This window comes from Lepisma saccharinum, chromosome 17 (assembly GCF_977018435.1).
Source record: "Lepisma saccharinum chromosome 17, izLepSacc3.1, whole genome shotgun sequence".
Lineage (NCBI taxonomy): Eukaryota > Metazoa > Arthropoda > Insecta > Zygentoma > Lepismatidae > Lepisma > Lepisma saccharinum.
In genome coordinates this window covers 34,256,561-34,400,739 of record NC_139245.1, presented here as the reverse complement: position 1 = coordinate 34,400,739, position 144,179 = coordinate 34,256,561, and the positions used below count along the sequence as shown (strand labels likewise).

Below are 144,179 nucleotides of genomic sequence, written 5' to 3'. Positions count from 1 at the left end.
GTATTTAGTCGTGGAAGGTAAACAGAATTCAAAGGTAGAAAATATTCACCCAAGAAATCTACTACTGGTTCTTCGAGTACATGCATGGATTCGTCGGCTTCAGAAGTAGCAAGAAAATAGTTTAACCGTGTTTTGTGATTGAAAACAGCAGTTATACCACTACGTACTCTTTTGTATGTGTCATCATAAAATTGAATTGCAGACAGCCTGGGATTCATTTTAATTAAATATGTGTCAGACGAGAAATGTACGAGTAGCACCGGGCAGTGGCTTGGGTCACACACTATCACCAAACCAGCTTCTGCCAATTGCTACAATGTTGATCTCAGGACCATACTATAATGAGGACTATGGAAACTGTAATAAGAATACCACACCACATGTAAATTTGGAAAGGAAAGACCAAACCTTACTTCGCGGAAAAGGTTTCGATTTTGGAAACAGGAAGTTCATGGTGGAGACTAAATATGGTTCCGTAAGATGTACAAATTTACTTCTTTTAACACTCACCCGAAATCTGTTAATCGCCAGGTCTAGACGGGGATGTTTGAAGTCATCCTCAAAAGGTTTTCTGTTTTATACTCTCCTATATCTTTACAATTTAATTGTGTAGTTCATGAAATGAGCTAATATCTTGTGATACTTCCAGTCAAATATTTCGAAAAAAATCCCATGTTTTGATTCATAAATATAAAATTGCGACTTAAACCCGGATATATTGACATTAGGTTTATAAATGTATCATGGAATAATTTTTCTCTCCTTTCTACAAAATCTAATATATTATCGTGTAGTATTTGTTGTGTTTGTATAACGTTAAGGAATGAATTGTCAGTGCTCACTTAACACATGTAATTTGTTATATTTCCATCAGTTCTTCTCAAGTAAGCTATTGTAAGCGCAGTCAGAACCCTCTTGTGCCAAAGTGCTTTCAATAAATCACTTGAAGTGAATAACGATTCATAATTTACTCCAAGCAGAATTGTGAAGTTGGTTTTTACATTGAATTGAATTTGTTCGATCACAATTTCAAGTGTGTTATTCATAGAGACATCCTTAGAAACACTCATAATACAAGTTGTTTCCTTTTTAAGGTCATGGATGAATTTCGTGAACTTCGTGTCACAAGTGGTACATCATACTCATTGAAGAAAAATGTTAATGGTAGTTATTGCTGCTACAACAATTTCTCGTCGTCTTCTTCTTCTAAGAGAACCAAACCCAGCACGCCTAACCTAACCACCACAGATTATTACTACCCTACAAAACCAACAACCAATGGCAATGCTTAAAACAGTTGTAGCAGCAATCACTACCAATGTTAATAACGACCAAGACATTTCTGTGTTGTATAAATCTGAGAATAGAACTAAGTGCCTGTTGTCTTTGTCGACATATCTGATCCATGGATCCATTGCATTTCGTTCATTGTCTTTCTAACATTACCCCGTTTGTGTATGTGTGTGTGTGTGTGTAATAAGTAAAGCTAATATATAGTTTAAAAAAATTATATGTCGTTGTACTACATACGACTCTGTGCAAGAACTTCTATTCTGCACATACAGCATGCCATGAAGGCGCATATAGGAGAATGTTGAAGTAGTGTTCAGCACATTCTCAATCTCGGCCATAGCCGTCCCCCGTGGCGCAGTGGATAGCGCTACGGCGCCAGGGGGTCCCGGGTTCGAATCCTGGCCTGGGCATGGATGTTTGTGAGTGTCCATTCATCAATTTCATCAGAACATCACTCATGTCAATCTTCGCAAATTAGCCAAAAGTGCCACAAAAAGCGTAGTAGAATAAAGCAAATCAGTCAATCAATCAACCCCGGCCATTTTTGGAGGTAATGTTATCAGCACCACCTCCGACTGCCTTTATCATTTATGTGAGGCTGGATAAACTCCACAGCTGCTTTAGGCAAGAATAAGGCTGCAAAATTCCTACTTTAGATCACCCGCTCCGGGAATTGAACCTGAGTCTCGAGCGTGGCAGTCAGAAGCCCCACCCACTAGACCGTCGTTGTCTATACATCAATTATTCTTACCTGAAATTCATAGAATGCGACTTTAACAAGAAATCAATGAGAATGTATAAGACGTCAATTGTTAGGCGAGCTGTTACAAAACTCTGTGGCGGCGATTAGGAGGGGCGAGGGGGCAGTTGCCCCCAGTTTTCGCCAATTTTGCACTATGCTAAATCTTATCTACGAAGGGAAATGCACTGTCTCCCCCCCAGTTTGGGCACCTTCCCCTCCCGGTCGTGGAACCCAATCGCCGCCACTGTCACAGAAAAGACTGTGGAGATGCCTGGTCTTTTAAGCTGTACCAACACTTGGAACTAAAACCGCTGAGGAAATTGTTGTGTAAAAGGCAATATTCCGTGTTATTACTCTTTTAACTTTCGTATCGGATAACCCCTCTACGCCTTTTCTGCATCAAATGTATGAATATTAATATCTTTGTTTTGAAAGAATTTCGAATTAGAAGAACTTCCATGCCCAGGCCTGGTTTCGAATCCGGGACTCCTGACGCCGTAGCGCAGTGTGCTAACCACTCCTTCGCGGAGATCGGCAAAATTGCTTGTGACTTGTTTTCGTTCGATTACACCACTTGCCGTGAAATATCTTACATGTATTTGTAAGGCACATGGGCATATCTGTGTGACGGGCCTCCGTGATGGTATTGTTGTCAATGTAATCAAGGAGTCCCGGGTTCGATATTCGGCAGATGCACTTAAAATTGTAGAACCAGTCCCGATTAGCCTATCTGTACAGAAAGTGGATTTAAAACAAACTTTGATATCTGTCAGGACGGTAGAGTATTCCTATGAAACTTTCCGTTTAACTGTTTCGTTCGGGGTCCCGGGTTCGATACCCGATGGAGGCACGTAGTGGTTCTGATCCTACTTTAAATTGTAGGTCCCGTCCCGATTAGCCTTACTGTTTATACAGTGGACTTAAAAACACCAACTCAATGGACACATTCCTGTATTTTATGGTCGCTGTTGGTAATATGAAAGATTATACAGTCAACAAAGGTTTTTAAATTGAAATGAAAAGAATTTTCTACAAATTATCTTCACAGTAACATAATTTATTCGTTCAGTTTAGAATATTCATATTACACGAAAGAGAGCTTGAATGTTAGAGATTTTGACTAGTGACGTAAATCTCTGACAAAGATATAAAATTATGGAAACTATATTATCAGGTGTTTCTTCTTCTTTAACAGAAACGAATCTATTCTGCTGCTGGATATAGAGTGCTGACTACACTGTTCTAACATATGGGCTGGTAATATACGGGTTGTACAAGCCGTTAAAAGAGGAGTAAGGTAAATGGTTGCCCCAGTAAGGGTAGCCGGTGTTGTGGTTATAGAGAACGTATCCACGAAGGCCTCTGGTTGCACGATCCACTTCTTCAACCGGAAGTTCAGGAATCATGGGTAGCCCTTTGTCATCAGTCATAACTTCCGTCTTGTCTGGTTTAATTTCTTCCAGTTCCTTCTCAGCAGCCACTGCCACGATGACAACCAGGAAAAGGGCCTGTAACGAAGAAATACTCTAATAAACATGCAGTTATATAAAAAAGCGAAACTGCATTGTAACTACTGGGGTGTTACGATTCATTTTCATAAAATCCCGCAATGTCAACCTCACTTAACGTAGTACGCCCTGGACTGCTCTTTGCAGACCAACTAAGCTCTGACGTCTGGGCTAATCTAGTATAATCCTCTGTGAGGTAAACAGAAATCAGTTTTACAACAGCATTACTTATGAACATTTTTTTGTACGTTGGTGATAAAAGACGAATATGAACTGAATGTACTTATCTACTTGATTTGAGATGTTGAACTGATTAGGAAGTCTATGGAACAATGAAGGTTCAACGAGTGAGAGCCTGGGAGTTGTGGAAAGTTTCCTTGCTCCGTGTTTTATGTCCAGGCACTCTGAGGAAGAGTTCATGGAGCGGGATGCTAAATCTTAAGTTCCCATTATTGATATTGTATAGTAATTTCACATCTACAATGTATCTACGTGATTCTTGTTTATTAATGTGCAGATTTACAAGCAGATCTTTCTTAGGTAGGTGTCTCAGGGCCGGAACTCTATATCGAACGATGGAGAGGAAAAAACTGAGAACACTCGATCTTAGAGGTATGAGAATGGGCAGCCACGTTCCAGATGAGTGAACAGGATTCTAAAATGGCGGACACATTCATGAAGCACATGCAAAGTTCTTTCGGGTTATTGATTTCGGTAAATTTGTAAGCATAGCATACACATTGCCTTTTTTGTGACGGTTGGAATGTGATTTTCGAAAGTGAGTTTTGAATCTATGAGGATACCAAGATCTCTAGTTAAAGGTGGCAGAAGAACGAAGTAAAACAAAACAAATCAACAGCTACTGAAATCTAAATTCATATGCAGGGTGATTCAGAAGTCCCATAGAACAACTCCATTATTACTACACGTAGCGAAAAATGGAGGGTGTTGCTGGAAATATCTGGGCTTCAATCTAAAGTGCTTTAATTTTCAACAATGAGGCTGTACACTGGCACGAGTCTCAATGGTAGCCGAAAATGCCATGTTGCAACATGCTTCGTCCACTTTCGGCTACGGTAGAAGCCCGTTGGAAACGATAGCACCATCTACATACACTGATTGCATTACTGCATTGGAATTCTACGGCGGTTATGAGTTCGTGTCTTGACAAGTGTGTACTATTGTGTATGCCTTTTCGTCTTTTTCATCTAATGATAGTCGCTATTAACACATAGATATTTGGGCCTCCTCGATGGTGCAGTGGCACCGTCGTCGCCTTGTAATCAAGGGTTCCCGGGTTCGATACCCGGTGGAGGCACATAGTGGTTTGAATTCCATTTTAAACTGTAGGTCCAGTCCCGATTAGCCTTTCTGTGCATAAAGTGGACTTAAAGCAACAAATCAATCAATCACATGGATATTTAAAAAGCATTGAATATCCGCACAAATTCAATTAGAATCGTATTGAAGAAGGTTCTGGGTTCGAGTCGCAGTATAGAGTACTTCGATCCCAAGTCAAAAGAGTACGTTCTGTCCCAACTAACTTATCTATGAATGAAGAGACCTTAAAGATTTGTCTTTTCCATAAGAGTCCCTGGTCTCCCCGATGGCGTAGTGGTAACGTCGTCGCCTTGTAATCAAGGGGTCTCTGGTTCGATACCAGGTGGAGGCACATGGTGGTTCGGATCCCACTTTAAAACTGTAGGTCCAGTCCTAATTAGTCTTACTGTGCATAAAGTGGACTTAAGACACGAACTCAATCAATCAACTCAAACCATAACAGTCCTACATATATGATAACTCGCCGTTCGTCAAAAGGTCAATAGAATTTGTAATTTTTTATCATTGGTATAGGTGTTGGGACCGCATTTTAACTTCAGGCCCAGTTACAAAAATAACAAGTTCCCCAAATAATCATATAAAGTATGGAGGTCCCGTGTTCGAATCCCGACCTGAGAATGCGTGTTCTTGTGAGTGTTCCTTCTTCAATTTCATTATATCATCTCTCATCTTCATCTTCGCGATTATACAGAATGGCATGAAAAGGATAATAAATTAGCGTATAGAAAACTTACCAGGAACTTCATTTTTCTGTAGATCGTTAAGACTGTTGTCTTCAGGAGTGAAGCCAAACTGATGACGCTTCTCTTCATTCAAACCATATTTATACTCAATTCAGCCGAACAACAAACATAATGACATGCACTCACAGCACCCATTACAACCACAAACGAATATCTGCAGGCAATATGGCAACACAGATGTAACCACGAACTAACAAAAACAAATAGACTTTACGCGTGCTCTTTTTGTCAATATTATTGTTTTTTAAATTACATTAACATTGACCACTTTAACAAAAGTAGCTGTTTTTTAACGATAACAGATTGCACTATCGATAGTAACTGACTGCGTCGTTGGAAGTGTGTTAGTATAATGCGCTAAGCTTTCTTCTTTTTTAATGCTCTGTCCTGTATTTTGCCATCCCCTCTTAAATATGACATTTTTAAAGCAAAGGAAATCATAACCCCAACAGCCACCGAACTTTGATCCTTGAGGTCTTGAAAAATAGTAGTTAAGAATAATCAAACTGTAGGCTTCTGTGGGTAAGTGGTTAGTGTAAAGCCTTTCCAAGTCGAAATATCCTAGGTTCGAATCCTGGGAAAGGCCTGGGTATCATTATCCCATTATCATTCATCTTCATAGTCGCTATTTACCGAAGAGGTGTTAAAGCTACATTAAGAACAGTACAGTTAGGAAGAATCAATCGTAAAAGAGGTGTATCTCTCTTTAAATGTACAATCCCGATATTAAATCACAGAATATAATATCAATAAATACTACTCTAACTTAGTATTAAATGTGTGAAAACAATATCCCATATGGATGAGGGTTAATCGTGGAATGGATGACACAACGAAAGCAACAGGTTTGCAGTTCGTACAGTGAGATCCATGAGTATTACCGTGCAAATTGTCCATGACTATTTTCATCAATTTTTCTCTTACATCCTATGTGTTTTTAAGGGATGGATTTTTATGCATGCTGGTGCAGAAATTGTCAACACTTTGTTTTGAGCTTTCTTTAATTCTTGAAGCTCTTACTGGGTCAAATAAAGTGCACGAATATGGTGATGGACAATTTGCATGGTAATACTCAAGGATCCCACGGTACAATGAGACACTGTGGCTGGTGAATAAAGGTCATTTTATTTCTTTAGTACTACAGCCGCATGAAATACAGGGCAAACGGTAAATCCGTGGCATAGTTTATGAAGGGGTAGTTGATGAACTGTACGTATCTTGTCTTGCTTTTCTTTCCCACCCCCACCCCCCCTTTCTCATGTCGGCTTTCTTGTTTCATCTATCTACTGTTTCACCTTTCTTTCTTAGCTTTAGATTCTATTTCTATTGGTCATCCCTATGGCGTAGTGGTAACGTCGTCACGTTCCGGGTTCGATACCCGCAGGAGGTACGTACATAGTAGTTCGGATCCCCCTTAAAAATGTAGGCCCAATCCCAATTAGCCTTATTGTGCATAAAGTGGACTTCACACACAAACTCTATGTCTATTTTCTTATTCTCTCTCTCCAGGGTATATTTTATATTTCACATGAATACCCTCTTCTCTTTTTTCTTTCCCTGTCTAACTCGCCCTTCTCCCTCTCTCTTTCTTTCTCTGTCTTTCTCTCTCTCTTTCTCTGTCTTTCTCTCTCTCTCTTTTTCTCTGTGTCTCTCCTTTTCTCTCTCTCTATTTCTCTGTCTCTCTCCTTTTCTCTCTCTCTCTCTCTCTCTCTCTGTCTGTCTGTCTGTGTGTCTGTGTGTGTGTGTGTGTTTATGCTTGCATGTCTGTATTTCTTTCAATTCCTACCACCATCCCTATCCCTGTATATCTCTCACTATCGTTCCTTCATTTGTTTTCTCTTTCCTTTAAAGCCGCCTCCGTCGCCGAGTGGTTAGCACACCCTCTACGACGCCTGGGGTCCTGGATTCTTTGTGAGTGTCCCTTCATCATATCATCACCCATTCCCATCTTCGCGATTAGCCAAAAGTGGAAGAGAATCGAAGTAAAACAAACAAGTCAATAAATCAATCAATCTTTCCCTTAAAATATTTCTTGAGGTGGGATTTTTTTCCAGTCTGAACTTTCTCTGGAGCAAGGCCGCGCTTAGCGACAGGGAAGGTGTGGATCGAGTGTGCAGAGCGAAGTAGTAACTGCAGTCGCTCCCCCACCACGCAATCCCGTTCCTCTCACGTGTTCATTTGTGGAGTAGTCTTGCGTCACTACTTGGACAAAGACTTGTTTTGATTCGCCTACTGCAGAGATAGCAGGTAGTTTTTCATTGCTTTCCTATTAAATATATTGAACGTAAACAAATAATTTTACCCTTGATTGCTTCAAAAAAGCTAATTCCATTATGATCCGTTAAAGAGAAGGAAGCAACCTGCGAGATTTCACAGTACATGAGTAGACGTACAGGTCGACGTTGCAGCGCCGAAGCAACGGCCTGATCTCTACAGCGAGGAGTATTGGGGGCGAGGATCAACGCCCTTCTTCCTATCCTCGCGCCTAAGCCGACTCCTCGTTGCAGAGACTGTGCAACAACCCAAGGTCACCCACCAGGCGTAGACGGGGAAGAAGACTTCACGACGGACAGGCAGGAAACACTGGGACCATGGTTATTTTTTTGCGCCGTTAGAGAGCAGCAGCGTGCGGGCAGTAGGCAAGGTCTTACTTTCCCGTGTCGCAGAGCAAGAGACAAAATGTCCACGTTAGGCAAAGATAAATATTTATTTTCTTTTGGGGAGAATTTTAACCTAATTTAGTACTAACCTTACCACCAATCACCAATCCAAATTCACTTTAAAATATAACTTATCGTATACAAGTGGAGTGCTAGTAAATGTTCGTGCAGTTAAATGTTCGTGCAGAACTAAAAAAATCTAAGTAGCCCTAGATGGGCTTGCCAAATAAGGTATCTACTTGCGGTGAGAAAAACTTATGATGCTCTTTTGAAATATCTGAGGAAACTATCAGATTCAGCAGATAAATGTACAGCCCTAGGCCTTTATGAATTTTTGAGAAAATTCTCAACCATGACGTCTCTGTTTATTTTCATTGAGCTTCTGTCCTTAACAGAAATTCTCAATAACAAGTTGCAGTCACCTAGCCTCGATATTGCGGAGGCAATTTCAGGTGTTAATGCAGTGCTTGACACTTTACGCGGTATGCGAAATGAAGAATATTTTAACTCTGTATACAAAGAGGCAGAGTCATTTGCGAAACAGAAGGTAACTTCTCAATGAAAGAAGTGTTGAATATTATTCAAAAGTTCACAAACGTGTTCACACATTACCATCATCACTGAAAGATCACGTTGTAAATGAAACCCTGGGGCACAAAACTGATACCGATAAACCTGCATTCTGCGGACTTTTTTACACTATCGTTGATCGAATGAGCTGGAAAGTCGTTTCAAAGATAAAGCAACTTCCAGTGTTCTGGTTGGAATTCAGCATATGTCACCTTCTTTACTTACAACAAATTTTGACTTGTTTTTGAACCCTCAATTCTTGAGTGGTTTTTGTGACTATTTTCAATTACAAGTGCCGATCGCTGAAATCATGGTTGCAAAAAATTACCTAAAGAACTTGACGTATACCATCACGTCCATAGTACATTTCATGAACGCCATTCCAAAAGACATGTTTCCGAACTTATGCAGAATGTTGCAATTGCAGTGACAATTCCTGTGACATCAGCATCGTGTGAGAGGAGTTTTAGCTGTTTGAAGAGAATCAAGACATTTTTGCGTAATAGTATGGGCCAAGGCAGACTTTCCTCACTTGACATACTGGCCACAGAAAAGGAAGAGTGTCATGAATTGTGTGTGGATTGTGTTATTGATAATTTTGCAAGAAATTCGAACCGCAGAGTACAGCAGATACATAAAGACATAGTTCACCAGCATTAGAGAAACAGGATAAGAATATCCATCTCTTTCCATAAAAAATAATGCAGTAAGTCTATGTTAGTTTTAATTCCTTATGATTGTTATATATTATTGTCTTATTAATCACTTTGCTATTTTCGAACATTAAAAATATTTACAATAGTAGTAAGTCATGTATCTGGTTGCAGCCCCCCCAAAGCAGATGGCCTAGAGACGCCACTGGACGGCAAGAAAAGCTGTACTCGGATTCATACGTCCCAAGCCGGTTTGCTGCTTTAAGTATTCATTTCATTGGTTAACACGTACCACGTGACCATACACTACACTGCACCAGTGTTGCCACATGAAGGGAAATTTCCCTTGTGCAGGGAAATTCGGACCGAAATTTTAACCAAAAGGGAAAAGGGAATTTCGATGAAAAATGCCACAAGTTCAGGGAAATTTTATGACACCTGACTACATTATTACAGTTAATGTTAAGTTCCACTTTCATATTCACATTTTCATGTTTTCTGTTCATTTTTCTGCTCCCTTGAATATAGCCTGTATCTATTTATATTTCTGTTAAGTACATCGCTTTTTTGCACCTTCGGATAATAGTAACGATGAAGATTAACGATTAAATGGATTCCTTACTAGGATCCAAACCTGGGACATTTGATCAGGAAGCGATGAAAGTGACATGTATGTGAAAAATGTAATATTATTTTATTCACACGGACATGGACCAACGGAAATACTACTACTGCTTCCACCACCACTAATAACATTAATAATTACAGCTACTGCTACTACCACTAATAATACTTATTATTATTATTATATGATTTGCTTCGGTGATGGGAAAAATTGGTTCAAAAAGGGAAATTTTGCCCCTTGGAAAGGGAAACCAGAAATTGTGGCAACACTACACTGTACACCGCTCCAGAACGTAGTGCAAACGGTGCAGACACCAAATACACTAAACCCCGTACCAGCTAACTGTAGACCAGGTAAACGAGAACAAGTCTCTGCGCAAGTAGTGACGCGATACGGCTCCACCAATGAACAGTGAGAGAAACGGGATTGCGTAATGGACGACTGGAGTTACCCGCTTTTCTTCCTTCGTTCTGCAGCGTTGCAAACTTTTGAAAACGATAATACCGTACCCACATGGCAAAAGGACCGTAGTTTTGTCTCCAGCTCCGTACGTATTGTTTAAGAATTTGTTAGGGAAACATTAGCGATAAAACAGCAAGAAAAAATGTTGACAAGCCTTATACTGACAAAGGTTTGGACCGTATGTCCGTACATGTACGATCAGGGCCCTACGGTTGGCAACGCTGCGCTTTCACCACTTGATTCCCCTCCTCCTTCTCTGACGCTATGCGCGGGCCTGCTCCAACGTCAGCTGGTACCATGGGCGTCTGGAAGGGGGGGGGGCAAGGGGGGCCGTGGCTAACCCCTGGAAAATGAAAGTCAACCAAAAATTATATATTTCACACATATAATTTCATCCCAGCCACAATAATATCTGTTAATTATTGTATTTATGATAAATTCAAATTTAAGCAATGTTTTTTGAGGCAACAACACAATTATTGGGGAAAATGTGCCTTGTTTCCCCCTGGAAAAAAATACCTTCCTTGCCCCTCCCTGGAAAAAATCCTGCGGACGTCCATGGCTGGTACAGGGTATATGTGACACCAAATCAAAGCTCGGTGTTGCACTGTGTAACCAACTAGATGGGTGAGTGAAAAAACGGCGTCGGCTTGTAATCAAGGGGTTCAGGGTTCGATACCCGGTGGAGGAACATAGTGGATCGGATCCCAGCGTAAACTGCATGTCCAGTCTAAGTGTGCATAAAATGGACTTAAAAATTAAAAAAATTAGCTGTACAAAATCTCAAACGATAACAAGCTGCTGATAATTGCTCATAACCAGGGTTCAATTGGGTCCCGCTCCAGGACCGGAACCTGTTTTCTCGCGCAATTTAAATTCGGTCCAAGTTACGAAAAGTTTCATTGCAAAAAGGTTCCTGGACCGTATTTAAAATAAGCCGGAAAAAAAGGTTCCTGGACCGAATTGAAATACTTTACAGATAAAAATGTTTTTTACGGTCCAGAACCCATTTACGCTTGCTGATTCTCTCTCCTGGACCGGAATCGAATTTATTTAAAATTCCTGGACCTCTAACAACCCTGTTCATAACACATAATGGTCTAATATAATATCTCAACCGGCGAGAACTGTCCCTCTGCTATCAGTAACAACAAAGACAGAAAAATCTCGATTGTGATATGGGACTATTTGACCGAAAACAATGCTTGAAGGTGATGATACACGGTCTTCCAAGCATTATCACATATCACAATTTCCTGTTTCGACTTGTTTTCCATGCCATTAAAGCAAATATATAATCTCGTTAGATGATCACCTCAAAGCTGGGAGCAACGGAATTTCCTTATGAAGTGGTCATTGACCCAGCATCAGGCACTCGCCTAGAGGCTACCACTTTGTGCCACAAAACACCATTTGTTGATAGCATTCCTTTCTTATCCTTCTTGTTATTAATACTCCATCATTGACTCAACGTCACCACCCCGAACAATACCCTTACACCGCTCAGAATTTTCTTTTGACGCCTCACTTAAATTGTGCAAAGGCATAATTTATTATTATTTTGTTACTATAGCCGCACCTTTACTACACATTTATCAGCAAATCAGGTTTCATTTTATTTCGGTTATTTTCCGTGTCTTTTTTGCATTTTGGGTTAATCGCGACAATGAGGATGAATGATGACCATGGGGTAGGCAATACGAATTCATTCATGCTGTAAGCATTAGCGTACGCAGGAGTTGTTTCTTTTCAGGAGGGCGCTCTACAAAATCTTAAACGGTAACAAATTGCTGACAATGGCTTATAACATTTTTTATTTTTTTTTTACTGGAATTGTAAACGTTGATAGTAGTATATAGCTCCGTTGTCTTTTGTAATTACAATTTTAAACTACTTTTTAAAGTTAATCAAAGACAGAAGTGGTAATTAGGGATAATATTAAGGAGAGTTTGTATTTCCCACTATTGTTTCTCGCGCGTTTTTTACTGCTTTAATGTGAAAATAGCCGACCTTCATGATGGAGTGGTTAGCACAGCACGGTACGACGCCAGAAATCTCCCTGATTATAATCTCGGCCTAGGCATGTTCTTTGTAAGTGTCCCTTCATCAATTTCATTGTATCTTCACTCATCCTCATCTTCTCGATTAGCGACAAGTGGCAGAAAAGAAAAGTAAATTGAACCAAATCAATGAATCACATGAAAATACAGCGTGACAATTAATGAACTATATGAAATAAAACCGTCATAATTTTTGAACGGTTCGCGTGATGACGTCCAAACTTCGTGGCTGGCCACAGGGTATGATGGGAATTCGTATGCGTATGCGCACGCAACGTGCTGATGTCGGCCATTTGCAAGTGAAAATGTCCTGGAGGAGTATTTTGAGGACCGCATTCTGGCTCTGTTGTACCCAGAGGCCACTGGAAGGGGGCTATGTTAAGGACAAGGTGTACAGAAATAACCCCAAAACCATTGGCGAGCTGGAAACTGCCATTCAGGAGGTCATCGATGTTTCGACACTTCAGCGGGTCATGCAGAATTTTGCTGTTCGTCTGCCCCACATCATCGCCAGAGATGGCAGACATATCGAACATGTCGTAACCTAAATCCGAATGTCTGTAGTGCCGTTTACATGTGCAATACAGTTTGTGTACTACTTGGTTTGTCACTAATTTCCGTTTTATTTCATATAGTTCATTAATTGTCACCCTGTATTAATTTCCTCAAAATTTCTGGTGAGGTTGTAGCTTCATTAGTTGTCTACGACAGTGGCTGTAAACAAATTCAAGTTTTTGCAGAAATAAAAGCTAAAACATAATTTCACATGTAACCCACTTTATCTTCTGACTGTACAACTTATAAAAATGAATATCGACAGTTAAGAAAAATTGAAATTTCTAAATTGAAACAAAGGAAGACTTTTCTCTATTTGCGACTGATGCAATTATTCCTAAGTGGAGACATACAAAAATATATATGAATATTCAAGTAACAAAAATTTTAAATAAATTGTTTTTCAAAGAAAAGAAAATACTTTTACGGCTTGAAGTTACCTCGCAATCAATTGCGTTAAGTTGAAAAATGAAGATTACTTCTCGAGTAGGCGTGGTTCTTTGAGTTGAAAATCAATTTGACTAACGGAAATGATTTAGAGGAAACGCCATAATGATTACTGAATTCACGTTATTACGACAAATATAAACAATCAGTAGGGATCGATGTACTCGTGGAATGCATGCAAACAAATTTGTATTTTTTAATAGAAATTCAGCACGTGGTAAGTGTAAGTGCACTTAGAAAATGCACAGACAACCTTTACCAGCAGATTAGGTTGAAGCGTCTCAGTGGTAAGCCAATGTTACTTTCTTCAGCTTTCATGAAAATAGATTGCAACAGTTATTCAATTTCTTGTATTATTTAGTTCTTAGCGTAACAAGAAATCTTAACGTAACTTAAAGGATGATTTACTTACTAACTGGAAATCAAATAGATTCATTGCTTTGGAAATACCTTTGAAATGTCACTAAATTATCAGTGGCAAACTATTTCTCAAGTTATTAAAGTTCAGACAAATTAGAATCATTTTAAGGTGAATCTATATTCATACTGTCTAACATCGTTACAGTTTTCCAAACGAACTGTATTGGGAATTTATCACTCTTCGTTACATAAGCTAGTTTAGTGTTTCAAAAATATCACACAATGTCAGGAAACTATTACTTATAAATACAAATTAAGAATTTTATCCAGATAAAATAGCTTTTGTAATGTGCGTTGTGCTCTAATATAAATTCCTATTGTGTTCCATGCAAGTCATATTAATGAATTTTTTACCATAGCAAATGGAAACAAGAAAAAAACAATTGAAATAATTAAACTCTTTTTATCACTAAACGTATTATGCTAGTTAAATTGTACAAACGGTTCAATAACATTAAAAAGAATTTATTAGTCGTGCATCTAGAAAATGGTCTATAAAGTTTACTCTTTTCACGTGCACTGTTTCAAATATAACCATCAGCATTGAAGAACTTCATGGAAATACTAGAAACAATTGTGTGAAGTCCAGGAAGTACTTATTTTAGTTATTTTAGAATATAGGAGCCTAGGTAAATCACAGTACATACTACATGAAATCTAATCTAAGATCGGAAACCTGCCAGCAATATGCCTGCATGAAGCAGCTCTGCGGTTCCCCTAGCATCTAAAAAATTAGTCTGGGGGAAGTGGGTTGAAGCGTGGTGCTCATCACATCACCTCCACAAATAGCCGAAATTATGAAAATCTGTAGGGCCTTAACTCCACCCTCCTCCATATGCCTTCAAAGCATGTTGTAAAGTAAAGGAGTAACTTTAACTTTACCATAATTGCTATGTGAACCTTGTTCTGACTGCACTCAAAACTTCTTCATAGACAATATATGGTTTCTTCCTGTGATGATTGCTACATTATTGTCACAACATTATTGTTCTGGCATTTTGTGGACAATTAATCGAAGTACGTTTAGTGAATCGAATATTTTCCTCTTCTCTCATTTCAGCTAAAATGAAAGTTATGAAAGCTGCTGCTACAACTTTTGTATGCGTCGCTATCATATCCACAAATGGAACACATACATCCCTCCTACCATGTTCATCATATAATGTAATGGACGCCATGTTCTCATGCGCCGTAAGCTTAGGATCAGATATATTGGGCAGTAATGAAGTATTTGGCGTGTATTTGAAACCAACCAAAGCAAACCCAACCATGTGCCAACACCATCAAGGAAAATACCGCACCTTTTACATGTTTTATTCAAGATATAAACCCATGGAAACTTCCATTGACATATGTTTCAAGATCAGCATGTTCATATTTCTAGTTGAAGACTACGAATTGGTGAATATGTCAGCAACTGTGGCTAGATCATACCCTTACTGGAACCCCAGAGCAAAAGTTATCATCATAATAGCACAACCGGTTGAGTATGTGGCGCTGAATAAGTTATCCAAGGTTTTATGGAATCATAGAATACTTAACTTCATTATAATACACACGGAAAGTGAAATCGAAGAGGATTCTAGTGTTATGACGTTAAACGTGACGACATATAATCCTTTCAACAGAAAGATAGAGTCGTATGAGTTGGAATGCAATCAAAATGCCCTTGCACAGAAATTACCAAAATATGTACAACTGTTTCCAGATAAACTAAAAAACATGCACGCTCATGACGTTCTTCTCTCTGGAGAAATAGAAAGCCCATATTTTGATTGGTCAGAAGATCGCTCCTCCTTTGATGGACTTGATTGGAGTTTCATAAAATCGCTGTCTGAACGTATGAACTTCTCAGCCATAGTTTGGAGAGTTCACACCGAAGGCAGCTACACACTATCTAATGGAACTCACACGAACATTAGGGGTGATATAATATATGGGAAGGTCGACTTGGGAATAAATCGTGTTCGACTTGCTGCAAACAGACTCCAACTCATGGATCTCACGGAACCTGCCATGGTGTCTTCGATGAGGTTCGTGGTGCCAAAGTCAGCAATCATTCCCCATTGGGTGTCCTTGGTGTCACCGTTTAAGATCCAGGTTTGGATCTGCCTGTTACTTGCAGTACTGAGCATGATTGCAACGTGGCACTTACTGACAGGCTTTCTGCGAAATCCTGAACAAGATCTTCAATCAAGAAGCGCAACATTCTATATTTTGTCAATAGCTTTTTCCGTGAGCGTTTACCAGAAACCTTCTACCACTACAGTACGGTTCATGTTCTTTAATATCGTTTGCTTTTTCCTGGTAATGGACACTGTATATTTGGGTTCTGTCGTTGGTTTCCTGACTCAACCTCGTTACTACCCCGAGATCAACACACTTGAAGAACTGGCAAATTCCAATTTGTTAGCTGCATGCTTCACTAGCCATTGCAAGATTATGTCTGATTCCACAAACCCAGACTTGAAAAGATTATCAACGCACGTGCAGGTATACAAGACATCCAACTTCACAGAGCTGTTGGATGAAATTGCATACGAACGCAACAAGGCATTCATGTACCACAAAATGGTTCTCGACTATGTATTTGCAACCAAGTTCAGGACATCTAATGGCAATAGTTTGCTTCATATTGTACCAGAACCGATAATTCTTTATTTTGGAAGCTATGGAACCCCAAAACATTCTCCGTATGTTGGAAAGTTCAGCGCGTGGAACATTAGAATGTTAGAATCTGGATTACCAGATAAATGGTACGAAGACTTAACATTTTCGTTGACAATCAGAAGAATATTTAGTTTTAAGGACTTGCAGACAGAAACCTTCCTGTCTTTGAAGCATTTGAATGTTGTGTTTTCTGTATGGCTCTTAGGACTAACATTAAGTTTATTTTGCTTTGGTGTTGAAAATGTAAAGAAATTCAGAAAGAAAACTGCATGTTACTCTTCAGACGTAACGATAAAGGAAACTTGTCTATTTTAACTAATTTTCAGAAACATGGTCACAGAGGTTTAAGGTTTAATGTATCAGAGTACGTGAATATAAAATAAATTTTAATCTCTTGTTTACTACAACAATTTATTCCATCCTCTTTTAGCTCAAACAATTTTAAAACATAAATTTCAATCATTGCAAATTTTGCTATTTAGACTACAGGTTCCCTAAATCGCACTACAAGGAACGAAAACTGCATATCCCCTTGAAGTAATATTTAGGCTACATGTGCATTTAAAAAGCATCCTACAAGAATGAGAATGTGCAGTTACCAGGAATATTTATTATTGTTGTTGTTATTATTGTCTTAATAGGTTAACAATTAAGCCATACAAGGTTTCATTTAAAACATTATTAATACATAATATATCTTGATGGCTGTCTTCACGGCTATAAACGAACTTCAATAGCAAGTCCTAAATACATGCCGACATCCGTGGTGGTGTGGTTAGCACAGTGCCCTACGACGTCAAAGGTCACTGGTTCGTATCCGAGCCTGAGCATAGATGTTCTTTGTGAGTGTCCCTTCATCAATTTCATCATATCATCACTCATCCTCATCGTCGCGATTAGCCAAAAGTGGCAGAAAACCAAAGGAAAATAACCGAAACCAATCAATCAATCCCCAATTGAAAGTTCAACAATCGCCGTAGAAACACATATCGCCATGTTGTGAAGCTGGTATTTCAGGATCTAAGTGTCTCACTTTTATTGCTCCTGACTGTACAAATTGACAATTATTTTTAAAGTGAACATATTATTGTCAACATGTAAAGTATTATTCCCCTACAATCGTTTTGCACCATACAGGATAATTTATCAAATTACCCGTATGGAATTTTTGTCAATGCAAATAAACATGTCTTTCAATATAGTTTATGTTTAGCATACGCAAGGTGGATTTTAAGTATGCAGCTGGATTGAAAAGAAAAGTTCGCTTCACACAAAAATTGAATAGATGTAATTACACAAGTTGAATTAGCTTTCAATTACTACACCTAATTTCATATTACCTATAGATGTCAATTGTACGATTTATCAGACATTCTTCCGTTATGTCTAGACGGTAAAACATTGTATTTAAGTTCTCTGTGTTTACTTTTCATCTCATATGGTCTATATAATGATTAATAATTAAGAGTTGTTTTTCTAGAAGCTGCTCGTTAATGATAACCTTTCCCCGTTGTTATACTAAAGCTTCAGAAGACTCACGTTCGAAAACAACAGGATAGGAAGTACTATCAGCAATCGTAAGACTCAAACCTGTCAAGTAATCATATCAGAAATGCGCAGAATTATTATTAGTTTCCCGCCAGACATAAATAAGTAGTTATGACCGTGCTTTAATGTTGATATCATGAATGCAATCTTCTGCAGACTCTAGCGCTCCAAGAATTACTCCCTCTGTCCCATAATTATAGTCCGGTATGCCAAAATGGTAGTACAGGAATGACAGACGAAGAGGCAGATGGAAAGCTCAATTTGTACTGATCCTTGAGTAGTAAAGTTGTATGACTCATTCCCTTCTTTCATGTTCTTCTGTATACACCAATGTCACAGTTTGAATATCGGGCAATTATTATGAGGCAACAAACAAAGGTGTACCGGACAATAATTATGGGACAGAGGGAGTATTTATTATTCATCAAGAAGGCTATAGATCATACTGTCCCCTCATAATTTGTCCTTGCCTTTTTTATTCTTATGTAACGTGTCTGTGTCTCTCTCTCTCTCTCTCTCTCTATCTCTCTCTCTCTCTCTCTCTCTCTCTCTCTCTCTCTCTGCAAGACAAACAACAGTAGTTCGTTCGTGAGAGGTATACATGTATAGGTCTGATGAAGGTACAAATTTGTTGCATCATTTTTTGGTTAAGTAGGTACCCTAGTTTATAAAACAATTATGTTCCTTCTTTTTTCTTGGGTGAGTGGTTTACAATTTATCTAGATTTGTCCAAATTCTGATTTTCAGATGAATCATGGGCCTACCCTAATAAAGTAAGGATTAAAATGTTGGAAATAAGCCAACGATAATTACAGAGAAAAAAAATGATAAAAATAAGAACAAAGATTGGGTCACGAGTTGTCTCTGAATTCTAAAATCCATCCATGTTTAATTTTCTTAATTTTTCTTTCAATATATTTTGTGGTGTGGCTCCTTTTGTACGTTTCAATGTTTCATGTCGAGTTTGCTTCATTTTTCTAATTATTTACTACTGCATCTTTTTGTTAATAAGTCATGGAGAGATTGTTTGATTTGGTTTATTTTACTTCGCTTTTTGTGCCACTTTTATCTAATTTGCGAAGATGGGGGTGAGTGATGATATGATGAAATTGATGAATGGACACTCACAAATATCCATGGCCAGGCCAGGATTCGAACCCGGGACCCCTGAAGTCGTAGTGCGATGCATGAGTGATGATATGATGAAATTAATGAAGAGACACTAACGAAGAACACCAATGCCCGGGCCAGGAGTCAAGAAATTACAAGTCAAGATTTTAAGCTACGAAAAATATCAGCCAATCATAAATTGTCTACAAATTATAATTTCTGTTTAATTCTCAAGCTAACGTAAATACCATTAATTGAACACAATCCCAAAGTGGAGTAAAGCCTTGTGCTTGTAATTTGATCGCCTCCCCGATGGCGCAGTGGTAGCATCGTCGCCTTGTAATCAAGGTAACCCGCGTTCGATACCCGGTGGAGGTACATAGTGGTTTGGATTCCACTTAAAACTGTAGGTCCAGTTCCGATTAGCCTTAATGTGCATAAAGTAGACTTAAAACACCAAATCGATCAAAACCATTTTTTTTTCTTTTCGGATGAAGGGTCGAAACATCTGTTGCAGTATTTTCACACAAGACGAGCACAACCTCTTATTTGCATTCACTATTATCAGACGACACTGCCGTCAGTACACTGGTCCATCCGGGGCCTCCGATATACGTATACTTCGTAAAAGGTATACGTATACGGTCCGCAACCTGATGACGTCAAAATATTAGTCGTGTGTTTGGCGAAATACATGTATTTGAATGAGCGATTTGTACGATAAAGAGTTCCTGTAAATCTATTCATTTCAGAGTAAGGACAATAATTGTTATCGCAAACTAAACATAGTTGTCTCCTGAACAGTTACAAGTAAATGTATGCGTTTGTATGTAGTACAAAATTTAACTATATGTTAGTAAAACAAAGTCTGTGTTCAATCAGTGCGAAGTATACGACATTTAAGAATTTGTGAACAGAGCTGAATGGTAGAGGAGAAAATCTAAATATGGGCGAAGGTTTAAATATGGTTTTGGAGTTATCAGCGATACCGGGTGCTGCAGGCTGGCAGAGGCTAAGGGAACTGGTTATCTGTCAAGGGCAAAGGTTGCGGCGCCAATTCGCAAGAGAAAGTGGTGGTTAGTTTGAGCTTTGGACGCTGTTATAGAATTGCGACCTCCGAAAACTTTTTGCAGGTATGTTTTAACTCAGCGTTTTCTGAATTCTCATTTGCTTTGTATAGGGTATGATATTAGCGATATATAAAACAAACGTGGGCTTTTATAATACCATGATTTGTTTGTGAATTATATACCACAGAGAGCGAAAATAAATTGAAGAAGAAAAATAGCGTGATGGTCTAAATATAGGCTATGACATGAGGTCCAATGTTTAGATCACATTTTCAACAAATATTTGGATATTTTTCTTAATTTCTATTTTTCCCATTCCGCGTGATTTTCAAAACAACAGATTATTCATAAATATGAATTTTATAATGGTTTAGCGATAAATGACTGTTTTTTTTAAATTGTTAATTGCTTTTTGTGAAATTGCCACTAGTAGCCCATATTTTGACCACAATTTTGAAATACATCATTTTATCATTTTTTGGAAATTGCTTTTTTTTTAAAAAAATGGAGACCTTCTACTTTAGCATGTTATTACATTTAAGTAATTACATAGATATGCATTTTATAGGCAGGTGCTTGATATATTAATTTCTTCCCTCCGAAAATGACATTAAAATGGGGGCCCATATTTAGACCATTTTTTCTAATATTTATTACATGGATGCCGACCTTGTAACTATAATATTCCTTTAACACGAAAAAATGTTGAATGTTATTTATATGTCCGTATTATTGCTCATACGTTGTCTGAAATTGTGCAGTTAAAAGATCAAGAGTCACGTCTTTTACACATTTTACTTTCTAGTCAGAGTAGAGGATATTCACTTACTTCTTCATGCTATGTTCCAATTTACAAGAATTATGTGCTTCATGATGTACATGAGGTGAAAGAAATATAATATACTCTATGTGGTCAGAAGTATCCGGACACCCACCTGAAAATAAAGTACAAGTTTGGGCAACCCTCCATCGGTAACACTGGCAGTCAATACAGTGTTGGCCCACCCTTAGCCTTCATGGCAGGGTTCACTCTCACAGGCATACTTTCAATCAGGTGCCGGAAGGTTTCCTGAGGAATGGCAGCCCATTCCTCGCAGAGCGCCAAAATGAGAAGAGGTATTGATGTGGATCGGTGTGGTCTAGCACGAAGTCGGCATTCCAAAACATCCCAGAGATGTTCTATAGGATTCAAATCAGGACTCTGCGCAGGTCAGTCCATTAGTGGGACGTTGATATCGTCAAACCACTCCCCCACAAGCCCTGCAGTATGGACGGGTGCTCGGTTGTGTTGAAAGACACAATGGTCATCCCCGAACTGGTCTTCGACGGTAGGCAGCATGAAAGCTGTTAAAATGTCAACGTAAGCTTGTGCCGTGATATTGCCATGTAAAGCAACAAGGGGGCCAAGCCCCCTCCAGGAGAAACATGACCACACTGTAACTCCGCCACCTCCGAATTTCACTGTCGGCACTATACAGGCTGGTAGATGTCGTTCACCAGGCATTCGCCACACCCACACCCTACCATCGGATCGCCACATTGTGTACTGTGATTCATCACTCCACACAACGGTTTTCCAGTGTTCTATGGTCCAGTTTCGATGCTCCTTGTACCACACGAGGCGGTGTTTGGCATTTGTCTGTGTGATGTTTGACTTATGGGCAGCTGCTCGGCCATGGAAACCAAGTTGCCGCACCTTGCACCAAACAGTAATGGTGCTTGGAGTAGACCCTGATGCAGTTCGGAATTCCTGTGTGATGGTGGCGATGGATGATTGACGATAATGCTGTACGACCCTCTTCAACACTCGATGGTCTCTGGAGGTCAACATGAGAGGTTGGCCTGCACGCTTTTGGGTTGTACACATCCCTTCACTATCACATCGGAAACAGTGGACAGAGGGATGTTTAGGAGGGTGGAGATCTCACACACAGACTTCCTACACAAGTGGCACCCAACCAACTGACCATGTTGAAAGTCTGTGAGTTCCTCAGACCATCCCATACTGCTGTCTCACACTGTTTGCAGACTACTGAGTTCGCTGACTATGTGTTCCACGCGGTAGATGGCAGTACTGTGTCGCCCTCTATGATAAACACACGTTTAGCGGTGTGTACGGATACTTTTGATCACATAGAGTACATCAATATAATTTTACGACTTTGTTCAATTTTATAAGCCTATTTCACAAATACAACGTGGATAATTTTGTACCTTTTTACTGAGTAATCGATGTTATATTTTCCCTTTGTCGATTATTTCTATCAAAAAACGGGAAGATCGTTTTGATTATTTCGATGTAGTTAGCGAACTATATAAAAACGTTCACTTGTGTCACCAACATTTCAGATTTTTGGAAATATAGACAAGTTGTAGAGAAGTTGTTAAAGTGAAAATTCATTATGTAAAGAATGACGATTAGTACATTTGCATAGTCAGGCATTGTTATTTCACGTAACACATTTGCTTTATTTACATTTATGCTCTGTGGAAAAGTAGGAGAGCGAGATATTATCTCAACCTGTTCTAAATATCACAAGTACAAGGGGAAAATATAATTATCAACTTATATGTCAGCGAATATTGCATGACACGATTGCAGTACATGTTTAAGTACAGTTAGAAGTAAATTGTCGATGTTAGGGATGAATGAAACACACGCTGATATATATTTAAACTTACACCTGAAAAATAACTTGTCTATCTTGTCTCTTAGATTTTACCATTATCTAGCTTTTTACCCAAAATGGATATAATTATAAGGACTTTAGATACAATATTCTGTTAAAAATCCTTAACAATAATCTCCTGATAGAGCATGAGGTTTATTGTGTCCTGTTGCTTTTTGCTTTGGACTTCTTAATGAAAGTAAGTTGTTTGCAAGTTGCAATAATATTCTCAACGAGTTTTATTTCCCGTGTGATCGCAAATCCCTTTGTGTGATCGCAAATCCCTTTTCATAGGCTTGAATTACTGTTCGGTCATTTAAGATTTGTTCTTAGCCTCTAGGTGTTGCGAATAGGTTAGTCTAGTACGTTTGTTGCATTAGTATTTGTACACTTTCTCTCTTTGCTTGTACGTAAGATCGTGATGCGAACAATGATTTTAAAAAGTGTAACTTGCAACCAAACCGCGGGAACTTGTGCATCCAAATATTTACCAGATTTCTAGAAAATTAAAGATCTATCAAATTGAACACGGGAATTGAGTTCCGAAAGCTTATTTAATACGAAATTCTAAACTTACAAGCTCTTTCCTCAACCATCTGTACGTAAACCTTTACAAAATTATCTTGCATACATAACTTGGACAGTAAGTTCTCATTCCACAGCAATTTAATAGCAATTATATACTAACGACGATAATTCTTTACGAACTTACAGTAAGTTCCAAATGTAGGATAAAATTTTATCTATATCGCCTTTTTTCCATTGGTAATTTGAAAAATAAAGGTACATTATGCAGAACGGTAAAGATTGGATTTTACTTTTATCAATATTATTTACGTATTTTCCAATGTCATAAAACATTTGAAACGTTCTTCAGGTGAAAGCAACGTTCTGAAGGAATAGGAGAGGACTTTTCACTGAGAAAACTAAATATTATACTTTTACAATGCACATTGTTAAATTTTGTGAATGGGCTATACTTGACTAATCCCGTGACGTCACGTAAGTTGGTGTGAGGCCCGTACATAAGTATAAGTATCTCGGAGGCCCCGGTTCATCTCACCTGCACGTTTATTCCTTCCGAAATTACTGTGCAATAAACTGTGCTTTACACACTCCCCGTTTTCAAAATTCGGTAACAGTTCGGTATATCGGAAACACATTTCTTCATATTTACAGAAGATACTACTTACGGAAATGAGTTTCTGCAAGCTTTCCAACGTTCGACGAGGTACTTTCTTTCATCGTGGAAGATATTTGACCGGAAATCATGTATTTTTCAAGAGAAATATCTCACCGACGAACGATTGCCATTCCTTTCGCTACGTGAACTGCATGTTGCGTACGTTTGATGACGTAATCCACTGTCAGTGTTTCCAATTCCTTTTTTTCACTATGCTTGCCTAACCGAACCAAACCTAACCTATCGGAAATGGTTCATGGGGCTATCCGTGAATGGTTCGTGGAGCTATCCGTCAGCTACCGTGCATAATGGTTCGTGGGGCTATCTGTCAGCTACCCCTGCATAATGTACAATTTCCACCGGTGACGAACACGATAGTAGGTATTTTTCGGTGAAGAAGGTTGGAAATACTGCATACCCACAACGTGAGTCAAGATGTGGCCGCCATATTGTGTGTTAAGGAAGCGAAGAAAGGAATTAAAAAAACACTCTGTATGTAAAAAATTGTGTTTGTTTTCGTGTAAAAAGCATAATGGCACCTTGAACTATGTTCCGCAATACACAATTGGTAAGTACGAACCATTCGAAACACAAAATATCCGATTTTAATGTGTTTCCGATATACCGAACTGGTAACTAAAATTCCTCAATTTCATGTAAATTCTAATTATAAGAAATTTCTAAAATAAAAGATCTCACAGTTGACATGCATCTTGTGATCTGTTTAATGAGATTTATGAAATATTGATACTTATACTAGCTTCTTAAATTTGACCACTTAGCTCCTTATAGTGAAGAACCTGGAATGTCTTATCTAATGTGCGCAAAGAAATAAATCTAAGGTCTAAATCACCATCCCTGAGACCTTCTGTAAACAAACGGTCTCACCGATTCGATGTATCACTCCGCGTCAGCTGATCCATGACTGCAATCATCTGCTGTTACACTCATAGTTCGCCGCACCTATTCATTTTATGTAAGAGCCTCTCTCTTCTTCTTCTTCTTCTTCTTCTGACCCTGTCAGACAAAACACTGTCGACTTTGGCCAATGTTTCTGTATTTATACTATGGGACATCATTAGTCTGTGATATGGGATTTCTGTTACACAACTTTTCCTTACAATACGCAACACATGACACTAAACAATCTTCAATTTTTACACTTTTACATTCTATGTTCTGTTTATAATTCAATTTGACATTTTCGAGCGTATCCATATAAAATCCAAATAATTGGTATTGATAAATCAGATAAAAGAGAAAGTAAAGATATAGGAAATGGAATTTTTAATCTTATCAGATTTTTATATAATATGTTTCGTTGGTGAGAGAATTGATCACATTCCAAAAATAAATGTTGGGCATCTGGATTATCTTTACCACATGTACAATTTTGTTGATGTATAATACCTATTTTCGCTAAATGAGCTGGTGTACGTACATGACCAGTTCGCAATCTATTAATAAAAACTATAACCTGTCTTGGAAGAGGACATCTGTGGAACCATGGTTGACTTGCATCAAATTCCGCCAGCCATCTATATGTATGACCTACCATCGTCAATTGTTCCTTGCACCAAATTTTCCAGTGATTTTTTATTTTAATTTTAACTCTAGGTAATAGATCTGTATAAGGGAGTCTGATGAAAGATATTTGAGGTAAATCCCTTGCTCTCTTAGCGTACATATCTGCCATATTATTACTCTGGTTAATGTGATGTGCCTTGACATATGTAAACTGAACAGTAATATTTTTGGATTGTGCTTGTTGAGTTAATTGTATAATCAATATAATGAAAATAGATTGACGACATAGTTGAGGATATGATGATGTTAGTGCCTGTAAGACACTTAACGCATCTGTTAGAATGAGTATTTTTTTATAGTTATTTTGTATGGAATAAGTTAATGCACGGTAAATAGCATAGCATTCTGCTGTAAAAATTGTAGTGTCTGCTGGTAACCTAAATATTTGGTGTTGATTCATTTCAGGAATATAAAACGCACAACCTACATCCTGAAATTTTTTGGATCCATCAGTATATATGAAAATTAAATCTGGCCATATTTCTCTATACCGAGCGTGCTGACCATGATCTAAAAATTGGACGTTAGCCTGAGCATAAAGAGGCAAATCTAATTTATATACTGGAGGTGAATGATATGTGAAAGAATTTTGGTACGCGTCAGGATCCATACAATAACAATGAAGAAAATAAAATTTCGGGTTGATCGGATCTATAACATTCATAATTGCCCACTGTTTTTGTGTTTCAAATAGCAAATTAAATGGATGATTATGATTCTCCCAGGTTTGAAAAAGAAATTTATTTGTTAATTGTTTGCGCCGATGAGATAGAGCCATCTCTCTATTTTCCATATAAACACTTACGTTTGGACTAGAATTCATCAACCCAGAGCAAATTCGTAATGCTTTGCGTTGTAGTACATCAATTTTTTGTAACTGTTTTGAGGACGCACCACCGTAACTGAAAGCCGCATACTCAAATAAGGAACGAAAGCAGTTTCTGTAAAATAGTAACATAATTGTGGGTTGACTGCCCCACTTAGTAGTTGCCAATCCACGAAGAATGTTTAGGACAGATTTCCCTCTATTTATTAAATAATCTATATGCAGTTTCCAATTATTTTTACGATCGAAATGAATTCCTAAATATTTACATGTAGATACCACTGGGATGTCAGAAATATGATTAATATTATTAGGAAATACATTTTGGCTACGAGAATTAAAAATCATAACTTGAGATTTATTAAGGTTGAAAGATAAACCTACTTCATAAAACCATGCTTGAAGTTTATGTATTAAACGTGTCATGTCTATTAATCCCTGTGTTGCTTGTGGAGTAATTCTGTAAAAACAGAAATCATCTGCATACTGAATAAGTTCAAAATCCTCCAATTGTTCATTGTGTAGAGACTGTGTGTATATATTAAATAGTATAGGACTGAGTGGAGCTCCTTGTGGAATTCCTGTAGTTGTGAATCTAGGCCCCTGGATAGAATTTTGAAACCAGGCAAAAATTTTTCGATCAGCATATAAATTCCAAATTAATCTGGGAATCATAGGAGATATATCTATTCTTTCTAGTAATTGACAAAGTTGCATCAGTGGTACAGCATCATAGGCTTTTTCCACATCGATAAATAAACTATAACAATAGGAATTCATAACAATGTTATTTTGAATTACAGCGTTGAGAATTGCAATGGCATCTTGACTACTATGTTGTAATCTGAAACCAATTTGCGTAGGGGGAAAGAATCTTTGTTTTTCTAAAGTCCACATAAGACGTTTTTGTAGCGTGCGTTCGAATAATTTTTCCAATACTGAAATTAGAACTATTGGTCTGTAGGAACGGACATTTGATGGTGGTTTATTCGACTTTAATATAGGAATTACTACATGTGTTTTCCATTCTGAAGGTATACTACCCCCGGTATATGTTTTATTGTAAATAGCGACTAAAATATCAAATCCCCTTTTAGGTAAGCTCTTTATAGCTTGGTATGGAATTCCATCCATTCCTGGTGCTGAATTTTTAACTCTATGTAGTATATTATGTAATTCTATGACAGTCACAGCTGGAAACTCTCTTGTAAAAATTTGTTGTGGAACCAGAGGAGGTTGATATTCTATATTTACTGAAGGAGGCGCAATCATGGAGAGAAATTCATTTTGCCAGGTTACATCAATTGTCTGTTTCCTGCTTAGTTTCGGGTGTCTTAAAGAATTAAATTTTTTCCAGATGAGTTTTATAGGTTCAGCATTTCCTAAAGAGTTACAATAATTTATCCAGGCTATTTTTTTGGCTTTTTTGAAAGCTTTTTTAGCAAGAGCCTGACTTCTCTTCCAGGCAATTTTGTGGGTAATTGTGGGTCTGCTAGCAAATGTTTTCTCATCACGTTTACGGTTCTGTTTAGCAGTCTCGCATTCTGGTGTCCACCAATATAATTGTGGGAATCTATGTGTATCTTGCCCTTTTGAACGTACACCAACGATATCCAGAGTTTTTGTAATTAGTTGTATAAATTGAGAATACGAGATATCAGTATTAGATCTTAAATTTTCTGATAATATCAAGGAGTCAATTGTTGTGGAATACAATGACCAATCAATAAGGTTAGTTTTCCAGCGTCTAAGGAGAGGTGTATTTCGCGGGATCTGTACATTATACATAAATCTTCCTTGAACATGTATGGGTAAGTGATCACTTCCACGCATATCCTCATCCACAAACCAGAGCCTCTGAATGTGAGAACCCGTTCTCAAAACATCAGACGAATATGCAGCCGCATACATTGTTACTCTACCGGTCATTCTCTCTTTCATAACCCTTAAAACTGCAGACACTGACACACCATTGCACTGGGATACCAAACTTAACCACTTCATTTACTGGTTTCTCAGGATACTACTGACAGAACGTTACATAAATATTGAGTAGAATCTGTTTCTCACCCCTTTTCAAAGGCTCTCCTTACTGGTGTTTTGAAAACAAGCTCGGAGAACACGGAGACTTTCCCTCACGCATAGAACTCGGCATGTTATTTTTCTAAGGACAAGTCAGGCAATATTACTAAGTTGCACTACTTCCTTGCTGTTCACATGATTATTTTTAGAAAATAACCAATGTTATAAAATATCATTATGTACACAAATCTCTAAGCTCATTGAAAGTTATATTACTACAAAATGTTCACACTTATCTTGCCTTGCCATGTCACCAAGTTATTTTACGAAGTGCACTATACTTGGCGGAACAAAAATCGTTATTAGGATGCTTGTCAAAGTTTCCAACCGCAATAAATTTACGAACTTTTTGTCTTGTTTTGATCATCATCAATATATTTATTGGACTTACAGCAATGCATATGGCTGTTTATGCCCATTATATATTTTATTTACATAAGATACAATTTACATAAAATGTACAAACAAATTTCAAATACACTCTTATCTATATCATCCTTAGAAATATACATTACCATGTTATATCATTTTGTCTAAAAAATGCAAGTAAAATATATTTAAAGAAAGAAGCCAAATTTATGGGCAATGATTACTGGTGCAAAGAGTTAACCATAAAGGTGAAGCAATAAGTAAAAAAAGAAAGAGCATTGGGTTTAAAGTGAGACGTCATTTGCGGCAGCGTATTCCATACTACAAATTTGCCATTGTTTTACCTTACGTAATGAATCCTGTAACATCGCTGGATTTTCGTGTGGATTATTTTACTTCTATGAGTTTTCAATGCTTTCTGCATGCAGGTGGTTTTGTTTACAGAAGGTGTCAGGGTTTGTGATTTGATATATAGTTTGTATTTTTTTTATCTTGTTTGCTCCAGATGGACTTAGTTTTTAGGTCGACGGACAAATGTCACATTTTCAAACTAAATCTTCCTCTAACAACATCTCTCCACATTAACAGATATAACAATTACGTATGCAAAGGAACTAAGAACTAGTGTTAATAGACAATCTTTAGTTTGTGAAAATAATATCAACTCTTCCACGAACCACAACATGCTTTGTTCCATATCAAAACATCTGCTTGTTGCTCCAGTATTGTGCTCCACTCTCTTCAAAGTATTCGTTATCAACCTATCTATCCTTGAAATACTGTCATTGTATACCAGTTACTTTCAAATTAGAGTTACGATAAATATATTTGAACAAATGTGTCATACATTTGTACAGGACTAAACTAAAAGTGTTAAAAATTCACATGCAAAACATAGGCAAAGATGGTAAAGATTGCAAGTTAATCTGTGATTCCACTGCGCAGGTTGGTACGTAAACACCATTACTACAAATGCGTCATTTCCTTAAATTGCATCAGAACATATAGTATCTGTTTCAGTTCGTGAGGTTGTCACACACGCTAATTAGTTACAATTTGTGTCTCTGACATATATTAACAAACGTTACAATGTCAATCTCTGGACGGATGATCAAATGTAGTGATTCCTGCGACTTGAACTTATTAGTATATGCACAAGTTTCAAATTTTAAACATTTTTTTGTTTGCAGATTCGATACTAATTGAGTGACGTAATCGTAACGAGGAAAAATGAGATAAAGTACGTCCATGTTGCTGTTATTTCATGAGATACTCCCAATAACAAGTCTCCATGGAAACTTTGATCCAACGTATGCTGTCCGGAATAGTTTTGGTCCTTTTGTAAGGCAGCTTTGTAAACATCCAACGCTAGAGGAGAATGTTATTGTAATATTTTCCCAATTGTATTCTTTGGAAACGCATGGAATCTTTGTACACAATTTTCTGGAAGCCTGCAACATACCGTTTGTAGTTCACAGTTACGATAACCCTTCCCGCCATTTTGAAGAATGGAATAGGAAAACAATGTATGTAATAATGCTAGAGGAAAATAGTTTAATAAGAATAGCAGTCGACGTTGCTAGGAAACAAGTGTATTATAATCCTCACACAAAATGTATAGTACTCGGAAACAACAAAATGAATATCAATTTTCGTGACGTTCTGTTAGGATTTTGGAACTGTAAGATACTGGACATTGCCGTCGTAATAGTCAAGACATTGAGCATGGAAGTAAGTACATACAATCCTTTCTCTAACAGAATAAGCTCGAAAGAAATTCAATTGGGCAATGTTGAACACGATGTGCTACATATGGATGACCTGTTTCCTAACAAACTGAGAAATCTCTACACATACCCACTTATGATTTCTGTATTCATAACAGCCCCATATTTGTACCTTTCCTCAAGTAAAGATGACGAAATGCGTGGAATGGATTCAGATTACCACAATACCTTATCCCGCTATATGAACTATACGATGAAGATCACAGCTATTTACGACTCTGTGGGTGACAAATTGCCCAATAGTAGCTGGTATAATGTGATGGCGCACTTGCAACACTCTAAGATTGATTTGTCCCTGACTAGAGTGAGGTTAAGTCCGGAGAGAATGAGCGTTTGTCAGTTCACTGAACCTTATATGGCAGGTTCTCTGAATTTTATAGTGCCTAGATCAAACTCTTTCCCTCAATGGATGAGCGCGATTCTACCATTCCAAGTAACATTATGGATAGGTGTTCTGTTCACAATATTCCTTGTGGGTGTGGCCTGGATATTACTGAACAGACATGCAGCAAACCTTGAAACGGGTAGCAGAAGGATGGGAAATCCCCTGTATATATTTTATCTGTACTTGCAAGTGTCAGTTGTGGTCCTACCAGAAAGGAAAACCCTGAGGACAATTTTCATCGTTTTCCTTCTGTTCTCTCTGGTGATGAACTCAATCTATCAAGGTAAGCTCGTCGGGTATCTGACAAGCCCTGGGTACTACCCGGATATAGGCACATTGAAGCAATTGGCAGACTCGAAACTCTTGATCGAGTGTTCGATTACTCGATGTTCCATCATAAACGACTCCTCGAGCAATCGTTTGAAGGTAATGAGTCGTCGACTTGTTCTGACTGAATCTGCTACCAACTCTTATTACAAAGTATGCAAAGGGATAAGCGCTAGTTTTAACTGCGTTTAGAGTACTTAACTATCGTTCAGCACGGTGAAGGCTTGGTGCATTTGGTGAAAGAGCCTGTGATCAACTACTTCGGAGTATATGCCGATCCCAGAGGATCTCCATATCTTCCAAAGATGAATTCGCTAACTTCCCAAATGTTTGAGCGTGGACTGAGTTCAAAATGGGAAGACGGGGCAATGTTTAACTTAAGACTTCAGAATCGGATCATACACACAGGTTCCAAAGATGGACGTGTTGAAATATCACTGAAACACATGTCACCAATATTTTTCTTCTGGGTGATTGGATTAGTGCTTTGTGTCATGGCATTATTAGTGGAAATATTTTACCATCGGCTCAGACTAGCAAGTAAAACACACCAGACAAAAGGTGCTCTTCGATTAGTTGGTTAAACTAACATCCTTTCTTGTACAATGTACAATGAGGTCAACCACGACCATAAGGTAGCAGTGATGATGAGGGAAATGGAGATGAAATAAGGGTTCCTCTTTGAATTTGGAAATGTTTACAAAACACCAAGATCATTACTACCTAGGTATTTACAATTAGCTTACTTTGCTTCAGTTTCTTCGAATTTGAATCCATTGCAACAGTGGGGTTGAAAGTGATTAGATGAAATCGATAAATAACAGTTCTAGTCCAAGACGAGGACTCGAATCCAGAACCTTCGACAACTTAACGCACTCGGCTGACGAGTTGACTATTTCTTTGTTACATCTGTACATGAAGTAAGATGGCGTCGTATATATGGCTTTTATTGAGTCGTATATACATACATATGAATTTCACACAAAATATCCATGCTGTGCTTCTCCTTACTCATACATTCAATGAGAATTATATTTTATTGCACTCAAAATTACATTAAATCGCCAAAATATCATAACAAAGATATCAATTTGTTTTGTTACTATTGTCTACGGTCTTGCACGATCATTGTCCGTACAGTGGGATCGATGAGTTTACCCTGCAAATTGTCCATCACCATGTCCGCGCACTCTATTTGACCCAATAAGAGCTTCAAGAATTAAAAAGAAAACTGAACACAAGCTGGTGACAACTTCTGCACCGGCATACATAAAACTCCATCGCTTAAAAACACGCAGGATATAAGAGAAAAATGAATGAAAATAGTCATGGGCAATTTGCCGGGCAATACTAGTGGATCGCACTGTACAAGGAAAATACGATACTCTATATATGAATGTTAATGGAAATAAATTTATTTCCACATAAAATGTACAGTGTTTTACAACTTTTAGTATTAATCCAACAAAGATTGGGATTTGTAACCTTGAAGTTGTACAAATATACAAAGTCCCAGAAAATAAATTGCTGTATGGTATTTTGACAAATCGGTAACAGACGTAGAAAAATTGTTTACAATCCTATTAACCTCTGGCACACGTGTACATTTATGTTGTGCGTACACTGTTGTTAGGAAACTGTCACGTTCAATAGACCTATTCAAGTAATAATGTTATAATGAAGTTTGCTTCATGAAAGCATATATCTCAATGTTATGAATCTAATAATATCATAATGAAAATATAATGATTATTTTGTGTGATTATGTTCGACTAATTTTAGAATAGTCACATGGTAAAAGTCCCTTAGTGGATCTTCTTATAAACACAACTGACTTATATGCATTGGTAAGATTCAGTACACTATAACTTAGCGTTAACAGTGTCAAGTATGTAATTCTTCTTTTGCCATATTGTATAAGAATTCTAATGAACTGTAAAATGACAAAACTACAATATTAGTACGTGTATTGTGATAATGTGCAAATTATTCACAATCGTTTATTGGGCAGCCTTAATTCGGACTGCACATCCTCCATCTTTGTATCACCGCATGCTATATATGTGAGCAAAGGCCCTATGTTTCCAGTCTTCTAATTGGAGGTCTGTGGTTTGTGCATTTATATGTGGCTGTATTGCAATCAAAAGTAGTATAGCTATTCGGTTTGTGAAATTTTGACAACCGTTATAAAAAAATGTTTTTAGAATTATTATTATTATGATTTATTAATATTATTATTATTCCCTTAAGTGTTGCTTCAGTGTGTGCACTCTCTTCATTGCAGTTAGATCACTAAAAAAGTACAATAAAAAACTTTGTATTATAATAGATTTGTCTTCATTGTTGCTTATTGTTGTCTTCTTGGGGATAGCTTATTTGGTCCATGATAGATGAGAAGAAAGTGATAATGATAATTTCTGAAAGTTACAATGCCAACACTTTCTCGGAGAAGACTGGTTTAAACCAAGAGAGAGAATTCCAGTGTGGACGGGTGGCAGTGAGGTTTGAACCCTTGTTTACCTGGAGATTAAACATGATGGCTTTGGGGTAATTTTTAACACTTGCATTGATTGTCCTTCCTCATGCGATCGCAAAACAGACGAAGTGTTGCAAAATACACCAGCTCAACAAGACTCAGTGTGCTGAAACCGAGGCACAGTCCAAGCAAGCCTCCACAGTTACCTGAAACATGAAAACATTAACATCATTGCAATAAAATAGTTCGTTAAATATAATTAATATCAAATACAGCAGACTTGAGCAACAAACGTACACTTGTGATGGCCAGCAACCCTTGTATGCGGTGCGAACTTCCAGTCTGCAGGAGAAACGCCCATTTTACACAATAGGCTAACTATTTTCACAGAAATTCGTAAAAAACTTCGAAGAAATAGCATTTTTTACTCGCCCAGAAAATATATAAGTAAGAAGAAACTAAAGTGCTTTCCACCACGTCATGAAGGCGTATAGAGGGTGTGGAGTTAGGGCCCCACACTTTCTTAATCACGGCTAAAGATGGGGGTGATGTGATTAGTACCACGTCCCTGGTCGTCTTTATCTCCCAGGTACACACTTTATATGACGCTGGATGCGCGCCGGAGATGATTGAACAGGTGGAAAAAATTCCGGTTCTCCCCCGCCGGGATCGAACCAGGGTCTTTCGAATGGTAGTCAGACGAAATATATACTTATTTAAATTTATGGTTTATAGTATAGTGGTAAAATTGTATCCATTGTTTTATTTTGCAAACAATATATATTTTCTACAATTATTATCGTCATTGCGAGTGTTTTTTCTGTTCTTACTGACAAAATTATCAGACCAAACCTATTTGTATTGTTTAAATAAAAGTATAAATAACAATAAAAACTCTTACTTAGAAAATCTATCAGACCAAACATTTCATTCCTTTGATGAGGTATGATCTGGTGATCCATAAACATGACTGTTAGGGTCCCGTAGTTTAAACTGCAATGGAAAATTAAAAATTATTAGCTTTCTTTTTAGCTCATAATTACAGGGTATTCCAAAAGTCTCCATACATAAGGAAATACGCAATTGATGTTTCTTTTGCTGCAGGTGAACCAGTGAAATGACATTGACTCGTGAAAACCACATCGAGATGATCCATGGTTGAATCAGGTAGCAGCAGGCACGTGGTACAGGAGTTCAACAGAAGATATGGTACTTTCGCCAAGTTATGTCTCTGGTACTCATTGATGAATTATTATATTCTCAGGGCCATGTCTCCTGTTGAACTCCTTTGCCACATGCCTACTGCTACATGATCCAGCCAGGAGGATTATCTATTTCGGTTTTCACGTGTCAATGGCATTTCACTTATTCACCTGCAACAAAAGAAACATCAATTGCGTATTTCCTTGTGTATGGAGTTTTTGGGACACCCTGTAGACGAAATAGGAGTTTACATCAGAACTTGGGTAACGTCGTCATCTTGAAATCAACGGGTCTCTCGTATGCTGGCTAACATTACACACCAAACGTAATAGATATATATATAATCATAAAGCTTTCGTCATAAATATCTGTTACCGATTCTCCATCATGGCAGTTTTAATATATATATATATATATATATATAGGTATAATACTTTTGGGTTTACCATATTTGTTGTGGTCTTGTGTTCGACAGTTCTGAAGCAGAATTCATATTCGTCATTTGCAAATCTTGTAACTAGTTCTTACCTAAAAGTTAGATGCGATAGGGTTCCGGGTTCAATATCAGGTTAAGGCACTTTGCATAATGGTTCGGCTCCGACTGTGATCTGTAGGTCTAGTCCCGATTAGCCTATCTGTGCATAAAGTGGAGTTAACAATTACATTATAAGATGTAATTATTATAATTGTGATTTGTTGTCTTACGTCAAGAATTTATTACAAAGCATTTTTGTTTTTGCATTTCCACTTTCCTTACACAACAGAACTTACCCTTCCTTGTTCCAACCCACACTATTGTCAAAATGGTACAGTCGCTCTACTTTAAAATCCGACATGGACACAATGGCTGTGTACTTTAGGTTAGTGCAGGATGGCAAACAATCACAAAACATGTGGTTAGTCACGGCTCCTGATTTCAATTCTTCACTGGCTGATTTCTCCCGAAATTCACCTGAAAATAATACTCAACATTATGTACGCAAAGTTAATAAAGATTTACATGACCATTCCATGAAAGTAATTAATGGAAATATGGAATTATGGTAGTAAAATAAATTAACAACATGAATATGTTAATTTAAAATAAAACTTTTTGTAATACATAAAGAAAGGCATGTGTGCGTATATATATATATATATATATATATATATATATATATATATATATGTATGTATGTATGTATATATATGGACAATTGCTAGGGGGTGTGTAAGGGGTACCTTCCACGTAGGCGCCCAAAAGTCAACCTCACTTCCACGTAGTGCACCCTGGACTAAAGACTAACGAGGCTCTGGCGACTGGCACTATGGCCAGTATAATTTTGTGTGTGTTGTTCTGTTTTTTGTCCTTGCGTGTGCTGAGTGCCTGTTTACGGCCTTAGCTTTTAACAGAAGTCAGAACATTTTAAGCTTTTTAGTTATGCAACGCTAGAGTTGTTATTTGTAATGATAAGGGGCTGGCCCCCGTATAATGTGACGGGAGCAAAATAGCCTAAGTGCTGTCGCTCCCAAAATTTTAAATTCAAATTCAAATTCAAATTGCTAGGGAATAAACGCGTATTGGGATGTAATGTTCGTTGGCATTGGCCCAGATACACCACATCACCATGTAGAAGTTCAGATATGATGTCAACTTTATTGACACGATATGGCTAGATAAAATCCACATGATGGAAAGAAACAGAACAAGAATGAAGAGAGGGAGGGGTGCCTTCAGAGCATGAAGAAATGATAACACGAAGGAGTAACGATGCTATGAATGCCAACATATCTGGTCCAATCAATAAGGTGTATGACCACCTCGGACTGCAATGCACGATATGCATCTCTGGGGAATACTCTCCACGAGGCTGTTCAGGAGTTCCGTTGGTATAATATCCCATGCTTCTGTTACTGCAGTTTTCAGTTCCTGGATAATCAGGGGTGGTGGTTTCCTCTGCGCAACACATCTTCTGAGTGTGTTGAGGCATGTCCTATGTGATTTAGGTCCAGCGAATATGCAGGCTTTGCCATTTGCTCAATGCCCTCCCTCTCCAGTATCTCCGCAACGTAAACAATGCTGTAAGAATGTGGGTTGTCGTCCGTGAAAGAAACGCAGGACCTATTGCACCATAGAAAAGACTAACATATCCCTCAACAATCTCGGTACCATATCGGTCTCTTGTTACCGGGCCTGCTGCGAAGATATGGAGTGGTGTTCTTGCATTATGCATGATACACACCCAGACCATGACACCCTGACCACCGTAGCTGTCACATTTACGGATGTTTTGTGGATGGTAATGAGTTCCCTGCTTTCTCCACACCAGCTGGTGTACAGAATCGCTCATCACACTGAACCGGGAGTCATCACATAAAATCATCTTGGATCACTCTCTTTGACCATACTCTCGATGTTCCATACACCACTGTAATCTGGCACAGCGGTGGGTGGGAGATAATGGAACACGCTTCACTGGCTTCCGAGCATATAAGGCGACACATTATTCAGTCGCCGTGAAATGGTTTTAGAGGAAAGGTGGGTGCTTGAAGCGGTTGCAAGATCCACAGCAATCTGGGCAGGAGTTGCGGTTCGATTCTTTCTTGCCAATTGCTCTACGTACCGGTCCTCTAGGTTCTTAGACCTCCACCATGCACACGCACGGCTGTTGCTCTGGTTACAGTGACTTTCTTCAGTCAGGATATCACACTTTTGGACACTCCCATGCCAGAGACGTGGCGTGCATGTAGCCGGTGTTACCGCAGGTAACAGCAAAATGTAAAGAACTAAAATGTTGTTTCAATAAAATGACAAAATTGTTGAATACGTTAATGAACACCGTTTCCGTCGAGTAGATATTGCCTAGGACATTTTTTCTGCAGCCGACAGAAGCGAAGAGGGAGGCCATTCCGCTACCCTGAAGAGGCAACAAGGGAGAAGATGGCGCCAATGCAAGAAAGAGCGGGGAAGGACTTTGGGCATAGTGTGCTATTGGGTTATTCATATGCCTGTTAAGGAGCCCTGTTGCTGTTCATACCTACCGGATCAGCCAGTGTTTGTCACATCGGATTGGCAGAAAAGAGCTAAATCTCGCCTAAAATAGGAATACCATTTCTGTGAAGCAACTAGAGGTAGACTGCAAAGCCAAGGGGGTCGAACTACAACTAAGACCAGTTAGGTAATAGACGAAAATATAGTTCCTTGGTGTGATTTCTGATTTGGACAAACCTTGCTCCAAATTACTAAGTTGGCAACAAAAGTAGATACGTACAGGTGGGCTTCCCTTCCACAAAGGAGCGGAGGTCTGTCGTCTGCACAGTGCTCACCACACAAACGTCAAACTGACGCAAGGAAACAGCGACAGATAAAGAATTGACAAGGGTCTGCCACTATTCATTGGATTTTCGTGGTAGTTCTTTCTAGGAGTGTTTGTGACTAAATCACTGTACTGCTTGCTAAAACAAGAACGAAATGAACAAATATCTAGGTCGAAGACATGTTTTCTTCACCCGGGGGCGGGGGTGATAACGTCTAGCAGATATAATTGTCGTACTGATAGCCGGTAACACTTTTGAAAAAGTCACGCCACGCCACTGCTCCCATTACACGCGCAGCTTTGGTGAAACATTGACTCAAGCCTAAAAACTGCCCTTCCACGATCATAATCACTCAGATGAAAGCTTTCGGCCATGTTTCTACAGCAGCTTCACTTTACATGACAGTATTTATCTGTAATGCTTAACACAACTCTTTTGCTCGTTAACGCATTCAGCCATCTCCCTCTGCTCGTGTCAGCAGACTGGTTTTGACTGGGTTTCCCAGTAACATGTGCTCCGATGGCACTGTTGTTTCTTCCACATGTACAAACTTCTCCCTACTGTCCTCTACTAGTAGCGTTATGCAACTATACAGCTGCTACGCAGAAATGTCTGCAGAACTCCTGCTGTTCCCTAGCAATTTTCCAGCAGTGTGTATATATATATATATATATATATATATATTCCTACTTACGATTGGCCATCTTAGCACAAACCATTTTCTGAGGTCCACAAATGGGTGTTGTTTCATTCCCTACAATTAAGATAGATATTTTCTGTCAGTATTTCTTATGTCCAGCAAATTAATGGCATTTTATTTTACAACAAAGTACATATATAAGATGATTATTATTAACAGCAAAACAACTCCTCACGGATTTGATACACAATGGAGGAATATTGTCGTTTGGATTCCACTTCAAATTGTAGGTCTAGTCCCAATTAGCATATCAGTGTGCACAAAGTGGACTTGAACACACACCCAAACAATCATATTTGTCTAGCATTGAGTGATGTGATAATGAATTTGATTCGACAAAGAACCGTAAAACAAAAAAAAAAAATTGAACATAAATTGTATAAGAAAAATGAAAACAACTATGTATATACACAAATTTGGAAATTATATTTTGTGTCATTAACTCATTATGATCGCACAGGTTCTCTGTTGTCTCAAATTCCATCTAAAATACCGAAAAATACACCTCTTTCAAGTTTCTAATATAGCTATGTCTTCCCTTGGAAAGAAAATTATTATATTTGTTACGGCTAATCTATATATGTTTTCTCTCCGTTCACACTGGCACCTTCCGATAAAATACGAAATCGTTATCAAATTTTTCTTTGGTCGTGTACGAGTATATTTCAAGACATTCCGAGATTTCAAATCAAATCGTTGTTCAGAACTTTTCAATAGCACCGTCTAGTTCGCTGCACTTTTCGGCTCTAGTTCATTACAAAAAGCAACATTGAGCCGTCTACTTCGTCGATTTGGTGCCATGTAGTGTATTTGGTGTCTTCACCGTTTGCACTACGTTCTTAAGCGGTGTACGGTGTGGTGTTTGGTCAAGTGGTACGTCCTAACAAATGAAACGTACGCTGAAAGTAGCATACATGCCATTTGTTCAATCTACACCGCTATTCTTTCGTACAGCGCTACTTGGTTGAACGTAATTTCCTGATACTGGGATGCACGTGCATTACACCTCGTGTCAAAAAGTGTAGCGAACTAGATGGGTCTAATTGTCGATTTTGTTGGATAGTGAATGCTCTGTTTCAACGACAATTCAATGTCGCTTTAACGCAGACATTAACCATACAATCTCTTCAATTGAATTATCAAACTTACGAGGCATGTAGAAGATAACGCAGTTGCACTTGTGCAGTGTGTAATTCGTTATGCATTCCGTTTCGCAGTTTCCTTGGGTGTAGTACTTGAAGTAACCCAGCGCCCTCTCCCAGCTGTAGTAACAGATCCGCGAGGAAGGCGATTTCTTCCCCAGTTGCTCTGATGTCAGCATGAGCTGAGGATTCACCACCACGGACAATTGCATGTCCAGAGGCATGAGGAATCCCTTCTGTGAAACTAGCGGAAATTCTACTGGGTTGTGCAAGAGTACCTGGAATAAAAGATCCAAAACTAATTGTATGCATAAAATAATATAATTACCAAATTAATGTAAGATGGGAACACTTACGTAATAGACGTTTACTTATAGCTATCATTCCGATAACAAAAATATATAATACGATCCCCATTGCAAAAAAAGACTTGACCATAACAAACTAAATTTATAAGTACTTATGATAGAGAGGAACTATTGTTAAAATAATGGATTAATTATGCAATTTGAATTTATAGCTTTTTAATCTATTATATTAATATTTGGTGAAAATGTATGTGTTGCGTACATTGTACAGTGGGATCCATGAGTATTATCGTGCAAATTGTTCATCACCATGTTCGTGCACTTTATTTGACCCGATAAGAGCTTCAACAATTAAAAGAAAACTCAAAACAAGATGTTGATAACTTCTGCACCAGCATACATAAAAATCAATCGCTTAAAAACACATAGGATGTAAGGAAAAAGTTAATGAAAATAGTCATGGACAATTTGCACGGTAATACTTATGTATCCCACTGTACGAGGATTAAAATTTACTTGGAAAGTCTTTGTTTCATTAAGATAAAAGTGATTGTCATTCATCCAATCGGCCAACCTTTTCATTGTTTCATCGATTGTAACCTGGAGGTTATGCATATTGCAACCATGTAATAAAATATTTGTGTCATCTGCATATTGAATATTTAATTTTCAAACAACTCGAGCCATTTTACAGTGAAAAATGCCTTGTCTGGTTGCCGTCTAAGTCGACCAGGGCTGCAAAAAAGTACACGTTTGGAAACCGTTTGAGAAAAACTTTTACAGTTAAGTAGTAAACTTGTTTTGTGTAGCAATATACTGTGTATGTACGTATAATTCTGTGAATGTGTGAAGGTGTATGTGTTTTGTATGAGAGAGAGAGAGAGAGAGAGAGAGCGAGAAGAGAAGATATATATATATGTTGGGAGGCTTACTTGGCATATACTTTTTGAAGGAACATCGTCCACGAAAAGGAAGAAGTTGTTCATCTACAGTCACACTCTCGTTCGGTATGACTCGTTTTCGACACATCTGAATAAACATGTCACATGCATGGCGAAAAGCAGCCAATTTATCAGATTGTAGGCGAGTTTCTCTTGTCCTTCTATCATCAAAGCGAATCATTCTACGTATATCTTCAAATCTGTTAACAGACAGAGCTTTGTACAATGGATTTGAAAGTTTATCAAGGAATATTTCCCTTGTCTCGACGTCCCAGTTTTTCTCAATGCCTGATAGTAATAAAATTGCCAGGTTTTTCCCTTTGTGTGAAGCGATGCGTCTCCTTCAAGATTTGTGCAATATAATATTTCATCACATATTTCTTCCGTAATAAAATACTCCCATCCGTCCTTTGGCGTGGTAGTTATAGTTCCTGGTGCAGGTCCAGGGGTATTGTGAAGCACATTGTGTTGACGAGTTTGTGCAATAGGTTTAGTAACAGAAGTTCACATTGTACCATCTCTTCCGGTCAAAATAGTTGAAGCAGCAGCTTCTGAATCCGAAGAAAATGTTTCATTCTCACCACTGTCTAATTCACTTTCAGCTGAACTCGATGTTTCGGAGCACATGTCCTGGGCGTTTTCGAAGCATCCTTCTGCATCATTGTCTTGAATACTTTCTTCAAAGGATAAAACTCCCTCTTCAGCAAGCCACTCAGAGACAAATTCACTAAAATTACCATCTTCTGGATTCACAGAACGCTCATTCTACCTTTTTCTAGAACCCATTGTCACTTGAAGAATCTCCAAATCACACTCATAGGATGCAACACTCAACACTAACACTAACCTGCCATGATTCGTTTCTCCTATGCATCATTGATATTACATAAAATAACTTACTTTTCAGCAAGAAAGGTGACAGGTTGTAAATAATATTGGTGATGCACAGCAAAGGGCTACCGGGAGAAACATGACAAATAGTATGTATTTCTTCTTCTTACAGTAATGCGGCCAAATAGAAGTATATCGCTTTATATGAGGGCAGTCAAATGAAAACCGAACACTCACCATAAAACGCATTCCTTGCAAAAGTTGGCAACACTGTTGTTACGTATCGATACTGCCATCTGTAGGGTAGTAGAAATGCATAGTGAAAACGCACAGGTCCACACAGCAGTTGCTTCGTCATTGCTCAGGAGGTGAGCGTAGTGAAAAGTGAGTTCGTCGAGCATTATAAATGGAGGCAAGCAAAGAAGAGCAGAGAGGTGTGGTTCGTTTCTTGGTGGCTGAGGGTGCTGGAACACGCGAAATTCATCGTCGCATGTCTGCAGTGTATGGCGAACACTGCACGTCCCTGACAAGTGTGCACGAGTGACAGAAGAGATTCCGCGAAGGACGCACATCACTGCAAGACGATCCGCGCCCGGGATAGACCCATCGAGCCATTACGCCTGATGTGATTGCGAGGATCGATGGTCTGATCCGGGAAGACCGACGAATCACAGAGGAAGAAATTCGCGTTCAGGTTGGCATTAGTCATGGCTCTGTGCATGCCATTATCAAAGATCACCTGCAGTTCCGAAAAAATTGCGCGCAGTGGGTTCCGCATCAACTGACGGAGGGACAAAAGATTGACAGAATGACTGCATGTCTGAGTCATTTGCAGCGGTACCACGTTATTGCCACGTATCGTCACGGGACGAAACGTGGTGCCACCATTTTGAGTCCGAGAGCAAACGGCAAAGCCAACAATGGAAACATGTCGATTCTCCCCCGCCAAAGAAATCCAAAGCTGTCCATACGAGTTCCGGTAAGGTCATGGTGAGCTTCTGCAAGGGCCCTCTGCTTGTCGACTTCCTAGAGCGTGGAGCCACAATCAATGCGCAGCGCTATGCAGACACGTTGCAGAAACTGCGACGCGCCATAAAGTCAAAACGCCCTGGAATGCTGTCGGACGGAATCATCCTTTTGCATGATAATGCCCGTCCCCATACTACCAATCTGGGAGGGATAAGCTTCAGACATTTGGCTGGGAAACGCTTGAACATCCTCCGTACAACCCCGATCTTTCCCCTTGTGTCTTCCACATTTTTTGTGACCTGAAGAAAGACATTCGTGGACGTCGGTTTCATTCGGAAGGAAGTGCAACAGTGGGTGAGGTTGTGGATCCGTCAGCGACCTACCCCTTTCTACAAAGACTGGAATTGATCGTCTCGTCTCCCAGTGGGATAAATGTATTAACACTTGTGGCAATTACTTTTGAATAAAACAAACTCCATTGTCACTTTGTAGCGGGTTTTCGGTTTTCATTTGACTGCCCCTCATAGATGAATATTATGAACTAAGATGTGAAGCTGATTCATTAGTGCCATCTATGAAGCACCGGTAAAAGCACGATGCTAGAGTTGAACGAGAGTAAAGTGCATTGTTATGACAGAACTAGTGCCTAACATTACAAAAAATGTATTATTTCTTGTTGGGGTCTGAACGACCCCACGTATGGAAACATGGGGTAATGATACAAAATAACAAAATTCACAGAAATTGTTATTGGTACGGGGCTATAATTTCGTATGTTATAAGAACACATTCAGATGTAAGATTCAGTTACTGCTGTGCAATGTAAATTCTTTAAACTGACATTTCTAATAATGAAAAATAACATTTAAGAGGTCGTCAATCATTTCTATACCTTGAAACCATGGCTGACACCAGTGCACTTAGGGTCCATTTCATGGCGTTGAATGTCCAGAGCTATCAGGAGACCGGAGTCAGGTCCTCCTGCCAGTGCCCTTCGAGGCGTAGCATTGAAGCCGCTGTTCTCAGGGTACCCGAAATCAAGAGACCACCCTGTCCAGTCCTCCCACTTTGGGCGCTTGCCAAGTACTTTATACCTAAGCATAAATACACACAAATACGTAAATACACATAAACTAATTATAACATAAAAATTATTATTTACAGCTGATCAGTGGTGATTTATATATATATTGTTGTACTTCCTATATGTGCTATTTGTCGGTAGTCCCCGGTTTTAAGTGTAAAATGCCAGGGGGTATTATATTTGCCGTGGCCCAGGCACCACTATGTCAGAAGGATTAGGGATTGATACTTGTAGTAATCAACCTGTAAATGTATATTCAATCTCCTTCAATACAGTAGATTTACATCACATATATTATATCATATCAACGCCTTAATTAATTGTTAACGTTTATCAAAGCTTGCTCAAAGTCTATTTACACCACAGTGAACTTCACTATTATGTTTTGATACAGCATTAATATCTTAAGACAATTCTCCAAATATATCTGAGTTTTAATTGAACGTAACCTAAACCATTCTAATCGGACAGATGGGCTCGATCCAACCTAAAGCGGCACAAACATACCCTACTCGGCCATACCACAGATAAAGATATATAAGCAGATCTTCATCTAAAGCAGGAAAACCGGTGCACGGACCTCCCACTGGGAACGGCTCCTCGCAAGAAGTTTCGGAATAATACGCTGAGAGGCGCTGAGAGGCACTACTTTATCTGTGGCCATACCCTACATCTCTCTTATGCTCAGAGAAGCTAATGCGGACTGGGCCTACAGTTTAAAGTGGTATTCAAACCACCGTGCAATGTGCCTCAACCTGGGATACAACCACGTTACCAATACGCCATCGGCTCAAGCAAAGGAAAATAATACATGGAAGAACGAAAAATAGAAATTATCATATCTTGTCTGGATTCAAACTCAAGACTCAAATGAGGACTAAAAGTGGTAAACGTTGTAGGTGCCAAAAGCGAAAGTGTTGGGAATCTCATCGTTCCGCACATCAGCCCGTAAGAACGTTCACACTAGTGACCTCTTTATAAGTCCTTTGAACTACTTAGAGGGGTACCAGCCATTTTTCACGTTTACCACATTATAAAGCATGGCACATTTCACAGTTTAAGGTGGAAAACGGTGTTTGAATTATTTTGGCACTTACAGCGTTTACAAATTTTAGTCTTCAAATTACTACCACGTAATTACCAACAATATAACAGAAAGTGACTGTGGTGATTAACTATCAGATATATAGACCTATGTATTGTATACAAGGAAATATATAAAATGTATTACCAGTCAAACCACAACGACCTGAAGAATAAGATCATGCACAAATAATTCCAATTCTTCTATGAATTTTAAAATAAAATCACTAATTTTTAAAAAAATGTCAGCGAAATAAGTACGGTCCATTTTCATACTTACACGTTACCACGATACACGGCCTTTGGTGGCAAATTGTTGAATGCATAACAAAGCCCTTCCTCAGTAACAATGGGTGTGAACACGTCCAAACAATTCACAGGATCCATTCTCCAAATGCAAATCGGAATCATTTCTTTCAGATCTTGTCCAGCCTGTAAAATGTAATACTGGAAGTTTATATTAAATAGTCAATGGCTTTGTGTACTAGTCATGAAGCGTACCTTCATAGAAAATTATTTTATGTACTTGTTGCAAATTTATGTCGAATTTAATCCGATCCGCGATCTTGAAGGTTTTGATTTTTTTCATGTTTCGGCCACGTTTGTTGCTCTGCATCTTAATTTGTTATTGTAGCCTTAATTCCCTCTCGCATAACTGTTGTGCAAACTGTGTAATTGGCTTTATATATATGGAGTAGGGTTTACTTGTATGTGTCTAGAACTAGGCTAGGTACAGGGTGACAATTAATGAACTATATGAAATAAAACCGTCATAATTTCTGAACGGTTCGCGTGATGACGTCCAAACTGCGTGGCTGGCCACAGGGCATGATGGGAATTCGTATGCGCATGCGCACGCAACGTGTTGATGTCGGCCATTTGCAAGTGAAAATGTCACGGTACAGCGTGCAGGAGCGTATATCACTTGTGAAGGCCTATTATGCGAGCAATAACAGTCCGATTGCGGCGCAAAGGAAGTTTGCGACCGAGTACAAGTTAAAGACAACAGGTCCAAGTGTGCTAACAATCAAGAATTTGATTCGCAAGTTTGAGAGAACAGGTAGTGTTTGTGATGTGGTTCATGCAAGACGGAGCTCGACCCCATCGGACCATGAGAGTGTTTGACGTCCTGGAGGAGTATTTTGAGGACCGCATTCTGGCTCTGGGGTACCCAGAGGCCACTGGAAGGGGGCTATGTTAAGGACAAGGTGTACAGAAATAACCCGAAAACCATTGCCGAGCTGGAAACTGCCATTCAGGAGGTCATCGATGTTTCGACACTTCAGCGGGTCATGCAGAATTTTGCTGTTCGTCTGCCCCACATCATCGCCAGAGATGGCAGACATATCGAACATGTCGTAACCTAAATTAGAATGTCTGTAGTGCCGTTTACATGTGCAATACAGTTTGTGTACTACGTGGTTTGTCACTAATTTCCGTTTCATTTCATATAGTTCATTAATTGTCACCCTGTAGCTACACCAGATCATAATCTAATATGTTGGCAATTATACACTTTTCACGACATATGACATTGAGTATGTTCAGATTTGTTAACCAACGTTGATTCTGCTTGACTTTACGTATATGCTTTTGCTGCATGTACTCTGTGTTTTTAAGTTAATTAAGTCTTGGTAATTTATAAATCCTTCTTCTAGGATCCCATTGGCCGATGTTGTGAATGGTAGAATTCGGATGACGCGGTTTGTTTTGACCAGAATTTGAGTTTTTACCTTTGCATGAAGTCATGTATCGTTTCAAGGTCGAGCATTTCTATAATTTGGATGTTTTATTCTGCTCCCTTTGTAATGATTTCTGGTAAGGTGGTACAGTGTCTCTCAAAAGTTTTAGGACAACGACATTTTAAACTAGGCAACCCAATTTACACAAGGCGTTGGTGGGTTGCGTGTAGAGTTAGGCTCAATTTCAGGGTTGCCACATGCACAATAGATATTTATAAAATACGCGAAAGAAATAAAAACAAGTAATATTGTATAAAATTATTAAAAATATCACTATTATATCGCAAGTGACAAAATTATTTCTGATAGAAAAAAAATATGTTTTCTAGTATTTCATCGCTGATGAGGTGAGAGAAAACGAAAGGTGACAAAGGAGAGGAGAAAGAGAAAGCGGAAGGAGAAGAGGAAAAGTAGAGGAGAGAAGAAAGAGAGGATAGACGAGGAGAGTTGAAAAAGATTCTAGGAGAGATGAGGAAAATGGAGCAAGGAAGAGAGAACGAGTAGAGGAGACGAGAAGTAGGGAGTAGAGAGTGAAGTAAAGGAGAGAAAAAGAGAAGAAGGAAAAGAAGAGGAGAAGAGTGCAGTGGGGTCGGAAATCTAAGACAGAAGATACGAGGAGTGGAGATGAGTGGGATGGAGATAAGATGCGAGAAAAGTAGGGAAGGCGATATGAGATAAAAGCAGAGCGAGCAGAAGGAGGGGAGAGGAGAACGAGAAGAGAAGAACAGAAGGGATTGAAGAGAAGAGGTAGTTGCAGAAAATATCGTCTCAGCGTCAAGAATTGATGCATTGGTCAAATTATCGACATGAAACATTCAATAACATTTTGAAATGTATTGGATCGGTTCGGAATGCCTTTTGGCTTAGTTCAGAGCAAGGTAAAATCTTCCATGTAAGGTCTTTGTTTTTACCTGCAATTATACCACTAAAAACATGAATGTAATCTGAATATTTATAAGAATCATCCAATTTTTGTCCACTTCTCGGTTCGTTGAAATGGAGATTTTGTAATTTCATGTTTCCCCTCCCCCCATCGTTAATTCCAAACTGAATCATTCCGTTTCACACGGCGTGGACAATGAACACAATGGGATAGGTCTAAAACTGACGAAAATTTTCTGCCACCGGAAGGGTTTGAACCTACGACCATCTGATTGACAGTCCTGAACGGTAAACACTACCCTACAAGCTTTCGCTCCTGAAAGTAAGTAGAAGGAGCTGACCAATGTGAAATGTAGATGCAACTCTCCTCCTACATGTAATGTGCAACCAATACTTGTTTGTAGCAAAGAAAACGAAGGTAGTACGACTCGGCGAAAACATTTAATGGAGAATTGCACATGTTGAAAACTTTTCATTCGATATTTGCGGAGGTATCCTTGCATTGAACTCGAGTGGGAAAGGGGTAAAATTAGTATGTCCTGAATTGCCACAAATATAAATAGTTATTTCATTAATATTTGTCAATGTCTTTGAAGCAGTACACAATTATCGTTAGGGTATCATAATTCAGGATGATATACATGAAAATATCCCTTTGAATGTGTGTCAATTCATTTATTTGTTTATTTTTTTTATAAATTCCATTTGCAGAACAATGTAGCCACTATACATTGCTATTACAAATAATGTTACCATTCCCTTGTTTATACATAGTAAAAGGAGAATTAAAAGAAGAACACCTAGTATGGAGGATCGAACGTGGGACCGCAATCAATGCTTTCAAGATCTCTAACCAATACACTACGCCCTTTGTTTCCCTTGGAGCAACAGTTCTTAATTATTCTGTCGCGTGAATATTGTAAACGTTATCCAGCAAAAATAAGTTCAATACTCTGATATAGCTAGCTCTGTACTTCTAGAATTACTCTATACACATGCATTTCAAATTTAACTCTGAATTTATTTCTTCGTTTTTAGTGTATCTAAGCTTGTGAATATACTTTATTTGTAACTTTATAACGGTTACATGAACATCTACGAAATAGTTCCTTATAATAACCTCCGGTTGACCAAGTTGCCAATATAAACAAATGGAATACAGATTGTCTTCGAGCTTACATTGTTAAAAACAAAGCGGATACACGTATTATTATCCCAATACTTATTCAATAAGGTTTCTTGTTTGTCAGAAATTACCACTTAAACTATTGCATGTTGAGCTAGTGCCCACCTAGCCGCCTCTGATGATATCTATCATTCTTCAGATTCTCTTTAAAATTCGACTCTGGTCACTTGTAACTTGCTGGGTGCAGACACTGTGCATCGACGCGATAAGAAGCGGCCTTGAATAGCGTGAGTGAGTCACTTTGAACGCGAGCAAGCTACGCTACCAAGCTTGTCTGCCTTTGAAAACCAAGTCACTTTTTTCACCGTTTCCGAACGCGATTGCTATTGTAGAAATATATATTCTCTCAAAAGAGCACGAAAGGAAATTTGACCAATATTCTCCCGTCGTTTAAAACCAAATATTATCTATTAAAAGAAAAGTTCACGATTGTCAATAAACCTATCTGAGCATAAGGTGGACGTAAATAATAAATTTAATAGAAAGATTCTCCAAAATTTCTCTCCCACTGTCTACGTCAGGCCAGTTTTTACCCAGGAGTGTGGCATGGGGGCCATGTCCCCCTCGAATCCTGAAAAAAAATATTTAAATGTGCACCTATCAATAACTACGAAAATAACATCGTCGATTTTAGAAATGTGTAAAAATTTCAATTTTGTTCTTACATAAATGAATCTGTTTCTTGCGCAAAAGTCTTCAGGCTGCAATATTGGATAGTTTTAGTTTTATAATCATTGATGCAAGGCTACCAGACGTCCGATTCAGCGATTTTGTCCGGACAGTGCGTTACTTTCAATCCCTGTCCCGACTTTTTCGAACTGCAATCGTGATGCGAGAATGTATCTTTATATTGCTTTTTCTTAACTCACAATTAGACATGTTCTTTATAACTAACTAACTCTCTAGCCTTCTTAAACCAGAAGGTTCATGACTGCAGCAACACAGGCCTTCCATCTGTCCCTATCTTGAGCAAGTTCTATATACTCTTTCCCATCCCTACCGATTTCCTTTAGGTCCATCTCAACGTTGTCCCTCCATCTTCGTCTTGGTCTTCGGGGTGTAAGGGGTGACCTTCCACTTAGTACACCCAAATGTCAACCTCACTTACACGTTAGTGCACCCTGGACTGAAGACTAACGAGGCTCTGGCGACTGGCCCCATGGCCAGTATAATTTTGTTTGTGTTGTCCTGTGTTTTGTCCTTATTTGTGCTGAGTGTTCTTTGCAGCCTCGGCTTTTAACGAAAGTCAGAACATTTTAATATTTTATGATTTTACTTAAGCAACGTTAGAGTTGTTATGTGAAACGATAAGGGGCTGGACCCCGTATAGTGTGACGGGTGCAAAATAGCCTTAGTGCTAACGCACCCAAAATTTTAAAATCAAATTCAAATTCAAATTCGTCTTGGTCTTCCTACAGGACTCTTACCATCAGGTTTCCCAACAAGAATCCTGTAAACTCCTCTTTCCTCTACCATTCGTGCCACATGGAATGCCCACCTAAGTCTTCTTGATTTCATTATTCTAATAATATCTGGACATGAATACAAATTATGTAGTTCTAAATTATGTAACCTTCTCCACTCACCTATCTCCTCATCCGTTTTAGGCGCAAATATTTTCCTAAGGATCTTATTTTCAAATACTCTCAATTTATGTTCCTCTTTCAATGTAAGTGACCAAGTTTCACACCCATATAATACTACAGGCAAAATTACTGTTTTGTATATTTTAACTTTTAGTTTCTTAGATATTAGACGAGAAGAAAAAAGTTTATGAAGAGAAAAGTAACATGCATTTCCTGAATTAAGCCTTATTTTTATTTCCTCTTTAATATTTTTTCCATTTGTTAATATTACTCCCCGCCCGGAGATCCGAATGGGGGACTATTTTACCTCCAGAATATTTTACCATCGGAACATCCATGGCCTCATATTGCTGATTCTTGACATGTCTTTTTACAGTGCAGAGTTGTCAGCTCTACGCCTAACCCCCAATATGAATGGAATGCTACTGTAGCTAGCTTCAAAATTTGTAGCTGGGGCTGTAGCGGCGCTATATTTTGAGAATTTTAGCTGTAGCTGTAGCGAAGCTACAAAACACCTGTAGTTGTAGCGAAAATTTCGCTACAGCTACATTTCTTCTCAGCATTTTGAGATAAATTTTGAATGTGCAACAGCGTTAAAAATAATTCGACAATAACGCTTACAATAAAGACATGTTCTTTATTGTAATAATAATTCCTAGTACGCAATATTTAATTTATAAATATATTATTTTCTAAACATAGAATTATCAATGGCGCTCGCACTATTTGAACCATTTTGTAATATCTCTCTCTCTCTCTCTTATATATACAGGGTGTCGCAAAACTCTTTCAACAACGCTGGGGTGCTGGTAGATATCATGAAAACAAGTAACTTTTCCCTATAAAGTTTACCTCGAAAGCGCTTAGTATCTGCGCTATAAGCGCTTAAAATCTATCCTGTACGTATGCAACCCAACACAGCAAACGCTTGCTCTGACATAACTACCAGGGGCGCGTGGCAGGGTTGCCACTAGCGTTCCTCGTTAAGAGAAACTACTTGAAAACAACAACTTGGGAGTCTTGCCTGAGCAAAATCCATAACATTAATGATACTTGCGATGTTGTAAGAAGCATTGACAGTATTTATAAACTGACCAAGACAAATAATGGACAGATTGAAATTCAAGATTACTCATTCTAAAATATCTCGATAATTGATTGATTGATTTGGTTTATTTTAATTCACTTTTCTGCCACCTTTAGCTAATCGCGAAGATGAGGATGATGTGATGAAATGCCACCTTGTCTAGGCCAGAATTTCAACCCGAGACACCTGCCGCCGTAGCGAGGAGCTGTGCTAACCACATCACCACGGAGAGTTTCGTGTATCATGCAATATCAACAATTGCAAGGGACACGTGAGATGGGGAAATCCACGAACTAACAAATGTAAATAATACGCAAATGTTCAATACGAGTGCCCTTTACAGTTCAGCGCTTGATATAAGTATGCATTCCTTGGCTTTGGTTTTTAATAAGCACTAGTTATAATGTGTGAATTTATTCATGTCTAAACGACGTTTTCCATTAAATTGAAAGTCGGAGTCCGTGGCGGAGTGCTTAGAACATCGCGATACGATGCCAGGGATCATGGATTCGAATCCCGGCTTGAATATGAATGTTTGTGAGTTTCCACTCATCAATTTCATCATATCATCACTCATCCCCATCTTCGCAAATTAGCCAAAAGTGGCACAAAATGCGAAATAAAATAAAGCAAATCAATCAATCAATGAATCATTAAATTAACAGAGCCTTGCAATTATTTCATTATGAGACGAACACGATTAGCAATAACGCTAGCACAGATAGGAATAATTTTCAAACAAATTGTAATAATATTATAGTCTGCGTGTTCGAAATGAGGCAGCAAACACATCATGTTTACATGTGTTCGTTCGTGGATTTCCGCCATCTCACGTGTCCCTTACAACTGTTGATATTGCATGATACACGAAACACTCCGCGGTGATGTGGTTAGCACAGCTCCTCGCTACGGCGCAAGGTGTCTCGGGTTGAAATCCTGGCCTAGACATTGGTGTCATTTGTTATTTCATCACATCATCATCAGTTTCGCGATAAGCCAAAGGTGGCAGAAAAGTTAATTAAAATAAACCAAATCAATCATGGAGAAATTTTAGAATGAGTAATCTTGAATTTCAATCTGCCCATTATTTGTCTTGGTCAGTTTATAAATATTGTCAATGCTTCTTACAACATCGCAAGTACCATTAATGTTTTGGATTTTGCTCAGGCAAGACTCCCAAGTTGTTGTTTTCAAGTCGTCTCTCTTAGCGAGGAACGCTAGTGGTAACCCTGCCACGCGCCCCTGGTAGTTATATCAGAGCAAGCGTTTGCTGCGATGGGTTGCATACGTACAGGATAGATTTTAAGCGCTTATAGCGTAGATACTAAGCGCTTTCGAGGTAAACTTTATAGGGAAAAGTTACTTGTTTTCATGATATCTACCAGCACCCCAACGTTGTTGAAAGAGTTTTGCGACACCCTGTATATAAATTTGGGTCTGGCCCCTCCCTCAAAGAAATCCTGCGTATGGGCCTGGTCTACGTCAATGACAGAAATGCAAGCAATATTTTTATTTAGTTTTAACCCAATTAAAGGAATGTGGAAGAATTTAAAAGAAATAAGAAAGAGCAGAACGACTGTTACTCTACTTTAAAAATTGTAGTTCTTCGAGGAAGAAAAATAAGAAGTATATACTCCAGCACCTTAACACAGTGTCCCACGAGTCTCTCTTGACTAATACTGTCAAATGTGAAGTCATTTTATGAATAAAATTTTCCGCCTGTTTACGTCTAACGTTGCGCAGATTTGGTAGTTCGCAAACGGTGTAATTATTTCGTGTTACCTTACGCAACAGCAAATACATTTCGTAAGACTGTTCTGAACACGACACTTACGTCAGTAAACAATCATTTCGTCTGTTGCAGTATCACAGGAAAAGAATATCGTCCTGCAATATTCAAGCCTCTATATATTTTCCATTAATAATCTCAATAATAAGTTAGAAGAAATAACTCGCATTTTCACAACTACCAATATTCTCGTTTCTCTTCATCACTTCGAAAATTAATTCCGAAGATATCTGCTATACTACAAGAAAGCAATTCAAAATTAGAGTAAAAGTTCAAATACATGTATACCCAACGACATTTACAATATTGGAGGGACAGAATACTTAAAAAATGTTGTTTCAATCGAAGGTAAGGGCGTGGTGTAGTGGTTAGAGTTCTCGATTGGGCTGCTAGCGGTCCCAGGTTCGAGCCTCCATACTAGGTGTGGAGTGCATGGTAGCATTATTTGTAATAGCAGTGTATAGTGGCTACATTGTTCTGCATATGGAATTTATAAAAAAAATAAACAAATAAATGAATTGACACACATTCAAAGGGATATTTTCATGTATATGATCGTGAATTATGATACTCTAACGATAATTGTGTACTGCTTCAAAGACATTGACAATTATTAATGAAATAACTATTTATATTTGTGGCAATTCAGGACATACTAATTTTACCCCTTTTCCCACTCGAGTTCAATGCAAGGATACCTCCGCAAATATCGATTGAAAAGTTTTCATCATGTGCAATTATCCATTAAATGTTTTCGCCGAGTCGTACTACCTTCGTTTTCTTTGTTACATTACATGTAGGAGGAGAGTTGCATCTACATTTCACATTGGTCAACTCCTTCTACTTACTTTCAGGAGCGAAAGCTTGTAGGGTAGTGTTTACCGTTCAGGACTGTCAATCAGATGGTCGTAGGTTCAAACCCTTCCGGTGGCAGAAAATTTTCGTAAGTTTTAGACCTATCCCATTGCGTTCATTGTCCACTCCGTGTGAAACGGAATGATTCAGTTTGGAATTAACGATGGGGGGAGGGGAAATATTAAATTACAAAATCTCCATTTCAACGAACCGAGAAGTGGACAAAAATTGGATAATTCTTATAAATATTCAGATTACATTCATGTTTTTAGTGGTATAATTGCAGGTAAAAACAAAGACCTTACATGGAAGATTTTACCTTGCTCTGAACTAAGCCAAAAGGCATTCCGAACCGATCCAATACATTTCAAAATGTTATTGAATGTTTCATGTCGATAATTTGACCAATGCACCAATTATTGACGCTGAGACGATATTTTCTGCAACTACCTCTTCTCTCCAGTCCCTTCTGTTCTTCTCTTCTCTTTCTCCTCTCCCCTCCTTCTGCTCGCTCTGCTTTTATCTCATATCGCCTTCCCTACTTTTCTCGCATCTTATCTCCATCCCACTCATCTCCACTCCTCGTATCTTCTGTCTTAGATATCCGACTCCACTGCTCTCTTCTTCTCTTCTTTTCCTTCTTCTCTTTTTCTCTCCTTTACTTTACTCTCCACTCCCTACTTCTCGTCTCCTCTACTCGTTCTCTCTTCCTTGCTCCATTTTCCTCATCTCTCCTAGAATCTTTTTCCACTCTCCTCGTCTATCCTCTCTTTCTTCTCTCCTCTACTTTTCCTCTTCTCCTTCCGCTTTCTCTTTCTCCTCTCCTTTGTCACCTTTCGTTTTCTCTCACCTCATCAGCGATGAAATACTAGAAAACATATTTTTTTCTATCAAAGAATTTTGTCACTTGCGATATAATAGTGATATTTTTAATAATTTTATACAATCTTACTTGTTTTTATTTCTTTCGCTTATTTTATAAATATCTATTGTGCATGTGGCAACCCTGAAATTGAGCCTAACTCTACACGCAACCGACCAACGGCTTGTGTAAATTGGGTTGCCTAGTTTAAAATGTCGTTGTCCTACTACTTTTGAGAGACAATGTACACTGTGTTGCCACACTAGACATGCATCTGCAAGAATTGTCCAATATATTAAATAGTATTATCCTTTTTTCATCGTCAATGCGTCATTTGTAAGTAGTGGGTGAAGTTGTTCTAGATGCGTATTTCTTTGTAAGCTAGATTGCGAACATTTTCACTAAAAGTTAGACCTTCAGCATAAGGTTTCTGTTTCATTAAAAGCAAATTGCGTCAATTGTGAGAACTGTAATTCAGTCGTGTTTATAAGTAATGAAGTATCATTTCTTTATCATTTACAGCTTACATCGGCTTAAAATTCATGAAGAACTGAACGTTACTAACCTTGTAAAGGAAATTAAGAAATTCGTCGTCCACGACACTGGAGTTAGAAGTTTGGAAGGTGTTGAAGGCGTATTCTTTTCTCAACCAGTTAGGCAAACAGGCCAATTCGGTATATGACGCTCGACGATCCCTATATGACAAGGAAAAGCAAACCCTTCCTTCAGAAAACAGACGATTCCTTTTTACATCATTTACAAATATTGGGCTACCCAGAAATATTCTAACGATGGCATATATCACCAAATCTCTCTTTTCTTCTGTGTGATGTCCAGTTAAAAGTAACGGGGTTACAGTTACTCATTTTAAAAAGTAACTCAGATACAGTTAACGGAACTTGAAAAATACCTGTAAGTTACTTTTACAGAGACGTTCTACTGAAAAGTTTCTTACAAACAAATTACACACAATCAGTGATAAATAATTTTAACGAAATAAACATATGATGACTTATATATGTTTTATTTATGTTTCTGGTTCATAATAATATAAGTATTCATATATTTGTACTACTACCATAAAATGATTAATTTTATTTTACTCTCCCTACATGCATATGACTTAAACGGTAACAGTTTCATGCATCGGAGACACATTTCTTCAATTTTACACAAGAAACTACTTACGGAAATGAGTTTGTCCAAGGTTTACAACCTCCGTCGATATATATTCTTCCTAAAACTTCATTCTACAATGCAGCAGAACAATAAATAATCACTTTTCATGTAATAATATTGCGCATTTTGTGAAAATCGACAACATCATGCCGTTGTTTCCAAGATGTACCTGCAGATGGCTCTAGCGTCGGAAGTCACGCGATCTCGCTAGTGGAATCAGGGTTTCCAAACGCGCGATTTTTTTCGAGAAACGCGAGTTTTTTTTCTTCGAGAAACGCGCGGTTTTTTTCGAGAAAGAAAAATGGTTTTTCGATGAATTTAGGGGTGAAATGGGTGCTAATGGAACCTAACCTAACAGGCCTAACCTAACCTCGTGTGAATGGTTCGTGGGGCTACCCGTGGATGGTTTTTGGGGCTAACGTCAATGGTTTGTGGGGCTACCCGTGGATGGTTTTTGGGGCTAACGTCAATGGTTTGTGGGGCTACCCGTGGATGGTTTTTGGGGCTAACGTCAATGGTTTGTGGGGCTACCCGTGCATGGTTTTTGATCCCCGGTTTTTTACAACTTTCATGCACAATAGAGTTGGAAACATTGATATTCGAAAACAAAAGAAGCGTTACAATTCGCAAAGCAAGCGATATCGCACCGTGACGTGCTTTCCGTAGCATTAAGGAAAATGGTTTATTTTAGCAGAAAAAGTGTTTGTTTTCGTGCAAAAAGCATATTGGCACCTTCCACTATGTTCCGCAATACATAATTGGTAAGTACAAAACACAAGAAAGACAAAATATCCGATTTAAATGTGTCTCCGATGCATGAAACTGTTACCCTATAATAATATAAGTATTCATATATTTGTACTACTACCATAAAATGATTAATTTTATTTTACTCTCCCTACATGCATATGACTTAAACACTTTCTCAATACCTCCTTTCTAACTGGATAACCACGCAGCAATTCTCCTACACTCTTCCCGCTCAATGATACATAAGGCGTAAATGTTCTAAATTTAGCATGCAATGAAGCCTAGCTTCCTTGCATTAAGGGCTTCCACGTAAATCCTTTCACCTTAGCACCTAGAGAAGACACAAAGTAGGAAACAGAGTTGCTAAATTCGCTAATAATTTAAGTGCCATAAAGTAACTTAAAATTTTAAAACACTAAGAAAACATAACACAACGTATTATGGGACTAATTTCTATCATACATACCATAACTCTCTCTCGGAGTAGTTCGCTAGAAATTGTGTGTAGTTGAACACAGTCTGACGTACTTTATTCGTGCTGCAAATTGTCACTGCTGGAAACGGAACATGTGATATTGGGATCGGTCTTTCTCCGAGCGATACTATGACAGGCGAGTTCTTCCATTTATTCCACACACCATTTATCAAGTAGATGCAAGTAAAGAGTGCCAAAGTAAAAGACACTATCCAGAATATCCTATAAAAACAATATATTTGCATTGTTATCTAAGAAAACAGAACATAGCTAATAGTGAATTAAACCTAATTCAGTTATAATTAAGAAGGGTAATTTTTTTGTCTCATCGTATGATACATTACAACATAATGGATGTAACAATCAAATAGTACTCTTACTCTTTTTTCAGTGGCCTCCGTACGGTCAATGTAACATATGAAATACAGAAACCTACTCAACTGTAACAGGGTGCATCCTTTCTGTGAGATATGTGGTTGAAACTTGAAATGCGGTTAGGTCATCATACCAATGTGAAAATATCAAGTTACTTCAGACAGGTTCCATGTGGCAAAATCTTAAAATCCTGTGACGTACGTAACATAGCAACGTCTAGTGCAACAGCTTATCTATGACTACTTCATGTGACGCAGGGTTGCTAACTACATGTTTCTGGATTGTTGAAGCGCGTGCCACATTACTTGTGACCAGCAGTTCTTTTCTTTGTTCATGTTCATGTCCATGTCCACTTTATGTAGCCTTACAATATTTTTTGAAATTCTAGCTAAGTCTTGCCACCTCAGTGGCTCAGCTCGTCCAGTGTTGAACTTAGAATCTAAACCTTCCAAGGTACTGGATTTCAGTCCAAGCCATGAAATATCTGGTACACTGTCTTCATAATTTCATCTACGTCATCTAATGATCATTCATTGTCACGTTAACATATGGAGACGGAGATTCAAGGTCAAGAAAAGAAATTAGGAAAGCAGTCAATATACATTCATTTCTTGAAATTAATTGAGACAATAGTAACGTAATACTAAACAAAATTCCATGGAACAACAGTCCTTTGAGACCCAAAGTGGCCTTGCACTGGAGGGGGGGGGTATGTGATCAAATCCCATCGCCACTGTTTTCTGGCTTCTGAAACTGGAACATAACATGCAATGTTCGAGAAAATTCTCACTTTTGAGAGAATAGTATTATAGCATTATGCTGTTTTAAACCCACTTATGCTCAGAATTTGAAATGGAATCCCATATGTTACATGTGCTCTCTTCGGAATCGAACTAGAACCTCTTGAATAGATTCTTAGTCTATGAGGAATATATAAAATCTATGAAAGTAAAGAAAAATGTGATAATTTGGCCAATATTAAATAACTTCATTTATTAGAAAAGTGCTCTCAAAACTGAACGTTTCATGTGAAAAAAGTTAACAGATTTTTTTTTACACAAAGGGGAAATCAATAAAGCAAGGTCACAAAGTTGTACCTACTTTCATGGAAGAACCGTTCACGGTAGATGTGCATCTTTGTAAAATTTACTAATTCCATGAAGATATATATCTTAATATTATTGTTATTGCCATCAACTAACATGCCATCATGTCATATGCTTATATTCTTTTCAAAACAAGTAATTTAAAAGAACGCCAAGGTTGAATGTAAAGATAAGCTGTGTAATTGTCAAGTAATTTAGTATTGGTAGATATACCGTTGTAGATGAATTGTAATGTTGCGTGTTAATTATTGGTAGACGATGAACTGTAGATAATTGTAAAGAGATATTTCTCTCGTTTCCAATGAATTTATGTCTAATAAAAGTAGGGAAGATTATCCGCACCGGTAATTTGAGCATGATTTCTTATTATTTCAAAAGAGACATTGAAGTATTTAATGTGCCATAAATTCATATTATAGTAAATATCAAAGTGCTTTGTTCTTCCACATAGTACACCCTGGGCTAATTTTTGCAGACTAGAGAGGCTATGGCATTTGACTCTCAGTCAGTATCTGTGTGGCTCATGTTGGGTCTGTCTTTCATCAACTTCATCTTTCACTTTTCATTCCCATCTTCGCGATTAGTAAAATTTGCAGAAAATCTAAGTACTAAATAAAACAAATCAATCAATCAGAGTGCTTTGAATAATCGTTAGCTAATAATAATTAATATAAATTATATTTTTATAACTTTTCACATTATTTTCCATTGTGTGGAAAATCAAATTATTTCAAGTGTTGTCCTGTGATATTTAAATGAAAAGTGTCTTGTTGAATGTCGTTACAGGCAATAGGAATGATAGAGTATATTTGGACATAATCATTTCAATTATCCCAATTAATCATAACTAAAATTATTGTTTCTCGATCCCATTACTATTTATTCGTTGAAGCAACGTGATTACTCTGAAGCTTTCGATTCTCAGTATTTTAACAATTTGAAATTTTAGAATAATGAATTTGTGTTATTGACTTTTTTACGCATTCATACATTTCTAAGTTGGAAAATTCTTGCTAAATATCTTTGTGGTTTGGTTATCTCTAAAATGTTTCGAAATTTACCGTTACTTTATTACAAGAAGATTGTCGACTTACCTTTCAATAAGAAATCTGTCCTCCTCACCCACATATCTAAGACCATGAAGAGATGTATTACCGCAGTAGATTTGTATCTTCTTCAAAATCCTCGCAAGAAACCTGGGTTTGGGTTGAGAATCTTCAGCGCTCTCCTTGTACTGAACATTTATCACTGTAGAGTTAATCGTATTGCTAGGTTTCTTTAATCTGCTGAAATGGAACGATTCTGCTTTCATTTGTTGCATTTTCATGTTTGTGTTAATTTTTTTTATGGTGGGTGCATTTACAAATGAAAACCTATTTAAATTTTTGTTTTGTTTGTCCATTTAGTTTCTTTACTCCCATTTTAACGTTTTCTTTGAAATCCGAAATAAATCCAAAACTGCCTACAGCGGCAAAAATTGGTAATGTTTTTTAGGTGTCGATATACAGGGTGAGTCTGTAATTTCGTAACAGCTAACAGTTTCTATATAATCTATGTTATTTCGTTAAAATACATGGGCGAGTAGAAAAGTGGGGTGGTACCTGTGTGATATCTTGAAAAATTCAAATGATAGAGAAGATTGACATAGAGATAAAGTTTGTAAGATCTCTTCACTTCCGAAGGATTTCTTTCATTTTTTTTTTTTTTTTGTTTCGTCAACCGTTATTAAATGGGAACCCAGACTTGACAGTTTTAATGATTCTGTATATTCGTAACCAACTAAAAGTTTTCAAAGTGGGGACAAATTGCAAAAAGCATCTATGTCATAAAATAAAACTCCATAGAGCAAGTCGAATGGTGAAGTTGATCTCCGTGGCGAAGTGGTTAACAAAGCGGTAGAACGCCAGGGGTCCGGGTTCGAATCCCGGCATGGGTGTTCTTTACGATGCGTTCAATTTTATCACTCATTAACCCTTCGTACACCAAGGTGGGTTAAAAATTGTCCATACCTCGATTCGGATAAGAATTTTTATGGATATTTCTTTAGTATCATGTCATAACTCAGGTTTTGTGTCAAAAATAATTTAAATTTTATTTTCTGTCATTCAATACTTTTCATTTCTAGATAATAACCCAAAATTTAAAAAAAGTTTTCGTGGTGGTCATAAAGTACCCACCCTTGGTGCAACGTGTTACCATAATGTGCATGTAAAAGAACCAAAAACAGGAAGAGGAAGATGTGTTCTTTGTTGCAAAGAAGCCAGATCAAAATATGTACAGTTGAACAAGTTAACAAAAACAACAATTGTATGTGGAAAATGTGAAGCCTTTGTTTGTGGAAAACATAGTGAAAAAAGTCACGTGTGCCGCTCTTGCAAACGCAAGACTATTGATTCAGAGTAACCAACAATGACTTTTGGAAAGTAATATAAGACAATAATGCTTACTCTGTAGCTTCCAACAACAAAAATAATTTATGTCTGTAGTACTACGTCATTGCTCTTATAATTCGGGAAATATGTGAATAGAATTTCCATAATGTTAAAATATATTGTAAGAATAACACATAAAAATGGTGATATACTTAATAGAATTTCCATAATGTTAAAATATATTGTAAGAATAACAAATAATAAAGGTGATATACTTAATACCTTCTTTGTTCGTAGCCTTCAGTTGTCTTAGTTTTTAGTTACTACAAAATAGAGAAGAATATTCAATTTTCTGGGACAGAAAATAATGATTTATGTCTTGGACATTTTTAACCCTCCCTTGGTGTGCGGTGTTACGCGTAACCCCTTGGTGTAATTAGGGTTAAGGTAGAGAGCTCCATACATTCGTAATTTCGGCGTTGTGTGGAGGTGATGTGATCAGCACCAGTGGCGAACACTCTCTAGTGGTAGCACCTACTACCGTTATCTATGGAGTGGATGGTCAGCCAGCATCAAATTTAATGATGAACATTTTTGTCAACATTTTGAACGTGAAACGATAGATAAAGTGCCATAAATACATAGGTCGAAATATGAAGGGGTGGGTTTGTAGCTCCTATTACCCTACTTTCGAACTGAGCGTTCGCCACTGATTAGCACCACGCTCCGGTCGCCTATAACACTAAAGGTAAGCCCTCAGATAACATTTTCTTTAGAGCTGAGTGAGGACCAGAGCCACTCTATACGGGGACAGTACTGCAAAAATCTCCCACTGAAATCGCCCTCCCTGAGAATCGAAACCTGGACACCCGCAAGACAACCAGACGCCTTCCTATTGGACTTTCGCGGCTCTGTTGTAATTTACACATACAGCATTGCAGGCTATTGTATTTATTACATACGTATGTGAATTATTTCCATGGTACCCACAAGTTCTTTCCTAAATTACAATATTGATCTGTGTACAACTGTAATTAAACTGTAATTAATATTTGTTGTACAGTGGGATGCACAAATATTACCCAGCAAATTATTCCACACCATGCTTATTCTCTTTGTATTTACGCAATGAGAGCTTCAAGAATGGAAGCAATTCGCCAAACAAGTTGCTGATAATTCTTGCACCAGTGTACAGACAACGAAGTTATGTATAAGGTGTGTTTTATACAGCGTATATTGATACACTTGTAGGTTTCATTGTATCTTCTGCAAATATACTGTATAAAGAAACAAACTACCAGAGTACTAAGTGAGGTGAGTGTGCGTAAAAATCAATTCCTTAATTGATGAAAATTGCAATGGACAATTTTCCGAGAAATACTTGTGCATCCCATTGTACAGTGGGATCCATGAGTATTACCGTGCAAATTGTCCATCACCATGTTTGTGAATTTTATTTGACCCAATAAAAGCTTCAACAATTAAAATAAAACTCAAAACAAGCTGTCGACAACTTCTGCACCAGCATACAGAAAAGTCCATCGCTTAAAAACACATAGGATGTAAGAGAAAAATTAATGAAAATAGTCATGAACTATTTGCACGGTAATACTAATGGATCCCACTGTATTTACCTAGTCTTCCGTAAATCCTCTCCAAATTATCCAATATATTAATCACGAATATCCAATAATGATCGTATACTCACCCTTCTGGTGTAGTTCCGACACTTATGCTCAAAGGCATTGCTGATTGAATTAACTTTGGCAATTGACCAGCAAATAGATTGCGTATTTGCCACAAGACTCGCTTCCATGGAACTAGCTCAACAGCCTGAACCCTTGTTTGTTGATAGGGACATGATAATGATCATGCGCAAATTGTCCCTGAGGACACACAAGAAAATATGGTTTGATACACCATGTGCCTACGTATACACAATTGGTTTGTTTATTCTGTAACGATCGATTCCGTATTTTGAAGACGACGTTACGTTGTATTTATCGTGATCAGAATGTCATTCAGAACAGTTAAAGTTCGTAATTAGCTTTTTCCTTCCTGAAGCTAGATCATTTTTATCATTACTAATTATTTATGTTCATAAAAATGATAATGTGCAATGTCAGAAACCAAACTTGTATCACTATAAGTTCATTATACTCATAATGTGTTCAGTTTAATAAAAACTTATGTTGTACATTATTCAGGGTATTTATGTCATTCTTTTCGGGTGGTAATCATAATATTGTAGGTAAATATTCAAACATATACCAAATCAATTTTGTGGTTTGCTTTAAATTTTATACCATATAGTTTAATGGTATCCTATACTATATCTTTTTATTGTCTTTATGGTATTTCCAGTGTTGTATAAAGGATATAACTGACGTACATGTTACAAACATTCATTAATATTTCCACATCCTAATATATCAAATAGTAAAAGTAATAATGCAATTTAATTACAGGCTTATTAGTTATCTTTAATGCAATATTTTACATTCGGACAGGTAAAACACAAACCACCTTTATTTCATACGTATAGAATAAATAATTTAAAATGTCAATTCTTACTTAAAGTTTAGTAGAGTTGTAAACAATTTACGGTTTTTGGAGAGTGGATCGAATACATTATGACATTGTAAGAATCTCAAACGTTGAACTGTGATATGGTTTATTATTGTTTGTAAACATTTTACATCAGTAATCCTGGAAGAAATGAGTAAGGAAGCAGAGATGGGAAGAAATATTTTCTGGGAGTCTCATTTAATACACCAATAAATACCATATCAAATATATATTCGATCTAAAAGGGCATTTCTTGTTTCCTGTGCGACTGTATAGATTTGACCCCACTCCCACTGCTGTCGTCATATTATCACATGAACGTTCAATGAGTAACAAGTTTATGATGTCGTTTATATAAAACACAATAAATTGTGCTGTATTTCTCATATATTCATGAATAGAAATGGGAAAATAAGTTAAATCCATTATTTAGCATTAGTATGATTGCGGCTAAGATAATGATAGGTAACTTGTACACAGCTATTTCCTTTCCCTCGATACATCATGATTTTTTTTTAAGGAATTAATCGCGATGATGATGAAGCATCCTCTGCTTATTGGCGTTTTTCTCTTTCAGTTTCTGTTATCTTTGCCTTACACTGTGTTTTGAATCTTTGCGATGATGCTTCAAGGATTGCAATTGTACTCATTACACCGTGAAGCCGATTATTTTTTTTTAATGCTTTATTGGAATTATGTCAATTCCTCCCCTCCCCCCACTAATCTGCCTTAACATTTTCCCACTCGGAAATCGCTCGTTGCCACACTACGTCCTTTCTTTCTACGGTCGCACAAGAGACGTAGTGTTGCAAAGTACAATATTTCTACCAGGCTTAACATGCTGAATCCAAGACATAATCCAAGCAAACCTCCACAGTTACCTGAAATAGAAGAAACAAAAATTAAGATTATCAAGATTAATCTGTTTGCTTCGAAGTGTATACTATATACATATAAATGATCATTATATTAGTGTTAATATTAAGTTCAAGCCATTCATATTCGGCGTTCGAAGTTGTCCGATTAGAAGCATTTGTGTTTCAAAGCATTAGCCATGAGTGTTTTTTTTATGTGTTCTGGGCATATTGTGAAACTTCTAAATTCATCTTTCGATTAAAGATAATTTCAAAATATTCTGCCATTTAGTTTTACACCTATAAAGAATAAACGTGTTTTCAAAATTTAAACCATGATCGTGCCTTGATTTCTTTGTACCTGCCACTTTATTTGTGGCAAAACTCTAAGCATAATGCTTTGTCAGTTCTTAGAAAGCAAGATACTGTGTTCAAACATGTCAACTTACCAAGGAAATCTAAGAGTCCGAACATTTCGTTTCTTTGGTTATGTATAAACTGATGGTCCATGAACATAACAGTTAAAGTGCCATAATTCTTCCTGTAAAAGAAATGTCATATGAATTAATATTAATATTATATTCGTTAGTCAGTATATGTTCTAGCACATCAGTTGTAAATTGAACTTCAGAATGGCACCTAATTGGTTTTGTAGGGACATTTCTGAATTTTCAAAGACTCTACGATACATTGCATCGACTTCACCGATGGCGTAGTGGTAACGTCGTTGCCTTGTAATCAAGGAGTCCCGAGTTTGATACCCGGTGGGGACAAAAGTGGTTTGGATCCCACTTTAAACTGTAGGTCCAGTCCCGATTAGCCTTCCTGTGTATCAAGTGAGCTTAAAACCAAATATCAAACTCAAACGATACATTGCGTCGACAGTGCTTCAAATAGTGCGCCCTGGTATAGTAAGTAAAATATCTGCTATATTTTTTTAAAGCACAGATACTATATTTTGACCACATTTTCTCGTATTCGATGTAATTTTCTTGATTTTTTTATAGTAACTAAAAATGCGGGACATTCCATTTTGAGGGTTTGTTATTTTGTAAAATTTAGTTCAATTCTGAATCAACCAAATTCAACTTTATAATCTTCTGGGAATGAATGATTCTATGCTTCACGAAGTTCAGTTAGTTCTGAAAGATCGCGTAAGAGGACGCCATCAGCAAGCGTCAGACAGAGACATCTGCGGCACGAGTGCGAACTACGTCCACTATGCATGTTTATCAACGTACTATGGAATGTGCCAACAATGGGAGGACATTCCTTCCCCCACATACTGCTTGTATTACTAGAAGAGTTATATAACAATTGTGCATTTCAAAAAGAACTTACAATTAGGACATTCCTTTTAGCAATACTCACCCTTCTCTGTTCCAATTGTCGCTTTTGTCAAAATTATACAACCTCTCCACTTTGATATCCGACATGGAGACCACAGCCGTGTACTTCAACTCCGTACACGATGGCAAGCAGTGGCAGAATTGATCGTTAGAAAGGCTTCCTGACCGTAATTCCTCACTGACCACCTTCTCACGAAATTCACCTGTGAATATTTCACAAACAAACGACACTAAAAATGTAGTCCACTGTTTATTATTAAATTGTGTGAATTGTAGTGTAATGAGACGAGTAGAAATTATTTCACTTGACAGTAGTGCTTTTAAAGAGCTGTTGAAGATTCTTAGAATAGACAAACCTTGCTCTGCATCTTAAAAATTTAATATTATTTGTCTTTGTAAGATATTTCCTGCAATAAAATGCCAGGATACAACACAATTAATATGGAAATTAATTGTATTTTTAATTACGTTCGGTTCACTGTTACTCTTCCTTTACCTAATTACAATTATTGTTTTGCTTAAATTTTCAACAGGGTTACGTGTTCGAACCCAGGCTCCTCTGGACTTTTGCCCTACGACATAGAAACCGTTTCCGAAAACGGTTTTTTGCAAAATCGCTATGATATTCAAAAGTTTGTAAAGTTGCATATGCTTAAAATTCCTTCTGCAGCATTCGTGTGGAACTTCGTATGGTTTACTTTCGGTATTGTCTGCCTATTAGCAATAGATTTGTAGTATAAACAAGCATATTTTCCATCAGAGATATCTAGGCACAGATAACAATTCACACGAAAATTCACGTCAGTGCTCTGGTAGAAATTCTAAGCAGATGTAATTTTTTTTAAGATTTGGAATATCTAAGGAGAATTTTCGGAAATGTCTTGGTTGGTGCATACCATAGATACATCTGAGACTATAAACAGTTAAAGAGCCTTCAAACCGAAGAGACAAGCGACACGTGACACATGTTGCTTGGGAACGAGCCAATCAACAGCAACGTTTCACAAGCATGCGTTCGATTGTTGAAGTTCTCAAGTAAAACGTTTCACTTGTCGTTTCAGTGTAAAATCTCCCTCGCGGACCGACGCGACACACGAATGGCGGCATGTACCGCTTCGTAATGAACCTTCAGTAACAAACGCAACCTTTCGAAGCGACACAACAAGCTGCACGTGTCGCTAGTCGGTTCCGTGTTGCTCGTATTGGGCCATTATCTCAATACTGTGCATCGTGTCGCCTCGATCTGTAGGTAGCGCATGCGCAGTGAACGCTTGATCTTGTCGCATGTCACTTCGGTACGAAACCCCCGTGTCGCTTGTCACATGTTACTTCAGTCAGAAAGCTCCCTTAATGTGGATGTCTCTCGGTAGATGGAGTCACTGTACTTACGAATAGCCCATTTAGCACAAAGCATCTTCTCTGGTCCGCATATGGATGTAGTTTCGTTACCTGAAATCAGAAATCGTGTCTATTAGGGAAACTAGTCGCGAAAAGTGTAAGTCAATGGCAAATGGAAAAAATCTTTAAAGAATAAGTATCAGGCGCGACAGTAATTTATTCTCTACGTTTCTATACTATTCGCAATTCCAGCTGGCGGGTGGAAAGCAATAAATCAACTATTAATTCAACGCTTTTGACTAACATCGGGCATTTTCGTGTCACAAGGCACATGAACGTTGCTATCGGGACGAAACCAATGAGCGTCGGATAGACCACATATTGCCAAACGTAGAGGAAAAGGTCTAAATATGGGCCCCCCCTTTTTATTTTGTTATTTTCGGAGGAAAAAAATGAAAATATCAAGCACCTGCCTTAAAAATGCATATCTATGAAATATATACTTAAATGTACGTAATAGCATGCTAAAGTATAGAAGGTCTCCATTTTTTTTTTAAAAAAAAGCAATATTAAAAAAATGTAAAATGATGTATTTCAAAATTGTGGTCTAAATATGGGCTACTAGTGGCAATATCACAAAAAGCAATTACAATTTTAAAAAACAGTCATTTATCGCTAAAACATTATAAAATTTATATTTATGAATAATCCGTTGTTTTGAAAATCACGCGGAATGCGAAAAATCGAAATTAAGAAAAAGCATCCAAATATTTGTTGGAAATGTGATCTCAGCGTTAGATCTCATGTTATAGCCCATATTTACACCATCACGCTATTTTGCTTCTTCAATTTATTTTTGCTCTCTGTGGTACATATTTCACAAACAAATCATGACATTATAAAAGCCAACATTTGTTTTATGTATCGCTAATATCACAACCTGTACAAAGCAGATGAGAATTCAGAAAACGCTGAGTTAAAACATACCTGCAAAAAGTTTTCGGAGGTCCAAGGCCGAAACTAACCACCACTTTCTCTTGCGAATTGGCGCCGCAACCTTTGTCCTTGACAGATAACCAGTTCCAATAGCCTCTGCCAGGCTGCAGCACCCGGGAGTGTTGATAACTCCAAAACCCATATTTAAACCTTCGCCCATATTTAGACCTTCTCCTCTACTGTTAAAGGGAGGGGGAGAGAGTTGATCAACGCGTTACTGGATAAAAGTTGTACAATAGTACACAAAGCATGGAAAGACGTACGCCTGGCAATGTTGTAACGGGAGAGCGATGTTGGCCCTACAACTTTTACTTCGCAACTGAGGTTGTTGACACTCATCGAGGCACACAGCCCCGAAGACAATTGGTGGACAGAAAGAGCCAATAAGGTCAGCCGCCAGTTGGGCCTGCGATCAGAATAAAAATGTTCAAACATTTCCCCACCCATACTTACGCGGCATGTAGAAAATGACGCACTGACATCTGTTCAAGGTGTAGTTGGTGATGCATTCCGTTTCACAGTTTCCTTGCGTGTAGTACTTGAAGTATCCCAGAGGTCGCTCCCAGCTGTAGTAGCAGAGTCTCAAGGTAGGGGGCATTCTCTTCAGCTCTTTGGTCGTTATCATCATCTGAGGGGCGGCCACCACCGACAGTTGCATGTCCAGGGGCATCCGAAAACCCTGCTGGGACACCAGGGGGAACTCCACCGGGTTGTGAAGAAGGATCTGTTCGGGTAAAGAATCCGTTACTTTTTCTGTGCGGGCAAAAAGTAAGACATTCACAAGTAAGAAATTCGGGGTGTGAGAATACGCTCGTGTCAAAACATCTTCCGTGTATTGCATTCTGAAACCCGAATCTTTGCGAACTAACTAAGCTCTGGTATGTGGATTCACAACCAATATGGAACTTTTTGTAATACAGTAAAACCTCGTTAATCCGGACTAATGGGGGATGAGTTGACCGGTTTAACGAAAGTCCGGATTAGCTTAAATAACCTAAAAGAACAGTAGAAAGTGCATTAAAACTCCGTTTATAGCAACAAAACACGTTTATTATGGGGTATTTAAAGGGTATAGGCCTAAATACACTATACAGTACAGTACAATGTCTGCGGGAAACAGAATTTCATCAGTTGTTGACTGCCTTTTCTTTGGAAAGTTTTCTTGTTGAGTTCTAGCCACATTTAAAACCTTACATTCTGCCTTTTTTTTTTGCCTGTCCAGATTAAGCGAAGTTCGGCTTAACGAGGTTTTACTGTAATAATAACCCGTGGCGCAACAGCGAGGGTCCGGTCCTACCTACCGACTGCTGGCCTCACTCCCGCCTACCCACTCACTCCCCCGAGGTAGGAGATAATCCAACCAGTTACAGGGTGACGTGTGGTCAGCACGACGAACCCACAGTCTTTGTTGTAGGTTTTCATGACCACGGTACTTTTTGTACCCTGCTATGATATGTGTTGAGTATCTATACATACCAAGATTGCATCATTGTACATAGATCTGTAGCCAGACTCCGTGGCGATGTGGTTATCAGAGCGCGCCAGGTTCGAATCCTGGGTACGGGTGTTCTTTCTGAATGTTTCTTCTGCAATTTTATCATATCATCACTCATCCTCATCTTCGGGCGAACCAAAAGTGGGAAGAAAGGCGACGCTAAATGACAAGTATCAAATCAAATCGTACCAACATTCCCTTTATCATAGTTCTTTGCAAATAGTACTATGCGTATCTATATTACTTGTAAGAGGAGCCAAATTTATTTCTTTGCAATGGACCTGATCTTCTTCAGTGGCTCGTGTCCCAGCCTGGACGGATGTATTATTTTGCGAACTTTCCTTCACCATTTTCATCATTCATCCTGAAAAAGCGATGCAAAATATGCAAAAATACGATACACATAAGAGACCTGACCAATATACAAGTATTTTTGTTTAGTCTTATGCCAATATTTTATGCCGGAAACAAATAGCCTAAGTGTTGACGTGCCCATGCTTTTATCATTAATCAATATACTAATTTCCTTGGAATTTGAAATTTCTTATTGATCATGTTATGAAAAAATACATAAACAACTTTACTTTGACGCAGTGGTCATATAGTCGTCTTGCAATCAAGAGGTCCAGGGTTCGATACCGATGGAGGCACACAGTGTGTCTTACTATAAACTATAGATACAGAGAGATACGGATTTCACACTCGCCAGCGTCGAGTATTCCAGTGTGAGTTCCCCTCCATCAAGTTTACGTAATCTTCATTCATTCTCATTGTCGCGATTGGGCAACAATGGAAGAAAAGCGAGTGAAGATAACAAGATGCAACACATAAAACTTCTGAACCTGCATTTGACACATACCGTGAATCCGTGATTTACACCAGTGCACTTCGGGTCCATTTGATGTTGCTGTATGTCCAGCGCGAGTCTCAATCCCAAATCAGGTCCTCCGGCCAGCGCACGCCGAGGCGTCGCGTTGAACCCACACTTCTCAGGGTATCCGTAATCTGGCGACCAGCCTGTCCAGTCCTCCCAGTTGGGTCTATGCCCCAAAACTTTATACCTATATAAATAATATGAAAATTATCACATCATGAAGACAGAGATATATAGGATAATATTAAACAAATTCTATTCTCTGTCCCAGGAGTTTGTGGTGCAACCGAACTAAAACAAGTCCTAAGGGCAAGTAGCGGCTCGAAAGGGCTCGACCAATAAACGCATGCTACCAGCCGTTTGCGCCAGCGCGCACACACTCGCTTTCTCCCCATCTTAACCGTTATGCTATACCTTTCTCCACAGATTATTGGAACAGAGTATACCACTAAGGCAGGTTCTATATCTCAGGAGAAAAGCTCATTGGCAGAGCGCGTTGCATGTTACGTTCGCAACGTTGCCGTGTCAGGATCTTGTTTCAAACCCACGGTTACTTCTTTCTGAGCGTCCAATTATCGATTTCATCTAGCCATAACAAGCATGAGAAGGATATTAAAGTACTAAAAGTACTCACACATTTCCATGGTACATAGCCTTAGGTGGTAAATTGTTGAATACGTAACAAAGGCCTTCCTCAGTAACAATGGGCGTGAACACTTCCGAACAGTTGACAGTCTCCGACCTCCATATACATATTGGAATCATTCCTTTCAGCGTTTGTCCAGCCTGTCAACAAATAATAGTTAATATATAGTTTGTATTTGCGTGTTTAATTTTGCACTATATTGTACGCAAGGATATATTTTGTCCTATGGGAAATCCTATCTCTACAATCGTGAATGGAAAACCAATTATGGTAACAGTGAATTTTGCTGATGTAACAATTAACAATAGATTAGTGTCTTACCTTGATGTTCTCTGTCATACATTTTGTATGTAAAATATATAGATCAAAGACATGTTCTTGCTACACATAGTATATTTATGTAAACATCCTATTGTTGTAATATTCATATTACAAAATGTTCTATGTTCTCGAAATACGGCTTTCTAGGACCTCCCCAATGGCCTACTGTTAATGCCTTCGTATTGTAACCAAAAGTTCCTGGGTAGGATGCCCAGTACTTTGGATTTCACTTCAAACTGTAGGTCCAGTCCCGATTAGCCTATCTGTGCATAAATTGAACTTAAAACTAAAACAAATCTGAAAATATATTGCACATTGTAAATGTTAGATGTAGAAAAGGTTGCATTGACATGCATTGTAGTCAAACATTATCCATTGCTTAGTACTTTTAACTACACTTCTTCTAAAACTACGTTTTGAGAGAGTACCTCTTCTCTCGACTTCAGACATGTGATTGTACTTGACATCTGCTAGGCTAACCAACTAACCAATCGCACGTCCGTCGCAGGTTCGATTCCCGCCAAATGAAATTTATTCACCGGAAGACGAGAGAAGAGGTTCTGTCTGGAAACATAGTGTTAGATCAAAGTAGTTAAAGTTGTGGGAAATTAATAATGTTCAATTAACATTCCATGCTAATAATTACCATTGTCACTAGCATTCAGTGAATCATTAATAGAATGAACATTCCCCCGCTAGCAACGTCAGTGAATAGATGAGGGAAATATTCAATTGCAAGGATGTTTACTTTCATCCTCAAACTTCCCTCCTTGTAACATTTTGTATTTAATATGTGAGCAATATATTTCTAAAAAGTGTTAATCTGTTGGACGTCTTACTAAAGTGATGAATAATGAAGAAGCTCTGTTTATTTCGTTATTCATCACTTTAGTAAGACGTGCAACACATTAACACTTTTTAAAATTTAAAAATATGTTGCTCACATATTAAATAATATTGTATGATCCTCGTTAGTAAAGCAAGTATATTGTGCTTGAATGATCGAGAGAAAGGACACATAAGCTCTCGTTAAGATGATATTGTCATTTTTGTAAATGATTTTGAGTACCTTTACACACGCGAAATCTCAATAAACTATATTATACAGTGTGCATTAATTGTGCAAATTGAAAGTTTAAAACACTGTAAGCTGAATGTTAAAAATTACTACCATGTATCATTAATAGTCCCTTGGAAGCATATGACGTAGTAACAAACCTCATGGAGAAAGGTAAGAAATTGATCGTCCACGTAACTGACATTCGACATTGTCAAAGATTCGTCATCCTTCCTGATCCAATTAGATAGGCATGCTAATTCTGAAAATGCAGCGCGCTTGTCCCTACAATGTGAAAAAAATATATCATGAATATTGAAATTAACAGTAAATATGAAATAATATTCCATATCTCAATTCGGACACACTTGCTACGAGGATAGTTTTACGTGTAGATGGCACAAAAGCTTATAGTGTGACATATATAAAATTATGATTGTATTCTTAAAATAGTATAAAATTTTCAATGCATTTAGAATTGTTGAAATATATGTCAGAAAAAATCATGTTAAAACAGTTTAACTTCGTAAAATTTATTCATATATGTATGTACATGCTTCCATATTTTGCACTCAAAAGATTACTTTTCCCTTTAAAATTAAATAACATTTAAACGTAGACATATCTCGCTACATCTTTAGTTGCAGTGTCCTTATTTCCTATCACTGTTATATAGTGAAAGCTTATTTATATTTAAGGTGGGTAAATCTAATCATGAAAATTAATTAATTAGCTACCTAGCCTATTGAATCCTGTTTGAGATAAAAATGTATTTCCGTACAATAATTCGATATACTACCCAGTGGCTGAGTGGTTAGCTACCGTCAGTACTAGGAAACCAAGCATCCTAGATTCAAATTATGAATAATGCTTTTTTGTTGTTTATGTACAAAAGATTGTTTTAAGCCAAGGGTCCCGGGTTCGAATCCCGGTCGGGCTTGGTTGTTTGTGAATGTTCATTCATCAATTTCATCATTCCATCACTCATCCCCATCTTCGCAAATTAGCCAAGAGGCACAAAACGCGAGGTAAAATAAACTAAATCAATCAATCAATCAATCAAAGATTGTTTTAAGTTTATAGATAGATTAACTGGAACTAGCTAGGCTTACACTTTAAAATGGGACAATACTTGACAGACTTAGCTATATTTAACTGTTCTTCACAATGACCCGCCTTCATATATTTTGTGAAACAGAAGTAAGGAATATGCTCGATATGACGGTGATTAGTCTGTGACAGGAAACCGAAACCTGTAAAACAGGATTGTGTCCTAATTGCGAACAGTCCTAATTCCGAAAAGCGTCTAAATAGTCGTAATTGGGAACAAATAATGTGGTGGAGGGATGGAACCACAAAGTCAACAGTGATCTATGTATTCTACATCCGAGAATGCTTATATAAAGCTTAAAGGCTGAGGCAGAAAAGTCTAATGGGATGATTCTTAGGATGGAAATGAGCCTGGAAGACGTAAAACGGAAGAAAGAAAATCTGTTTTGGTTTTTTTGGCGAGGAGCACTAACAAGTATGAAGATATTGGTGGTATTTGTAAATCTTTAAGAACAGTGTCATATGTTTTGAAATTTAAATTTGAAATTTAGGTAAAGTTAATAATCCTATTATTAAATGACGAAGATCTTTTCAGTTAAGAAGTGTGCAGTACTTATTCCTATTAAAAATTGGCCATAATTTTATTATTAAATTATATATACTTTGGCGTCTACTTTAATCATGTCGAATTTTCTATCATCCAAGTGTGATTCACGAAGCACTGACCAGTCTCAAGTATGGATCTGAGTCCCTTTAAAAAAAAATCGTTAAATAGACTCGGGAAGTGTGAGAGAAAGTTGTAGGTCCCAACGCAGAAAGATGTGTTCACAATTAGGACATAGTCCTTCGAGTATATTCCTGTTCAGGCAGCAAGTGTTCGCAATTAAGACTGTTCGGAATTAGGACGACACCATATAGCAGTCTTTTCATTGCTAGACTGAGACACCGGACAAGTTCTTACCATTATGCTCTGCATCGTAGAGATATCATACGCCCATAACAACAACCTACCTGGTAATTTAGAACTTCTTAATATTGCAAATTACGCTCCAAAAGTATTAGTATTGTATATTTGTTCATAGATGGAAGCATAAAATCAATAATTTTTATTTCATAAAAATAGAACATTCAAAACTGAAAAGCTGAGAGTTGTTTTATTTTATTTACACAGTAATCGAACGCTAAAGTAACGGGAAAAATACAGAATGTAGTTAATTTTGTGATAATAAATTTGAGGTATAAATTACAAATTAACAATATTTGAACATATTCATAAGAAATTTAATTGAGGTCTAAATTTGACTGCCAGTGTAAATTGAATTACCAAATTCAATGATCTCCCAAATTGTAAATTAAAGTATTTCCGAGTACCTTATTCACCAGTAACTACGTATTAAGTGAACTCAACCCTTCGTTTTCTTCAGTACATACCAGACTCCATCCTTGGATTGATTCAGCACAAAATAGGTATAGTTGAACACTGACTGCCGAACTTTGTTAGTGCTACATATTGTTACTGCAGGGAATGGGATGTCAGAGATAGGAACAGGTCTTTCTCCTAGGGACACTATTACAGGAGACCTCTGCCATTTTTTCCAAACGCCCTGTATAAGGTAGATGCAGGTAAATAACGCCAAACTAAATGCAAATATCCAGAACACCCTGCAAGGATAAACACACGAATTTGTACTGCAATAGAAAAAGTAAAATATTTTCATTGGACAATTATGTTTTTATAGCACTGTACCATATTATTCTTAATGTAGTTTCAATAACTGGGGAATAAGCTTAAAAAAGTGACTTGTAGAAGTGCGATAGTAGTGGACACGATGAGGTAATTAAATACTTCGCGGGGATTATGACATGATCTGGCAGACTATGCGTTTACATGAATTAATCTGCTTATTGTTATAGGGGGCTATATATATAGGTATATATCTAGTGATATTAATATAAATTATTAAATTTGATATATTAGTATAGTTTTTGCTTTTTTGTCGTACTCAATCGTAAGTAACGAGATCGAGGTATACAGATGAAAAAATGTTCTTAAAATTTAGTTTTCGAGTCAAGGTTGTATTGGAAAATACTCCTATAGAAAGCGTTTTGTATGTTCTTTCATATATATAAACTTCTTTTGACTGCATAGCAGAGTGAGAAATATCGTTACGAATTCGACGAAGCTATATTTTTAATATCAGGATATATAGTCTACTTCAGTTGGAATTTTGTGTAAAACACTGACTTCTTTCTGTCAACATTTCATCTACCTGTAAATCATAAAACACAATTCGTCCTCAACTTAAAATATTTACGTAGCTCTAGAGAATTATTCTGTACACGTAAAAGCACGCAGTAATTATACAAATAGAAGTTCTATTCTTATACATGTCTTACAACAGCACTCGTTTAAGGCAACGAAAACATGTTTCTTGCTGCTTTCGATCTGCCCGTGTTTGAAACCAGCTCACTGCGAACAATAATAGTATATTGGCTGACAAGACTGGGATTAAAATCCCGTCATCAAGGGTTAACTAAAAACCCTAAAATTGAGAATAATACGTTTTCCTGCTCTAGCATGTTCATTCCTTATCAATTATTTTCACTTAGAATACATGTCTCAGTTGCAGTTAGTCCCATTTATGCATGAGCAATTTATTTTAATCTGTCTCGACAAGTTGGTTTGGTACTGAATGTCTACGTCTGTAAACCACGGAGTGCGACATTAGCGCCGTGCAGCGTTAATTTTTGGCAGTTGGCGCAAATACTCGTACAAGTGGTTGTAGCGGCTAGAAAAGTGTGTCGGCATTTACACGTTAATTTGATGACTTAACAAGCGAACTAGACTACAATAATATTCTCAACGTTTGTACATATTGTGTTTGTGATGTGCAAAAGTTCATCTGCGTGTGTACCGATCGAGAAATGGCAGTATTTCAAAGTGTTTACTGCACTCGGATCATCAAGTCAGGTAAGAAATTAACAGGATAAATGTCCAGTTGATGTTCTGCATTGTTGCGTACTGCAGAAAATCGTGCCCTATTTTCATTTCGTTAATCGTGGTAAAATTTTGATCTCCGGGAAACGTATTTCTTCAATTTTACAGGAGAAAGTACTTACCGAACTGAGTTTCTGTAGACTTTTCAAAGGTCGTGGAAGTGTTTTTTCCCATCGTTTAATTTATTTGGCCGGTAAATCATGTATTTTTCAAGATCAATGTCTCTCCGATGCACAAAAGCTGTTGCCTCTATGTCCTTCCACTACGTAAACCAAACGTTTCGTGCGTTTGATGATGTAACCCCCGGTCAGTGTATCCAACCACGCCGTTCTTTTGCAAGAACATGACAATTTTGAAGATGACAATTACTGTTTGCCTAACCTAAAGTAACCTAACCTAACCTTGCCGTGCATGGTTCGTGGGGCTATTTATGAATGGTTTGTGGGGCTATCCGTAAATGGTGTGTGGGGAAAGTAGGTATTTTTCGGTGAAGAAGGTTGGAAACACTGCTTACCCACTGACGATAGACAACGCTAGTCAAGATTGCAAGCGAAAAACGAACGAACAATAATTACTCGATATGTGGAAAATTGAAATTGTTTTCGTGAAAAAAGCAAAATTCTACCTTCAAGAATCCTTAGCAATAAAGAATACGTAAGTACGAATGTGAAAAATAACAAAATAAACAAATTTGAGACGTTTCGCGGAGATTGAAATTTTAATGAATATAACTTGTCCTTGTTTCGTGTGTGTGAGTTAATGATTACAACACTATAGTACTTTATACTGCAAAATACTAATGGGGTAAAGTGAGAAACTAAGCTTACCCGTAGTTGGACTAAACACATTACCTTCTCAATATGAAAGCCTCATGGCTTGCTCCGGTCACGTGACTAAGCGTCATCAACTGGAGGCGAGATAGCTGCCATGTGTGATTTGCTTCTTCGGAATCAATGTTGGACCTTTTTAGTGAATATGGAATTGTAATGCAAATTTAAGAACTGTAATCGAGTTTACATGACGTGTAAATATGCTTAAATGTGGAAGAGGTATTGTGTATAAGTCTTGTGTACTAAATTGCAGAGGCAATTACAATGAAAAAGGTAAGAGTAACGTTCACATTTCTTCAAGATGTTAAAAATGAGAAATTTTTAGGGCAATTCCATGTGATTCAGTCACTACGAAAAGATACAAGTTAAGTAACAAATGTTTTATACTAAAAAATAAATAAGAGTAATAGTTCATGATGTAAACATTTCATGTGTCCGGAATAGGCATCAAATATACTCGTAAATGTGGACAACATGTCAACATTTTTTTACAAATAATTTACCCTGAATTACAAACGTTGGTTAATATTACGTCTACCAAAGCAATTTGTTAGTGTAAATTTTATGCAAGCATTCGATAAATTATTCATATTATTTACACAAATTTTCAGTTTCAAAATGTGTTTAATGAAAGAAAGCTATACAACGGGGCAAAGTTGATACATGTGTACGTTTATTCTTATTTTATCCCGCTTTATGCTTCTTTATGCTAATCGGAGGCTAATGGAAGATATGTTGTACATTCAAATACAAAGTTTCGATGTGTAACAAGAACTTCGATGAAATGTTCGTGTATAAAACTATCCAAGAATATATTACTTATGTTTCAAATACAAATGTTTTCACACAGAAAGCATTTTGTTACCTAGCTATGCTAATATGAACTACAAATCAAATGTATTAAATTTTTAAGACTGTTTCACATGAACTGCTTTTTATTTTTTGTCTTTGTGAAGCTTCAATGTTCGTAACTTTGATTATTAAATCAGTGATAATGTTTATTGTTTCATAATTTATTAACATTCTTCACGATTTCTTTTAACAAATGTAAAAAACAGTGTAAGGAAATATTCCAACTGTTTATTTCCCAATTGAACGTTAAAATGGAAATATTAATCTACTTTTTTCTTCAATGAAACTCTTAAGTTATTGTCACAGATCTTACTAACGACAATGAAAAGATTCAATTTGTTTATTATCTTCCGTTCAATAATGTCAATAGGTTCGAAATTACAATGTGACAAATGATTTAGGTTTAGTCTTTATCACAGAAATGTAACATTGCCCTTGTACCTATTTCTTTCGCTTTTGCTGCAAGAATATAGAAATTAAGGACTTGTATTGAGATTGTATAGCTACACAGAATATCTGCATTAATTGGTTGATTAATTTTGGGTAAACTTAAAGACAATTTAATTGATTAGGTAACTTGGAAAGTTTACGGTCAACCTAACATGTTTTTTGTTTTCCTTAATCAATTGATTTTACAAACATAAGTTCATACAAAAGCGGTTACAAGTTTTATTGTAGCTGACCAATATTCCCGATAATATTTTTCAAATATATACAATGTTTTAATTTTTCCGCCAGGAAGTTTCTAACGGTTTTCGACTCTTTCTTTGTGCTATGGTAGGAATTTTTGTGGTGGCCATGGTGACTTCCTGAATGAAAATTTTGGTGTAAATATTCAATATTATAAATTTTTCTTCTAACTATATTCGTCGGGAGGGTAAATGTCAAAATTTAACTTCATAAGAGAAATAAATATACCTTAATTATCTACGGTAAAAATACGACAAGGAGTTTACAGCGTTAAGACGATCGCCTCCAGATGATGACGTCTTGACTGAGCGCTGTTGCCTGAACCTCAAGATGGTCTTGCTAAACACCAAATCACGTTAAAAGACATTTTCATTGTGCAATGTGAACTAACACTCGTGAATCACGTCTAACAACACATATGCACATGCAGCATAAACATGAGAAACAAAAATGTGTGGATACTGTTTGTGGTTATGTGCTCTGTGGAAGGAACAGTGACACAATTGAAGTATACATTTTTAACACCGATTTACAAATGTCAGGGTGATTGTTGGAATTTCGTTGTATTGCATCGCGTCGCTTCACGCAGGGAAACAGGTTCCAGCTTGTTTTACGCCACACTTTCCCAGTGACCTATATTCAACGTAGTTTCTTGTCACTGAAAGCCTCCAAACGCATGCAGTGTGTTTCCTGGATGTTGTTTCAAGGTAATCACGCTTTTTAAGAGGTAAAATGACGTAAATAAACTAAGCTATATGCAGCTCAAAGCTTTCTAACAGGGAATTACCGAGGCAGCCTTGTCAAAATTGAGAGGACGCAAACTTCTGTCGGATTAAAACTTATAGATACTCGAGTTGGGACTTTAATTTGAAATTAACCAGTAGACCAACATAAAAACGACTTACGTCAACATTTAGCTCTTTCAATTCTCCGTTAATCTATGATAACCATTTTTTTTTCGAATAAGCCTTCAATTTTTTTTCGTTGTGAGAACAAAAAATGCTGTTTTCTTGTGTTTTCCAAACTACCGCTCCCTTTAAATTCTATAAGTAAAAAACTTGTGATCCAATCGTGATGAAATTTAAACACGGTGCATGTAGAAAGGATTTTAATACGTAATTTTCAGATTTATCGGCCGAAAAAGGGTCTTATCACTTTTGTGATAAAACATTTTCTTAGCATTGGCTAGTCCTACAAACACAATCTTGGTCCTGTTTTGAAGATCTTTCCAGCCGCTTCTAAAACTCACCCGATCGAGATCCAGCCCACCTCCGTGGCGGAGTTGTTAGCGTGTGCTACCATGCCAGAGGTCTCAGATTCGAAACCCGGCCTGGGCATGTGTGTTCTTTTTGGATGTCCCTTCATCATATCATCACTCATCCTAATCTTCATGATTAGCCAAAAGTTGCAGAAAAGCTAAGTTAATTATACGAACTCAAACAATCATGTGGGGAAGCGAAACTTGAGTTAATATCTGTCTCACAATGCACCGCCACCGGTGAAAGAGCGTTCAGAAACATGGATACAGCCGACGATAGTTTATAATTTTCAAATACCCGACAATCCACATCTCCGGGACATATTACCCAAATAAGGGACTGTCCCTTGAAATCCGGGACGCCTGCTAACCCACAAATGTACATTAGATTGCCATGTTTGCGGATAAATATGTAAATATTCTGTTATGTAAAAACAAGAAAGCATCAATAAATCAGTTTCAGGAAGTGACTTACCTTTCAATTAAAGGCCTGTTCTCCTCTCCGACGTATCTAAGGCCATGCAGAGATGTGTGGTCACAGTATTCATCTAGCTTGTTGAATATCCGGGTGATAAAACCTGGCTTAGGCTGAATTCTGGACGTAGTGCGTGTATCTCTGCTCGTTACATGTATAACAACGGGCCTTATCCGGTCAATGGGTTTCTTCAATATTCTGAAACATTAAGATTACAGTAGTTTGAATACAAAATTCATCGTCACGAAATTAATACAAAGTAAACCATTCTCGAGACTCAATATTTCGACAAACTAAGGGATTGTGTTAAAATTATGGTAATAGAGTCTTCTCTTGATAATCCAATTTCCTGATTTATACTTTCCGCTATTGTTGCCTTAGTTACTGTTCCGTACCTTATGCTTTTGGAGCCAAGATGGCCGCCATGTTATTCTCTGAACACTAGTGCTTACTGAAAGTGAGAGAGTGAATAGTCTGTGACGAGAGAAGCGACGCTGTACCAGAGATGTATTGCAGGTTGGCTGCAAATAACGTAGATTTTGCAACGAATACATCAGTTAGAGTAATTGAGTGTTTCATTTATGTGTATTAGTCTACCTACAGCACAATTACCTTCCTGGATATGCTACAAACAGCGGCCGAAACAAGAAAAGTGTCTTCTTGTTGGATGACGGGCGCGAACAGTTACTGTTGTGTCTTTTGTTGATTATGTCAGTATTGTTATTATTTTTTCATAAAGTGATGTGGATGATAAAGATATCCGAAGTTATTATTGAAAAGCAGCTATTGAAGTTGGTTTATCGCGTTCAGTTAGGCAACACATGTGACAAGGAAGTAGATATTTCAGGATATAGGTGTCCCATTTTTTTGCCGCTGACTACATAACTAACGACTTATTATATTCCTTCTGTCTTTCAAAATCAGTAGATATAATATTTCATATTTGTTTTCAACTTCAGTTAATGCGTGCCATTTTAAAAGCTAGTCATTTGTGCAGGAAAGATTGTGTAACAAATTTACAACTTTTTTCTCTTTCCGAAATGAATGCAACTGTTTCCAATAGAACTTGTCACGCTGATTACAGTGGTGTAACTGAAATTCCTGTATCAGCCTCCGATTTCGAGAAATAATAGTTGAAAATTTTATTATGTAATGTAAATGCTATGCTATTTGGAGCACTGCAGGACATGGGATGTAACAAAGAATGAAACTAAAAGTAATTCGTTTTTGAAATTACACAGTACAAGGAGCAAAGATTGCATGACGACAATGCTATCGATCTGCATAAATACCAGTACCGGTACCGAAATATATACCCTGCCCGACCCCTGTCCCACATCCCTAGCTGCTCCCTTATTCCACCCTTAGCCAAAGGTACTTACGTAAACGCCTAAATGAAATTAACATCAATTCAAGAACTACAAATATATATTATGCACAAAATATGTTATGTATTACACCAATAGGTATCAGAAGTAACAATACAGATCAAATTAAGTAATGTACATACATCCAAGGATGGAGAGGATGATACATAAAGTAACATGTATAAAGATGTTCAAGGTAGTCTTATCGGCGCTTCCGTTTGTACTGAGCACCCTCGTTTTCTCGTTTCAAGTTCCAACAATAGTCAGGTAACATAGTAATCCTACACTTTCCCTTGTACCTTTCTTCCAAGACACGAATGGTCTGATGAAATCGTTCATCATGTTCATCTCATACTGCACCTAAGTTTTCTGGGAAGAAGTCTAAGTGACTGTGTAGATAATGAAGCTTTAGGGACATGTGACAACCCATTGCATGAAAGCTCAGTAGCAGTTCTTCTACAAGTTCGGCATAATGTTCACATTTCCGGTTTCCAAGTAAATTTGTTATCACATTATTCAGTGCAACCCACGTTCTTTTATCGTTTTCATGCAGGATTTCGTCGAATGTTGAATGTTTAATGAGTTCTCTAATCTGTGGTCCGACGAAGATTCCTTCCTTTAACTTTGCATCTGTGATATGTGGAAATATTGTCTTTAGGTACTGGAAACCACCACCCTCTTTATTTAGTGCCTTCACAAACACCTTCATTAATCCTAAATTTATGTGTAATTGTGGTAAGTACACATTTTTTGGATCAACAAGAGGCGTGGAACTAACACTTTTCTGTCCAGGAACTATCGACTTTTTTGTGGGCCAGTGTTTCACACGATAGTGTTTCTCTTTCGCCCTGCTATCCCATTTACACAGAAAACAACAGTGTTTTGCATATCCTGACTGCATTCCAGAAAGCAGACCAAGAACCTTAAAATCAGCACAAATGTGCCAAGGATGATCCGCATACTTCATTCTGTCAAGCAAGAGCTTCATATTTTGGTATGATTCTTTCATACCTACAGCATAGGCGACTGGAATAGCAGGGTGACTATTGTCATTGTGTAATAACACAGCTTTAAGACTGAATTTCGAAGAATCAATAAATAAACGCCATTGATTCATGTCACACTAAATGTTTAATGCAGGCATAAGTCCATACAAATCTGTACAGTACACCAAACCTTCCTGACAGCTGAAAAAAATCACTAGATCACTTCCACGACAGCGATACTTTGTTACTTTCGTGTCCTTTACCAAAAGGTTCCAATCTTGTAGTCTGTGATTTGGACAATTGCAGATCTCTCATGAGATCATTTAGTTCTGCTTGGCATATTATATGCGGTTCCTTTGCGTTCCCCACATACACAGGATCTTCACTTCCTTCACTTTCGGATTCACGTTCAGTATCACAGTCACTCAACGTCCAAGCATTTGGTGGTACAGGAACAGGTAACTCATTACAGTGTGGAACAGGCCTAATAGCAGAAGGTACACATGGATAGTTGATTGACTTGTTTTAGTACCTTCTGAGCAGTACATTAACACTGTGTGAACTCATACAAGAGTTATCGGAACAGACAAACATCCAGAACAACAATGATTAACAACACACAAACACATTCTCAATAATGTACCACCGGCTTCTGATACGGATTTTCACGCAGTGTTGCAACTTCACAAGGGGAAGCGTTGCCACCTCGAAAGAGGGAAATTTCGTATTTTAAAAATCCCTTTTTCCCATTTGCGGGAAAATGGAGGCTGATACAAACAAATGCAATAGTGCTCCTACATCAGGGTACCAAGGGGTATTATGGTCACTACATACCATCCAGGAAAGAAAACCTTTGTTACACAGTGATAATTTACATTAGCAAATTTACAGTCGTTACAAACTGCAAAGATGATAGTGGCAGTTGTGAGACAATTCAATTTAAAAATTTTGAATTGAATTCCACCATCGCAGACGGTAGCTGACGAATTCTTGTAACTATAGAAACCTTAGACGAATGATGCTTTTATTAATTCTCCTTTTCTCTCTCTCTCTCTCTCTTTCTCTCCACACACACACACACACACACACACACACACACACATATATATATATATATATATGTGTGTGTGTGTGTGTGTGTGTGTGTGTGTGTGTGTGTGTGTACGTGTGTGCGTGTGTGTCCCCACACACGCGGCTAAAAATATGGAAACAGTAATGTATAAATTAGCAAAAACAGCACAAAATGAAGCCAATTATCAAGTGGAATATCATCTGTCTCTGAACAGTAAGTATATATGGCTTTAGCATTACACAAATGAAAAGTCATCATATGGACGCTGCAGCTCAGTTCATTGGTGATGCAGGACAAATCTCCATCTCATTTTTCTCCCGTATATCAAAAAACACCTCGATAAAACTTTCTCAGTATGAAGAGAAAGGATGGTAGTTAAAAATATCCAAAAATGAGATAAATCGATTGGGGGTGTTTTGAGCTGTTCAAACTTGAAATTTGAACATTTGAACAGTGTGTTCAAATTTGACTAAGTTTCAACATTTGATCATCTTACAATATGCAACCGTCTTTCCTCTTTACAACGAGCTCAACAACGCTTCTGTACCTTCATTCATTCCCGAGATATACTTAATTGAAAAGAGCATGTTGCTAAAAAATGACATTTTGAACAATCCTCATATAGTTCGTAATAATCATATTTCAGCAAAATCCTTTAATACATATCGCTTTTGGAGCAAAGCAAAGCTGTGTACCAAATTTCATAAAAATCGGTGAGTATGAGGGTCAACTCCTGCCTGATTAGACATGGAATCACCCATATATAGTCTCGGCTGTTTGTGCAGGTGATGCGATCAATACCACGATTTTACAGCTTCAACCCTGGATACCCATTTTATTAGAGTCAAAGTGAACCCAAGAGCCGCTTCATCCAGGTTCCGAGGTTCACCCAGTGTCAAATAAATGGGTACCTACAGTCAACCCTGAGGGGGTAAAGGCGGCCGGAGCGTTGTGCTGATCACATCACCTCTAAAATGGCCGAGATCGAGAATGTGTATCACCACATACCCTAAATGTAACTGTGCAATGTGCACCGAGAAGTTTACCTTGCCTTTACCACCCGTTGAAGATCGACACTCTTAACCACTCACCTAACCCATTCGGTTTCTGTCAGAAGTAGCAACATACATCCTGGAATATTATGAGTCTTCAAGTGTACACCTGGAAATATACTCACTTGTCCGGATAGAGTCCGCTTGCTTCATTGTGGTTATTGCTGAGCATCTTTCTGAACACTAGCTCTGTGGGCTTGTTTAATTGCCCGGGAACCTCTATCCCCTCCAAACGTCTGAAACCAGCCATCGTTGCTAGCATGCCGTGTTGACACCCAGTGCATAATGACCGTAGGCTGGAAATTCTCCCAGAAGATCAACAGAGGAAACGAGATCTCTATTTACTCTTATGCTTTGGCGCCGTTTATACTTGTCGGTCGATATTGAAATAGAATTTCCACATTAAAGGGATCCCATTGGTTCCTATTCTTTACTGCTTCTCATGGAAAACGGAAATGTCTTCGCACCGTTACGTCTTTGTTTGCATTCTGAATATGAAATTACCTGAATGCAATTCACGCCTGGTGTGAGCTTCTTAATATGACGTATGAGGTTATTCACTTCACACAAGGAAATATTGGGTAAACTTGTTCATGATGTACACTTATAAGTTAGGTAAGTGTTTATCTAAGGATATGCCTCACGAAATACCTAACTGACAATGGTTTTGACGTGTTGCATTTTATCTTCAATTATATCACCATTCGAATTGCTTGGAGGTGCATAGCTCAACCTCCCAACCTTAAGATGAAAGAAGCTACACAATAGTATTGCACACGAACAATAACAAACATGTTACACATATGTAGGATTACTACTTCAAAAGGGCATTCCATCCGAATTCCCACGTATGATGGCTTTTTTCAATATGGTGGACATATGTATTTTCATCATTCGTATTAGGCTATTTGAGTTTTATCAAATAGAGCCAGGTTCATTTTACTGAAGAAATTATGCGGAATCTAAAAAAATATCCATCCCAATTCTGATAAGGTAGCTGATGTTCCATCACACAAAATTGAAAATTATAGAAATACAGAGAGACCAAAAAATTGTGTAGCTCAAAATTTCATACAAGAAAGTTTATTTATCTTGTAGCAATTTGCCACCATTAAACATGCTTTTCATATTTTTGTAACAAATTCATGAACAACGCATTTGTGAATTGATAAAGTATTGTTACTCTAAGTAACTATTGTACCATTCTTCCCGCTAAAATTTTTGACGTTAAGGGGCGCACCTGAATCAAGTATCCAATCAGCTTCAGTTACCTGTCATAAGATATCACCAGTATCGATTTTTAACTTAACCGAGTCGACACTCGAATGAAGAAAAGGTGTAATTTATTATGATGTCTTATATTGCTCAGATAATGAGGCGTATGAACAGAGTAATATAATTCTAATTAGATAATTATCACTAGATGGCTGTGTGAGGAAGAATATTTACTAACGAATATTAAGGGATGTTTCCAGTAAGGGAACCTGTCCTAAAATGACATACGGTAAGGAAAAAAATGCTCTAGCAACTCTTTGTTTATTTTTTACATATTAAGAACTCAAAGCATTACTTACCTTTTATATGATACAGTTAAAAATAATATATGATATGTTATATGCTCTTTACAAAGGTTTTTTAAAAATGCAACAGTGTGTCATTTTACCTGAGGTACTTAGATAAAATGACATACCCATTTATAACGTAATTGAAACTTTTCACTTGCATAAATCGCAAGTTAATGTTTTTGATGTCTTTGGTACACCAGCACACTCATTGTGCGCCCACATTGAACTTTGTATGCAATTCAGCCATGTTTCCTAAGGTTTCGAATGACTGAATAAGTCGTTGCAATAGATGCATGGCGCATCGTCATCACTATCGTGTAGCTCAGAATCATCATCGTCATTATCATCAAACTGAAGTTTAATCTTGGCTTGTCGAGCTGCCCGTCTTGATTCTAATAGTTTCTTTTGTCTTCACTTCGGTGGGAAAAGGGCTACCTGTTTAAACTTGTGGTCCCTCATGCTTCCTTTTTCTGGAGGACCTAGCCTGGGATGTAGAGGGTAGTGGTGATATGTCGATTGGTCTGAGCAATGAGGGTGATGAAGTTGGAGTTACAGATGTGGTACCACAATGTGATGGCATTGCAGATGGAAAAGATTGTGCAATTTCGATTACAGGAGTCAAAGCTGGAGATGATTATGATTCGGCCGCAGTTTCAGGTGTATCAATTCATGGCTGGGTCCCACCTTCAATATGCCCAGTCTTTTTCATAATCCTGATTAGACCTTTCAGTTGTTGCCGCTGCCATAAACAAACGGTCTGGAAAGACATCAGGATTAAAGGGCCAGATACCTGTTTCAGAGAATCCACGAATAGCTTTGCTGAAAGTGGCAGCTTTTCCATAAGCCAAAGAAAATAAACTGAACTGCCAACTTGGTACTGTGTTACTACCCTCCCGGGATGAGTTTTCAACCATTTGCGGACTTCTTCATTGTAATATGTCTTCAACGGGCCAAAAAACGTTACATCCAAGGGTTGAAGTCTATGCGTGCATTTATAGCACGTTGCATATTGTCCTTATGCCATGACTGTCTATCAGTTTTTCTTACGTACTATCCAACCATTATTTCTATTGCCTAAAATAATAAAGGTAAAAAAAAAAAACATTTTCAGTCTGCTGTCCATAATATCTACAATAATTCAGTTGCAATAGTGATTTTATTAATAATTAGGGCTACTGTAGCCATTACTGGTATTATTTACACATTGAACAACTTTCAACAGTTACATATTTTATGCCTTGGCAATAATAGAATTCCTATTAAATGTGTAGGTCCACAAAATATTTACTCTGGTAAAATGACATACTATGTCATTTTATCCTAGTTAAGAGTATGTCATTTTACCCTCTGCCATAACCTCAAACAGGTGTGCTAATGCTCGAGTTTTGAATACTTGCAAGATTTTACAATGGGTTTATAATATGCACAATATAACTATTTCCTTACCTTATTTATACAAATGTTGGCCCGCTTATTGTAATTGTAGAAATCTGGCATGAAACAATGATCACCTCAAACTTTTACAACTCCGTATTTAAGGATTACGCTCCTGTTCCGAAATTCGTTACACAGTGGCACCGCCACTCAAACAGGTTCTATGTTGTCTACTACAGTACACAATCAGAGACTGAAAAGTGCTGCCCCTTGCGGCAGTAACGAGAAACTCAAGGAATGTAATTTTATCTGAGTATATCATTTTAGGACAGGTTCCCCTACTTATACAGACAACTAGAAAACAGAAAAACTGCAGCTTTTTTAAGAAATAAATAAGGAATGTGGAAGGTAAATATTTTAAAATTCTCTACTCTAACTGACGTAATTTTTTGCTGGATTTGCCGTAAAATATTTACTATAAGTTTAAATTACAGACGTACATGACAAGGAAGATATCAATCATGTAGTTCATTACGTGCTTTCCATTGTGTTTAAAGTTTATATTCGTAATTAATGTCACTTTTCTACGCGATTGGATCAGTCTCTTTCATCTGCATGGATATTGGTGAGAAGAAATATATTTAAGAGTACAAAAATGTAAACAGAACAGGAAAATTAGCATGTTTCTGCCCCCGAAGAGGAAAACATTTGTTTAATTATCTGAAATTACATGACAATGTTTGGTTGAAAGTGATCGTGCGTTTATGTACACTGCAAAATCACGTTGAAAGAAACATATTCACGGTTAACAAAATATTATCATCCAAGGTCAAAACTACATTGTTAAAAAAGTATTTTACAAATACAAAATAGAAGACATATGGTAATGTTTTTTTCTTGATGTCGTGGTGTTCCTTTAGGTTTGGGGTAGGTTAGTTTCGGTTAGTTGATTGTTAATATTTCTCTGTCTGTTCATTCTTCTTTGTTCCATCTAATCTCTTTCTCTTGCGATCGCAAAACTGGCGGAGTGTTGCAAAGTAGAAAATTTCGACAAGACTTAACATGGAGAATCCTAAGCACAGACCGAGCAGTCCTCCACAGTTTCCTGAAATAACAAAATGCTGTTAATATTTTCCATAATCCTCTGTCACGGAGCATCTTTATTGGGTAGAAGTTTCGCATATGAGTAAGTCCATTAAACTCTCCTCCTAATACCTATGAATTTATACTTATTAATAAGCTCGAAATAAGCATGCAATACTTTTATACTTCATCATACATTCTCAAGATTTTAAGTCATTATTGGAACTATGTTATTCCTTTGTTTTTTTTTGTTATTACACGTAGCTTCGAAATACATGAAAGAATAAATACATTGGAAAATCCTTACTCTGTCCGGAAATTTCGTGGCGTGATCATTATTTTGGGATATGTTGTAGCTTTTAAAGATATAGAAAATTTAATACAGCAGAATAATATTACTTTTGCGCAAAAGTCCACTTTATGCTCTGATAGGCTCATCGAGACTGAAGCCACAGTTTAAGAGGGATAAGGGATATGAACAACTGTAATGTGCCTCCATTGGGAATCGAACCCGTGACCTTTAGATTTAAATGGCACTACTTCATTGAAAGGCCCAATATTAGTACTTATTGGCAAAGTAGTACATTTTACATGTATGTAAAATGTAACTCTGGTCTTTTGAGAATAATTTTCTTTCATTCTGTCACATTTAACATTAAAGTAGATAACGTAAAATACTATATATGACTCCCTCAAGAACGAAACAATGATTATAATATAATTTTTTTCCCAAATAGCTTGACAATTAATGTTTTTCCATTCAGTTATATTAGTTTATCCCAATTAAATTAATTATGCACAAATATAGATTAAGAGGAACGAAGTTGGAGTGTACTTTGACGATACCATGAAAATTTAATACAGGAAGAGTGCTGATGAAATATGTAATGATCTGTGTATTTGCGCATGCGAGGATAAACTCTCAAAATGTTTTTATAGTTCAATTTTTCTGCTACAAGCTCATTTTACTTGTTATAAATATTAATATTAATTTTCGAAAGGAGCTAATATAATATTTATAGTACTTCTGTGCCATCTACCGACAATTATTAAAGTTTGGTAGTGACCAGTGGCGTACCATCCGTCTCCTCAGTCCTGAAATGTGGTGTAATAGCCACATAGTTCTTTTTGCGTGATCTTGAAAAATTGAAAAAACCAACACCCAGTATTGCTTGTATGCAGAAATTTGATTTATGTAACTATTATTACAAATTTCCACTTCAACGTACATCGTTCATTGCAATGTGGTTCAAAACTACATTTTCACTATGATTTTAAAAAACTTTTCACTTCTCATGCACCCTACAAAACTTACCTAGAAAATCTATCAGTCCAAACATTTCGTTCCTCTGATAGTAAATGTAATCGTGATCCATGAACATAACTGTAAGAGTTCCATAGTTTTTCCTGAAGAAAGAAAGAATAATTAAGTCTGAAAAACTCTAATTTACACCCTCACTGGGCGCGTTAACCCACAAGTGTACATTATTGATGTACATGATATTGTGAACCGCGCCAATTCGTGCAAGACAGTTTCAGGGCCTCCCGATGGTGTAGTGGGAACGTTGCCGCATTGAAATCAAGGAGTTCCCAGCCGACTTCCGTGGCGTAGTGGTTAGCACAGCGCACTACGATGCCAGGAATCACTAGTTCGAATCCTAGCCTGGGAATGAGTGATCTTTGTAAGTGTCCCTTCTATTTCTTCATATCATCGCTCATCCTCATCTTCGCGACTAGTCAAAACTGGCGAAAAAGCGAAATAAAATACACTTTTTTTTTTAAATCAAGGAGTCCCAGGTTCGATACTCGGCGGAGGCACATGCTGGTTCGGATACTACTTGCAAATACAAGTCCAGTCACGATTAGCCCATCTGTGCATAAAGTGGACTAAAAAGTTAAAAAGGAGTTTTAAATCATACTATGACGTTGCATCACGACATGAATTACATTTCTTTATATATTACACCGTGTTTACTTTTCCTATAATCATCATCTTAAATTTCCATACCCTCTACTCTTATTTAACATAAACTTTAAAGCCATACCGCTAGTGTAAATTGCGTCTTTATTATGTTCTTTCGGTTTATATAAACGTGTAATTACAAAACAGAGCACAGTAATAGGTTGATTCCAACACTTTTATTTGGGAGAGCGACCAACATTATTTCTTGTTTTTCACACATGAATTACTTGTTTAGAAAACACATCCCAAGTAAATAACACACCGAACATCCCCGTGTTCCTACATAATATTACATAGTATATATGACATATTTATTGTAACATCGTATATATTTATTTAACTTACAACATACTTACGAACTTTACATTACGTTGCAGTATTTCGTTTGCCCCGTGCGTTGTCGTTCGTGTACCACACACACACCTCACTAGCTGATCCTGAGCACTGTAACCATGTTCGCTCACATCAGCCATTGCGCAACGACTGACACAGAAAGTCTAGCTGTGAGCGTCAATTTACGAAAACGAAATAATTTCCAAGCAATCGAATACCGGCTAATTTTCAACACGGTGGTAACAGGATATATGCAAGAAGGGGACTTTTCGGACATTCTGAATATATATTTATTTATTTTATGGCATTCTTGTGTGGTTTATGTAGCTCATACCTTCTCTTCCGGGCCTCCCCGATGGCGTAGTGGTAATGTTGTCGCCTTGTAATCAAGGGCTACCGGGTTCCATTTTTGCTGGAGGCATATTGCACAGTGGTTCGGATCCCACTTTAACTTGTAGGTCCAGTCCCGATTAGCCTATCAGTGCATAAAGTGGACTTAAAACATCAATTCAATTCAATTCATTGTCGTTACCTTAAAAATTCTCATGTTATAAAATACTAAAGGGTGTCCCAATAAAGCGACGGATTTAATATGCTTAAGAAAATACTGTATATTTACAAAATGGCAAATATTTTTACATCATTACAACGGGTAAATGTTCCGATTTAAGAATGAAAGATTTTTTGGGACTCGCAATAACACTGTTACGCACAATAACGTCGTTCTCAACAGACCGGCTAGATTGAGAGCGCGGTGTTTTAATGTCTGCTGTCGAACCTGTTTCCTCAAATTTGCTGATCAACTTGCGAACTTACTCTCAGTTCCGTCCAAGGATTGCACAAAGCTTTCTTACAGTCTCTCCATAACACTCGCCATTCTTGTAATGAGTTTTCACTATCAAAACTCGAAGTTCCTTTCTGTAATCTTCCATGTCAACTAAGCTGCAACAATCACTGATAAAGATATTGTTAGAACATGAGCATTTAACCGTTGTAATGATGTAAAAATATTTGTCATTCTTCTTTAAAAAAGTGTTATATTCAGCATATTATTCGCTTATATCTACTCGCTTTTATTGGGACATCCTTTATTTTGAGTTTCACGGGATACCAGCTAAATAGAATATTTATATTAAAAGCTGGAGAGGCATGCAAATTTTGACCTCTAACGCGAAAACAGACTACAATACTTTACCCTTTTTCAAATGTATTCATAAAATGTGCGACTGCTGTAGACAAACACAAAAGGCCAAAGATTTTCACAGCTATTTATCCTAGTTTATCACAACTTCAAGAAGTGTGGTATCTGGTATACTTCCTTTTCATACCAAACACAAAATCAGCATCAGATATATTTCTATCAGAACTTCTAAACTATTCCATCTATATACTTATTTTCGCATTTCTATTAGCTTCTGGTCGAATTAAACTTACCCTTCTTTGTTAATGCCTGAGTCGTTATCAAAATTGTACAACCGTTCCACTCTAAGATCTGACATCGACACAACAGCTGTGTATTTGAGGTGAGTGCAAGATGGCAGACAGTTGCAGAATTGATCGTTGGACAAGGATCCAGACCTCAATTCTTCGCTCACCACGTTCTCCCGAAATGCACCTGCAGGCACCGAAATAAAAAATTACCATACAAAAGTAGCTTTCATGTTTACTTATTGATTAAATAATATAATAATTATAAAGTATGTTTATAAATATTGGGAAAATTTCACAGTTTATTGCACAAGAATCTAAGGAAGATCTAGTTTTCTTAAACGAGGGTCGGCGCATAAGCCATGGCAACTTTTTTTTTCTCGTACATAGAATGTGAATAGCTATAGCCTATTCTTCTACATAATAAATAGTTTGAATATTTCATCCTAATTTTAACCAAGATAACAGTATTTGAAACTAGTGTTTCAGTCACACTCTAGTTTATACCGTTATAAAGTATCTCGTACTTAATCATTGAAAGACTGAATTTTGTCCAGATTTTTTTATGTGTTGTTCAGTAGAACACAGTAATCTATAAAGAACAATTTCCTTAACCTAACCTGCGCAGTGGTACTGTCGTCGCCTTGTAATCAAGGGGTCCCGGGTTCGATTCCCTGTGGAGGCACATAGTGGTTCGGATCCAACTTTAAACTGTAGGTCCAGTCCCGATTAGCCTTAATGTGCATAAAGTGGACTTAAAACAACAAATCAATCCAATCCAATCCGTAACCTAACCTTCCAGTGATTCCTTTCGTAGAACATAGTAATCTATAATGAACAGCTTCCTTTCGTAATCGTATGTTTCAGTATAAGTCGATCTCTTGCTGCGTGTGCAAATAATTGCTCTAACGCGAGTATTGTGTATAAATTATAATGCATCGAAAAACGAATGACCTGTCCAAAATACGAAACTTGACTTACGTATGGCTTTTTTGGCACAGGCCATTTTCTCTGGTCCACAAATTTGTGTAGTTTCATTTCCTAGAATTAAAAAGAAACTGCAGTTTAGAATTGTTCCATGCAGAGCACCTAGAATCGCCAACAATTAACGTGATAGCAAGAGAGTTGTACTGGTAGCCTTTAATGGATGAAGATATGAACAGATTGGGAAGCAACTATGTTGATTGTAACAGTTTTCAACAAAGTGCGTCCATAAACAAATATGTAGAATGAAAGCAAACAAATTGTAACGATCATTTTTAGTCAAAACGATAATTTAACGTTATTATTTAAAACTCCATGTTACAAAAACTACATTATAGACATGAACAAGGACAAAGCACAGTGTATCTCCACATAGCAATTTCCACAGTCTATGTTTACATATGCTTTATCTTCTTCTCAACCTCTGTCAGTTATTACCATGAATAAATTATATTAGTAGCACCTATTTCAAGCTCTTGCCATTTGGCAAGAAATGCTATTGAACCTGTATCAAAGGCAACATTACTGATATGAGAGAGTTAAATTCATCACGTATCTCATCTACTTCCATCTGCATTAATTAATATTGAATTTTAAGATAATTTTAACAAATTAAAGGAAGGTCCAAGGATATAAAAAGCTGCACGAAAGCCTTAATTACACGTAAAGGTCGACCAAAAAGTGAAAACTTTCTGGCAGCTTCTTGTCATTTAATCCTGCCCCCCCCCCTTGCCAAAATTTGCTGTGTTCTTCAGCACATCGTTGTCACATTTATTCTGTGCTAAGTGTTTGTATCATCATGGGGAATGGGGGGAGGGGGTGCTCGTACACAACGAAAACAGGGACATAATAGTTAACGTTTTTGAAGTTTTTGACAACAAAGCAAAGAATGGTTGCTGCAAACATGACAACACGGCGACGCTCGAGCACAAGCGAGAAGCGAAAATAAGTGACTATTATTATTATTTGCCCTACATGAATTAATTTGTTAAGCTATACAATTCTGCTAAATGTTTATAAATGTATAAAATATGGAAAAAATATAAGTGTGCCTATATAATTGAAACACACAAGGAATAAAAACACACAAGAAATAGAAATGAAGTAAGTATATGTGAAGGAGGCAATGAGATAAATGAGGCACGGTGTCAGTATTCATAGATTAATATCTTAATTTGTTGCTTAAATTTGGCCAAATTCTCTCTTTTCTCCAGGCTACAGGCAGTTGGTTCCACGCCTTACTTGCCAGCAATGATAGGGATTTTGATCCGTATCTTGCCTTGTTAATTTGTACTCGGATACCATTGGTGTTATTAGATCGGTAGATTGGGATAATGCATGTTACTACATATAATAACTTTACCGCTTAGAAAGTGGTTGTGTGTGTGAATTGCCTGATGAATTTTGAGTAGGAACTTTACTTCATGAGTTCGCTAGGTTTTTGCGTGTTGGTAGTAGTGCGGTTGGAAAGCAAGAAAAATTGGAAGAATATTTCACTTCCGGCGGAGAACGTGCCCTTTGGAGGGGGGGAGATACTACATTAATTCCCGAACCTAAAACGCCCCAGACACCAAGTTTTTTAAGCCCTCGTTTGTCTGTAATGGCGTCTTCAAAATGGCGGTCATGACCAAGATTCTATTCCTGTTCATTGCAGTTACTTATGATTCATGACGTCTTACTTCCACCTAATTTGCAGTTTGTAACTGTATTATGATAATAAAAAATTAAAAGGACCCACTTTATCAAATATTATTAGATATGGCGGCCAATATGGCCGCGAAAATTCTAAAAATAACCCTTTTAGCTATGTGATCATATTTGAGATCAAACCTTATGTTTTGGATGTTCCAGAACCCAACAGTGGCATCACAAGTAGTGTCAGACTAAGTCCACGAAATAATATTAGTTAATTTTTTTATAATCTGTATCTATACAGGGTGTTTCTAAAGTATGTCACCATAGGACAAACTGCGTTATCAGTGCAGATGGCGAAAAATGGAAAGAGGGGAAAGTTGTTGGAAATATGAGGTTTTAAATGTAATGTGCTTGAATTTTCAACGTAGCATGCACCGTTCAGGCTGTACGCTGGTACGAGCCTCAATGAGAACTGACATTGCCTTGTTGATACATGCTTCGTCCTTAAAGGGAGCATTTACGTTATTGCAACAGCGTAATGTTCTCGGTAAATTGAGGATGATGGCTCAAAATTAGAGGCAAAGTAAGAAGTGTGTGTGTGTGTTGGGGTGTGTCTGTGTACAGAAACACACACACACGCTCAAACTCACACGCACACATACGCACAAGCACACAACTACAAAATCTGTTATTCTGGCTAATGTTTACTGAAATAGAGGTCGTTCATTACGGTATACTGATATGAACGTAGGATAAGATTTCGAAACGAAAGGGGTATTATTTCTTTTCCTTCTAATGAGAGTAGATCACCACTAGAATACAACCTCCGACAATAAAGTTCGGTGAATGATCCTGAATATCGAAAGTATACGAATTCTTAATGAAGCCTACCTTACTGTCCTTCGAAGAAGTCTCCTCCCATGGCTATGCACCGTTGAGAACGGCTGTACATGTCCTGGAAACTTATAGAAAAGTCTTATTTCGGGATGGTGTTCAAGACCCTCGTCACGTTTCGTTGGATGTCCGGAATATCCTCAAATCTCTGACCTTTCAAGGCGATTTTGAGGCGTGGGAAGAGAAAGAAATCTGGAGGATTCAGATCCAAATTTCTTGCAATGCATTGCTACAGAGGATGAGAGCTGGTGTGTGAGGTACGACCCTGAAACGAAACGCCAAAGCATGGAATGGCGTTCTCCTGCATCACCCCGTCGGAAGAAGGTCAAGGCGGAAAAATTGTTGTTCCCCCCGGCAGGAATTCCTTGTGGATCATGCCATCACTGTCAAAGAAAGTGATAAGCATCGTCTTGATGCGTGATTTTTCCGCCTTGGCCTTCTTCCGACGGGGTGATGCAGGAGAACGCCATTCCATGCTTTGGCGTTTCGTTTCAGGGTCGTACCTCACACACCAGCTCTCATCCTCTGTAGCAATGCATTGCAAGAAATTTGGATCTGAATCCTCCAGATTTCTTTCTCTTCCCACGCCTCAAAATCGCCTTGAAAGGTCAGAGATTTGAGGATATTCCGGACATCCAACGGAACGTGACGAGGGACTTGAACACCATCCCGAAAGAAGACTTTTCTAAAAGTTTCCAGGACATGTACAGCCGTTCTCAACGGTGCATAGCCATGGGAGGAGACTACTTCGAAGGACAGTAAGGTAGGTTTCATTAAGAATTCGTCTACTTTCGATATTCAGGATCATTCACCGAACTTTATTGTCAGAGGTGTATATTTGCGATCAGACAACATCTTCTGTTGGCACAAACCGGAAATGCCAACAACAATGACGATTAAGAGTGCAAAAGGTTCACGCAGACTTCGTGACTGTGCACCCAAAGCTACACCAGTACAATCAGCAATACTTACGAGGCATGTAAAAGATGACACACTTGCATCTGGCAACAGTGTAATTTGTGATGCATTCTGTTTCACAGTTTCCTTGCGTGTAGTATTTGAAGTATCCCAGAGGTCGCTCCCAGCTGTAGTAGCAGAGTCTGAGGGTAGGGGGCATTAGTTTCACAGCGTCTGCCGTCAACATTACTTGTGGCGACACGATCACCGACATCTGCATGTCCAGTGGCATGAGAAATCCTTGCTGAGACACCAAAGGGAACTCCACAGGATTGTGGAGAAGTATCTGAAAACAAAGTAATGAGTGGTTCTCTGAAAACTTCCTTCTAATCATCTTATTGTTTAGGGGCGTGTTCATCGTGTTACCGCGTTTCACGCTGATCAACCAACTATTTCATTCTCAAAATAAGGGAGGCCTCCCCGATAGCGCAGTGGTAGCGTCGTCGCCTTGTAAGTGGTTCGGATCCCACTTTAAACTGTAGGTCCAGTCCCGATTAGCCTTACTGTGCATAAAGTGGACTTAAAACACCAAATCAATCAATCAATCAAAATAAGGGGTACAAATGAGGAGATAATTTCACAAAGAAATAAAATTTTTGAAAATTTGTAAAAATAATTATATATTCTGTCCTTAAAGAACCTAATCAAGTGCTAACGTTGGCCAAGATCATTTGCTCCTAGTTCATTAAAAAATTAAAAATTGTAAATTTGGCTTGTCCACGGAGGGGGCTTTCATCCCCATAGAGTGGATTTTGAAGTCCTTGGAATGGTTTTCTTTGTTATTTCCCTTTTAAGGAGCCAAACATTTTCTATAGGTAACGTTTTCCTTGGTGAAAAGTTGTCCTGAATTTTATTTCTTTTTCATCATAAAAATTGGGCCTCCACGATGGAGCAGTGGTAGCGTCGTCGCTTTATAATCAAGAGTTCCCGGGTTCGATAGCCAGTGGAGGCACATAGTGGTTCAGATCCAACTTCAAACTGTAGGTCCAGTTCCGATTAGCCTTTCTGTGCATAAAGTGGGCTTAAAAACAACAATTCACACAATCCTTCTTTTTGGACACGTTTCATTATTTGGTCTTTCATGACTTCACCAAACACCAAACTAACTACAGTGCTGACCAAGCGCCACGTACGCTAGTTTAGTTCTCCGTCTGATTGATAGATTGAATTTGTGTATTAAGTACACTTTATGCACAGCATGGCTAATCGGGACTGAACCCACAGTTTAAAGTGGGATCCGAACCACTATGTGCCTCCACCGGGTATCGAACCCGGGACTCCTTGATTACAAGGCGACGACGTTACCACTACGGCATCGGGGACGTACAGTTCTCCTTCTGAAGAAGATCCTGATATAAGGTAGGAACGTAAGTTTAAAGTGTTCAGTTTATAATAAAACTGCCTTAGTCAGCACTTGTAGACGCATTATTGAAATATTTTGAACTATCGTAAATTTGGCAGGTTACATTAAAGAAAAAAAGAATTGCTTGTCAATGTGTTAGCTAATTGATTTACTGAGCAAGAAAAGAAATAAATGTATTCCAATATACGAGAACTCACTTTTAAAGAATAACTGGCTCTAAAATTACAATAGTTATATTGATTAGGATTGAACATATGATAAAAATGTGAAATTGTCCCCTCCTTGGGCAACACTATCCCCTCGTGAGCATCTCGGTCCACGAAATGTTTTCGTTTATTGTATTACTCCATGGAAATACAAGTTAGATAAACATAAATTTTCAAATGAGTTCTGCACTTAATGTTCACTAAATTCATAATAATGAATGATTTGCAACATTTCTCACTTCGAGAAGCTTGTCCAGATATCAGAACTTAATCCCAAAAATCTCACACAAAAGGCAAGACAAGCACCTCCAACTGTCCTTTGAAATCACAACGTCTTCCTTTCCACCCAATTTCCTGATGTGGAATGAACGGTGTCGCAGTCTGGATTTATATAGGAACATTTTAACAGTGTCCACGGAGTGTCCGCCTGGGACATTATATTTTGATATTTTACTCAACTAAGATTTTCATAAAATTACTTTTTGATGTTCACGGTAGGTTTTAAGGTGAGTAATTAGTTAATTGCAATATATTAAAACTTAACTACTCTGAAGGAAAACCTACTAAAATCATCCATAAATTTTGAATGCGGAGTGGAATATCTACATAGTCTTTGTAAAATTCTATAAAGAGGAGTCGTCGACTTGAAATCGAGGGGTCCCGGGTTCGATACCAGGTGGAGGCACAAAGTGGTTCGGATCCCACTTTAAACTGTAAGTCCAGTCCCAATTAGCCTTACTGTTCATAAAGTAGACTTAAAACACCAAACCAATCAATCTAAAAAGAGGGGGAAAATTTTGGAAGAAATTAAGCTCAAGAATCTTGCAAGTAATGACTAAATCAACTCCACTGAAAAACAAAAACGTGTAAATATATTTTCAACATTTTTATGACTGCCGGACATTTTTTGAGAACGACCTATGTATGTTTTATAGATTTAACTTTAATATATGGCTAATTGCTTATTATATATTATGCAGACTATTAAAACAAGCTTCTTTACCAGAATTTAAGTCCTATTTAAATAACTTAAAACTGGTTTATGCATGCCATTGATCGTTCTCCATCGCACCCTTCTGACGACAGGGTTTCCTCCCCGATTGTACGCCGGGATGGCGAGGGAGCCGAGGGGAGTAGTAGCTATTTAAAAACACGCCGTCTTCAACAGCTGCAAAAAAACGTTGGCAGGAGAAAACGGTTTGTTTCTTCCTGCTTTCTGTTGTTACAAGAAGGAAAATATCGCTGGTACAGGGAAATCTACGTCCAATGTTCGGTAAAATGGGAGATTTTATGAAAAATATAGAAATTGCAGGAAAATTTGAAATTGTCGGACATCTGTTTTGGTTTAATTGCATGTCTGCATTGGTGTTTTGTTTCTATTATATCTAATTAATGTAGATGGGGTGAATAGTAAATATATACAATAAATAAGAATTGTTACAGTAAACCAGGTTCAATCTTTCAGAATACGCCACGGTTATTGCTATTATTTCTTACGTTATTATTACTAAATTTGTTACCACAAAATAGTTTTCAGTGTTGCTCGGGGTATTTTTACCACATCACATCCGTTCCAGTTTTTCCACTGATCGTACATAATATATTACTCTATTCTCCTTTTCCTGGAGGCACAAGTGGTTCGGATCCCACTTTAAACTGTAGGTGCAGTCCCGATTAGCCTTACTGTGCATAAAGTGGACTTAAAGCACCAACTCAATCCAAACTAAAGCTAATTCACTAATATGACGACTGCAATCACTACCGTACTTAGAATGTTTTCAGAGGGGGCTGACATTGTAAAAGTATATATTACATAATTGCAATGTAGGGGGAAATATATAGGTACAATAAAATATTTCGAAATTCTAAATATTCTTCAAAGACAAAAATGGTAATACGGGCCTAACTTTGGAAAGGGGAGGGGGGGGTACATTTACCACTTCGGTTTTTCCCGCGTTATTTACTGCTCTCATTCAAAATTTTTATTTTCTTAAATTTTTGGAGGGGCCGTAGCCTCACCATCTCAATCTGCAATATAATATTCCAGAATGGCCTCCTTGATGGCTTTGTAATCCCGAGGTCCCAAGATAGACGCGCATGGTACTTTCCTAAACTGTATCTCCAGTACCCAGTGGCGGCGATTAGGAAGGAGGCGAGGGGGGCAATAAATAATAAATAAGGGAAATAAAATATCCTTCCCCCCCGGCTGGTTTGAAACCCAATCGCCGCCACTGCCAGTGTAGTCTACCTGTGCATAAAGTGCAGCATCCATCCTCATTCTTGGGATTAGTCAAAATTGACAGAAAATCGATGGAAAATGAGGATATTACAAATACGAAATAATAACAAACCGCCGGTGGTACCTACTGAGTTGAGGTCCTTGTCTGTGTTTTTCCATCATCGATTTGCATTTAATCATATTTCATCCTTATAGTCAAGATTAGCACTCAAAAAGTAGAAAAGGTAATTACAATAAAGGATTAGAAAAGCTCATGATCACCAAGAAACTACACTGGAGATTCAAGTCCCCCCCCCCCCGCTCGAGTGTTTATAATGGAATATCATTTTAATGTGAGAATAATCGTAGATGTAAAATAACCGTACTGGCAGTTTCAGCCCACAATCATCTATTTCATTTTTATATATCACTGTACTGGTAAGATGGACTGAACTACATTTCAACATGGAAATTATGACTATGTTTACTTAATTTTCAATTTCACTGCGTCTTGAAGTTCACGATCAAGATTTGAGGATCCACTACCGCAGACAAATTACGGTTATACGTGCACTAATGGGCTTCGAGCGTATACCGGTCGTTTTCCCTGTTCCGTACGCTATCTACCGCCGTCCGTGCGAACTATTTGGTGCTCGAGCGAAATCTTCTCACTGCAGCACTCCACTGTCGATATAGCTATGCAATATGGCCTATCAACATGTCTGTCTACACACACACACACGCACACATTCATATATACATATATTGGTCTCCATCACCACCTCAACACAGCAGAAAAAAGTTAGCATTCTCCAGCTGTCCCATTGGCCCTATGTTAAATCATAGGAGCATCTGCCCAACTAGCCTGAGCAACACCCCCCCCCCCCCCCGCTAACAATTTCCACTTCTAAGCCCGTGTGTGTGTGTGTGTACACGTGCGCTCACACTACGAATATTCAATGTTCCCAGAAATAATCTTTACGATACCTTGAAACCATGGCTGACGCCTGTACACTTGGGGTCCATTTCGTGACGTTGTATGTTGAGGGCCAATATCAACCCCGAGTCTGGGCCTCCCGCCAGCGCCCTGCGAGGCGTGGCATTGAAGCCAGTGCTCGGAGGATACCCGTCGTCGGGAGACCAGCCGGTCCAATCTTCCCAGTTGGGTCTGCGTCCAATCACTTTGTACCTGCAGGAGTGCAGAAAAAGAAGACAAAGAATTAGGAATATCTGTTCACACCCAATTAGCACCCACCTTCTCCATTATTCCTGAGTTGCCTATTGCAGGGTAGTTAATTTTAAATAAATTTGATTCCGGTCCAGGAGAGAAAATCAGCAAGCGTAAATAGGTTCTGCACCGTGAAGAACGTTTTTATCCGTAAAGCATTTCAATTCGGTCCAGAAATCTTTTACTGATGAATTTGAATTCGGTCCAGGAACATTTTTTCCGGATCAATTTAAATGCGGTCCAGGGATTTTTTTTAGGATCAATTTAAATCCGGTCCAAGTTCCGTATTGAAAGAAACAATACGGAACTTGGACCGAATTTAAATTGCTCGAGGAAAAAAGGTTCCGACCCTGTTGCAGAGCCCAATAGAACCCATTAGAATTTATGAGTTCCTGAAACTTTAACAACGCTGGCCTATTGTTGTTCTACTGGTTTTCTCATTGAAAATAGAAAGAAAGTTTGAATCTAAGTTTGAATCGTATTTGAATCTTACATTCAATGTCCTCGCCAGAAGATTTTGTTTGGGCAGACTCAAAAATAATTTTCAAACAATCTTCCCTTCGGTAGTCATGGATGCAAATGCACTTAAAATCAAGGTTTTCTTCACAATGTTGAAATTTTGGAAAAAATGTTTAGGTTATTGCTGTCAGGTCTCGTATATATTACGACGTTCAAATGTATAGCCTGGGATTGATATACCCTTTAAAAAAGGTTTTCTACATGACCTGAAAAATGCCCATAAAAATGAATGCAATACATAAAAAGCGTGTGAAATACATGGGATGCATAAATAACTTACAGATTATTATATATATTAAATTGCTGTCTCAAAAAATTGTAGCACAACTAGCGATGATTTCGAGACAATTGACATTTGATTTCTCTCACCTAAGAGAATGCCAGAAAGGTTAATTTCGGTTCTTAAAGCAGAAAGCGACTAATAATATCATTGATTTATGTACTTGAATTCTTCCAAATATTTTGAGCAAACTATTTTTTTAATAAATTAATTAAGGAAATTAGTTTTTACACAGACGTAACACAGCTGTTTTCTACGCGAACTAATTTACTACTATATTACACATAATTTACGTAATATAAGTATTGAGTACAGCGCCTAGAATAACGTAGTGTGGAAAACGGCATGGTTTTGCTCTCTCTCGCTGGTTCCACTCGAAAATGAAATCCGCTAGAGGCGCTGGTGTTGACACCGGGGTACAGCGCTCGACTGCTTATAATGGAAGTAAATGGGGTTTTTGCTGCAACGTCTGATTCTTTTCTTTGTAACATTTCTTTGCATCAGAAAATTGTTATGATATTTGGTACAGTAGTCGCGAAAATATTAAAGAATATTATGAACCGTCTATCATGACCTGTCCTTGAGTTTTTTATTAACAATACGGAAGAAAACATAGGTATGGATTGTAACACGTAACATGACAATTGCTGCGAGAATTATTATTGTGTATGCATTATCCTGAAAGGTTCAATAATAGTAGTTGTATTTGTGATATAACCAGTGCCAGAAAGTATGAGCCCCCCTCATGCAGATTTGCCTACACTTAAAACTTGCTCAACATGCCCATATGAGCTTTTTGCTCAAGTGTGGAACCCCGTCTAATCCAAGATTTTTGTAAAAATGCCCTCGGGAATTTCCTGAGAAACTATGACCCCCCTCAGATTGATTTGCCTACACTTATAAAAGGCACTTCTGTGAGATTGTTGTCCATAAACCTGTCAAAAATATGCCCCTTTTTGATATTTTTTTTGCCCACACCTAAAACTACGCAAACGTATTAACACACACACACACACACACACACACACACACACACACACATATTTACTTCCGGTTTAAGTTCAATTGGGCACCAGGCTCAACTTGCATATCTAGTACTAAAACAATGTAATTCTTCTAGAATTGTTCTGTGACTCTCTCATTTCTTACATCATAAACATATGATTTTTCACCTATGAGAATAACACTACATATAGTGTCATCAGGTAATGCCTCATGGAATTCACAGATAATTTTAATGTTTGTCCTGTCATTCACCACAACTTGTTTTCTTTTTGAAGTGTTGATTACAAACATGGGTCTCTGTGCTTTGAATTCATCTGGTGTGTAATACATATCAGTATTGCCAGTACTGACCCTTTTGTATGCTGTAAATGCTTCATATAATTTAAGGAAATCATCCTTGCAAATGTCTAAATTATAATTTTCTCTATGAAATACCTCATTTCTGCCATTTTTAAGATATATGTTCTTGATGTTGCAGTTATCAAATCTACTTGAACTTTTTTCCTGATTATTGTGTCTTCCAGTCTGAAACAGAACCACCACAAAATCTGGCATGTCGTATTGTATACTGGAGAATGAATTTGTAGCATCAAACTCATAATAAGTACCAGTTGCAGGCTTCTGTACACATTGATATGTATAAAATTGTAAAGGTACTTGTGGATTTTTTATTATATCTGCTTTGTATTTAAGAGCATAACTGGCCTCATATTCAACAACTGGGATTCTTAGCTCCATAGTCTGAATAATGCATTTGCCTTCATCAGGTAGGGTATTGGGCAGAGCTTCCCCTGTAGAGTTTAATGTGCTGTATCTCATCAAAGCATTATTATCATTGGCAGCTCTTCTAAATGTGGTTCTTAAACCACCCTTCCACATAATATCTTTGTAATCTGAGAAGAATCCTGGCAACAGGCGCATAGGGAACGGCAATGTGTGGCTCTTAGATATAATTTTATCACCAGCCTCAAATCCACCTATTTTGTAGTAAGAAGCCTCGGTTTTGGATACTTTTAGAGTGGCCAAAGCTGTGGAGGTAATGCCGGGATAATCCACTCTGTTTATAACAACACCATGCTTTCTGATCTCAATTTCAGAGAACAGATGCGGCACAAAATTGTCCACCAATCTTATATTTGAATTTGCCGGATAATCTGTTCATTCGAGCTTTACAACATCAAATTTGATGTATAGATCTGCTCTGTGGGGGTGTATAAAGCCATCCCCTACATCAAGATCAACCTCAATTTCTGTGTTGGGTTGATTTAAATTTGCAAATGTCCTCCTGTTTGGGGGGAATGATTGTAGCTCATAACTCTCAATATTTTCCATTTTTTTTGTATGTATTTTTATTTAAATATTAATCTCTATGATTGCAGTTGTTGTGGCTCCAGCAAAATCAACTAATTCTTCTTTTTCATTAGTGACCATCAATTCAATGTTATCTATTCTATTATGGTACACAGGAAAATATAATAATGGGGATGGAGTGTAGATGATTGGCTCCATAAATTCAGAATTAGGTTTGAATGTTGCAATGATGCCAGTTTGTTTGTGAGTGCCTATACCATTTGATTTGGTGATCATACCCTCAGCCACATTACAGTGAATATTTAGAGTCTCTATGGCTAAGAATTTAGGTATATTAATAGCAGTGTGTTTGATGGCCGGTTCAAGTTTTGTGTTGTTCTCAAAGCCTAACAGCTCTCCTATAGTACCCAGATCCACTGTTTCTGTAGCAGATACAATCTCTACTCTGTGAGTGACAGAATTTTGACTTAACACTACACCTCTGGGTAATTGAGCATTTAGAGTGGACAGATTATACTGCCCTGGAGTGATGACAATTTTTTGATCCCCTACTGCAATTGTATTGTTGTGGTGTGTAATATTAGGGATCAAGTACATGCCATAAAATGCTCTGAGAGCTATTGTTTTGGGATACACTATGTCATCATGTAATTTGAGTTTCAATATTGAATTTTGGCTGGTGAGATGGAATACCCCCATGATGTTTTAAATACCACAGGGCCTTTTGAAAATTTTCAATTGATGGTTTATTTATTTGAGACATATATCTAAGAACAGATAAACACAAATGTCCGCAATTAACATCTTTGAAATTTTGAACACGGGCATTATTGTAATAAAGATTAGCTGAATTTAGATATTTTATTAAATTTTCAGGTGGAACACCTCCAAATGAATCAAACACAAATGCCTCATCTTTTAAATATTTAAGATAACAGATTCAGTGAGTGCCCTGATTTTTGTACTTATCCAAATTAACAATGCCACACTCTTTGTTGAGTGGTTGTTCTGGTAAAGAATCAGACATGTACACACCTCTAAAATTTTTGATGCCCAGTGGCTTGTTTAAAGCTTCAATATCTTGGTTTGTAAGCGGCTCTTGTTTTTTTTAAACTTATTCATGGCTCTCTTAACACCTTTGCCCTGTTTCTCCATGGCCAGGTTATGGCGCCTCTGCTCATCTAATTCTGCCCTATTTTTCTTGGCATCTATTACTGTTTTTGCTATGGCAGCTGATCCCCCAGCCAAGCTCCCAACAGCCCCAAGTGCTGCTAAGATGGCAGGGATAGTAAATATGAAACCCCCCACATGTGATTTTTTTTTGATTGCTGTAATTTTTTTAATTGGGGGGTACTAAGCAACAATTTCATACCATGTCCCTTTGCAATACAAGAATTTTTTTTCTTGCGCTGCTTTTTGGTCAAAAGGCTATCAATAGGCCCAAGAGATTTGAGACCTGCATAAGGTATTTGATACATAACACCCTTGGCCTTCATTGTAGGTTTATTATATACATATTCACAACCCCCACCCCAGTTTTTGTTTGGTGCTCATAGCTATGGTGGTTCCCAATGCTGCTATTTTTTCACTTAAAGAAGCATCTTTGCTTACAAATCTACCAAATGCAGCCTCTTCTAATTTCTTGTCTGCAACATGTCTCTTGTCAAGATCAGAATGTGTGTTGTATGCTATGTCATGGTCTCTACAAGCAGCATCTAGAGGATTAACACCAGGATCACCTCTGTTTAATCTATGGTCCAGTTTTGTGCCTGGACCACAATACTGATAGCCTGGAATATGTAGTTCAAATGGCAGCTTGTTTATAATGTCATTAACCAGGCCCCGACCCTCAGAAATATTCCAAAATTTAGGTGGTAGAGTATTAATAATTTTTATGAGATATCCAATCCCCTTAGTGTCATTCACTATAAAATTAGATAATTTGGTGCTTATCATGTCCATAATTCCAACCTTTTCATTGTAAAAATTGTGGTTCCCAGCATTTTCCTCCCCAGCTATCACCAATAACCTATCTACAAGTTTCCTGACATCATCAACCCACACAAATTCTTTAGGCAGGGTGTTGTATTGTTTGATTCCACTGCCAGTCTTGATCTGTGACCATATGGGCTTGATTAAATTATTGTATTTTGCCCCACTGCTAGACTTGACTCTTTTTTGTGTGGGATCATTGTTCTGGTATAGAGCATCTGATTTTATTAATATTTCTTTGTAGTGCTCATAATCTTGATCTGTATAGTTGCCAGGCCTTTTCCTAGTCATCAGTTCCCACAACCCAGGTGTGCCGGGATATTTAACAAAACCACCTTTTTCTCCAAGATGAGATTCTGAATATACAATTATATCATCTCCCATAAATGTTACTCTGAAATTGCCAATTCTATGTATGATGCTACCATCACGCTCTGTGTCAGCATATAAGCCAAAAACCTCATCTTTGTTGTCTTTAGGTGTGCTTAAATATTTTTGAGCAAGAAGACCCAATTCAATAGGATCCAGAGTAGCTTCAATTCTTCGAGGAGCAACAGGACTAGGTGTATGAATACTGGAAAGTGGGGTGATTGGATAATCTAATATGTTCCTAGCAGCTACAGGTACAAGCTCTGTGATCAAATTTTGATTTTGCTCTGTAACAGTTTTGATATTTTTACCTAATTCACTAATAGCATCAATGATAGGCTGTTCTGTTTGTTTGTGTTGTTCATAAATTCCTCGGTTCTGTGATTTCCATCCCTTAAATCTTTTTACAAGATAATCTCTTAATTTAAGATCATCAATGATTGGCCTTTTCATGGTTATTTATATATGTTTCAATGTCTAGAATAAATAAAAATGTTGATTTTATTTCTGTATTTGCCACTATTGGGTTTTCTTGTCATATCAATTGTGACAAACCCATAACTGTTTTGATTCCAACACCTACTGCAAAACTTGGAAAAGTCATTGTAGCTCAAGTCCCCACCTGCATATTCATCATGTATGTGTTTGAGGTTGGTATGATCTTGATGAAACACACATATAAAATTGCTGTTGTCTCGGATCACCTGCTTCGGTATTTTTGAAAAAGTCTGTACCAGGTAGAAGCAATCAATGTTTTTGTGTCGGCCCTGTGTAAAGAAATTTCTAACCTTGTTTTGATTATCCAGTATAATGTCATCAAACACAACAACAGAATTATCGAGACATTCATGAAGTGGCTTAACATCTGATTCAAAAGTGGCAATATCCAATCCATCATATAGCTTCATCAGCTGCTGATATTTTAGTTGTTCCAAGCTCTTAGAAAAAACATACAAGTGCCTGTTTTTCCAGTCTAACCAGTTGGGTGCCAATAAAAACTTATCAACCATTAGTGTAGTTTTACCACAAGCAGATGGCCCAACAATAAGACACCTAATATTATCAGGCAGCAAGTTGCCATTTCTCTTATTCTGTTGTTCAGGTTCTGGCAGCCTTTTTATAACATCCCAGGTGCTCATATTATCACTTTGTCTGCATCGATCCAGCTGTGTTCTGGAAGTCCTAGCCATTTGACAAATAACTTGTTGCCTTTTCTGCGGATGATTTTTTCTATGAGATAAGTGTCAGGCTGTTTAGTTTTGCTGAGTTCTCCTTCATAGAATCTGCCTTTGAGAATTTCTCCTCGGTGATCTTTTATTATATATGTGTTAAGGGTCCCAGGTTTAACTTGAACCACTGTAAATAATTCAGTGCTCCAGTTTCTTGTAAAGCCTCTTTTGAATAAGTGCTTATATTTCCTGATTCTTACTTGATCACCCACCTTGTATTTGGCCTTTCTTGTTGTTGGCTGGTATCTAGGATAATAAACAGTCCTGATCAATTTTTGCTCATCAGATGAAGTTACTTCAGAGGGTTTCATGTTGATCGTGGAATGGACCGAGTTGTTATATTTATGTAGAAGTTCTGGAAGAATATTAAGCCATTTATAATTACCTTGAAGTGTAAATTTTTTATACATAAGATTTTTTAGGGTTTTGGTGAATCTCTCTACAATTGAGGCTTTGAGATCACTGTAACTCGAATAATGTTTTATTGACTGGCTTTTAATAAATTGTTGGAACACAGAATTATAAAATTCTTTGCCATTATCTGTTTGCAAATAGCGCGGTGATCTTCCACTCTGATTGATGATTGTCCTGATGGCTTCTGTAACACATTTTCCAGTCTTGGATTTGAGTGGCACAGCCCAGACAAATTTTGAAAATGTATCTATTACAGTGAGTAGATACTTGTAGCCCTTGTTGATTTTGTCCAAGTTTTTCAACTGTCCACTTGCCATTTCAATCAAGTCCCCTTGCCATAAATCATCTATGCCTTTTGTGACTACTGGCAGTCTCTTAAAATTATGTCTGGCTTGTCTGTGTAGTTCATCAACAATAATTTCTCTAGACATAATATGAAAACAAGAATATTGCAACTATGGGGTGTTCAGCAGCTGATACTGCAGGATTTTCTAAATATAATTTGTCCCCTATTTGTATTTTAAATTCCAGAGATCCATCATCTTCAACATATGCTGTTTCTAATGTATTGGGATCTGTAAAATCCTCTAACTCTACACTGGTGATTTTTGGTTTGTTGTCAGCATTTGTTATTGATAAGGTGGGGTAGTGGTGTGCCTGTGGTTGAAGCCAATATTTGATCTTGATTGGTCTCAATGTGCCCCCAACAAAAAACTGGTAATAAAATTGTGCAGGGGACAGCATATATATTTTGCCCCTGGTGTAAATGGTGAATCATATTCTTTGTTGGGGATGCTGTACAATTCAAGAATTACTGTATGTTTTGGATTCTCGATTATGCCAGTTATTTCTTTTTCTGCTGTAAGCAATCTGCTTGTTACAGATTCAAGGTGCTCATTGATGGTCCTAACAACATCATCATGGCCTGGCTTGATCTTTATGTCCACAACAAGTTTTTTGTATTGTTGCACAATTTCTTGTAGCTGGGTGGCAAAAACAGACACAGCATTTGCTTGATTGGATTCCATGGTTCCTAGCTGTTGCTTGATATTAGCTACAATTTGTTGCAAATTTTCAACAACTGCCAATTTTGAATTTTGAGCAGTAAGATCATGGACCTGTCTTCTGATATCCTCAAACAGGGCATGCAGTTCATTAATATGTTGATTGGTTGGTAGAGTGGCCACTGTCTGAGTGAGATGTTTGATCTCTGCTTGGATATTCTTGATATCTTCTGATTTCAATATCCTATTCACTGCCCTCTTAATATTTTTAAGTTCCTGTGATGTAGGAAGATTTGATACTGTATTTTGCAAAGATTCAAGTGCCAATTTTACATTGTTTAATTCAGAAGCATCAGCCACATTTTGCATAGCATTTTGGAGCAGGGCTATATCTGCCTGAGTGGGTGTGGATTGTTGTAAAATTTCAAGTTTTGTTTGAATATCATCAATCAAATGATGAAAATGAGATAGTTCAGATTCAGTGTTGAGGTTTTCAAGCTTTGTGATTTGGTGCTGGACACTAACAAGTGTGTCTACAATACCAGGCAGGCGGGATTCCAGAGATTCTTGTACATTTGTCAAATCACTTTGCACTGCTGCTATTGTACCCTCAAGATGGGTTATGGTACTTTGAATTTTTCCAAAATCTTCATATGTTTCAAGTTGCAGCTTAATATTGGCAACACTCCGAGTTATTGCACTCAAAGCATCAGAAGATGGGAAGTTGTTCATAAAATTTTCAAGTGTCTCAATTTTTTCTTTAACCTCGGCTATGGCATTGTGCAGAGGATCCAGATTAGGTATTTGGAGTGATTGGATCTGTTCTTTTAGAGTGGAAATCACTAGATCAAAATCTTCTTGTGATTTTATGCTTTTGACAATTGTTTGAAGCTGTGTCTGGACATTATTTATCTGCTCTTCCAATTGTTGTTTCAATTGCTCAGAGTTGGTGGCCTGGGTCTTAAATTTGGCTTGAAGAGCTGCTACAGCTTCTTCTAAACTTTGAAAATTATCTAATGTTGCCAGATCAGTATATTTTTGAAGCAACAATTTGAGTTCAGAATCAATTTTAAGAAGAGGGTCCATGCATTGTGATTGTAAATTTGTAATTTCTAATTGAGGACTGGCATTGAGTGTGGTTTGTAAAGCTTGTAAATCACTTCTTAATTTCTTGACTCTGACATCAAGCATCAGAATCTCATCACTGTGATCTTCATGCCTTGTATGGCCAAATATATCATTAGGCATTTTTGTTTTAGTGGTTATTTATTATAGAGTATCTGATTCTTAATTCTATAAAAAAGGGTTTAAGCTTGTCATATGATCCCGAGACCTCAATATATAAGCAGTCACCAGCAGAAACAGTATAAACAGTGCCAGAAATCATGTTTGAGTGCTTAATTCTATAAATATTTCTCCCTATTGAAATCTTGACATCACCCTCAGGGGTTGTAATAAATTGTAATTGCCCACCTACAGGTAATTGATAATTATTTAAATTATTGTTAAATATGTACAATGTTTTGCCCGTTTCATCATCAACATCTGTAAGTATGCTGTTCAGATGAATAATTAAGAAACCACTCAGTTTAGATATCATATCAGAAGAGGGTTGTGGTGTCGGCAGGTCCATAGTACCTTGTTTTTTAAACCCAAATAAGTTCATAGGCATGTTTTTTTATTTCAAATCATGCTCTGTGTTTGGGCATTGATTGCCATTTTTCAAATCACAATGCCCCCATGGTAGAGTATGTATGCCACATGATAAAATGCATCTCTTATCATCATGTGGGTCCAGAGCCACTTTTCTTACAATATTGCTAGTCAATAAGTGATCCACACTCTGAATTCTGGATTCTGATGTTTTGATTGTGCTACATGATTTGAGACAATTTTTATAATCTTCAAATTGGAGCTCTTTTTCAACAGTTACTCTGCCAATGCCCTTGGCTTTTTTGGCAACAGCACCACTACATGTTTCAAAACTGTACATCTTGGCTCTTAACCCAGCAAATTCCACAATAACATCACCAAGTATCTCATCTTTTAACTTGCCAGGCACCTTTTTGTTGTGGTGTTGAATCTCTGTATGTTCATTGGTATCAAAATATTCAAGCAATGCAGGCTGTGCCATATCTTTATAAACATCTTCTGTTTTAATATCAAGAACAAAACTATCTGTATCCATGTACATCAATTTTACACAATCACCATAAAAAGGTTTCAACACATTATAATACAATTTTAACATGTGTAATTTGGCCAATTCCAATATTACAGCCCCTACATAAATAGGTTTATCAAACTTAATTTTTGTTTTTTTCATGTTGAAAAGTGCCATATTTTCATCATAAATTCTTCTATAATTGAAATTAGGCTTTGCAACCAATTTTTTGCTCAGGCTGGGGTCAGTAATTATTTTAACATCGGTATGTTTTCTGACATTTTCAATAGTTTTGCCATATACAGAATTGACCATCAATTTAAACAAGGCCTTATCAAATTGGCTCATTGCAGATGTTTCGAAGCTCTGTATTTGTATTAATATATGGATTCAACCATTTTAAGTGCCTGAACCTCAAAACTTTTCCAACTTTGGTCACTTGAATACCATGATGCATCAGGAACTGGAGGTTTTTGTAATATATAACATAACCCTGTTTTGGCTCCAGTGTCATCATGAGCTTCTTCTGTTTAGAGCCAGGTGAGCACTGAACCTCGGGAATTGGGGGCAGATCAGAAAATTTGTTGTGTAAATTATCTGGAATTGTCAGATCAACCTCTAAGAAGAGGCCATAGTCACTGTCATCAAAATCCTTAAGATTCTCAATATTGAAATCTTCAACCCATTCAAGCCCTGAATATGGCACTTTATCCATCATGGCATAACCATACAGGCTGTTTGCATCTACATACAGTATATAATTTGATGACAGTGCTGGATCATAATCAGGAATATATTTGTTATTTGCTGTGGCATATCTCTGAGAACATTGCATCATGCCTCCTCTTATACATTGTTCCATAAACAGATACATATCTTGATCTTGGATCAGATCCAATTGCATTTTAGTGTTTAAAAACATTGCAGACCATGCTAGGCCCGGGGCACTGTAAAAATATATTGGATCTAGTTCATAATTTTGCATGGAAGATTTTCTGAATGCCTGCAGTATATCAGCTAAGAGGGTCACATCAAGTTTTAAATAAGCCTTGTGATAATCACCAAATGTCTTGCAATTTAAATTGTTCCACATCAATTGGGCATGGTGATAATCATCAGTGATTCCAGATGCTCTGATTTTGCTGTAAAACTCTTGTTGTGGTGGCAGAGAACACTCATCAAATTTAGAAAAATCTGTAACATAATCATATGGATATACACCCTTCCGCCTAATTAATTTCAGGTCCTGATTTGGAAAAAAAGCACATGTGATTTTGAATTGATCATCAGATAATTGAGTGGCCAGTGTAGCCAGGCTAGCCGATAAAATTCTGTAAGAATCAAGAAATCTTATGTGAATAGGAACACCATTAACTTTAATTATTTTGTTAATGGCAATATATTTCTCATCATTTTCAGCTAAAATATTTAAATTATGCTTCTCAAACCCCTCGTACCTGATCAGATGATGGAAATCATAATTGGATGCTCCATGGCAAAATATAGGGATAAATTTTGGTCTCTTGATCTTAATATTACAGCTATTACACAGGGCCATTAAGAATTTACCATCTGTATGAGAATGGTGTTTCACCTTGATATTTATATCTGAAAATTCAGAATCACATACCGGGCATTTTTCTGCATTGTTGAAATCTTCAATCTGTTTCTCTGTTAAAGGCAACATGGGTTTTGATTTTAATAAAATATTAGATGCTATGTCATGGCTCTCACTTTCTATTCTAAGTGCAAATTCTTTGATGGCATCTGCTCCCATGTATAAATTTTCTTTACTAACAACACCATCCTGTACAACCACATAATAAAAGCTGGAAGGTTCATGTAGCTGGTATGGTGTAATTGAAGATTCTTCAGGATCTGGATTGCAGAATGCAAGAGGTTTGAGGTTTGATTCAAAATCACAGACAATATATGCTGGGTGTTCCAACAAGGTTTCAAACTTTTTGAATTTTGCTTTTTCACTTGGATTAGGCATCACCATATGAACAGGTTTATAATTGCCACAGTATTTCAGATGCTCAATTAACTTGTTTTTAGCAATTTCTGCATTCTGTTCACAAACACCATTCACCATTTCTCTACCATCAAATACACTTAAACATCTTCTACACAACTTGAATATTGTATTGGATTTGTCTAGTTGTGTTCTGACTAAAGCTTCAAGATTATGTATCAGAGTATAATGATATGTGCCATCTCCTTTAATTAAGAGCAGATCAATCGGAACAGCAGATTCATCATCAAGTGTACTGATTCTGAGAGGATCTATCAAGCAATTGCCACGGTCAGTGGAACAAATAAATACATTAATAGATATTTGTTTTCCATTGATATTCCTGGCCTTTTTTTCAAATTTGTCAATATTCTGGACAGACTTTGGATATTCTAAACCCTCCATTGCTTCATCAAAATCATTTTCATGTTGTTTATAATAAGTTATTCTCTCAGGATTCCTTGAAACTGGATACAAAGCAGCTAAAATACACCACAAAAAGCATTTATCATCATTATTTTTTATATTAACCACGGCTGTTTTGTTTCTGATATTGGCAGGTAATGGCACATAAGTGGAACCTTGTAATGGGTTGAATTCAGAAATATTAACATATAACTTGTGTGGAGATCCGCATAGGCTCCATCCAGACTCTTTTGCTGCAAATTCAGAGTGTTTAATATTCAATTGATCTATCAAACTGCTTATTATTTTGTCTGAATTTGCATTTGAATATACGGGTACAGTTTCTGTTATGTGGGGCTGTGTAAATTTTGTGCCATTTGGCTTCTTATATTGTGCAAACAATTTGAGGGACAGCTTATAAGACCCATTTTGTGCATTTAGAATTGCCTGCACATCAGGATTTATACTATTCAAAAAATTCTTAATGTCACATCTTGGCTCTGATACAAAACAGTGATCCCTTAATTGGCCATTAAAACTGCTATGGATGGGTTCATAGCGTGGCTGCTTTGCCGGTGAAGCATTAACAGGTGTTTCATGCTTCCTTTTCAGACCAGATGTAGATGGTTGAGGGGGCAATGTTGATAACTGTGCAGAGCAAGTATTTTTATGTGTATATGTGAAGTATTGCAGATTATATTTTCTATGGCATTTAGGGCAAATTTTTGTGGGAGTTCTGCATTTGTCTGGATTACAATTCCTTTGATGCTTAGCCCAATTGGGGCTAGATATATTCTTTTTGCATTGATTACAATATTTTTGATTTGGCATTTTTGTTGTTGTTTATTATATACAATTTCCTGGGGTCCAAATCAAAATTCTATGCTTAATAAAAAATATCAGTTGGGTTCAGCAGTGTGATTTGTATATTTTGTGTGTGTGTATGTGTGTTAATATTTTTGGCTTTGGTATTTATATAAAATTTCTTGGGGTCCAAATCAAAACTTTATACTTAATAAACCTATGACAGGTTGTCAAAAATTCTGTATATTAAATCAAATAGATTTGTAATTCAATTTATACAAATCTGCAATATTTTTGTGTTTAAAAAATATGAGCAGCACTGCAACAACACATCTGTACTCTTCAACAACTTTTTCAATACTGGCTGATATGCAATGCAAAATCTCTTTATATACCCTAAGCACGGACCGCATTGAAAACATCTGAAACAATAAGCCAATCAGAATTTAACACGTCATCACATTATGTCATAAGCAACCAATCAGAAAACAACACGTGTCTAATGCATAATATTGGGTAATAATTTGTTGCAAAACATAATGCAACAGAAATAAAGCAGAAATAGGCCACAAGTGGACCGGAAGTAAATATATGTGTGTGTGTGTGGGTGGGTGTGGGTGTGTGTGGGTGTGGGTGTGTGTGTGGGTGGGTGTGGGTGTATGTGGGTGGGTGTGGGTGGGTGTGGGTGGGTGTGTATGTAGGTGGGTGTGGTCAAGGTCAAGGTCAAGGTCAAGGTCAAGGTCACGGTCAAGGTCAAGGTCATGGTCAAGGTCAGGGTCAGGGTCATGGTCATGGTCAAGGTCAAGGTCAAGGTCAAGGTCAATGTGTGTGTGTGTGTGTGTGTGTTAATACGTTTGCGTAGTTTTAGGTGTGGGCAAAAAAATATCAAAAAGGGGCATATTTTTGACAGGTTTATGGACAACAATCTCACAGAAGTGCCTTTTATAAGTGTAGGCAAATCAATCTGAGGGGGGTCATACTTTCTCAGGAAATTCCCGAGGGCATTTTTACAAAAATCTTGGATTAAACGGGGTTCCACACTTGAGCAAAAAGCTCATATGGGCATGTTGAGCAAGTTTTAAGTGTAGGCAAATCTGCATGAGGGGGGCTCATACTTTCTGGCACTGGTTATATCACAAATACAACTACTAATAATATTGTCATTGTCACAAATATTATTTTTATGGAAATTCACACAGACAATACTCGTTTATTTTAATTAATTAATTAATTAATTTTATTATTAATTAATTTAATTAATTTGCGGTTTATTTTCGTCAAGTACAAGGTAGACATTTTACAGCCAAGTCACGAGTAAAAATGCACAGTCCTTAACACCAAAGTTCTACTTACCAATCGACACGAATGTAAAGCAATTTGTTGATAGAGATGACAAGGTACATCGTAATCGGCTATTTCAACTCCATGGAATATGAAATTAAATTCTTTCGAATATCTGCATTTCGGGAAAATGACTTCATAATATGTACGCCACGAAACATTTTTTCCCCTTCATGACACTATTTAAATTTTATTAGTATACAAAAATAAACTTGTGTACACAATCCAACGTTTGACGTCCAGCCTCACATGCGATATGTTGATGCTCGTGTTGCGTTGCACATAAAACGTATTTATGTTACTTTTCTGTGTAAATTAATGCCATTTCGTGACTGCAAATCACTCCACAAATATAACTGTTTCCATCAATTCACTTACCGCCTTTCTAGAGAAACAAATCTACACAATATATTCCAAAAACTAACTAAGCCGCATTACTTTCATAACAAAATTAGCCGCTGTGTCGATCGCACTGCCATCTACTTGTCATCGTCTCGGGGAACCAGTTTCTTGGGTCGTTTTCCACACTACGTTATTCAAGGCGCTGTAGTATTGAGTAAATTACCTGTCCAACCTTGATGGAACCATAGCTAGATGTTGACAAGCATATGTTTTTCTTTATTTCATATGTTATGTAATATTTAGCAATATTAATGTATAAATATAGTTACACATAATATTATCCCCCAATTGTTAAACAGCATGCCCTTTATGAAAATGCAGGGTAGATACTTAGAGAGTAGAAGGAAATATATCTAATGCATAACTGCATCATGAGACAGAAAACGTCACTTACACGTTCTCCAAATACATAGCCTTCGGTGGTAGATTGTTGAATACGTAACAAAGTCCGTCGTCTGTAACAATTGGTGTAAACATATCTGTACAGTTAACACCCTCCGATCTCCATATACAAATTGGAATCATGTCTGTCAGCGCTTGACCAGCCTGTGAACGATAAGCGATGAAGTTTAGTTTTGATCAATTCGCGTACATTATGTGTGCTTTCGGTGGATATATACAGAGAGAATTTTCATCTGAACTTCATAGCTATTGTGGAATTTATTTAATAAATATCAAAATAAAAGAAACTCTTAAATTATTCACTAAATTTTTCAATTTTCGATTCATAAGGGTTGCCCAAATGAAAGTGAGACTTGTTTTTTTTTGTAATGATTTATTGGTTGGAATATATGAAAATACAGAAAGTAAAAGTGATTCATGGTAGACATGGACCATAGAGGAGAAGGTCTAAATATGGGTGAAGGTTTAAATATGGGTGTTGGAGTTATCAGCGATGCCGGGTCCTGCAGCCTGGCGGAGGCTATGGCAAATGGTTATCTGTCAAGGACAAAGGTTGCGACGCCAATTCGCAAGAGAAAGTGGTGGTTAGTTTCGGCCTTGGACGCTCTTGTAGAATTGCGACCTCCGAAAACTTTTTGCAGGTATGTTTTAACTCAACGTTTTCTGAATTCTCATCTGCTTTGTATAAGTGATGATATTAGCGGTACATAAAGCAAATGTGGGCTTTTATAATTCCATGATTTGTTTGTAAAATATGTACCACAGAGAGCAAAAATAAATTGATGAAGAAATATAGCGTGGTGGTCTAAATATGGGCTATGACATGAGGTCTAATGTTGAGATCACATTTTCAACAAATATTTGAATGTTTTTCTTAATTTCGATTTTTACTATTCCGCGTGATTTTCAAAACAACAGATTATTCATAAATATGAATTTTATAATGTTTTAGCGATAAATGACTGTTCTTTTTAATTTTAATTGCTTTTTGTGATATAACCACTAGTAGCCCATATTTATACCACAATTTTGAAATATATCATTTTAACATTTTTTGGAAATTGCTTTTTTCTTTAAAAAAATGGAGACCTTCTATACTTAGCATCCTATTACATTTAAGTATATATTTCATAGATATGCATTTTAAAGGCAGGTGCTTCACATATTAATTTTTTCCCTTCGAAAATGACAACATAAAAAGGGGGCCAATATTTAGACCTTTTCCTCTACCAGTCTGCTTTCTTACATACTACACCACCTACCAAAGCAAACACAAAGCTGTTCGTAGTTAATCTACGACGCTACAACAATAGTCTTAGTTTCATTTGGGCAACCGTTATATTATAATAAATTATGTAAATTATACATAAATATTATAAATATAAACCCAATGTGTTAATATTTCAGGTTATATTGAGAAATAAAGGCGAAAAGATGACATTGGTCACAGAACCTTAAAAGATTTAAATAATCGTATCATTTGTATCAAAGGATATTGAAATTTAATTAGATAATCTTTTTTAAAAAAAATATGTAACTTATTTATCTTTCTACAATTAGCACATACCTCATGCAGGTATGTAAGGAATGCGTCATCCACATAGCTGACATTGGAAGAAGAAAAGTCGCTATTGTCCTTAGTTCTCCAATTTGACAAGCATGCCAACTCAGTATAAAAAGCTCTTTTGTCACTGAAAATTATAATAATAATTAATAATGCCAGAAATAAACCCAGATGCAAATAAGTTCTTTTTATTTTTTTTTCAAAATGCACATTTCTCGAATTTCTGTAATTAATTGTCGAATGTTAGAAATAAGCAAAGTATAGATGGCAAGAAATGAGTGATTTCTGTTCATCTTGTGCAATCGAAACCAAACTATTACAATGTTTAATTTACATAGCGAAAAAAAACATTCAATTATTTCCAAGGTTTGCAGACGTAATTGTATAAATTTTTACTTCACTTTAATATCGCTTCAATGGAATAATACTGCGCAAAAATGTTGTAGCTATAAAATTCCATATAATCTAAATACCATCTATACAATTCAGTATACATACTGATTTCAGTAACTACTGATGAAGCACCATGATATTATAAAATGTGTCTCAAAAATAAGGGATTTTTTTGAAATCGTAACTTGGCAACACTGCGAGGAATGTGGCGCCACGTAACATACAAGACATGAAGTAGGCGCCATGCCATTGATGCACAGCGTGTTATAAGAATAACGACCCTCACAAAAATAAGGGCCCATGATGCCGGACGATGACACTGCACTCGATACAGTCACTGTTGCTATGTAACGGCACTTCATTCAGTATACGCGGGTTTTCAATGGCCCAATATCGGAAATTTTGCTTCTTCACGAAGCCATTGAGATGAAAATGGGCCTCGTCTGACATCTACAAACATTCAATTGCAGCATTAAGACAGATGTTTGGCCAAACAGTAGCCATCTTCCTGACGTCATCTTCAATACATGACGGCCACCTTGTGAATGAATAACATGTTTACAATTAATTGCATACCCTGTACTATTCATCTCCATGAATACACTTGCTTCTTCTCTTATTTTCCATTTCAAAATGTCCCATATTTTTAGACACCCTTTATAAATTATATGATTCTCCCAAGAGCCATAAGTTAGCAACCAGAAGCGATATGAATTTGCCCTTCAAATAAGACGAAGAAAGTTATGAGAATCAACTATAGTTTAGTAAGAATTATTATGCATTTGATTATACGTTTGGCCCGACCCTGTGGCCGAGTGGCGAGTCGGGGTCTAACTGCACACGCGGCCGCGTGCAGATCGTGTTTTCGCTTTCGCTGTTTTCCGTGTGGCAGGTAAGGCAAAATACTCTTGAGTTGAATTGAGCAAGCTCTGTTTTGGAGTACGTACATGCTAAGTGAGAAAGACTAGAAGGAAGACAAACATGCCGGTACAGAGACAAAATACGTTGAAATTTATTTTTCGTAGTGTAAAATCTAGACCTACTTCGCTGGATTTACATAAGTGGTTTCATAACACGTACGGTGTGACATCGAACCAAGTTCAAAGTTTTGAAATTGATTACTATCGAAACTGTGTATTTGTGAAATTTGTAACGAAAGTTGTGGGTGAGCGATTATTAAATGATTATGGAGCCGAAGTGCCCTATTATGATGCAGACGGACGGCATAAAATAGATGTGGAATGGGCAGATCAGCAGAGTGTTTTTGTAAGTGTGCATGTAGTGCCAGACGAATTAAGCCACGATGCGATTTGTAATGTAATTAGTGAATACGGTGAAGTGCTGAACGTAAAGGAAGAGAGGTATTCAGAAGAACATATTTATAGAACACGAACGGGGCGCATTGTGTTTAAAATGGCCCTGCGGAAAGCAATCCCTTCGTACATTACCATACAAGGAGACAGGTACTGGGTAACTTATTCTGGTCAAGTACGTACGTGCAGTGGGTGTGATTTGGAGGGACATAACTTCTCAGAATGCCCCTCGCGACGACCCCGCTTTAATAGAACTGGACGAGTCCCTGTTAATTTGACCACTGGAACGACCCCTATGGTATCTCAACCTACAGTACTTCCAGTACTGACAAGACCCCAAAACTCGAATACAACATCAAGAGAAGAGGTCAATTGCCATAGATCCAACCCCCATCTCACGAATGAAACAATAGAGACACCCGCTACGGATCCAGAGCGTCAAACACAGTTAACACCAAACGACCCAAGCCAAAAGAAGAGCACCGAAAAAGACAAAATACATAACGAACAACAAGGTGAAAGTGTAGGTGAAAATGAAGAGAGTAGCCAACCTTCCAGCTCCAACTCCAACCCCTTAACAACACTAGATGGACCTGACAAGGAACAACACACCTCAGGAATTCCCTCAGAACTCGGAAATGAAGCAGACAAGAAGATAGAATTCCAGAAAGTAGACACGGGCACAGAAGGTGGATCCGGGGATGAATCGAAAACAGAGGATGAATTTCCGGCAATTAACACGGATAAAGGACAACGACGCTCTTCAAGACAAAAGCGATCCAGACCACGATTCGTCCCGCCAATAAGCAAGAAGAAAAAACCCGGGGGAGCTCTGCCTCAACATCCACAGGTATCTGGGGAGTCCTGAGTCCACACCCATGGGTATCTGCACTAACAGAAGAAAGGAAGGAGTGACCACCCCTAGTGTAGTATCCAAAGTTATTTGTCGTGTGCGTCATAGAAAAAAAGAAGAAAAATACTGCAGGTGTACATTCTATAATATTTCTTCGAGAGAGTGGAGTGGATACTGACAACACTAAACATGATTATAAACAGGTTAGTTAAAAAAAAAAATAGGCAATGTACCTAAAGGTAACAGTGTTAATAGCACTAAATTTTCCACAAACTGATTTCCTGGGCAGAGTAGTAATGTTGAGGAGGTTAAGTAATTTTTGTAAGAGTGTAATGATTGTGGTTATAAGAAGGGCTTTTGATAGGGGACTGATAGGTATGATAGAGTGATCGAGTATATATATTTTTTTTTTGTATATATAAGTTTCTTCTTTTTGTAAAGAAGATCAACGATTTGTACCACTCTGTTCCATTTACTTGATGTGGTACTTTTGTCATCTATTGGTCTTATTGTATTGTGGTGTAAATGTCGGGTATAATGGTTACAAGGAGAGCCTTGGCAATAAGGGGGATACAGCGTCCCTGATAACATGTAGGACGATTACAATAAATATGTTTACAACACTCAGAATAGGCACGATTAACATTAACAAACTACAAAACAGGAATAAACAAGAGGCGCTGGGTGACTTTTTTATCCAGTCGTCTCTCGATATAGCCTTTCTCCAGGAAGTTCAAGTGATAAATTTTGAACTGCCCCCATCTATAGTAGTATATAATAATGCAAATTGTCAGGCAACGGGGACTGCGCTTCTCGTGAAAAATACGGTGCCCATCACTAACGTTGTGTGTCATCCTAATGGGAGAATTATATGTGCGAAAGTGGCAAATGTTTGGATATGCAATATATATGCCCCATCAGGTACAAATCAGAGATCACAGAGGAACAATTTTTTTGCGACAGATGTGGCGGCTGAACTGCAAGGTGTAAAGGAACATATCATTTGTGGCGGCGACTTCAATTGCGTCTTGCTTCCACAAGATCAACGTCCTGGTTTTGCAACATCTAATTCCCTCCAAAAATTGGTGTCTGGTTTTAAATTGGTGGACGTTTGGACTGATAAATATTTTGATAAGCAGGGGTATACTTATATTAGAGACAATTGTGCGTCCCGGCTAGACCGGTTCTATGTTACCCCGGCACTGCGTCAGAAAGTTACTTCGATTTCTCTCACCCCTACATGTTTTTCGGACCACCTGGCGGTAATAATGGCAATTAACATTGATCTTCCTTTAGTGCCTATGGGATATGGGTATTGGAAAATGAATACGTCCATTTTGTCTGATGAGGAATTTAAACGAGCATTTCATGAGCAATGGAGATTTTGGGAGACGCATCGCCTTCGACGTACTGACATCCTTCGGTGGTGGGAGGAAATCCTAAAACCGGCAGTTAAACGTTTCTGTATATCATTCTGTAAAGAGAGGTCTCGTGACTGGAATAATAAATATCACTTTTATTATCGTGTGTTGCGTGAATTAATAGAAGAAGCATCGGCAGGACGACCGGTTCATACGGAAATTAAACGTATACAAGCAATACTCTTAAATATGACCGCCCACAAACGTATGGGTGCAAAAATTCGAAGTAGACTGCCTCAGTTTGACCCTGAAGAAGCGGTGTCGATTAGTCACGTGATACAAGAACGACAAAATGCACAACGGAAACTCATTACTGAACTCGCAGATGGAGCGGGTAATAAAATCATAGCACCTAAGGACATACAACGTACAATATATGAGCATTATGTTCGGATGTTTTCGCAGCACCAACCTGCCAATTCAAATTATGATTCTGTTGTGGATGCAGTTACGGAAGTACTTTCCGATGATGATAGAACTAAGCTTGATGAGGATTTCACATTCGAAGAAGTATATAAAGCGGTGAAAGCGGCAAAGCCTTTCTCCGCCCCTGGTGTGGATGGGCTTCCTACATGCTTCTTTCAAACATTTTGGACGCTAGTGGGGCAGACTTTAACTGAGTGGGTCAACGCGGCCTTTCAGCAACATAAAATGGGCAAGACTTCCAAGACAGGTATTATAGTATTAGTACCGAAATGTGCAAAGCCGACAGAGATCACTCATTATCGCCCCATTACACTCCTGTGCAACGACTATAAAATTTTCACACGATGTATGCTTGCACGTTTAATGTCGTACTCAAGCAACTTGGTGGGGGACATGCAATATGTATATGGTGAAAATAAAAACATTTATGCAGTGTTGCAAACGCTGCGTGAAGTGGTTACCAGTAATCATAATAAGAAAAATTTAAAGGATCAAGCGATTTTAGCTTTGGATTTCGAACGTGCATTTGATTCGCTGAACCATAATTATATGTTTCATGTTTTCCACAAAAGGGGCATACGGGGGAATTTTCTCTCAGCACTGCAAGGGATATATAACAATGCTGAATCGAAAATACAGCTTAATGGGTTTCTGACAAAATCGCTTAGCATTGTCACAGGTGTCCGACAGGGAGATCCCTTATCCATGTTGGCTTTTTGTATTTCCCTAAGTCCCCTGCTTGCCTCTTTGGAAGCACGGTTACAAGGAATAACTATTCTGTCAAAGTCGCTAAAAGTTTTAGCTTATGCGGATGATGTCAGCATTTTGGTTCAGTCACCTGTTGATGTGGACACGGTTCATAAACTAACGACGGAATTTGGGGTGTATTCAGGCCTTCACATAAATGTAAAGAAATCATGTTTGATGTTTTTAAATAATTCTCCACCACACACACCAGTTCAACACTTCCCTGTTGTCAACATTGTAAAAATACTTGGTGTAGTATTTACGCCTTCTTTGCAAGGAATGATACAAGTAAATTATGATCGAGTGATTGGGAGTGTAAAAGCAGTGCTACAAATTAATAAGTTTCGAAACATTAGCTTGCAATCACGAGTCACGTTTGTTAATGTGTATGCTCTTTCGAAAGTGTGGTTTATAGCCAAAATACTTCCGATGCGAATGCTGGATGTAGCAAAGCTGAAAAGTGCAGTGAACTGGTTTGTTTGGAATGGGCAGTTGTTACGTGTAAATCACGAGACCTTGTGTTTAGATAATGCTGGGGGAGGCTTGAATCTTGCACACGTGCACCACAAGAGCCAGGCGCTCCGCATTCAAGCGGACATAGAGACGATGATTCAGAGCCCTGATAGCCTTACAAGTCATGTTCTTCGAGACTGCTTGGCCCATATACAGTTGGATCCCCCCATAAACGTGACTAACCTCCCCCCCAACCTTAGGTACCTCCGTGATACCTTAGTAGAGATCTGCTATGGCTTGTTACAAACTCCTACCCTGCCTGTTCCAGTGGTGTCGCACATATACAGAAGAATGCGTGTAGCGTCTCAACAGGCTGTTAAGATCGTTGCAAGACACCCGGAAGGTCGTTGGCCTGTGGTGTGGAAAAATATACACGCGAGGCATCTCGCAACAAGAATACGATCGGCGTGGTTCGTTATAGTGCATCAAATACTGCTGACTCGAGTGAAACTCTATGATCTGCACATGGCAGATTCATCATTATGTTTAATATGTAACGTGCCTGATAGTTTAGTGCATAAGCTCAGTGAATGCTTAATAACCGCTACGTCATGGAAATATGTTGCGAAACTCGTAAGTGTCATCTGTCGTACCAATGAGAAGAATATTACAATTGATCATCTTCTGTTTCCCAATTTTAGTTATTTCCCTAAAAAGAAACAGAACAGTGTATTGTGGTTACTGGGGCAATATGCTTGGTTTGCCTCTACTTATCAGCAAGTTGACTTTCATGAACAATTTGTGCATTATTTAAGGCACACATTTCAAAATATGTCGGCAAACAAAAAGAACAATGTCTATGCGAATTTTCTAAATGTAATATATCCTAGTATGTAAAACCTGTATAGTAATCATGAAAAGTTTGTTATAATCAGATGTAAATAGTAAAGGAAATAAAAAAAAAAAAAAAAGTGGTTAGCACATCGCGCTGCGACGCCAAGGGTCCCGGGTTCGAATCCCGGTCGGGCTTGGTTGTTTGTGAATGTCCATTCATCAATTTCATCATTTCATCACTCATCCCCATCTTCGCAAATTAGCCAAGAGGCACAAAACGCGAAGTAAAATAAACTAAATCAAATCAAATCAAAGATTATACGTTTGTAAAAATTGTCAAGAAATAGCAATGAATATCATTTTAAAAACAAAAACAATTCTACAAATAGACAAGAATGTTATGAGATACACACCTGCTTTGTTCATCAGAGCTGTTCAATAAAAATTCTGTATAGTTGAATACAGATTGGCGCACCTTATTTGTACTGCAAATGGTTACGGCTGGAAAGGGAATATCCGAGATTGGAACCGATGTCTCTCCAAGGGAGACTATCACAGGCGACCTTTGCCATTTTTTCCAGACGCCATTTATTAGGTATACGCATGTAAAGAGTGCCAAGGTGAAGGCCAATATCCAGAAGAATCTACGGAAACAAGACATTGAGATTTTACCATATGGACCAATATCGATGAATATATGTTTCACGAGTATATTAAAAACTGCTTATGAACAAAATATAAAACCTTCCGTCTGGCATACTATATACTCTGTTCCAGCTAACTGTAGAACAGGCAAACGAAATCAAGTCTCTGCGCAAGTAGTGACGCGAGACGGCTCCACCAATGAACACGTGATTGGAACTGCGTGGAGTGGGGGAAAACTACTGGCTTCCTAGCAGCGTGTACTGGTTCGCTCTGGCCACTCGATTTCCCTCGCTTCTCTGACGCGGCCTTGCTCCACAGTTAGCTGGGACAGGGTATAAAGATTTACGGTACAAATAAGGAAAGTCACAATCGTAATGTTGGACATGGAAAGCGTGGTAAGTATGTAGGCGTTAGTTTCAAGTTTGCAACACACACACAAAAAGAAATACTTGCGTACAGCCAAGGGCGTATCCAGGGTGTGTGGGCCCAGGGGGTCCGGACCCTCCCCAAAATCCCCTTCTTCTTTTTGAAAATACTATGATAGATTCAGCATACTTTCCGATGAGGCACTTGATGTTGCAGGTATAAAAATTATTTCTGTGTATACAGTTTGTGAATTACAAAAATAACACGCACAATTTTTTTTTTTTTTTTAGTTTTACACTGGGTAGTAATACATCAGCTGAAAATCTGACTTCAGTGAGAAACAGTTTTGATGCAGTAAGTGAAGTTGCTGTTTTTTTTAGAAATAATACATGCAGAGGTGAAATAATAAAAACAAATATATTGCATTATGTAGCAGACAGTAAAAATAAACTATTGTTAGTGTGCGAAACTCGATTTCTAGAAAAACATGATTTACTTCATGTTCTTGTTAAATTTCTTCAACCTTGTCAGTTAAGTGGAGCTGTCCGAGTGAACCATCCCAAGCAAGTGATCTTCTAGCTGTAGTTGAAAAACGGACTCTCTTAATTGTACTCTTTATCTGAGAAGGTTTTCAGTTGTATTGTACAGTTCTCAAAGTATTTAGAACGCTCATCACAATTTAGCCTCTTTGTTAGCCAAGAGACGTCACAGAATTGCTTCAGAGAGTTCGAAAGATTTCAGATGAAGAGTGCATCCAAATATTTCAAAACTGCTTCTGAAAGTGTCAACAGACTTTAAATTCTGAAATTATGATTTTTTAAAAATGATAACTTTCCTCGTACTATTATAGAGAGGGCACGCGCCATTGATGCCTGGCTGGATCCACAAATTTTATTTCTGGATACGCCCCTGCGGACAGCATAGTTAAGTAAAACTTATTAAGAAATGATTGCACATTGGACATGTACGGAGAAGGTTGATTGATTGAAGATACTGGGTTTGAATCCTGACCTGGGCTTGGATGTTCCTTTGTGAATGAATCTTCATCAATTTCTTATCAATCATCCTCATCATAGCAAACAACCTAAATGGTCAAGGATTGCAAGTAAAGATATTATCATTTTCAGAACTTCCAATATTTCTGCGACTGTGCAAATTTTGTAACTTTTATTTCTCCCGTTGTCTGGCATTAAAATTTGCTACGGAAGTGTGCAAGGGGAAAATAGATATGCTTAAAACGTTATATAAGTGAACATTTCTCGAACTCGTGCACAAAACAATATTTGCGTGAAGTTTAATATGTCTTGTACAAGTCTGTGCGCAGTGAATATACGTATGTAAACATAGAGGATAATATCGTACTGTAAGAAACTGTCTGAAGCTTTATTTTAAAAAATGGCTATGTCAAGAGACAGGATTGTAACGCAATTTTTCGGAATGCAATAACAAATTAAATGTGGACTTTGTGTGAACTTTTTATAGATGGACGATTGGATAAAATACACCAAGACGTGTTTATTCTATCTAGTTTATAAACATTGTTTTGCGTTTTCCCGCCAATTAATTCAATATGACGTAAGCTCGTTTTGTAAAGAAAGAAATGCTATTCTGATAGGCTAACAACTCTTTTATCTTGAGAAGTGTACACGTGCCATCAGATGAAAGCATTCATGGCAAGTTAAATAATAACCATGGTTTACCAAACTTCAGTTAAAGATCTCCCAATATTTGCATTTTCCCTTAACGAGTACGTTATGGTTCAAGATAGACGCTTCACTTCTTCATGTAAATATGAGTCGACAGAAAAAGTAGACTTGTGTTAATAAGGAAACACAATGTTGAGACATGAAGCAAGATTGTATCATTCTCATGCAATGTCTGAAGGGCTATTATTCTGTTATCAACAAAACGTCTTTCGTAACATATGTACTCGGCATCCTGACGTGTATTGATCTCCAATAATGATACTACGTAAGATAAATGTTTCGTATCTTAAACGAAAGCGTATGTTGGCAGAGGGTCAACGATTTGGAATTTGTTCTTTCGGCGTATTGTCCACTCGAAGCTCGGTCTAATGAAGTTGTACTTGCTGTTTAAAGTTGGATCCGAATCACTGTGTAATGTATAGTTAAAGTCTTGATTCGAACAACAGTCCGTATCTTTGACACAGCTCGAGAGGAAGCCGCGTATCTGGTTTCCAACCAGCACCTGTGTTCCTGAAAAGCGCTGCTGTTGACACTCCTAAGGTATCCACATTGTATAAGAAAATAGCACAACACAGTAGTAACACAACCTAGCAAAGATAACGCAACCGCAACCTCACGCTTAGAAATCTCTAAAGAAAACTGAGTTGGCAACATCTCATTTACTCCATGTGGACTTGACAAGAGGTGTCAGTCCTAAAAAGGACGCTATTGGTGGGAAAGGTTTTGTGGGGTGGATATACAGGGCCCACACGGAAGTGAGGGATGCTTGTTTACTCCTGTAACAGAGGGAACTGATCTTTCGGAACTTTCTTTGAAGTAAAGTGGCGCTCGAATCAGGACTTCAACTTTACCTCCACCGGGAACGGAATTGTGGACACCTTGGTTACGTATTTGCCTTAGAAAATGACCCATTTAGTACCTGATACCAGCCAGAAATGTTGGGACTGGTCTGGTTGATTGATTTGCTTCCATTTTTGATTGAAGTACACTTTATGAAGTACACTTTACACAACAAGGTGTAAGCCTTGTTGTTTGTGTGTGTGATATCTTACACATGCACAAGACTACAAACACGTAGGCTCAAAATTAAACAATATAACTTTAATGCATGGAAGTCATTCACGTACATCTTACACACTGTTACTATGACAACCAATCAATAACATGCTATACAATACATATTCTTCTTCTTCCTCTTATCATGCGTCTATCATCTCCTCCTTGATTTTTTTTTTTTTTTTTTTTTTTGCTGGTTTCACCATATTTATCAGGAGGTCTCCTAAGTCTATTCGATCTTCTGATTGGTGTGTGCCCAGCGTCTGTATATGGTTGGTTTTGGTTATCTCTTCCCTCTGCATCCTTAGGTCTATTGGTAGCTCTTTTAGCTAGAGTCAAGAACTGGTTCAGACCGAAAGGATGGGCTTCATCTTTCTCACACTGAACAGGTCCGCTGCGTGCTGCTCCACGGTCCATGCCACTGAATTCCTTGTCTGGGACAAATCTGTTTGTTTTCATTATTTTCTCCAAATCATCTCCATACACATCCTTGTCCAGATCTCTTGATGGTCTGTAAATATGTTGGCCCAGAGTTCCTGCATCCCTCCAAGGTTTATCATACACGTTGTACGCTTTGTCAAATCGGTACCCACTGATTGGTTGAACAGCCTCTGGTCAAACTCAGTGTCTTCACTGCCCATGCTCTTAGCTGGCATTCCAAGGGCAATCTTTTCACTAATGTCCCTCTCCCTGTTTCTCTGGAGCTTCGATCTTTTATCAGGATCTGCTCTGGCCAAATTTGTTTTGCGTTGTCTATCTTTACGTGTCTCATATAGCAGTTGGTCAAGTTCCCTTGATTCATCATCCTTAGCTGCCATTGACTGTGTTCGAATTCCAGCTCTCTCTTCTCTCGCCTTCTGAGCCAACTGCCTCAGATGCTCTTCTTTCTTCTCCTTTCCTTCTGGTCAAGTTTCTTCTTCAGCTGCGCTTTCAAACCTTCACTTTCCGGTATTTTAGTATTAATGTCTGCGTTATTATTTCGTCTGGACCCCGTATTTGTGAACACTGGGTTACATTGTGCTAACAAGTTCCTCCAACCTGGATGAATACTGTCGAACCATGGACGTCCAATCAACGGATAACGCAGTTCTTCTTCACACAATATCACCGGGAATGTATACAATACATCATTCAATGATAAATCAATGAAAGCTTGACCTTTTAACTTCAACGTATTATTATTCACACCTCGTAACTTTTGCGTAGTGAATTGCGTTCGCCGATGAGGAAACAATTGTTTGAAATACTTATAATTGAACAGAGTAACTGTGGATCCAGTATCTAGTTCACATTGTACAATTAGCTTATCAATATTCAACCCAACTACGCAAATGTAAACAGCACATATTATATTGCTCACAACTTTGGGGAAGGTTAAATTCACATGACATGAACAGCAGCTATTACATTCTTTATCTGTATCTTCACTGCCCCTGTTGCGACCTTCCTTTGGACAGAAATCTGTGACTTTGATGTCATCTGCGTCAAAGGTCAACAGATCCCAAGGTTTGGGAACGAATGGGAGTTTCATTGCTTTGCCGGGGGTGAAATGTAGGCTACTGTAAGCAAGCAAAATGATTGAATATTTTGCATTTCTTGTATGATATAAATATCTTTATCATCAGAAGTAGTATGGAGTGTGTACTAATGGATGATTTCAGTAGCAGTCAATTAACACTTCAAGAGATGTTTTAAAAGATATAGAGAAATGTAGTTGCTGTATGTTTCTAAATTTTATGTAATTTAATGCCCCCTCCCCCACCTACACATAATTTACCTTCATTTAATACTGTTCAACTTTTTAAAAATGGACTTGGATTACAAGTGAGCTCCCCTCTGGAGATCAATTCTAGCTACTGGCCTGTGGAGGAGGGTGTTTATGCAAATTATCCCAGCTTGGAAGGGGAAGGTGTGCTTTATGAAATTTGTCTTAGCTGGGGTATAACATCCCTCTGCATCGCTTACACTCCCCCCCTCACACACACACTCTTCGAGCACTGATGATCTATTAACAGAATGGCTCCTGTTTCATGAAAAAGTCTTTATGAAATATCAGTGGTCTATCGAAAAGAAATGGCATCCTTAAAATTATGAATACTATATTGACATACACATATTGACATGCACTAACACCAACATTAAGCTCCGTGCCCTTTCAGCAACAGCCTTTTGGGGGGTGGGGGTCGGTTCAGTTCTTCCAACCGGCATTTCATTGAGTGACAACTTTTTAGTGAATAAAGTCCCATTGCCGACTCTCAAGACTGGATTCCGCTGCTATTTCTTCGTAGCAGATTGCAATTGACCTTGTGATGTTAGGTCACCATCGACAATCTAGAGGTCCGGTTCAATCCCCATATTGAAATGATAAGTTTGCTTGAGTATATAATTCAATATTAATATTAGATTGATTGATTGAGTTGGTGTTTAAGTCCACTTTATGCACAGTAAGGCTAATCGGGACTGGACCTGCTGTTTAAAGTGCAATGTGCTCCCATCGGGTATCGAAAGGACTGGCCTGGTATCCAAGTGTGTGTCGTGAGAGAGCGAGCTCAGGTTTCAACTCTCCCCAACCCCCGAAATACCTTCGAAATAGTAGAACTAAAAACAAAACACAGTAAATGATAAAATTACTTTTCATCGTCTGCTTCTTTTTGTATCGAAATTTTTAAATCGTAATGTTGTCAGTTTCCTTCACTGGGGTGACTAGTTACGTAAACACTGTGTTATGGGGAAAACTTCATTAAACAGTAAATTTACTTCAGTAACAAGAATATATCTATGAAAGTCCACCAGCTCTGCAAGTGACGGAGAAAGTTTTGTTACACACTTCAAGAAATCATTATCTAGTTTAAGATAAAATTCAAGATTGTTTTAAGGCATTACATATTTAAATATACAGGGTAATTCAAAATAAATGGTCCAACTTTTCACAGATATTATGACGTTACTATTTATGATAGAAAATCAGCCAAGGCATCAATATAAAGAAACAGTCTGGAAGTTTTATTCCCACTTGACGGGCTTATTCTGTTTAGCCGATGCTCCACCAGGATCGCCAATGTCGTAAAATGGCTAATGACCAGTAGAAGGCGTATTGTGTGTTGGAGCTATCGAGAACTGATTCACTCACAATGGTGCAAAGACATTTCCGCATGCATTTCGGTAGTAATGCACACCCTTCCGAAAGATTTGCCAAAGTTACAACTGCGAATTGTCAGTGCCTTCGAAACCGTTGACAACGACTTGCTGTCTCGTGCATAGCAAGTACTTGATTATCCTTTGGACATTTTCCACGTTACACGTAGTTCCCATGTTGAATCTTTATAATGTGAGTCTTGTGAGTAAAACTTGCAAGAGTTCTTCTTCAATTGATGCCTTGTCTGATTTTCTATCATAAATAGTAACGTCATAATAACTGTGTAAAATTGCACCATTCATTTTGAATTACCCTGTATATTTGAAAATAAATTTATAGTGAAGGAAGGGATGCTAAATTGAGAGCAAGCCATTAATGTTCTGATTAATTCCAGACTAATTACTCTAAAATTCTAAATCTTCTCCTCAAAGTTCGGTAGCTAGATATCTGAGAGGACTGGTCTCGCTTCGTTCTAGTAAGTTCGAAATCGGTAAACATACGCGTTACAAGATGGCGGAATTTAATCTACAGTTAAATCTGCTTTAGAAAATCAAAAGGCACCATTGACGTACGGAAAAGCTATTTTAAATATGCGAGAAATTGCAAGACATTATAAATGACTGGAAAGTGAAAATGTTCACGGAAATGGTAGACATTATATATGAAAAACATTCCTAAACTTTGTACAAAATCTTATAAAAGGGGATATAACAGTTTATAACTTGAAAGCTTCATACTAGAGGACTCTGTTATCAAGTAATTCATAACTTGGATTTTCTTTCTTACAGCATTTTACAATTTTTCTATACTAATATCAGAAATCATGAAAAATATTAACTTCACATCCAGGTTTATTGCAATGCATAAAATCTTCAAAATAATCTAAACTTTATTATTTATACAAGTAAATTATCGTATTTAAATATTTATTTCCACAACAGTTAACAATTTTCGATATAAAAATCTTAGAAACATTTAACTTTTGTGTAACAATTCGATTCTCTTTCGAAATCAAATATGTTAATTTCTTAATTATATGAAATGACTCACCTTTCTGTTAGTGATCTGTCGTCCTCACCCACGTACCTAAGGCCATGTAGAGATGTGTGATCACAGTAGTCACCGACCTTGTGTAGAAGTCTATTAAGGTAGCCATGTTTAGGTTTCGTTTGTTCAGCACTACTTTTACTTGTGACGTGTATCACAACTGGAGTCATGCGATCAGTTGGTTTATTTACTTTACTGTAAAATAGAGAAATATTTTATTGTAAAATGTTTCGTAATAGTGCTCCTTCAGCAAATAAAGTTTAATAATTAAATTAACTTTTGCGTTGAATATGAATTTTAAATATGATAATTAGGGGTGTAATAAATACGTGTATATTCTTGCATGTTCTCCAGTTTCCACTAACACTTTACTAGGTAAGGTAAGGTTAAGTTGTGAATTTAAAGATTGTCATTTAGAAAAAGATTCCTAGGGTACTGAATTCGAAACTTATCCAAAGAAGATTGTTTTTGACATAAAATTTATGTTAGTTTACAGATTACAAGATGGCGGATTACAAGGTAATGTTATACATTCAACGTCGTGTAAATAGCCGCACTTGAATTTTGAAGCCTTTTGATTATGGAGCGTATAACAAACGCTACCTGTTACCCACTTTGTTTTGCTCCAACATTCAGAGGCATACTGATCTGTAGGGCATGGTGGCTTGTACTCCTGAGTTCGAAATTCGATCCTATTTTAAACATGCAGAAGAGATGTAAACTTGCTAAATTGAACTATTTGTGTTAAATTACATGAAAAAGTATTGAGCAGAAATTCATAATCAGGCTTTGAATAGAATTATACCCGAGCGTCTCTGCCTTGTAATAAAGGGGTCCCGAGTTCTATACTCGGTGGTGAAAATCCCACCTAAACGTGTAGGTTCAGTCCCGATTCCCGAGTTCGATACCCGGTGGAGGCACATGGCACAGTGGTTCGGATCCCACTTTAAACAGTAGGTCCAGTCCCGATTAGCCTTACTGTGCATAAAGTGGACTTAAAACAACAATTCAATCAATTCAAGTTACCTCTCAGTAACAACGGAACTGCTTATCAAGATGCATTGTGATTTTTCACTAAATTATAACAATAATAATTTCAATTTTAGTTTAGCGTTTCTTTTCTGACACTTCTGACTAATCGCGGCGATGAGGATGAGTGATGATATGATGAAGTTCATGAAGAGACAGGAGAGACAGTCACAACCATGCCCAAGCCGGGATTCGAACCCGCGACATCTGGCGTCGTATAGCATTGCGCTAACCACTCCGCCACGGAGGCCGGCATATTGCAATTATGCATTCAGTTTAGGATCCCATATAACATTCTGCTCTGGGCCAATTAGCTAAGGCAGTAGGTAACTGCCAAAGTTTCATTGTTATTCCCAGGTGTGTACGTGAACTCCACGTGTCCCGAAACTACCATTCCGAACAGGTCTATCCCTGGAATCTGTGGAGCAAGGCCGCGGATAACGGCAGAGAAGGGGAGAAAGCGAGTGGGCGGAGCGAAGCAGTGCGCGCTGCTACAAACGGCTGGCAGCTGCAGCCGCGTTCACGTGTTCATTGGTCGAACTTGTTTTCGTTCACTTGCTCCAGAGGTTACTTGGACAGAGCGAAGAAATAAATATACTACTCACCTATCGTTAAAAGCTCCGCCACTTTGATTCAAGTCATTGCCGAACATCTTCACGATTTTAACCCCTGACTCTCGGAGGTTGACTGACTCCTAACGACTAACTCATGACAGGAAACCGCCCAATAGCGTGAACAAGCCTTTGTTGACACCATAGCGATAATGACTGTCAACTTGGGAATTGTTCCAGAAGGCAAACACATGAAATACGATACCTATCTCCCTTTCCACTCGCATGATGGCGCTGTTTACTTTGGCCAATCAATCTTCGTGTAAAGATCGACATTAAATGGATTGTTTTACGTTGACCGTAGAGAAAATACGTTTCGGTACAATTGGTGGGCGTATTTTCGATTTCTACGTTTATAGTATGGAATTCTAGTTTTATACGCAATTCTTTGCCTAGGTACTCTACATAGATTACAGTTTTCTGTTAATAGAAAAAAGTAGAACAGTACCAGTAATAATGACTGTGAATAAATAGTTTATTGCATTATTTTGCATTTTATGTTGCGTATTTGAAACGTCCAGTTAAATACGACGGGCCATTCGAGGGAAAAAGTAAAGAAACATGTTTATTAAGGTACTATATTTTTATTTTTAAAGTTGAATATCTTAATCGCTGTTATAAAAACAAAACAGATGATGAGTGAACACATAATAATACAGTATTGTTGGATTCGAACCTAAGACCTCTAGCTATGCATGCCTTTACCCAGATTTCAATCTTTTGGATTGAAGGTCGTGTTGTAAATTATAACCGTGATGAGAATACATTGGGCTTTTGTGGGAAAAAATGGAGTTTGTGTGGGTAAAATCCCGACCTGGGCATTGGTGTTCTTTCTGAGTGATCTTTCGGCAATTTCATCATATCATCACTCATCCTCATTCACTACCTCGCTCATACAATACCTATTTGCGCAACCATAGACAAACGTAACGTAAATGGAAAAAAATCTTCACTTAGTTTCAGATGCATCTTACAGATGGCAGCATGTCCTCGAAGTCTAGATAACTCTCAATAGATGGCAGCTGTAAAGCCTTCTCCTTTAATAACAACCTCCGTTCGGCATGCTTAAAATACTGTGTAAATGGATTTAGTTCATACTTTGTTAATATATTATCTCTGACATAAGTATTAAATTGCTTAACACGCTAGTCAAGTACTGCAAAATTTGATTTTGTACTTTGTATGGTAGTACGAGTATATGTTTTTCGTGATTAAATAATCATTCTGTTACGTGTGTGATGAGTCATCTTTTTAAATTTTAACCTGGTTATTGATGGGGAGAAATTTGTGATTTCATGATCACAGGTTTAAACAATGATTTATTACAGTTTTCTGCTATATTAGATCCTATTGTGTAGCAGGAACGATTGTGACTGAAACTGTTCAAGTATTGTGTAAAGTGTGATTTCACGTTCACAGGTTAAGCAATCATTGATTATTTAATAATCACAGCTTCCAGTACTATTCATCGTACAATGGGAAAAATAAATGTCGTGTGAAATAGTACTATGTCTGGAAATTTTAAAGGAGGATACTACCCTTTTCTTATAAGTTCAACGTTTCCTTGTTTTAACTATACCCTAGGATGCATGTTTCAAGACAGCTAAGTTGCAAATCATTCCCTTTTTTAATGAAAGTTTTCTTTCTTCAGCAGAAAATCCTTAAATTCCTGATATGCTTTCAATGCCCCTATACAGAGTATCTAAAGCTACTATCGGATTAGATATTATAGATACTAGAGTTTGGACTCCAATTAAAAATTAACCAATAAACCTACATAAAAGAGAGAGGCATCAAAATTTAGCTTATTCGATTCTGCTTTAATGTATACTAACCTATTTTGTTTTTGAATATGCCTTGTATTTTTATCGTTGTGAAAACAAAAAAGTGCCCTTTTTTTTAGTTTTGCAAACGATCGTTCTCTTTGAAATTCTCTAAATAAAAAAACGGATTGCCGAACGTGGTGAAATTGTAGTATGGTGCAGGCAGAAAGGTTTTAAACACAATTCTTAATTTTCAGAGTTTTAAAATTTGGAAAAATAGCGTTATCATCAATTTTACGAAACAACTATTTCTTGGTAGCCTATTGGGTAGTCCAGTGACGTGTGCTGAGTTCAAGATTGGGAAAAAATAATGTGCTGAAAAAGGGAAGGTTCTTCCTTCTTTAACGTTTTTGTATTCAAAATTGAAACCAGCAATCACATAATAAAAACAGTTATGATTATTATTATTATTTACCCTTGTCTATAAATGTGAAAACCTCAGTCAAACAAGTAAAATAATAATAATAATAGTTTATTTTAAGTATTGAGCACAGTATGAAACCTAATACAGCACTAAGTCAAATACAAAAGTACAAAGTTACACGAATAAAATACATAAACTGTAGAATAACATAACATAACAAGTTAGCATATTTACACTTCAAGTTACAGTTTTCAACGAGATCTATTATTCTTTGATACTAATAATTGTTTATTGTTATATAATATTGTTCAATTAACTTAACTGTGTATTGTTCTAATAATAATAATAATAATAATATTTATTTAAGTGATGATAACAATTAAACAACCAGGTACATCACTATGTCAAAATTGGTTATACAAAATTAAAAAATTGAATACATAATTAAAAATAAAACAGTGGATCCTACAATCTTATACATCAACATAAATTCAAATTGTAGGTTTCAACAAGATCAGCTACTAAACCTCTTGCCTTGTTTAGGCATGTGAGAATTGAGATATACCTATGGGAAAATCTGGGAATTTCATAAGCTATATTATTCAAAAAGTATTCACTGTCAACTTGGAAAGTTAATATCTTCTCTACAAAATTTATCCTTTTCATTTTTCTTCTTTCTTCTAAGGTAAACATATTCAACTGTATACGTATATGTGTATCAATACCGAACACAACACAATGTCATGGTACTATTTAGGACTAGGCTTGTAACAGCTGTGTTGTTGTAATAGTTATAATTTATGAAGCAAAATTTATATTTTTAATTAAGATTCATTTTGTTTGTTTATGCGTTGAAAGAAAGTAGAAAATTTTTCACATTTCAAAGTACTTGAACCTAAAATGTGAACTTGCTTCTTTTAGCCTTCATCTAAAATTCATTGGGCTTCGCATATAGCCTCGAATATACGCTCCTGAGGTAGTCCTACAAATACACTATTGGTCATGTTTTGAAGCTCTTTGCAATTTTTAAAAAAATCAATTATCATTGTCAATTAACACTGCAAACCGGAGTAAAGCTGTACGTGGAATGTGGCAACACCGCACACAGCGATGTCCGTTGAACCGTGGAAAAGTGCGGGCTGGCATTGCATGCGTACGGTGTTGCCAAGTTCCACTTACAATTTGTTTTCCCTTGAATAAAAATCTGTATAAAAACGTTCCGCAATGTCAATTGACAATGGATTTTCAAAACATCTGCAAAAGCTTATAAACAAAACCAATATTGTATTTGTAGGACTACCCAATACTAAGAAAACGTCCTTTCGTAAAATTGATGATAACGCTTTTTTAACACACTTTAGAATTCTGAAAATTTAGAATTGTGTTTAAATCCTTTCTGCCTGCACCATACTAAAATTTCATAACAATCGGACAATCCGTTTTTTATTTAGAGAATTTCAAAGAGAGCGACGGTGTGCAAAACTAAAAGAGAAAAAAATGGTTAGCATAGATTAATGCAGAATTGAATAAACTAAAGTTTGAGAAAACTCATCTTTATATAGGTGTACTGGTTAATTTTTAATTGAAGTCCAAATTCGAGTATCTATAATTTTTAATCCGACAGTAGAGTTTGCACTCTTTCAAACATTAATAACAGGATACTAATAACAGCAAGCATGGACTTTTTTGGCGTCACATACCTTAGAGATGGTCAAAATGACCGCCATTTGCTGTAATATATCGTCTGCAACGCTGAACAGATCGACAAAAAGCAGATACGGTTTCCACGGGAAAGGAAGTACAGGTAGACTCAATCGCAGTCTGTCATTTTGTGTACACTAAACTAAAAACAACAGAATACCTACACGCGCTCACACACTCAACGTGTGTAGAAATACGAAAGGTCTAGTTAAGTCATAAGTAATAGTTTATCCGTTATTAACGTTCAAAGAAGAAGGTAAAGTTCCCCGTGCATGTAGTACAGTGCCATGAAGGCACATTCTCGATCTCGGGCATTTGGGAGGTGATGTGATCAGAACCAAGCGCTGTCTCCAGGCACGCATTGAATTGAGGCTGGGTGAGACCCAGATCCGCTTTATGCGCAGATTCCGTCCTTAGATCATCCACCCTGGGAATCGAACCCGGGTCTCCCAGGTGGCAGTCAGACGCCTTACAGACTTTTTTTTTAAGGAATACCCCTAAGTGGTAGTATCGCCCTTTTTTCACCTTTTTCTCAAGTTTTACAGTTTTCGGTTATTCTCAATTTTCAGTTTTTCTCCTTTGTACAACCACAAATATCCATGTCATACTCGGGATTCGAACCCGGAACCCCTGGCGTCACAGCACAGTGTGCTAACCACTCCGCCACGGAGGTTGAGAAGATTAGTACGTAGCTTAACTCGTTACGAACTACTCCACGTGGCCTCTAACTGACTAGACCACTGTGGCTCATACGTTCAAATATCGTAAACATTATTTTGGGACACTCTGTATTATACCGCTTTTTCAGAAGAGAAATCAGTGTCGTTTATGAACGAGAATAGGTGAATAGAAGCTTAAAAATCCTCATAGATTGCATCATACACAGAATATATGATTGAGAGAACGTTTTTCATAATATAGTAAGTTGTGTAGGTCCAGTTTAGCCCACAAGAGAGGGAGAGAACGCTGTTTAGTTTTCCTCAACATTGGACCAACGGACTGAAATTCTGCGTATTCCATTCTTAGTCCTCTTGTACCCTCTTATTGAACGTCTTAAAAATTAAACCACCTTAAGGTTCCTCATGAAAATATGTAAAAAGAGGGGATGAGGGCGTTCTTGTCGCATTTAAGATGAAATATCTGGAAAGAAAGTGGATTTGTAACCAAGGCAACTGCCCAAGAGCTATTGGAAATGGGATTAGCGAGTCATTTTCCCCGAAGAGACTTGAAAAATTAAAAGAAGGGGAAAATGATTTTTTGCAGACCGAGTTAAGGAGATTACTGCCAGATGTCACCTTGGTCGGACTTGGAGCCATAAATCTAAGAAATTATAATTATTTTCTGCGATAATAAGAGGATTAATTTCTCGGTCGCAAGGTTGATAATCACTGGTAACAGAGGGACATTGTTGTTAGCAAAGAAGAGAAACACAACCTTCTGAGTAATACTTTCAGACATGATCAGTGTACGAATTAATTTGGGGCGAAGAGATGTCACCTACTGTGTACGCAGTACATGCAATATTTACTTAAAAATTCGTGATCATTTTACAAGTAAGTAATTATACATTATTATTACTGATAGTAACTAACAAGCTAAAGCAATAAAAGTTCACAATGAAACATTAATTTTCCCACACGTCTTATTCATCAAGCGTTCATGATGTTTTGTAATTTTTAAAAAAGTTCACCAAATGTTGCTAATAACAGGTGAATACATGACGTCTAGTGTTCTTCTTTTTCTATTAGTAAAGGATTACAGATACTACTAATACTACATCTACGGCACGAGTTGGTGGTACAAGCAAAAACAAATTAAGATTTTCATTTAACTCTCCTTGTACTTTAGGTTTTCATTTAACTCTCCTTGTAGTTTAGGTTTTCATTTAACTCGCCTTGTAGTTTAGGTTTTCATTTAACTCGCCTTGTAGTTTAGGTTTTCATTTAACTCGCCTTGTAGTTTAGGATTTCATTTAACTCGCCTTGTAGTTTAGGATTTAATTTAACTCGCCTTGTAGTTTAGGTTTTCATTTAACTCGCCTTGTAGTTTAAGTTTTCATTTAACTCGCCTTGTAGTTTAGGATTTCATTTAACTCGCCTTGTAGTTTAGGTTTTCATTTAACTCGCCTTGTAGTTTAGGTTTTCATTTAACTCGCCTTGTAGTTTAGGTTTTCATTTAACTCGCCTTGTAGTTTAGGTTTTCATTTAACTCGCCTTGTAGTTTAGGTTTTCATTTAACTCGCCTTGTAGTTTAGGTTTTCATTTAACTCGCCTTGTAGTTTAGGTTTTCATTTAACTCGCCTTGTAGTTTAGGTTTTCATTTAACTCGCCTTGTAGTTTAGGTTTTCATTTAACTCTCCTTGTACTTTAGGTTTTCATTTAACTCTCCTTGTAGTTTAGGTTTTCATTTAACTCTCCTTGTAGTTTAGGTTTTCATTTAACTCGCCTTGTAGTTTAGGTTTTCATTTAACTCGCCTTGTAGTTTAGGTTTTCATTTAACTCTCCTTGTAGTTTAGGTTTTCATTTAACTCGCCTTGTAGTTTAGGTTTTCATTTAACTCGCCTTGTAGTTTAGGTTTTCATTTAACTCGCCTTGTAGTTTAGGTTTTCATTTAACTCGCCTTGTAGTTTAGGTTTTCATTTAACTCGCCTTGTAGTTTAGGTTTTCATTTAACTCGCCTTGTAGTTTAGGTTTTCATTTAACTCGCCTTGTAGTTTAGGTTTTCATTTAACTCGCCTTGTAGTTTAGGTTTTCATTTAACTCGCCTTGTAGTTTAGGTTTTCATTTAACTCGCCTTGTAGTTTAGGTTTTCATTTAACTCGCCTTGTAGTTTAGGTTTTCATTTAACTCGCCTTGTAGTTTAGGTTTTCATTTAACTCGCCTTGTAGTTTAGGTTTTCATTTAACTCGCCTTGTAGTTTAGGTTTTCATTTAACTCGCCTTGTAGTTTAGGTTTACATTTAACTCGCCTTGTAGTTTAGGTTTTCATTTAACTCGCCTTGTAGTTTAGGTTTTCATTTAACTCGCCTTGTAGTTTAGGTTTTCATTTAACTCGCCTTGTAGTTTAGGTTTTCATTTAACTCGCCTTGTAGTTTAGGTTTTCATTTAACTCGCCTTGTAGTTTAGGTTTTCATTTAACTCTCCTTGTACTTTAGGTTTTCATTTAACTCTCCTTGTAGTTTAGGTTTTCATTTAACTCTCCTTGTAGTTTAGGTTTTCATTTAACTCGCCTTGTAGTTTAGGTTTTCATTTAACTCGCCTTGTAGTTTAGGTTTTCATTTAACTCGCCTTGTAGTTTAGGATTTCATTTAACTCGCCTTGTAGTTTAGGTTTTCATTTAACTCTCCTTGTAGTTTAGGTTTTCATGCAACTAAATACGCAGTAAAAAATAAGTGTAATTTGTAATTAGCTACGGAAAGGATTTCTAGTTCCATACTTTTTAGCTACATCCTAGACGTATGCTACTTAGAGATCTTTGTGTTTCATGTACAGTCGGAGAAAGAATTACCTGGGCCACGGGACCTAGAATTTCATAACGTCTTAAAGCCTGTTGTTTATGCAACCCAAATAACAAATTATTCGCTTAAGTTTGTCTGGTGGATCTGAGTTCTCGGGAAGGATTGAGCATTGATAGCATGAGTCACATGACTCATGCCCCAGCAACAACAAACAACAGCTGGGTGCTACGTGGCCTCAAGAGGAACATT

The 144,179-nt window shown here is 37.5% G+C and overlaps 3 protein-coding genes and 1 pseudogene across 3 annotated transcripts; all 4 read right to left on the bottom strand.

The window, feature by feature from the left end:
• Positions 1–35,537: 35,537 nt before the first annotated feature.
• On the bottom strand, positions 35,538–63,734 carry LOC146001368 (pickpocket protein 28-like). The gene is made up of 10 exons (XM_083138682.1): positions 63,681–63,734; positions 60,695–60,883; positions 58,111–58,341; positions 56,281–56,410; positions 46,007–46,158; positions 44,452–44,653; positions 40,518–40,788; positions 39,363–39,422; positions 36,143–36,323; positions 35,538–35,541 (listed from the first exon to the last, which is right to left on the bottom strand). The coding sequence occupies exons 1-10, from the start codon at positions 63,716–63,718 to the stop codon at positions 35,538–35,540; spliced, it is 1,458 nt and encodes a 485-aa protein (XP_082994808.1). The 5' UTR covers positions 63,719–63,734.
• A 1,535-nt stretch (positions 63,735–65,269) lies between these two features.
• Positions 65,270–86,289, bottom strand: LOC146001366 (pickpocket protein 28-like). The gene is made up of 10 exons (XM_083138681.1): positions 86,226–86,289; positions 81,624–81,821; positions 75,952–76,182; positions 73,632–73,755; positions 72,081–72,232; positions 71,432–71,633; positions 69,531–69,801; positions 66,766–66,946; positions 65,844–65,935; positions 65,270–65,421 (listed from the first exon to the last, which is right to left on the bottom strand). Exons 1-10 carry the CDS (start codon positions 86,270–86,272, stop codon positions 65,270–65,272), a joined length of 1,650 nt encoding a protein of 549 aa, XP_082994807.1. The 5' UTR covers positions 86,273–86,289.
• Positions 86,290–89,788: 3,499 nt separating this feature from the next.
• On the bottom strand, positions 89,789–135,122 carry LOC146001365 (pickpocket protein 28-like). The gene is made up of 10 exons (XM_083138680.1): positions 134,950–135,122; positions 127,404–127,634; positions 120,554–120,677; positions 118,979–119,130; positions 103,091–103,292; positions 98,332–98,602; positions 94,828–94,887; positions 93,853–94,033; positions 91,438–91,529; positions 89,789–90,144 (listed from the first exon to the last, which is right to left on the bottom strand). The coding sequence occupies exons 1-10, from the start codon at positions 135,114–135,116 to the stop codon at positions 89,993–89,995; spliced, it is 1,632 nt and encodes a 543-aa protein (XP_082994806.1). The 5' UTR covers positions 135,117–135,122; the 3' UTR covers positions 89,789–89,992.
• Positions 128,739–134,690, bottom strand: LOC146001763 (puff-specific protein Bx42 pseudogene; annotated as a pseudogene).
• Positions 135,123–144,179: the final 9,057 nt, after the last annotated feature.

Bases quoted from the DNA above. Each gene is read 5' to 3' on its own strand.
- LOC146001368 (XM_083138682.1), bottom strand. From the start codon at position 63,718: ATGCCTTTGAGCATAAGTGTCGGAACTACACCAGAAGG. The intron at 56,411-58,110 runs GTATGTATGATA...CTTGTCATATAG, and splicing joins TACTCCGAGAGAGAGTTATG to GGATCGTCGAGCGTCATATA. The intron at 36,324-39,362 runs GTAAGTAGGAAT...TATTATTTTCAG, and splicing joins TTGTGCTAAGATGGCCAATC to GTGAATTTCGGGAGAAATCA.
- LOC146001366 (XM_083138681.1), bottom strand. From the start codon at position 86,272: ATGCTCAGCAATAACCACAATGAAGCAAGCGGACTCTATCCGGACAA. The intron at 76,183-81,623 runs GTAAGTCACTTC...TTATCCTTGCAG, and splicing joins AACAGGCCTTTAATTGAAAG to GGTGTTCTGGATATTTGCAT. The intron at 69,802-71,431 runs GTATGTGTCAAA...TTACCCGAACAG, and splicing joins GTGTAAATCACGGATTCACG to ATCCTTCTTCACAACCCGGT.
- LOC146001365 (XM_083138680.1), bottom strand. From the start codon at position 135,116: ATGACTCCAGTTGTGATACACGTCACAAGTAAAAGTAGTGCTGAACAA. The intron at 98,603-103,090 runs GTATCGTAAAGA...CTTTGTTTTCAG, and splicing joins GCGTCAGCCATGGTTTCAAG to ATACTTCTCCACAATCCTGT. The intron at 94,034-94,827 runs GTAAGTCAAGTT...CGGTGCCTGCAG, and splicing joins CTGTGCCAAAAAAGCCATAC to GTGCATTTCGGGAGAACGTG.